The sequence below is a fragment of the Daldinia vernicosa genome, assembly GCF_022497035.1.
Source record: "Daldinia vernicosa strain CBS 139.73 unplaced genomic scaffold F5Y00scaffold_37, whole genome shotgun sequence".
NCBI lineage: Eukaryota > Fungi > Ascomycota > Sordariomycetes > Xylariales > Hypoxylaceae > Daldinia > Daldinia vernicosa.
This window is the reverse complement of record NW_025953953.1, coordinates 1-129,865: the sequence shown is the minus strand read 5'-3', so window position 1 is coordinate 129,865 and position 129,865 is coordinate 1. Positions and strand designations below refer to the sequence as shown.

Below are 129,865 nucleotides of genomic sequence, written 5' to 3'. Positions count from 1 at the left end.
CTAGAGACAGACAGCACACACATGACGGACGGGCACTGTTAAGCGCCCCGGATGTCTCACGAGGCAAGTAGCACAGCACAGCGTCAGCAGCCACCACTCGTTAATAACTCGTCGGTTTACGCACCCGGAAAACGTAAGGGAGAATCTACATATGTTTCGGGTGCTGGAAGTAGGTAAGGGGGGTAGAGAAAAGGGGAACGGGAACGGGATGCTTTTTTTTTTCCATCTTTATTCTCCCGCGGCCGGCTGGTTGGTTGATCCCAACCCCTCGGGTGTTGCGGTTTTGGCAGGATATAGGTAGTGAGGTACCGTACCATCTTAGCATGCGTGTGAGAGGGGATATATTTAAAGGGCTTGGATGAGCCTCAGGGTCCTAGGGGTAGCTTGACTGATTTACACGTGATTTCTATTCATCTTGAAGCATGAGCTCGGGGTGTTGGTATGATGGATATATTTACAAAAACACTACCTATACAAGCTGCAGTAGTCTAATGAGATTTAGAGATAGCAAGATACAAATTCTGCGCACAATCAAGACTGGTCCTTTATTCAAGGGCTTATATATCAATTTGAGAATCTGCCTCGGCCGGGTATTGATCGGAAGCGGACAAATCCTCATCCCATTACCCCTTTCGGGGTCCCGTTCAACTGACGCGAAGGAGCATACATGCAAGCTCTACCTCTGGCTGCCACCGAATAAAAATGCAAGATGTGATCAGACCCATAATAATGCTACTCGTGGCCGAATGTCCAGCTATCCGCTTTGCTTTCTACCTCCTCCCCTTTTTGCTTCAGCCTCCTACTATGTCTGCTAGCAGACTCAGCTCTCCCCTTATCCTCTCCTCGCGTGCGTGAAGCACATGAGGCACCATCAGTAATAATAAAGAATATTGACAAAAGAAATAGAATAAATAATGTGTATCGCTTTATGACGGCGGTAGCGGCGTCACTTAACTCTACCCGAGCAAAGGCGTGGCGTCTGAAGACCCTCCTCTTTTCATGTACCAATATTTTGACACCTATGTGCTAGCCCGGGATCTCGTCCAACCCATTTGCCTTCTCGCCGTATCTCGAAATGGCAAGCTCCTCTTGTAGAATAAGTTTGCATTTATGTAGCTGATCAACTTTGGATTCATCCACCGAATTGAGGAAAGGAGGCAGAAGAGAGGGGCGACGCGAGCTCACGCAGCCTAACTCGGTATATAAGATTAAACAGTACATATACACCAAAAAAATTCGAAGTTATTGTCACCAAACGCCCGCCGCTATGATGGCTACCCTAGGTAGTGTTCGGTTCGTTTGCCGTTCTCATAGAATAGAAATTAACTGAAGCTTAAAGAGTGACATCGAGAACCAGGCTGACATCTTGAACGTTAGATCCGGCCAGGTCCTCGAGAACGGGTATCAAGTCTAATAATTCGTTGTCATGAGCATCCGAGAACCAACTGCTGATGGGCACGGCGTGTTGAGGATGGAAGATGTATGAGGTAGGAGAGTTGTCAATGATAATAGTATCCTTAAGGTCCCTGCCGACCTGAGAAAGATCCTTGACGTAGTTGCCCTGGTGGTTATAGCAGCTTTCTCGGAACAGTCGGTGGTGGACAACCTTGTGGATGTCGAGCTGATCTAGCAATGGATCGCCGTACTATTTAACTAGGTCAGAAGATGAGACGGTAATAGTAGTATATATAACGTACCTTAGAGACAGAGGCTGTGAACACTACAACTTCGTATAGCTCGCCCACGCGCTTCATGAACTGATCTACACCCGGCCGTTTGATGACATACACGTTATGATAATTGCCCTCAATTTCGACTGGTATCGTGAAATCGGCTTGGTGCAATATCTGCGACAATTAGCTTGTTGGCCATTTTTGCACAAGCATTTCCATGACTTACCTTGAAGGAGCTGTGCACCAAAGTCTCGTCTAGGTCTAGTACCAGACACTTTCTGCCCTTGAGATGGGGTTCAATAGGTGGTAGAAGATATTTTTGTTGGCCTTGTTCTAGATCCACGGATTTCTCCTCTGGCGCAATGGGGGCGGGATTGGCAACGGGGACCGGTCCGGGCGGCGGCGGCGGAACTGACTTCGCATACTGAGACTCGTCGTCCGTACTAGGTTGGTTAGCTGGCTCAGCTACAGCTAGTTCTGTATCTGCCATCTCAACATCGCCGTCGACGTCCCTGCTGGATGGCCCTTCGACAGCATCCGCCTCCGCTTCATGATCTTCTGTAACCGGGGGGTTAACCGTGATGCTGGGACCTGGTGCCCCGACCAAGGTAGTCTGTTTCGACTCGCTCTCGCGTTCGCCGATCGTGGACTGGTCCTGAGTCGCTGACCCCGAGACCCGGTTTGCGGATTTGGATGCGTCTTGAGCAGCGGTACTTGCTTGAGGCGACGACTCCTTCTCCTTCTCGTAAACTTGAGTCTTACTCCCACCCGTCTGCTCTGAAGGTGTTGTAGTTCGTCGGCTAGATGTCAACGGTCTTTGAGGGAGCTTATCCAGTTTGTGAGAAGGGAGTGGATCTTCACCACCTTCGAGGGTGCTGGCGTGATTAGGAACAACGCAGCATCCAAGGAGGGCCAGTAACCCGCCCTTTTTTCGCCGCTGCGGAGCCCCAGCCGGGGAGTTTGGCGGCAACGTACTTGGTGTAGTCGTGGGATTCGTGGCAGCCCCAGAGTGATTGCTGGACGCACTACCGTTCCGACGCCTGCCAAGCATACTGTGTTTTGATTCCTTAGAATTGCCACCAATGCTATCTCGCGGATCGTCAGCAGTCGTCCCGCTGAGCCCCGTTGTTGCTGACGATGACTGTATCTTTTGCGATGATGATCTCGACGGTACGTTTAGGAGGCCACGTCCTTTTCTTGAACCTAATCCGTCCTCGGCCGTAACTGATTCTTTTTCCCTCGAATTTTCGTGCTCCGCCAGTGCTTTCTCGTCGGCACCTCTAGACATCTTTCCCAATTAAAATTCGATGCTTGCTAGCTATAGGAGACAGCAAGCTATCGCACTGTAAAGGTAAGATTAGCTACCGACACATGCCAAAAACTGGAAGCGTATTCTACTTTAAACAAGGTAGATTGGCTGGCGCATGAAATCGCGTCGATCAATTGAAAACGAAGGGCGCTTCCAGAAATAAGAGGATTCGGATAGAAATAGTCCTAAGCAAGACGTGGAAAAGCTTATCAATTATTGCTCACCTCGATACTCAACAGCCGTTCACCTTAAATAGCTGCCCAAACCCCTGATGCAGCAATTGGTGTGGCCTTGAACGGCCGAGTAGTAATTAAGGCCGTGTCGGCGACCGCGACCAGAGGAGAGGTTGGCTGATGCGGCTGAATCGGGAATGCGGATGAAGATTCTAAGAGCCACGAGACGGAGACGGGCGAGGAAAAGAAGAGGCGATGCGATGGAGATGTCGAGAAGAACGGCGCGTCGTGACAAGAAACCCTGCTGAGATTGAGATAATTCGGGGGGGTGAGGATGAAGTGGGTCAGTCGCTTGGAACTTGCGAAGGAGGAAATAGATTGAACCTGGATGTAGACAGATGACGAGCCTCGAGGTACCTTTTGGGGGAGGTGGGCGGGTATCTGAACAAATAACTCCAAATCCTAGCTGTAAGAAGAAAAAATAAAATAAAGTATCTAATGGCACAAAAAGCCCAAAGATGTCCCGTCGAGAAAGCCAAGTAGTGAAAGGGAGAATGAAATGGATTGAACAAGTACAACGCTGGAAATGATACCTAAGGTAAGGTAATAGAGCTATGGGTTGGATGGAAGCTTAAGGCTTAAGTTAAGGTACATACGTACAATACGTACAAACAGAGAGCTGGCTGTAAAAAGAAATGAAGACTATCTCTTCTACCTATTGCTCTGCGGGATTGTTGCGCGGAGGCTGAAGAAGTCTGGAATCGCAAGCGAAATGATTTCAGCAAAGAAACTGGACCACATTTGGGGGGGCAGGGGAGAGCACGGAGCAATTTGAACAGGGGTGGAAAGCCGCTAGCGTGCCTGCCTTGCCTGCTTAAAATCACTTAAAATCACTTGAAATCACCAAGAAAAGGGTGTGACAGGGATGGTTTAGAGGCATCTGCCCAATTGATTGCTAAATGTACTATGTACTGTATATATGTAGCCCACTGGCGGCTGGGCTAGTCTGGTTGGTTGGTGTCCAGTAGGATTGCTTATTACTTAGGTACAACAATGTACCTGGACAGGTGATGAATGTATCTAGGTACTACATAGGTACTCCGTTTGATTATCACCCACTGTCACCGAAACATAATTAGGGTAGGGACTTGAGAAGGGAACATGTGCATATTAAAATCTGTTAGGAAAGATATGAGAGTTCCCCATAGCTCCGAAACAGAATCCATCCCGCTTTGGTACTGCTTTACAGATACTGCATCAATGATCAATATGTTTTCATCCACCTTCCCAGCTTCCCTAGCTCCCCCCCTATCTCTACCTACCTAATGTAGGTACCTGTACATGTTATAGGTACGAAGTATTGCACTAAAGAATCCACCAGAGAATAAAGAGAATTAGGTGGTCGCTCATTCAGTGGTGTGTAATTTCACGCATCTTTACTATTGTTTATGGACTAATAATCATCCGCAATTACATTTCAAGGCTATTGGATGTAAAACTTTTGGTGGCTTAATTAAGTGTCTAGTATTGTGCGTCAGTACGTCCGTATGTTGTCGTCTTTGCGCCTTCGTAAGGACAATACACTAGGTAGTGTAATGTTAAATGGCTGACGAGTTATTCTATTTGCCTAGCATCCAACTTGCAGGTTCGGTGCCACATCAATGCTTTGACCTGCTAAGTTAGGAGCTATCTGTATGCAGTGTATTTCATGGATAGGGAGTTCATCTCTACCTTTACGAGATATTAGACAGATGAGCCCTCTTAACATCGGAAAAGGTAGCTAACCAGACATGCATACTACGTATCTTGAAGCACCATCGAGACGAATAGACTATGTAAAACTTAGAGATCCTAGAGATCCATCTGTTTGCATGACATTTTTATCGCCCGTCACATCCATGCGGCGTATAACGAAAGGGTTTCCATTACTGCTACAGTCGTACCTACTATACGTAAGGCGGCAAGGAGGACAGGAAGCTAGGGTAGCTACATGAACATTTGGACTAAAATTAAGAGTGTCGTGGAGAACGAGGCATGCAACTCTCCAAGGCCCGTTTTTGATTGGTTCCGTTGGCGCCCGTTGAGAAGTGACGGTTGAGAAATGGAGCCAAACTATTTGTTCACTTACCTTTTCAAGACACAAGCTACAGCCAACCGACATTCGATCATTTACACAAATAACGTTGAGCGTTGAGCACGAACGTCGCAGTAACACAAGTACGGATCTATATAAATGACAGTTATAACTAATAATACAAAGGATATATGTATCGTACCAGGCAAACAAACAGTTACAGCACAGCGTAAGACTGTCCGGTTATTTTTATCTTAAAGCGATCCAGCCAGTTGGGTATTACTGTCGTATAATATCCACCTGTCACCTTTCCCGGAGTTAAATCATAAATATTTTAATATCTTATTGGATCAGTTATGCATATCTACCCAAGCGATACTTTTGGTACAGCCGCTTTTAATACTAATCAAGCTCCGGTCTAAAAATCTTGAAACGAGTAAAAAAAAAAAAAAAAAAAAAAAACCAAATGCCCCAATTTCTTTCCCCGGACTTCTAACCTTCAAACAAGCCACAGACTCGTGCAGGTCCACAAGCTGCAGGTAAAATCGTGGGGGAAGGTGGCTCATACCCGGGGGGGTTTTAGCCACGTGATAGCTTAACCTTTCAGCCAATAACCATAAAGATATCATTGACGGTTTCCCGAACTTGGAGGATCAACCTCGGATCATCACATGCCTCAGCTTTGGTCGCTTTCAATCGTCACCAATGACGGAGTTATACAAGCTTATCCCAGTTCTTCTCCTCTATCTCAACTACCTCCCAGACATGTCAATAGCATTTACTTCCATACCAGAAATTCAAGCAATTTTATTATTCCTCTATTCCTCTCGCTCTGTCTAGAAGTCCCTTAGATCCCATCGCTGTAAATGGCACTCGGAATAGACTAATTACAGGCCGGTCCTTATTGATGTCATGTCACAATGGCGGTGCAATCCACGCTTCGCCATTCGGCGTCCGAAGACATACTCGTAGCCTTTCTCAACAAGTATAGCAAACTAATCCGAGATCGTCTACGGAAGACTTCCCGACGTTCCAAGCTCTTTGCAGCCCTCCTACTCGCCGCATCGATAATACTCAGTGCTGAAGGTGGTCGGAGATGGTGGAACCGGAGAAGGCAGGAGAAAGAGCAAGGACGGAAGCTTGTGCGCACGAATTCGTGGTTATTCAATAAAGATGGTTCGCGAACGATATACGTCCCGTATAAGGATGGGACGTCCAAAATAGTCATTAATCGGACAAAACCTTTGACCTTCGAAGCGCATCGTCGGCTCTTCCTGAACCCGCCCAAAGTTTCGGGACTTGGCGATGGAACCGTTCCTTCAGCTCAAACCAAACCAGGACTGAATCTTGCTTTCCTACATCAGTTTCTCAGCCTGATGAGTATCATGATACCGCGATGGACTAGCAAAGAGGCCGGGTTATTGGTCAGCCATGGCGCGTTTCTGATGCTTCGCACCTATCTTTCGTTGGTAGTTGCGCGCCTAGATGGTGAGATTGTTCGCGACTTAGTCGCAGGTAATGGAAAGTTATTCCTCTGGGGTATAGCAAAGGTATGCTACGATTCTACATCAAACTCGGTTTTGAATGTGTCACTGACTTGACAAAGTGGTGCGGGCTTGGTGGTTTTGCCTCCTATACCAATTCTATGATCAAATTCCTCGAGTCTAAAGTATCTATCGCATTCCGAACTCGATTGACAAGATATATTCACGACTTATATCTTAATGACAATCTCAACTACTATAAGCTATCCAACTTAGATGGCGGCGTCGGACAAGGAGCCGACCAATTCATTACACAAGATCTAACCCTCTTCTGCGCTTCAGCTGCCAATTTATATTCCTCACTTGGCAAACCATTCGTCGATCTCTGTGTTTTCAATTATCAATTATATCGCTCACTAGGTCCACTCGCTTTGACCCTTCTTATGAGCAACTACTTCCTTACAGCAAGTATTCTGCGAAAGGTGTCGCCTCCTTTTGGGAAGCTCAAAGCAGTTGAAGGACGCAAAGAGGGAGACTTTAGAAGTCTCCATGCTCGTTTAATCGCAAATGCCGAAGAAATCGCTTTCTATGGTGGTGCTGAAATGGAAAAGTCTTTCTTAAATAAGGAATTCAAATCCCTCAAAAATTGGATGGAAGGAATCTACCTGCTTAAGATTCGTTATAACATCCTCGAAGATTTCATCTTGAAATACAGCTGGAGCGCTTATGGTTATCTCTTGTCTTCTTTACCGGTCTTCCTCCCAGCTTGGGGCGGCTTAGGAGGCGCAATGGAGATGGTTGACAGCGCCGAAAAGGGTGGCCGAGAGCGAAATCGTATGAAGGAATTTATCACGAACAAGAGAATTATGCTCTCGCTCGCAGATGCGGGTGGGCGCATGATGTACTCAATTAAGGACCTTTCCGAACTGGCCGGTTACACTAGTCGTGTTTACACCCTAATTTCGACGCTACACCGTGTGCATGCCGACGCATACGCCCCGCGGCCAAGCGGTAACGAGCTATACTCGCTTTCCGACGTCCAGGGCACCATCCAGAAAGGTTTTGACGGTGTACGATTTGAGCATGTGCCTATCGTTGCGCCTGGGCTATGGCCTCAAGGTGGCGAGGAATTATTAGAGTCACTATCTATGATCATCCGCCGAGGAGAGCACTTGTTAATATCCGGTCCGAATGGTGTTGGAAAGAGTGCTATTGCTAGGGTTCTTGCTGGACTCTGGCCAGTTTACCGTGGTTTAGTGAGTCAGCCCAAGTCCATCGGTCAGGATGGAATTATGTTCTTGCCTCAGAGACCGTACTTGAGCGTGGGCACCTTGCGTGATCAGGTCATCTATCCCGATGGTGAGCTGGACATGCGCCTCAAGCGTAAATCCGAGGATGAACTAAAACGAGTGTTGGATGCTGCCAAGCTTGGCTACTTACCTGATCGAGAGGGCGGCTGGGATACTCGGAAGGAATGGAAAGATGTTCTGAGTGGCGGCGAGAAGCAAAGAATCGGCATTGCCCGGTTACTATACCACGAACCCCAATATGCTGTAATCGACGAGGGCACCAGTGCTGTGTCAAGCGACGTCGAGGGTCTATTATACGAAACATGCAAGGAAAGGGGCATTAGTAAGTCACGTGACAAATACCTCTTCTACTCATAACTAACAAAACGCAGCCTTGATTACCATCTCGACGCGTGCCTCTTTAAAGAAATACCATACCTTTAACCTCATGCTTGGGATGGGCGAGAGCGGCGATAAATGGGAATTCGAGCGGATTGGAACAGAGAGGGAGAAGATGCAGGTAGAACGGGAACTACAAGAGCTTCGCGAAAGGCTGTCTCAAGTTGAGCAGTGGAAGCAACGGCGTGAGGAGATTGACAAAGAGCTCGCACAAGTATGGGTCGAGGGCGATGCTTCTTTAGATCCGCCCCCGTATGTGGAAACTACTGCTGGGCCCGAGCCGGAGAAGGGTGAGGCCCAATGATACGATCTACTGGAGTCACGGTATTTCTGTTCCTGTACGATGTCATGTATGAGTTATTGTAACCAGAAACTTTACCTGGCGTACTGAGCGATCTCATCTTTGCTATATGTTGGATTGAAGTTATAGGTAACTTAGATCATATAAATGAAGACGTCAAGACGTTGGCTGGCGTTGACCTTGGGAGAATGTATAGCGGTTCGTTCAGCCATGTAAAAGGGTTCCTCTATATTATCGCGTCGTATCCTAAAGCATAAAAGGTCTATTACTACCAATGAAGCCCTTGGGTCACAGCTTGACGAGGTGGGACTCAAGTGTCGAAAGCCCCTTAGGACTGGCCCGTGAAGTCTGCCAGGGCCTTTCTGTCTAATTCAAATTTCCTATAAGCTCACTATACATGTAGGTAGTACAAATAAAAACCCAATGTGCGGACTATTAAATACGCCAGCTACTCATATATCCTGGTTCGTGCCCGGCTTTGCTTCTTCCTGTCCGTTAACCCATTTCAAGGCGTACACCTCTTGGATCAAGCGAAGGTCAAACTTAAAGGGGATTAAGGACTAGGTATAAGCCATCTGTAAAACATCAACGCAAAATAGTTTCTATGTATCGATCTATTTATCTATTTCGTCGCCCACGTAGTTGTATATGTACCTTAAGTAGGTACCTACCCAAGGTAGTCGGCGCCGTCTTTAGATCTCGCTACATCCACTACATCATAGGTTTCTATACTTCTGGTTTGACATGAAAGGTTAGGTACCTTGGTAAATATTTTTAGGGGTCGAGTCGAGTTTAGAATAGGTACCTGTTAAATGTAGGTACCTTCCCAGAACCCGAAGTAAACAGTTTGCCTGTCTACTCTGCCAGTCGCTGCACCAACCTGCCGGCCGCCTTAGTTGCCTAGGCCACCCACCATACTGAAGGATATAAGGCTAAAAATCAAAGCAACTTTCAGCCGACCCCGTAAAAAGGAAGTAACCCTGGGTGACTGGAGGCTAGAGAAAACTGCACCGTGGTGTCATATGCTGGACCGGTATGCCCGTGACTTGACAGTACGATGCTTACAAAGTAGTTTTTCGTAGGTCCTGGATTCAACATCCAGTACCGAGCTTTTTTTGCATTTCTTTTTTCTTTTATTTCTGACTCCTACGTACATCCTTTTCATTTTTTATTTTCTCCCCTTCGAGTTTTTCTTTTTTTTCTTTTTTTACTTGACCTCCTTTATTTTTTGGGTGGGAGATTTATGCGAAAACGTAAACACGAAATAGCCTGCATTGCCAGTCAACGTAAATTGATTCTTAGGAAAATGATTTATTCCCTTGTATATCATACTTAAACCCGGTTTTTACAATTCACAGAAACGTAGGAGATAGTATTTAAATCGTCAGCCCCGTCTACCCCTTTCTTAGCCTTATAGTCAGTCCCCGTTGATCACACGGGAAAGGCCACAGTAAAGTTCGAATAGCTTATCGAGTTACTTTCATGTCTCATATGCAGGTACGTAATGCAATTCAATTATTCGAATTTTATTCAAAACAAAGAACACTCGAGCCTAAGCTCTAGACAATGTTGGACGTGGGAATACGTAGTCCGGGGCTATAGAGGCGTGAGCGAATCGGCTGGAAACCCAGCCAAATGTGGATTTTCGCCAGAGCAGGAAGGCATCGTGATGTTGTATGTAGTGTTTCTACGAAACATCCTCTACTATCTGATCTTACAACTCCATTTGTATCATGATCGACGCATATAGTGGGGCTTCTATGATTACTTCGCCGCAAAACCACATCGTAATGCTGAACACAGCCTCAAAACACCTGGTTCACGCCACTTCGATTAACGTATAGTTGAACCTTTTCTCATTTATTTTAAACATCTCGTAAGTTCTTATAAATAAGTTTACCGGTGTTCACATTGTCGTCAACAAAGCCTTAACTGAAGGATCACAACATGACAGGGCGTCTTCCAACTTCATCGGAGAAAGCGTGGCGGGATGACCCCAGCGACGAGCCGCCGGCATACAAATCAAGCAAGTTTCAGTCGAACAAAGCTAGAGACGATCTCCCATCGTACCAGGAAGTTGTTGGGGATGATCGGGACGAAAGGAGTTATAAGAATGATAAGAAACCTACAAGTGCCAAATCGAAGAATAACCAAGACCTTCCGCCTTGTAGCCACTGGTCGGAAAGCGGGTGTAATATGACTGCCAACTCTAGACAATGCTGCTCTTGTGTCGACGACCGGCCTAAAACGGAGTCCGGACTCTATCCGATGTACGTGGATCACGAAGGCTGGGTTGAAAAGGCTACTAGGTGGAAGTATTACTGCCCGAGCTGTCAAGGTACGTCTAACTAATTTCCTTGCTACTGAAGTTCGCATACGATCTGCTAGGAACTCATATTATTCTTCGTATTTATTCCATCAACTAACTCCGAGTAGAATATTTCGACCCGGATGCTAAAGCAAGAAGTTTGAGAGACCAGTGTGCTTGGGCGGAGAAACGCGCACAGTCTTTGGCTGATGAGCGGGACCGACGATATTTCGGTCTCGGGCGCTGGATACATGTCTGCAGCGAGTCGATAAAAAGCTGCTTGCCAGAGTAGTCGATCGTAATACCCTGGTGGTCGAGAATGCCCGATTGGAGAAGCACTTCCCAAGATAGTTTAAAGAATAGCAAATCAGTATCGTCAATATACCCTATATGTATGTACCTATTTAAAATTACGCAATTTCGATGCAAACCTTCCCCTGGTGCTTCCCTGAGGCTAGATATTCGTATGCCTCCTTCGTCTGTTCTAGTGTAAAGATCTTAGAGTCGACAATAGGGCGCAACTTGTCTATGTTGGCCTCGATAGCGCGGCACATATCTTCCATCTGAAGCCGAGTGCCGAGCCATAGGCCACGAGCCGTGAATAGTTTCATCCAGCAATCTAGCAAGACGGGCATCTCCGTAGCCCCGTCACCGCCGCCAACACCTCCCAAGACGCAGACCACGCCGTCGTGTTTTACAGCTGCGACGCTCTGCTTCAGCGAAGTCGGCCCCACGACATCGATAACATAGTCGACGCCCAATCCTCCGGTAATCTCCCTGGCTACGGAGGCCCAGTCAGGGGTCTCGCGATAGTTTATAATACGGTCAGCACCCAACTTCTCAAGAAGCCTCGCCTTCTCGGACGAGCTCGTCGTCGCGATAACCCTGGCACCTACGAGCTTAGCGAACTGGACGGCGAAGATGCTCACCCCACCGGTGCCTTGCGTCAACACCCACTGGCCGGCAGCAACTGGTTTCCCAGCTAGGCCGAAGAGCGCATTCCAGGCCGTTAGTCCCGCGCAGCTAAGCGTCGCCGCCTCCGGGAAAGTTAGGCCCTCGGGCATCGAGACAAGGCCTTGCTCGTCGAAAACCCCGGCAGTGCGTAGGGTACCGTCGACCGAGGCGCCGAGCCCAACTTTTGATAGTTCTTCGGTGAACGATCCCGCGATCAGCCGAGGGTTGAGCGCGGTGATGACCTTGTCGCCTGGCCGGAACCGACTGACATGCTTCCCGACAGCTACGACGATTCCTGCTCCGTCGGAGCCAGGAATGACGTTTGGTTTGGTGCCCCAAGGGAATTTCCCCTGGGAGACCATAATGTCCCGAAACTAGCTTTGAGGTTAGTCTTGTGAGTGGAAGGTAGGTAGGTAAATATGTGAACCGACATTTAAAGAGGCCCCATGAACTAGGTATTGCCAATAATTAGTAAAAGCACAGATAAAAGCATCGACCCAGTCTGCTAGACACTCACTTCTAACTAAGACTTCGGTATCTCCGAGTTCAGGCACTGGCTGCTCTGAATATTTCAGGGATTCAAGGCCATCGTAGCCTACGACGTTCCACTGCTTCGCGGTCTTTAGGACGGGCTGGGCCATTGTGAGATGTGAAATATATCGGTAATGAATACGTACTTACTGCACACTAGATTAATGTTTGGAATCTACATGATAGGCAAACTGGTGTTCGATAAATATATATATATACTGAGAAGCTAAAAGGGGTCTATATGGCATTATATAAGCGTACGCGACTGAGAGACGTTTAGGTAATATTTAAATTTATAAGCATATCCGTGGAGTTCCGTGGATCACACCATCAATTGTAGGTAAAATCACATCATGGTCAAACTCATACCGATTTATAAATAAGGCGATTTCATACTCCCTAAGTCAGTGAGGAGTACAAAGTCGTCATACTGAGTACCTAATGAAGGCATGTTATGGAAAAGGGGGCTGCATATTGAATCCCGACAACTGCATAATATACATACTGCTTCGCATAGCCAAATATATTCTTGTATCTGTATCTGATAACTAATCGAGTTATATCAATCTACGGAGAATTGAAGAGAGAAATGACAAACGAAATCTTGACAACTTCAAACGTCATTATCTTTGACTCAGCTTGGCTGTTAGAAATACATTTTACTATAACTCTTGATAAGATAGCATTTCTCTCTCGTTACAGCTAGCCTGTCCGAGATCAATACCGAGAAGACCCTGTCGCATGTTACATCAAAGCAACCTTTGCTCCATTATGTTTATACGTCTATACGTCTAGACAGTTATGATCATCCACCTCCAACTACTTGACTGGAGAGATGTTGCGATACAGAGCCGTTTCTACGTACGTACCAACGAGCACTTACACGGAGGTCGAGGGTAGCAACAGAATCATATATGGGTTGGCCATGAACCTCCTCTAATCTGATTGGGTGATACACCCCAGCTCTATGCAGCGCGACGAGTGGGCAGATCGTATTATCAAACCGAGATTGTCTTATCTTACTTATCTCTTCAATTCACATTTCAGCCAGGGATCAAGATTCAGTTGCATCTGGGCTGACGGACATATGTACAAGAATGAAGCGTGCCACTGCATCTGCACAGAATTGCATATGCCCGCAATGGACGATTCGATGTCACTTATCTGATTCTGAGCAACCCCCCAACCTATATACTCTCTACTTTGTTACTTGTCTCTTTCTATAAAGCAAAGACTTGCCGCTCATTCCTTCAGCCAGTTTTGTTATTATAAAAGTCGAAGAGGATCTATACGTTAGATTAGGTACATTTTGAGAATCCAGGGTATCGGAGTCATAGGAGCAAGCAAGCATGACGGAGAATACACATACTTTTGACGAGGAAAAGAAGCCCGAACTGGGGGGCTTGGATAACGATACAGTTGCCGCCGTCGACCACGGCATACAAGTCAATGCCGCGGGGTATAGAGATCAGCTGAAGCGTCAATATGGTCTTCTCGGGATCGTCGGGTTTGCCCTTACCGTTGATAACGCCTGGGCGGCTTTGGGATCTTCGATATCTGTTTCAATTCGTAAGTAAAGCCTTACTTACAGCTGGACGCTAGATTTATTTTTTCATCTTTTCATCTTTTTCATTTTTTCATTTTTTATACTTGATGTCGAACTAACGCGAGCTTGACTGTCGACAGTGAGTGGGGGACCTCCAGGTCTGATTTTTGGCCTCCTTGTTGCTTTATTTTGGTATTCCTTTATAGGTATGAGTCTGGCCGAGGTATGTTGTCCTCCAATTTCCTCTCGCAGAAACCCAACAGGTCTGAGAAAGTCACGAGAAATTAACTTGGATGCTGACTTCTCTTGAAGCTTGCTTCGTCAGTTCCCACCGCCGGCGGTGTGTATCATTGGGCAACCATCGCAGCTGGACCAAACTGGGGTCGAACTGTCGGGTTCTTTACAGGCTGGATCAACTTTTATGGCTGGATGTTTGACTTGGCAGCCCTGATTCAAATAACCTCCAATATTCTCGTTCAGATGTACGCGGTTTACCACCAGGACACTTATGTTCCGGATTCCTGGCACGTCTACGTCACGTTCATTGGTGTCCTATGGACTTCAACCTTGTTCGTCATTTTTGCGAATAGGCTCATCCCGTATACCCAGAATTTCGGAATGTTCCTTGTCATGGTCGGAGGTGTCGTGACGATTATTGTGATTTCGGCTATGAATCCAGGTTCTCACGCCTCTAACCATTTCGTGTGGGGTTCGTTCGAAGAAAACAACTGTGAGTACCATTAAAAACATAACCCTACTCCTCAAGCCTCAAAAACCCTTCGAGCTCATAGATATTGACCGTAAATTCGGCTTCTTCTCGACATCTTCTCTACGATTTTATTACGTTACTAACTCCGATATGATAGTGACGGGTTGGCAAGGTGGTGTTGCATTCCTGCTAGGAGTGCTGAACGGCGCGTTCACGATTGGCACGCCTGATGCCATTACTCATATAGCAGAAGAACTTCCACATCCAAGAAGAGATCTCCCGAAAGCCATGGGGCTTCAGATAGGTTTAGGTTTCCTGTACGCGTTTGTTTTCGCTATCGCGCTCAGCTACGCCATTACAGACCTCTCGGCGTTGCAAGGTGGCATCAATACTTATCCTCTTGCTGTCATATATCAGCAAGCAACAGGAAGCTCAGGGGCGACCTTCGGCCTCTTATTCATCCTGTTTCTCACCAGCATGTGCTGCTGTGTTGGAACGGTATTGACGAACTCACGCACGTACTGGGCACTGGCTCGAGACAATGCCGTGCCATTCTCTGGGATATTCGGCAGGGTTAATGAAGGGCTTAGCTGTCCCATATACGCAACCCTGTTCGTTTCTGTCGTCGCCACTGGTCTTGGTGCAATCCCCTTGGGAAGCTCGAGCGCATTCTTGGCTCTAACCGGCTCTTTCATCGTTTTAACGACAGTGTCATACGCAATTCCGTTTACTGCTAACATGATTACCGGACGAAAATACTTTCCCGCAGGGCCTTTCCACATGGGTAAATTTGGAAATGCAGTGAACTTAGTAGCTGTTTTGCTTATAGCGATGTTTGTCATATTATTTTGCTTCCGTAAGCTACCCTTATCCCTCGTGTAAGTTGAGTTGCTAACTTCTTTTCGTAGCGTATGAGATACCTACAACCGTTGAGGCTATGAATTACAATAGCGTGATTCTTGTTGGAACTCTAACACTTTCGTCGATATGGTGGATTGTACATGGAACTCGGCATTATCCGGGGCCTAAGGTGATGAAGCTATATATTCATGATGACTTGGTTCACGCGAATAATGCAGGAGTAGTCGAGAAGTCTGATACGTAAATACATAACAGGGGTAATTTAATAACTAAGAATTCGCAATAGGGAACTTGGAGTATTAAAATAAGACGAAAGATTGGCGGTCGAAACCGACTCAGTTATTCTTGACTCGGACTATTCACTCACTGATACCATGAGCTTTGGGTTTTACACTAAAGAATTCCGAATATGGGAATGCGCTTAGGCGATGTATCAGCTCTCGGAAGCAGCTACAAGTAGAACTAGCTTGCGGGCTCAGGTTGCGGTTTATGTTCGAATTAGAAGTCTCGGAGAGCGTTGCGCCGACCTCATCGCGTCCCAATTGGGGAAGCCCCAGCGAGCCTCTTAAGTCTCGCTCCGCGATTCAACCCATTCTTATTCTAGTCTTTTTAAGACTGGATCTTTTTCAGGTCGATTGCGACAAGGATCTTAGGATATGGCCCCAGAGATTAACTCAGCCATCATTATCAAAAGCAGGTAGTTACTCATTTCCAGATCTTCATATTCTAATTACTAGTAGATAGATACATCGGTCGTATAGGACCCTGATGTGTATCTGGCTTTTTATAATTCCGTACCTGACTTTGCCGTGTGGGGAATCCATGGGGTGATGTTCGTACGTGGTGCCTCGATCGCTCGTTGCATTGCATCCGCAGAGATGGACCTATGTAGTTCTAGGCCGTCAAGATGATTGGAGGTGCCATCCATACAATTAAAATAGCCTTTCTCCATACGTATGGATGGAGCACGTCGATCCGCCTTGATCGATAGCTTGCCAATACAGGCTTCGCCCGTGATGCCTGGATATCGAATGGGCAGACTACGCATATGTATTTCGTGGTTGCTCTAAGTATACATATATGTAGCTCAAGCCGCTTCTTTGTTAGAAATTATTCACGATACTTGCTACTTCGTATTCAACTCACAGGTCAACTCACTCAAGATGAAATATCTCATACCCGGACTTCTTTCCCTCGCCAGCGCTGTCTCAGCTGAGGGGCAACTCTGGGGACAATGCGGTGGCCAAGGCTTCACGGGACAGACGGCTTGTCCTTCGGGCTCTACTTGTCAAGTCTCGAATCAATGGTATTCACAATGCGTACCTGGTAAGGACGGCGAGAAGTAGGCATAATACATAGAGTACTAACACACATTTAGGAACCGACTCGGCGAACAGCGCATCGAAAGTAACCGCCAGTCCCACCAACGCTGCTTCTCCCGCAGCATCAGGCTTCGCAAAGACGGACGGTCTGCTCTTCAATATCGACGGCGAAACTAAGTACTACGCGGGCACAAACAGCTACTGGGTCAGCTTCCTGACCAATAACGCCGACGTCGATACGACGTTCGACCAGCTCAAGTCGGCAGGCCACAAAATCCTGCGCGTCTGGGGCTTCAACGATGTCACGTCTCAGCCAGGGTCCGGCACGGTCTACTTCCAATACCTATCGGCAAGAGGCTCGACTATCAACACGGGAGCCAACGGCCTGCAGCGCCTCGACTACGTAGTCTCGGCCGCCGAGAAGCGCGGCATCAAGTTGATTATTAACTTCGTTAACAACTGGGGCGACTATGGTGGGATGGCAGCTGTAAGTCGTTCTTATTGAACATTTAAATCTCACGTTGTTCCTTTTCCCTTGAAAACGACCTCGTAGATCTGATCTAGGTAGCAGCAGCGAGGTCGAATACCTATTAGATCTTTATTCAAATATATATATATAAGACGACAACTGACCTCGCGCTCTAGTACGTAACAGCCTTCGGCGGCTCCCAACAAACCTGGTACACCAACACCGCAGCACAGGACCAATACCGCGCGTACATCAAAGCGGTGGTATCGCGATACGCCAACTCCTCCACGGTATTCGCCTGGGAACTAGCCAACGAGCCGCGCTGCAACGGCTGCGAGACCAGCGTGCTAACCAGCTGGGCGAAGTCGACCTCGGCCTACGTCAAGAGCCTCGACCCCAACCACATGGTGACTCTCGGCGACGAGGGCTTCGGCCTCAGCGGCGACGGCAGCTATCCCTACCAGTTCGGCGAGGGCCTCGACTTCGCTGCGAACCTGAAGATCGACACGCTGGACTTCGCCACGTTCCATTTATACCCGAGCACCTGGGGCACGCAGAACGAGTGGGGGAACGCGTGGATCGAGGCCCACGGCGCGGCTTGTGCGGCGGCGGGGAAGCCTTGCTTGTTTGAGGAATGTGAGTATACACTACCTACCTAACTAGTCCGTCCCTATATAATTATCAATCAGACACTAACTTTCGAGGTAGATGGATCCACGACCGACCACTGCGGCGTCGAGGGCAAGTGGCAGAATACCGCGCTCTCGACGAAGGGCCTGGCGGCAGACCTGTTCTGGCAGCTGGGGACCACGCTGAGCACAGGGCAGACGCACAATGACGGATACACTATTTACACTGGTTCGTCGGAGTGGACTTGCCTGGTTACGAACCATGTCGCCGCTATTAAATAGCTGCGTGGGATATTGTCATTAGTATTGGTTAATTAGTTGGAGACTGTAATATAAATACTGGTCGATGCAAAGAGCTTGCCTTGCAGACGTGAATATTCTACATACTTACCTAAAGAACCGTTATGTTTCTGTGTAGTTATTAATAATGTCTTAGATATCGTATGTATACTGTCCAACAGGGAGCAACATCAAGGGACATAACCACAAGACTTTCCCGGTAAGACCCGTCGTAGTTTGATATTGAAGAAGAGATTACGATGGTAAACCCCTATAGTGTTTAATTATTAAACGCCGCCATGAGCTTCCAGCCAATGTATACCGCTCTAGCAAACAAAGGATATCATTATGGAACGCCGATTGTTGCCCAACCCAATGCTATTCATACCGTCGTCAATGCTTCTTTGAATCATGTGCTGTATGGCCATTTTGAATTGCCATTGTCAGAGGGAAATTGCAAGTATTTAGGATAGCCATGAGAATTAATTAGGTATACGAATTATCACGAAGTTGCAGTTGAAAACGAGACGTTCTTTAAACTAAACCGCTAATTAACGAAACCCACCTAATGCAGCTAAAAACGGGAGCTAATTAGTAAGACCTGCAAGGCCGCTCCTTATCTAATCCGTAAACCTCGTGCGACGTCCCGGAGTTTCCGGGTTAATTACATATGTGGTAGATATCCGCCGCGCCTTCACCTCCGACATCAACCTACCTACCTACAACCCACCACACCACCATGCCCTCCAACGAACACACCTCACTCCTCAACCCCAGCACCACAACCACAACCACAACCCGCCGCCACCCCCGCAATAACACCATGTACTGGACCCTAGCCTGCATCTACGGCGCATCCGCCGTCGGCCTCGGCGCCTTCGGCGCCCACGGCCTGAAGAAGCTCATCTCGGACCCCACCAAAGTCGCCAACTGGGCCACCGCCGCCCACTACCAGCTCGTGCACTCCGTCGCCCTGCTCCTCGCCGCCCAGGCCCAGAACCCCGTCTCCGGCCTCCTGTTTACCACCGGCATGACCTTCTTCAGCGGGAGCTTGTACCTGCTCGTGCTGAACCCGGCGCGCTTCCGGTTCCTCGGCCCCGTGACGCCGCTTGGTGGGCTGTGTTGTGCGTTTTTCTTTTTCTTTTTTCTCCCTTTCCCCCCTTATTTACTACAATACCATACCTAAAGCTTAAAGGTTGGTTGGTCTATCTGGAAGTATATGCTGACTTCCGTCTGCGCGCGAGCAGTGATTGGCGGCTGGGTTGCGCTTGCGCTAAAGTAAAGAGAGGGGCTAAGACGCCTCGTATACCCCGCCCGTTTCGGCTCATGATGCTGTAGTCTTTTGCGAGAGGGTGGTCGCAGGAGGAAGAGTAGTTACGGGTAGCCGGGCTGCCTGTATGAGTGTGATCTCGTTGTAGACGTAACGGCCACCCCCAAATAACTAGCATCGCCACTCCGTATGAGCAAGAATCTACCTTTTGTTGCACATCTCTCCTATACCCAAGAGTTGATTGTGAAGTTACACATCTGTTACCCGCTAAAATTCAACTCATAGACTTCACGCCGTTTGGAAAACTTACGCAACGCGATTTTTACCTTGAGGTATTCCTCTTAAACTATCCGTATACTTACAGACGGTCCCAATAATCCTTGCCATTAGCAAAACGTTATTCACACCGCAATGTGGAAATTCATATTTATCACTACAATGAGCTATCCTTAGTACCTAGGTTAAGCAGCTAAGCAAGAATCATAGCAAACCAATCTTTGGTAAACGGGCACCTCGAAGGTCGTGGTATCTTTTGGTTGTAGTCATAAGAAACAAAGCCAGGCCCGGCTCTCGTCGCCTTGCTTCCCTTAAACGACGTTGGTTTGCTTGTTGTGATATAGGCCAACGCGCCAGTCTCCTATATATTCTCCCGCTCCTTATACCTGCCACATTCCTAGACGCATCTTCAATAGGTCCTGCTGCGACTCCATTTCGCATTGCCTCTCCTTTAGGGTTGATACGCACTACGCATCACCACTAGATATTGCGGCTATTGCTTGGAACCCAGCTAGAACTTCTTTGTCGACATTAATAGCCCAATTATCCCGGAAAGCTTGCTCTCCGCCACTTCTCTGTACCAGATCGTTGAGTTTATCTTTCACAAATGGGAGAGACTGGACTGTCTTCACTGGGTCGGCCGCAAACAAAGCCCTCTCTCTCACATCCTTTGCCGTGTCCCATTCGGTGGGCTCCGGCTTGTTAGTGATGACGAGCATATCATTGCCGATAGTAGGTGGCTCAGCACTTATAATCTGGACCATGACGCTGGTCCACATTGAAAAATAATCCTGGAGTTTGAGCAGGACAAGATCCTGCATCGGTTGGTGAAGCTCAAGAAGCCGTGTTAGAGCTAAAAGGTTAAGTTTGTGCCGATTGTTATCAGCTATGCTATCAAACGAACCAAACCACTCGGCACTGAGCCAATTCCAAACTTGATCTAAGGGGCCAAGTGAGGCGAGCATCTCCACGAACATAGCTGGATCGATCACGGCAATTCGAGATAGAATCACGAAGTACTCTACTAGGGTTTGAGAGCCCACACGGCTTTGTTTCTTTTTGGGCCCAGATGTTTGGTGGGCTTCAAAGGAGTCATGTATGCCTTCCAAGATCGTAGGTAGGAAGCCTACCCCCATCATATCCTGAATAATTACTTGTAGTCCGGACGTGCCACCTAACTCATGAGATAATCGTATTAACGATTCGGCGTATCGTATGGTGATGTTCACTAGCTCGCGATTCTTCGAACCAAGCGAACTAGAGAGAGCAGCGAGAGCAGGTCGTCTATATCGATCTTCAAGAATGACCTCTGGTGCGAGTAGAACGTAGCAGCCGAGAATGCCTGTGTATGTAAAAGCATAGTCATTCTGCTTTGAGAGTTCATTGATGGCAGTTTCAGCCAGATTGGTGAGCCCCGATGACAAGGGAGGCTGGCTTTGGTATAAGAGATTGGACCACAGGTCTAGTGCTTCTTCGATGAGGTACAAATATAGCTCTGTGCCTTCTCTTGTAGCCTCGGATATAAGTGGTAAAATCATAGGTTGATATCTCTGAGATTCTGTTTTCATGGACATCACCACTGCTTGTATAATGGCCAAAACTGATTGCTTCATCATGAAACCCAGGTCACCCGCAGACTCCCAAATCCCGGGTATTGCATTCATTACCATGTCGCCGAAACTAGACACATGCGTTTCCATGCGCTGTATAAGACTCCGTGTTGACTCAAGTATCGCCAACTTAGTCTCGTCAACCTCTGCTTCTTCTAATAGCTTGATGAGCCGCATAAGCACATCAGGAGCGTATGGAGAGAACAGATGTCCTTCAAATCCTAATTCATCAAAGATAGTCTTAAATTGTCTCGCAGTGGTAATACGAACAACAATGTCGTTGCATGCATCTTCGGGGTTGAGGAAATGTCGGAATATTTCGTAAACAAGTGGACGGGCTTCTCCTGATATTTTGACGGGCACCCATTGACTTAAAAGTATGGCAATTCTTCGCCTGATGACTCGGGCTAATGGACCCTCCTGCTGAGCATCGGCTGCTATTGTCGTTTTCAGCATATTTTCGAAGTCAAACTCTTGGCTGACCAAGGGGGCAGCTAGTCCCATAGCAGTATAAACTGCTTCTTTAGTAACGATATCCGCTTGCGGGTTTTGAACGGTACTGAAATATGATATGAGGGGCTGTAGGAGGAGATGTTTATAATGTGTGAGGAGATCCAAGAATAACTTCTCCGCGCAAGGCCTCACTTCCCATTCGTAGGCGTTACCTTCGGCTTCTTCTTGCTGCTCCCATTCCTGCGGGTCTTCATCCCATGCATCTAGATCCGCCTTGCGAAATATGAAAAAGTGAGTGATTAAGACGTTTGCTATTTGGGTGACGATTTCATCTTTGAGCAATTCGGCACCTAGAAATTTGACTGCGTGTTGTTGTTCATCTATGATATCCTTTGAACGATAACGGATCGTCTGCTGGGGAAAGTGGACTATCCTTACACACTGTCTTACTAGAAGCAGCCCCTTCAATGCTAGCCTCTCCAGAAGGGGCCCTTCAGCTTTAGCCTTAGGCTGTCCTGATCCCGATGTCTCTTGTCGTATTCCATCCGACTTGTTGAACACTTCTGCAAATTTAGCGGTGAGGTCCCAATATGCACGGACAAGATCTAGAGAATTTGGAAGAGAGGCAAAGCTTGCAGGATGGGTTGTAGCCATCTCATTATGGAGCTTTGTGAATTGCATAAGGTGTTTCCCTAAGAGATCGGCATAGCGCGCTATCTTTCGCGAATCACTGTTGATGAAGCTGAGAAATTGTGCAAACTGCACTTGAGAGAAGCTCCAGACTTGTTGGACAGTTTTGTCCTTGTGTGGATACTCATAACCAACTATCAAGAGGCGACGGAGACTCTTGATAGCGTCAAGGCTATTTTCCATCGCGAGTAAAGCCTCATCTCCGTCTTCATTTTCACGCCCGTTGGTTAAGAAAGCTATCCACAGATTACTCTTATCATGATATATTTCGCCAAGAATATATACGAGTTCTGGTGTGATGGACTGGAGCATGGTCTGCGACTTACGCAGACGCGCTGTCCCGAGTTCCTTCACTATTCGCAGAAGTATCATCAAGGCCCCCGAGAGCTCAACCTGATCGCCATCCTTAGTCGCTCTAAGGAGCTGGGTAAGGTCGTTTAAGGGGGTAGGCCAGGCTGTTGGAAAGTCGGTGCGGACCACCTTCGCAATGACGAGCGCATTGTGTAGAGCAAGCTGTTTATCACCTTCACTAGTAGTCCCTCGGAAAAGCCTCTCTCGTATTACTTGTTTCGCAGCTGCTGGGATGGCGTTTTGGACGTTCTGGAGCCGCCAGAATCGATCGACGCCGTTTTTAAGTTGAATGATTGCGAGAAACCTGACATTTAGGGGCGCACTCTTGTCGAGGAAAATAGACTATTGAAATGAGGGTCGTTAGCGTTAAATAGCTGTGTTCAAAGTGGAAATCATATACCTGTAAAGTTGGGTAGTATTCTGGGTCAGACTCCCAAGCAGTAAGCTGCTGGCCAGCAGCCTGACGGCGGCTGTTGTCGTGTGACGATGATGCAGTTTGGAGAGTACAGAGGAGCTCGTGGAAATTTAGGGGCGTGGCCGCACCTGGAACCTCTATAGCGAAGTTCATTTTGATGGTGTTACGATCTGTGCATGTCGTGTGGTGTATATAGAGAGTAAAAGTAGCATTTGTCTTCAAGATGATTATGTGTTAGTGAATCGTAAGGGATGAAAGTGAAGTGGGATGAATTGTTAGTTGTTGCCAGTTGGTGGGGTAATTTTTTTAGACAGGGACAAGGAGAGAAGGTTCGACGTAGGTACCCACTCCGTCAAAGAGCTATTGTGGGTATGAGGCAGGTACGATACGTATTAGGATTCACCGCCGGTGATCGCGTAGTGCAGAAGGCGCAGCCGCGCAGTGCATACATAGGAAGTACCTAACATATGAGGTATGTACCTATGTCAGGTACGTGACATGCGCTTAAGCATCAACACATACGAACCTTAGACACATGCAGGTAACCTTAAAAAGTTCATATATACATGTATAGGTTAGGTATAGGTTAGGTATACTTTAATGCATTATGTATGAATTAATAAACGAAGCTATTAGTCATTGCTAACTAGATTTCTTAAACGTCGTACCTATGTCTATCAAGTAGTAGAGTCATAACTTGTAACAACTTATAGGTAGACTATCCCCCAAACTGGCATAAAACAGCAAACCTTTTATAATCGGTAGAGTACGTTAAGTTCAACGCGATTTATTAACATAAGAAAAAAAAACCATTGCAATATGCCTCTAAAACAAATATGATTGGCCAATCAAATAATATAGAGCCAATCTATTTTCCTTAGGAAATCTCAATGTATTGATACCGAAAATAATGGGTTTGCTGTTTTATGCCAGTTTGGGGGATACTAAAATAGGGGTGAATGGCTTACTGGAGGTATAACACGACCAACGCCGGCCAGTGTGTCATTATAATTTGTCGTTACTTTTGGGATATGGGAAATCTTCGTAAAAGCCTACACTTCTTGCTCTGATCCCATAGTCTTTCCTGATTCCCACAGGATGCATATATATAGGTATTTAAGCCTTGACCCAACATATCCGTTTGGGTCGGGTTGAGCCTCTCTCCCCCGGTCGTAACTCCTGAACCATCATTTTTTCCATCGCCAAATTTCCAAGTTCCGGTGCCGTGCCATGCCATCTAGTTAAAGGTAGGCAGGAGAAAAGAAGAAGAAAACCACGTATCGTCATCTCACCCTGATCTTTGAGAGGTAGGTATTATCATTTAGGCTTGATATATATCCGTAAGGCTGGGCCAGTTTTCGTTTAAAGCCCAACCCTCAACCGGGTAAGGCTGGTGATATGGCTCAAACCCATAGTTAGCAACTAGAGGTGCCTCGCTCAAGAGGGCGCTCGATACCGCAGCCCATGCTTCTGATTCTGTAATCCCCGGTCGCCAGCTCTGACTTATTCTCGGGGTTAGGTATTCCTTCGCGACGGTCTTAACGTCATCCGCGATTTTCCTGGAGAGGGGCCACGTCTCCCCATGTGTTGTGAGTATTTGTACGAGCATGTTAATTCGTTCTCGAAAGACGGGGGAGTCTAATCCGAGGAATACACATGCATCGAGGTAAGCTAAAGCCACCCGCAGTGTCCCTATCGCGAATACTGAACGCAGACACTTCGTAGGGAAAGAATGCCGAAATAGATCGCAATAATGATTAGCGGCTTGGATATCAATCGGGTGAGGATTCCAGCCGAAGCCTTTCACTATTTGCCCCTTACGATCGGGACCCTTGGCAGGACCTAGTGGAAAATAATCTCGTATGTTGAGACCAGTTCTAGGGGAGGCTTGTCTGAGCCAAAGTCGGTTACTGAATTTCTTATACGTCAACAGATGGTCTACGGCAATCCACAATACTAACTAATACTTACACATGTGCCATGGCAACGCCATGGTAGAGTATTACGTCAACTACACCATCTGGATCGACCAAATTCATCTTCCACTTCGGAACACGCCGTAACCAATCGCATATCCGAGAGTCTGCACGCTGGAATATCTCTGGCTTTTTGTCTTCTGGCGCTTCGTTATGTGGCAGGACTAAATCTGTCTGAATCTTACAGATATCAATGAGATAAGCCATTGAAGAAAAGTCGGATTGACCCAAGCTGACTCGTGACTCGTATTGCGATTGGGAGATAGGCTGAGGTATAATCTGGGGAATACGTTAGGCATGAATAACGATATATGTTCTTTGACCTATGGGCTATGCTGGGTACGACGTTGAAGCCCCAGCTCTCGGCAGTCGGCAGGCTTGGTGACAAGGAAAAGGAAGCACTTACCCCTGATTCATATTCCCATTCTTCACATGGCAAATCCACATCGGACTCCACATCTGCAATAGAAAGCGTAGAGCCGACATCGCATAGAGCCCGTTCGGAATCCTGGAAGGTCAAGCACCACCACGTTCTTCGATAGCTTTCGGCAAGCACCGAATCAGATGCTGCGTCGGCAAATGTCTTATGGTTCATGCCAATATCAACGGCTATTGTGACCGCCCTATTAGCCCAACCGGCGTGGTGTTCGAATTTCATCATCCCGTAAGCAGCAATACTCAGGATGAGCAGCCCCTGCACCGACTGCACCGTAAAAGGTAGTGACCCACATGCTGCGGAACAAGCGGCTTCTAATAAGTCATCGGAGGAGACTTGATTTGTGTAAAGCGATCCGCAGAAATTTAGGACCAAGAGCAAGAAGTGATAGGCGTCTGGATCGGATTCGACGTGATTAAAGAAAAACCTTTTAGGGGGGAGACAAGGGTAGCTTGGGTGAAAGTGGCTGTAGAATAAGTCGAGCAATAACTCCTTTTCGTTTTGAGGCGAGGTGGACGCCTGCGATTCCGAACTGACGGACCAACCGCTCGGCAACTCACGAGGGGATCGAACCGACGGCAGGCCTGAAGAAAAATTCGACGTTGAGAAGAAGTTTCCTGCCGAAGTCGCCGGTGGCTTATCAGATATAAGACTTCTCTTTTTGGGGTCCCGGATGCCTCGTCTCGACTTTGCATAAAAGCACGGCTTGTCTTCTTGTTGGCAACGGTTACAAGCCGGTAGCGTGGCATCGCATTTGACGTGCTTGCTTCGGCATTGAACGCAGGCGAGCGATACGCGTATATTTGCCTTAGACCGATTGGCGGCCTTGGGCTCCGAGCCGTCGGGCGACGAAACCGTGGACCCTTGCCGACTGAGGCTTCCGGCCCTCTCCTCATCCCGACTCATCACCATGAGAGCGTCGGGTGGGGGGTTACTTAAGCAAGAAATTAGTGAAATTGTGTAAAGATCGCCGTTAAACTTGCCGGTATAAGCCTATAAGATAAATGAATTATCGTTCGTGCCCGACGGAGAGGATTATGTTTTAAGAAATGCGCCCAGAATGCACCATAAGCACGGTCGATGAACGGTAGGGTCGATGAGCGGACTTCTCATATATGAGCCGAAAGCAAAGCCTCACATTTAGTTCTGACAAAACGATCATCAATGGCCGGGTTCGACGGGCGTTAAATGGGTCCAAATAGCACGTAGCAGCGGATGATGTACGTACAAGGGTACGGGCGCGTGGTGAGGACCCCGAAGACAACCTGGCCCACGGCACCCCTTGGCCTTTGGGTTGCTGTCATCTGCAAGTCTGCAAGTTACTGTCAGCCCTGTACCCTAATCCTAATGTACGGAGCGCGGGATGGAAGGGGGAAATAATATTGATATGCCCGATAGAGTGGTAGTGTTGCACAACGGGGTCATTTACCTACTAGTTTTCCCTGTTGGTCTTCTTCTTCCCCCCTGTCTTTTCTAGGTACCTACTTATGCGATCGTGGCTTTGCTGCGTCCACTCCACGTCCACTCACGTCCTAGAGGTGAGATGTCTAGCGCCAATTGGGGGCGGTCTGCACTTTCAAGTCGCAAGTTCGTTCCAAGTGAACAGGTGTAACAATGCAGCATAGCCATCATCGTCTTCTTTGGGTCTTCTTTAGTATGCAAGGCATATGTACCTAAGTTTAATTGACTTTGAATAAGAATATCACCAACGTAAAATCCTATCCACCGAAAATTACTCGAACCACAGACTACCATTGGAAATCAACAAACCCAAACTCTTGCCCTTCTTGGGATGGTGTATTGCTTATTTTGACCAATAGGATATAACCAGGGTTTTCGTGATAGACCCGGGTAATAGTCGCGCTGTTGGTTTTATTACTTTTAACCTGGGTGTGTACTGAGGATGTGGCTACTACATACCTAGATAGTATCTTGAACTGCCCTGGCCCCTGGCTGCGTGGCTTGCTCGAGGGTCCGGGCTCTTGAAATACTGGGTCTTCAAACCCCGCGATACCAACCTACCTCATCCATGCATCGTAGGAATCAAAGTAACGTCGACTTACATAGCAGACTAGATTAGATCAAGAGGCTCCGCCGTTGAACGAGCCTCCACCGAACGGTAGAGCTCGTCATATTTACTAATGTAAGGCTACGTTATCTCGCAGACTTCAGCCTCTACAGTTCTACAGTTCTACAGTTTAGAAGTGGAGTTGTCGAATTATGTCCGCATTCGAATTAGCGAGACATGATGCCTAACTCCGGCTTCATACTTAGATAGGTAGTTGGTTGCTCTATAAGCATTCTGAAGGAATCCCGCAGCTAAGTCTGTGCCGTGAACGTACCTACAGCTTCAGCTTGTTCGGCAAGCGGTATTCCTACCTATAGATCTATAGCATATCGATTATTATATCCTTTTGAATGTTATAGATTGTGAGGCCTTCGAACTATTAGTAAGTCTTAGTTATACCGTCTTACCTAAATAGATACGATACCTACTGTTTGAATTTGATCATCGGTTATCTTGAATAACGACTTGCTTACATAGCTGGAGCAAATAAAATATACGGAAGGTGTTCCGGTCAACTACCCAAGTAAATATTGATAGGATATACGAAGATATCCGCGGACTTCCTGACTTCACGCACCTACATAGTAAATAAATGGAATAGGGGGAACAAAGACAATTAAATTGTGCATATTTAATAATTACATAATGCATTATGCACTGCCTGACTGCCCATTATGCATCATATGTCATTATGTAAGCCGACATATGCATGGAAACTCGAGTCGGTTGTACCGAGGGTCAAATGCAAGCCAAGCTTTGCTCAAACCCAAAAACCCAATTGGCCGCTTGGCGCTGTTCCTAACCTCGGCGTACCCCGAAAGTTTACGCTAAAGCAACCCACAACGTCACTAATCCGTACCGCTACCGCTAGTAAACAGCTTCCCCAGAATCGTTCAATCTTCCCGCCATTTTCTAAGCCTCATTAAACGTTACAGATAGCAACGAAGCCACGGAGATCACGACAACAACAACACATACATGCGTTCGAAGTCATGCCATGAATGACGACATCACCATCACCATCACCATCGATTGAGATTGTTGAATTGTGAGTATCGTACTACCCGTACTACCATGTGGCTGCTCAGATGAGCTCTACCAATTTCGCCCAAGCCCAGCAGCGGTTGGCTGCGCGTCGACAGGCTCGCGAACGAGAAGCCCAAGCTCGACTCGACGCTACCCGCCAGGCATCGCGAGCCTGGACTGAAGTGACGCGTTTGCCATATCCCCTGAATCGAATTGGAACTTCATCGCTATCAGTATGGGAAGTTATCTCGTCACGCGAAGGCACGAGACCTGCCTTTCGAGTCGGCCAAGTCGACGCTGAATTATTGGACGAAGACCTCGTAACCCAACTACGCGATCAGGTTGGCGAGGCGCTCAAATACTTTGGAGGTACCCTAAAGGACGATTGGTCAGCTGAGATTCTTCTTGTGCTTCGTACAATCCTTTTCAAACTTACCATCTGGGACCATGATGCAACCTACGGTGCCGCTCTTCAAAATCTCAAATATACCGACGCGAGACGCGATGGTTTGGTCTTAACCCCTCCCAGTAAATGGCAGAAGAGCCTCTATGGTCTTATTACTGTAGGGGGGAAATATGGTTGGACAAAATGGGAGAATTGGTTGCTGGACCGAGACAATGGATATGATCAGCCCTCGCCGATGGTACGGAGGCTTGGCAACCTCACGTCACGGATCACTACTCTCCACTCGGTGGCTGCCTTCGCCTCGTTCCTCGCCTTCCTCTTGCATGGGAGGTACAGAACAATACTAGACAGGGTACTGAGAATGCGTCTAGCTCCACCCACCAGTCAAGTTAGCCGCGAAGTTTCTTTCGAGTACCTCAACCGGCAGCTAGTATGGCACGCGTTTACCGAGTTCTTACTCTTCGTCCTACCCTTAGTAGGGATCAATAGATGGCGTAGGTGGCTTGGCCGCACATGGAGGAAGACCAAAGAGATTATCAATGTCAGCAAGGAGAGTGATGTCAACGAGAAGCGAGGCGATTTTGCGTTTCTACCCGAACGGACATGTGCTATTTGCTACCAGGATCAAAACTCGGCTGTCTCAGAGACCGAGGTTTTGGCTGCAGCCGCCTCAAGTGGAGTTGTAGGCTCGGCACAGACGGATATCACGAATCCATATGAGACGATCCCATGCGGCTGCATATATTGCTTTGTATGCATTGCAACAAGGTTGGAGCGTGAGGAGGGTGAAGGATGGACTTGCCTACGGTGCGGGGATCTGGTAAAAGAATGCAAACCATGGAATGGGGATGTTCTAGAAGAACAACCGAAATCATCAGCACCAGCCACGAAACGCGTGGGGTTCATCGATGACGAGAAGCCTGCCCCCGGCCCCCCAGATGATAACGATGACACCGGTCATGAATTTCAACAACCAACACGAGAGGAACAGCTCGAGTCAGCGGCATCGGATTCTCCTGAAGATAATGACTCGGAAGTATACGAGGAAGAAGAGGCTGGGGTGGAGGAAGGGTTCGACGACTAATCGTCGGTTTCGATGGCACATGGAGCCTCTGTACAACAACCCTACCAAACTAGAAGAGCCTCCGGTTCAAGCAGCAAATCGTTAACCGCCCCCAAGCGCTCAACGATGAGCACCGGTTGAGACGTGAAACCTGTATCCTTTCGTCTGGACCTTCATCTTCGGCATATGAATGAGTTGTCTGCCATCATCACGTTTCTAAGAGTCGCAGGCGAGATAGCCTATTGAGTAGCCATACGCCCAGGGGTCCGGTTCAGTAGGGCTGCAGAACAAGTGGAGAAAAGCGGGAGGCGTATGCCTTCCCAAAGCACCGGTTGAAGGTTTCACGTCCCGTATCGACGGGCTCAGCATACGCCGCATAATAGCACAATCTCATCAACATCTGTCTGTGGAGACTCACTCAGCCCTATGTTCCCACCTATCGGACCAAGGTGTACCAACGCCTTGGCGATTAATATTATTTTTGTTCTCGGGAGATACTCTACCCCCCAATCCACCTTGAGGTTTGGCAGGTCGAGGCGCGAGGTTGCTTACGTGGGTGGCATCCTACTGTTATGCCTCCATTCGTCTGAGGCAAGCCTATTTAGACGACATCAGGGTTGTAATGAACTCTTACTAATATAGCAACCTATAATTTTTCTACCCAATCATTGTTCATATCAATATCCGCTCTCGTCACCGACTTATGTGAAGAATATTTAATTTATTTAATTAGTGATAGGTATGATATCATAGCTTAAGTGTGGATTTTACAAGTCCGGTAAGCACAGAATATGGCATCTTAGATTCCCAAGGATCGGCCGTAATCCCGCTCATCTGGGCGGAAGCTTATCCTTCGTGATCACTCCGCAAATGGCAGGGTGTAAGCACCATGATTTTTCTTGGGTTCGTCACCCCGCGGGTAAGCAAGATTGGGAGATCGGTTTAATAATAGTCCATATATAGTGGGAAAACTATCCAAGTCAGCAGCGACAAGACAAGTCTTTGCGTGCCATTCCTTCGGGTCGCGCTCGGGATCGCGTTGTCAAAACCACCGGCGTTAGCTACTAAAGTAATCAAATTTGAGATGTGACCCGGAGACATGTGTTGTTTATCTCAAGCTTATGTGGCTCTTCTGCTGACCTACATTATAACTTGACCAATGAATATTCAAATAGTTAATTACTGTCACACGTATGGTCTAGACCATATATCTATGTACATATAACCATTTAACCTAGTAGCGAGGCTCTAGTCATTAGCGTTTATATTAGTTTCGATCACGTCGTGCTAGGTTACACAGAGACATATGTATTGTTAGTGTTTTCCACTATAACAAGGCTTGTGTAACATAGTAACCACTTACATACTATAGCTTATCTAGGACTTGCAATGACTTAGTTATGACTGCTTTGCCGTAGACAGATGCAGCCATTAGCCAAGCTAACCAATCACAACTACTTTTTTCTAAGCAATAAACCCACGTCGATATAAGGCTTCGTTGATCGATGACCAACGGAATGCCTCCTCAAGAAACAGTTTGTACAACCAACGTCGTGAAGAACGGTGATGCCGATCTGGTCTTGGGCCTATGTTATACCTACTCAGCTGTCGATGACTCGGAGGTTATACTATAGAAGGCATAGTTACGACGATTTCCTTACCTTAATTGATAGGTTTCACGAGGTCCATCAGCCTGAGATGAAAAGCCCCCGCTATAAACGAATTAACTACTATAGCTTATAGTTATAACTTATACCAATGGCATTTTCAAGTTAAGCCACAGATACATAATAATAGCCCCCAAACAGCGTACTTAATATATATTTTCTATAGACTTCTTACGTCTTCTTCACCGAAGCCTCCAAATGACTTGCTTCGTGAACATAATATTATGTACCTAATGTATGGTGGCATTGTCGACGGTGGTGTCTCACCACACGCTCTGTGCCTAGTCCATACCTATACTATCGTCATATGTAGTCGAGACCATAGCCACCGATTAGCTAAGTCAAGGTAAGGTAAGGTAGCAACGGCGTAATCTCCGTCCGTACATACATACATACATACATGAAAGCTACCCTACTCTATCATATCAAAAGTTGGAGTACCCAGATCGTCATACCTATCACATCAACCCAAGGTAAGTAAGACCGGAGCATAACATCCCCCATCCTACTACGTAGGTAGAAAAGCGAGTCTGGCACCTTGCAGGCCGGATTCGCGAAAATGGAAAACAAAAAAGGAAAGTTGAAAGTTGAAAAAGGAATTAAGAATATGTATGTACCTCCTATCAATCTCCAAAGATGGGCCCCACATGAGCTTTGTGTTCGCAGGGACAGGGATCCATTATTTTAATTTTTTATTTTTTTAATCGCATGCAATGCAATGTAAGTGTCAATAAATGTAAATGTAAATGTACGTACCTACGTAGCGTCATCGTCACGCGCTCCTTCCTTGCAGCAAAGCAACAATCCACATGCACTATTGAAGTTGCACTCCTCTCTCTTCTTCCTCCTCTTCCTACCTATTATCTCCTTTTCCCCCTCCGGAGCCTGTTTTTACATATCTTAGGTACGATACGATACGTAACCTAGGAATGTAGCATAGCATAGTATAGCATAGTATGGTATGATATGGTATGGTATGTAAGGTCCGTTACATAACGTCCTGCGCCGTCCATCCATCATCCATTTACATAGTATTAAGCCCCCCCCCCTCCAGGTATTGTACATCCTTGTCTATCTCTCCCTTCCGCCGCTCGCTTCTACATAGGTTAGGTAGGTAACCAACCACGCAGCGGACGCATAATCCGGCCTGCAGCGTACCGAGATCACGAGTCCCGAGAGACGACCACCTCACCTCCATACGTACAGTAGCGTAGTAGCAAGCTCTCCCGCATCGAGACTTCGCACTCGCCTTGGCTCACATAATCAAGATCTGACCTTCATCAAAGCGAACAAAAGAGCGGCCCGCCTCAGCACCAACCCTCCCCTCCGCCTTATCAACCATCTTTGTGCCAGCTCACCACAGCCCACCCGCTCTTTCACCTCTCGCCCAGACATAATCCTCAACCCGCCATGTGCGCCGCCTCCCTTCGAGCTCCAACTCCAATTCCAATCCCAAAGCCGCCGCCGCCGCGCCAGCCTAATCCACACCGCAAGTAAGAGCGAGGAAGCGAGCGAAGAAAACTAAAAACGCCACCAAGATAAAGGGGGGGGCCGGGTGGTGGTAAGAGATAGCGAGAGAGGAAGCAGGAGGGAGGGGTACCTAGGACGTAAAGTAAGACGGAGAGAAAGAAAGAAAAAAAAAAACCCGAAAGGGGACACACGGCCCGGAACACCAATCAACTCTCTTCAGCCCAAGCAGGGCTAGTCCGCGACAGAAACAGAGCCAGACCGAACTAACCCGAACGCACCAACCCAATGCCCGCATTCTTCCCCTTCATCCCGGGCACCGAGACCGGCCGCGCCGCACGCCAACATGCAAGCGACTCCTCTCCACTCCTCGGCCGCTTCCGCGCCGTGCCCCGGCAGCCGCAGCAGCAACATATCGGGCTCCTGTCTACCGGTGGCCGCGGCAGCGTGCACGTCGGGTACGGCGCGTTAGTAATCGGGCCCCAGGACGACGGTGACGATGACGACGACGACGACGACGACGATGATGATGATGGTAGTAATAATGATAATGATAATCGACGATGTGGGTACACGGCGAAGAGGAAGATACGTCGGTTTGCGCGGGTCTCCCGCCGGAGCGTCAGGGACTTGTGGATAGCGCCGCGGCAGACGGCCGTCAAGCGCGTGGTTGAGAGTTGGTGGAGTCGTTGGGGAGTTCTGGTATTCTTGCCTGCTGCTTTGGTGAGTTTTTCGATTCGTATTCGCTCTATTTTATTACTTTTCTACTTTACGATAGGGTCTTTTGAAAGAGACGTGGGCACTAGCAAGGGAGTTTGGGGATAAGCACTACGATTATATGGGCTAACGAGCATCTGCTATGCCATCTTTCTAGGCGGTAGCATGGTGCGCGATTCCATTCCCCCAGTATTCCTTCGCGCCCGACTCGCACGGCCACACGAGGCCTCATGGCCATCCCGATACCGAACTGGATCCTTCTTCCAAGCACCGAGTGCCCGGTCACGGTAAGGCGCGCGTACAGGTCAACTTTTGGTTCTTCCTTTTCGTCTACTACGGCTTCTATAACCTGACGGCCCTGATCTGGATAACCAAAGTATTCAACCTCTACTCCCTCAATTGGTGGCCGTCCGCTCTCGGCTTCCCTGTGACCATCTCGTTAATAGCCATCCTTTCGATCGCGGCTCCCATCCCCGTATACCTGATTAGAGAGGCGCGCTTCTTGACGGTTCACAACACGGCTTGGGTTAGCTGGACTTTCGTCATCATGGCGATGCCCGTAGCTATCGCTTTCTGCATCCTCATGACGCACGAACGCCACTTGGGGCTGAGGCACTCGCTAAGCGAAACTCAGCGCATATTTACGAGTTCGTGGTGGGCTGGGAAGTCGGACACGCTATCGGTTACCCGAGATTACAACCGGCGCCGGGGGATCAGGGGTAGCACATTCGATCCCGACGCCGCGCTGCAGATTGCAGACCGGCCGCGACAAGCTATGCCGGCATTCATGCAAAGACGTAACTGGTTACCCGCCAGCTTCGTACGGTTTGTGTGGTTTTGTCTGGCGCTTTTCGTCGGTCTATTAGCCTATCTGATAGGAGAGGCGTATGCCGAGATCTATCTACGCACGCTACCACACAACAGTTTCGAAACCATCGTCTACGTTTACAGCTGGGTCGTGACGGTCCATTTGCTAGATGCACTTACAGGCTGGATTCTTGGTGGCAGCGAGGGGGAGCGCGTGGGAAGCTACCCCCTGAGCTGGATCTTCAAGCTGTAAGACTTGGTTGAGATGCGCCAGCTTAATCTCCAAGACTTCGCTAACAGATCTAAACAGGTACTTCATGTTAACCTACCAAACTTACGTTCGCGCCTTATACGCGCGCCTCCGTTCGCCGTCGCAATTCATCTGGCTTCAAGCGCTCTCGTCCGGTTTTCTCATCCTCCTTACTCCTCTCACCATGACGCAAACGTATCATCGCGTACTATCGATGCTAGGTCTGACCACCCAGTCGTACGGCTCCTATCAGAAGATATGCACCAGAAACGTCTTCATCCGCTTTCTGGCGGAAAACGTGAGCATGCTCACATTCTTGGGGAGCATCTTGGTACTGCACTTCGGAGCCAACAAGGATGTGTACCCGTACTTTGCATTCGATGACCCCGATGAACTGTACGATTTCGAGCTGACTTTCTACGCGTCCATGATTACTTGGGCTTGCGAGTTGACAGCAGGAATCGTGCTCAGAGGCTTGATTCGGTGCATCTTTGGGGTTAACGCTAACGTCGAGGGGAAAATGGACCTAGCAGTGTGGCCGGAGCTGCTACCCACGAGTGTGGCTGTCATGCTACACGTATTGCAGAGCATGTTATTTTCAATCATTCGGTTGCAATTCCGGTGACGGGATGGTGGAGGAGTCTTTGTCTAGTTGATGTGGAGAGAGTGGATTGGTGGCCCCTGACACTTTTTGCAGCTCGGTTAAGCGTGGCCAACAAATACTGCGCTTCAACGACCAAAGCAAGCGGATCGAACCTTATCGCAGAGAAAGGCACTAGGGGGAACTGATGGTGGTCGGTCGACAGGGTTCTTGGTCGCCAGGTCGCGCGGACAATGTTCCGGGATGTAGGTGGTCTTGTTTGCCTTCAGTACTTCTTCATTCTGTTAACATGCAAAGGTGCCCAAGGCGGAGTAGATGATACCCTTTTTAGAATAAATATTGTAGAATAGATATCCCCTGGGTGCTAACTAATCAAACCCCTTTATGGCCTTACTGTGGCTTGCGCGGAGATGGTGTGCAGTTGTGACGTGGAGCGAAATGAGGATGCATAAGTTTCTAGGTTAATTGTCTTGCACTCCTAGAATTGTAGATGAAAGAGCTAAGGGTGAGATGCGCACATCCGCAAGACAGGAAGAATAGCTTGCTAAAGGCTTGTCCACGCCTGGTATCCATTTGCAGAGACTTTATCTCTGCATCCGGGTGGAGTCATTGATTGGTGGAGAGGTATACAATGCACGAAATACTGCATACCCGGTGTGCCAGTTCTGAAGAGGCCGAAAGCATCGCGAGGTATTGCGGAGTAGTACGCAGCCGGACGAGCGCGGAGATGTTTGGCAATGTTTTAGCTACATAGTACCCATATACTCTAGTATATTGGAGAAGTCGGCAAATACGAAGAGGTGGTGTAGGTGTGTGTGATATTTGCTTCATGGCCACATCCGAAAAAGCTTCCGGTCGCCTAAACCTATCCGGTTTTCTGCCCCAATGTCGGGTCGGCCATTGTATGTACGCACGGCTCCAGCAGGTGGAAATGAGACCATATTAACGTAAGTCTGAATCGGCCGATTGCATAATGTCGTACGCCCATCCGATATAGCGGGGTGGCGTTTGTCAATTATCAAGACCTGCCAGCAGCAAGATCGATTTTCCGGGACGGGAGATGCAACCGCTGCAGGTCAATCAGAATCAGAGCATAAAGCTACGTACCGAAAGGGTGTATCCATCTCAACTTTATGCTTGCTTGTGTAAAAGCCTAGAACACCCCAGGGCTGACGAGTGGACGTGATATGTCGTTTGAGGTGATCGACAGATTTGCAGATCCACCAAGAGCGACGTCGCCATTCGACGAGGCTGTACCTAATCGTCAATACTCAGTTCTCAACCAGTCAACTTACCTATCCTGGTACCCCTAGTAGTTTCAACATGTTCGAAGCTTGTTTCTATTCCCCAGCTTCTGATCTGGCCAAGGTCGGTTGATGGATCTACTGCCGTTGTAGACACACCTACCTACCCGGGAGATTGGCGGTGAGCACATGCAACCACTAACATCGCGGTTCAGCTCCCCGGCATATAGCACAGAACAAAGGAAAATCGCGGTCAAGATAACCCAACATGCGGGGGGCCAAACATAGTGCTGAAACGCTGGGGACGATAGAGAGTTCCATGCATGCCATGTAGAGGGCGTTGAAGTGAAACCAATGCAAGTCCCATACCCTCGCATATTAATTAGTATACAAGGGTTAAATAAACCCCACGCGGATACTGAAGGTCCAACTACCTACTAGAATCTCGGAGAGTCTGAGAGTGGGCTATGGTGTCACAGAACGGTACACCGGCCGTGTTGTCTTCAACATGCCGGGTTCCCACAAGGGGTTAGACCATGCTATCGAGATGAGTCAAAAGCAAATGCTCCGATTATAAATGAGCTGAATACCATAGTAGCTTTGCGGCTTAAGAAGCTTTGTAAACCAAGGGAATGCGGCTTACCGGCTTTTCCCAGCATGGATAGGACGGTCAGATTAAAAACAAAGGCTGGTGTGTGTGGTAGCTGACAAAATCAGGGGACTTACCGTTATCAGAATGCCCTCTCAGGAACACGAGCCGGTGCTTATTAGTCCTTAAACTAGATAGCGGCCTAATCCAGGAGTGAATACGGCCGGCTTACGCAAAAGCAACGAGATAAACCTGGCAACTCAATTTAGTGTAGGTATCGAGGTAGGAACTTCAACGTTGATTCGGCGAAACCGGCGGGTTAATATGTGCGAGGCTGTGTGTATCGACCCAAATCCTTATGCGTTTTAAGAATAGGACCCAGCCAGGAGACACAATTGCCCACTTGCTGGGCGTCCAATCATCCGGATATCCTCCTCGGCCATGGGACTAGATTCATCGCTAGAGTTGACAGAACAGTCGTAGGCATCTAGGTGTGCATTTGTAGCTCGAGTTCAAACATGTGAGTGAACGGTGGTGTGGTTACAACATTAAATACCTGTTGGTCACAGCATCTAGATCCCCTGTCTCGGTTGCTGAGTATGCAAGAGATGTGGTTGCAGGAGGCCGGAGTCGTTGTGACACCTCGATCGAAGGAGAGGAGCCAGTCCAATTCGACTAAAAGAGGATGGAGGGCGATTGAGGCGTAACGCGGCCTTTGAGCCCCATGTTTCCACGAGCGGGATACGAGCCTTGCTGGTTGATGTGGAAGTGAGAAGTGTACATACCTCGTATGGTATCGGTTTAATTGGTTCCAATGATACTCAAAGAAAACGACGGGTTACCGAGACAGAATCTGACTGGATCCCGGGCCGCTGTGCGTATGTATGGCAGGTATGGTACCTAGGTGGAATGTATGATTGTAGGGATGTGATATACATAGTATGTGGATGCAGTTGACGAGACGATTTCCGACAGCGTCAATAGCACCTTGTTAGTCAATGATCACCTCGATCACCTCATCAATTCTCCACACAACGCAGCGGGAGGTGGCGATTATGGGATTTTTAATGTAATGATTCTTCTTTTAGACTACTGTCCCGAGCAGGTAGCCAAGAGCCGAGCCCAAGACCGTAATATCAAGACGGGTCCGGGCTAAGATTGTGCGAGCTACTATGTATACCTAGGTAGGTAGCTTGGGACCTCAACGGACGTAAGTCGGTAACCAGAGGATCTAAGGGATAGGTTATGGAAAATGTCGGGTATACGGGGAAGCAAGAGATGAGTCAGGGATTCCGGGAGACTTCGCTGATAGAGGAGAAGGGGGAAAAGGTGAAATGGGTATGTAGAAAGTCTTTTGAGGAAGTAAAGTGTGGGGTCGGACAAAAACGATCAAATCGCGATTTCCCAAAACTTCCAGGTTCTTAATGAGTACTTGAGTACCTAATTGAGGCGGGGCAGGGCAATTGCTTAACTCTTTTTAATCCCTGATCTTATTTCTTCAATGTTGAATACCTACACTAATAATATACAACAACACACGAATAAAACACCTAACAATACTACCTACCTACACGAATACAGGAACGATATACATACTGTACCTGTACAATGCTACCTACCTACATGCGCCTACATACATAAATGTATCTACCTTCATTATGAGGTACGCATTATTATCTAGTGAGAAATGAGAAGTGAGAGTTACGATAGATGCGATATCGCCAGGTGGTTGACTTGCGACTTATAAGTTGCGACATACGACTTGCGACTTGCGACTTGCAAGATATATAAGTTTAGGCAAGTAATATGCGTGTAATCAATCGGTATTACGCGTAAAGATCTTTTTATCATATATATCCCCCTCCCCTTTTTTTTTGACATCTGATATCTATATAGCCTCTCTCAAGCTCTCGAGCAAGATACTGTGCCATTCGGACCCTCCATCTTGAGACCACAATTAGTCCCACGACTGCCAATATCCCCCTGTGGTAAGCCTATTCAAAGACCGAACAAATATAGTTTATTTAGGAAGGTGGCAAAATTTTTTATATACCGTTCGACCGATAGTTGAGGTCTCCTAACCAGTATCCCGTAACACTTTCCCCTGATCATCCCATTCCTTCGGATGAATTTGTAGGGTAACAATGCTTCTAGAAGGAATCTCCCCTTTTCGATACCCATCTCCCATAACAACTACGTACCTTAGGTAGGTAGCTGCGCAGGTAAACCACCCAAGGTACGCAGCAGAAAGATACTAAGGTATCCAGTCTGCCAGTGTGTTCGTCCCGCTGCGGATTCTTTGGTTTCCTACCAGAGACATTACGTTGCCTTACACCGCATATACATGCATAGCTGCTCACGCCTCTGCGGGCACGTTATTGTATATAGCCATGTATAGGTATAGCATGTACGGCTTACATATAATATCAAGCCCTTAGCAACTCCCTGATGGCTGGCACTTTTCTATGGCTCTATGGTCAAAGATTATGTAAACGCTGGTGCTAATGAAGTACGGCGTTGGCCGGAACAAGCCATCAGCAAAGCTGCAAAGAAGCAATCCCTGATAACGCATCCAAGTCTGCATGCGTTCTAGTCCTCCGTTCGGTATGGTGGCATTAGGAGGCAGTGGGGTTTCGAATGGTGAGCACCGAGAAAAACTACAGAAAACCCCTGCACCGCCCACCTGCTACACCCACGGGCCACGAGAGGGGCAGAGAGGTTCATCATTCGTCCTGGATATTACCTGAAGTACGGTATCAGAATAGGTATGTACCTAATCATTTGTACAATACCTACCTTTATGGTCTGAATTAAATCTACTACATAGAGTAGACCGTTTTCTTTTTTTTTTCTTTTTTCTTTTTCACCTCACCGATATCTGGTTTATGAGGTATGTATTGTAGATTGTAGATGGTAACTTGGAACTAGCTGCATGTATCCTGTTCTTTATCCTGCCCTTCCAGCTATAGCTTACCCATTTTGGTAAGTGGGCTATGCTTTAAACCTGCCTTAGGGACCAGCTAGGTTGTCGGTGGGGTCTTTGCATGTTTCTGTACTCACTCAGGTACCGAGGGAAGTAACGCTATCCCTATCAGATGTAAGTAGAACCTAGTATTCCGGTACGAAAGAACTAGGCACGCAATTAGAAGGTTTACCCCTCCAAAGAAAAAAAAAATTGTTTCGAAGAGGGAAAAAAAAAAAAAGATTTACCTCAGCTCCATCCCACTCTGTTAAACCACTCCCTCCACTCCTCTTACATAGAAACTCGTTGTCTTAGGTTTCCGTCTTAACCAACGACAGTCACACGTCTTTAGTTACCCTTTTCTCATCCGAATTCTTACTCGTCCACCCCTGTACTTGTACACACGTATTGTACATACATCTCACAAAACTCACAGACCTTCTAACCAAGGACAGAAGTTGTTATTACTATTGTTGTTGTTGTTGTTATTATTATCTACCACCCGGGTTGCGGCAAGCAGGCTACCTTACACCTCTATTTCCATCCCCCATCACCCATCCCGCCCCCTGCGCATTCCTCCGCGGCCACTTCTGAGGCGGCCTTGTCTCTTTGCCTGTTTGTCTGACTTGGCTTTGCCTTGTCTGCCTATCCCATTCGTCTTTCGACTCCCCTCCTGGCCCTTCCACTGTGCCACACCCCCAAAAAATTTTCACGCATTATCTTCTCTCCCCCCCAAGGTACACATATCGCCTACCCTGCCCTTCACTCCTCGCCGTCTTCTCTTCTTCTCCTTCTTTCCTCCTCCTCCTCCTCAGCATGAGCGGTCTAGCCACTTCCAACATCCCCGTTGATCCCGTGGCAGCCAACCCAGATCAGCCAAGCATCACTTCAACTGCTGCACTCGATGCCTCGCGACGAGAGCCCGCCCCCTCCGCCGCCGGTACCACCGAACTCGCCGGTAAATCGGTAAACACCTTGTCCGCGCACGAGCAGGAGAAGCTGGAGACTGCTAAGCAATTGGTGATCGACGCCTTGAGATTCGTACCTGACTTCCCCATCCCCGGTATAAAGTTTATCGATATCCTCCCGATTTTCCAGAGCCCCGTGGCATTTGAGTCTCTTCTCGAAGTACTTGCCCTCCTAATACGAGAACGATACGGCGACCAGATACCAGATGTCATAGTGGGTCTAGAAGCACGCGGTTTCCTCTTTGGGCCCTCACTTGCATTGAGGCTCAACCGCCCATTCGTCCCGGTCCGGAAGAAGGGCAAGATGCCAGGCGCATGCAGAACAGTTGAGTACAAAAAAGAATATGGATCAGACGAATTTCAGGTGCAACTCGATGCTATCAAGCCCGGACAAAATTGCTTGATCGTGGACGATATCATTGCTACAGGTAAGTTGAGTGCTTCGCGTCTACCTATTACTCGTGCTTTCTGCTAGGTCGCTTGGGCCTCTCAATGCCATATTATAAGTTGGCCATCACTAGCACTAGCCTTGATTCCGTCTACCCTAGCCTATCCGTCCCTGTTTCAAATATACTCCCGCTCTTCTACCTATTACCTATCAATGGGCACACGGACAGTTTTGGGCTTCCTCTCAGTCGTCCGCCGCATCACTTAATGTCTAGTATGAGTACAAGCTAGGGAAATAATGGCGGTGGTCGACAGTACTGCTATGCCCCAAGTTTTGCTCATAACTAGCCATGGCAAAGGCAGATAGACGTCCGGCATGAGGCTAGAAGTCGGCTCCAGTTATACCGGTAATAAATATCTCCACTAGGTGGTATAAAAAAAACAAAAAAACAAAAAACACGGGCCAGGGATAAACCTGCCGTTTCAAGGACAAAAAAGCATCATCCAGTTTTGCGTTCTAGCGTGACTTTCTTGTTTACTCTGCCGTTCCGGCTTGTCCTCTCAACTGACTGGGTAACTCAGGAGGAACTGCTGCTGCTGCAGGCCAACTCGTGGAGCTCTCGGATGCTAAAGTCATGGGTTATCTCTTCATGATTGAAATTACGAACCTCAAGGGCAAGGCGCTACTGGGTGACAAGCCCATGATCACTCTCGTCGAGCACGATGAAGAGGAATAGATTCCGCGTATCACCTACCCTGGCATTCCCTGTTCCTACGTCACAAAAAAAGGTTTCATTCCCAAAATACACGAAAGAGGACGACAATAATTCACAAATTCCACCATTCTAAATCTAATGCTAGATGCCTCTCGGACTTTATTGGATAGTTGGATTGGATAGAACGCGCTGTTGGGTTGCTACAGTACTTCAGCGTAACCGTTAATCACAAGTGGGGAGGCCTCTGCGAAAGCTGGTTTGAGGTTGCATGGCCATGGCGTTAATGGAATACGAATAACACAGGGTGGCACTGAATTTCTGTTTTAACATGATTTGCTCATAGAGAGTCATAATTCCGTAATCCATCCTAATCTCAATAGTCTGCCTGCTTACTTCTACATAACTGCCGGGAGTATTGTTCTGCGTAGGTATCACACTATCTCGATTGTCAGCACGTCAGCTGAAATTACCTATCACAAAAGGTGTTCACCAATATCATCACGGTATCAAAGTTGGTCACTATTCAGTTCTCGTGTTCCAAGGTTGCTGTGTTACAAATGATAGGTGAGTTCTTTGGTGAAGCTCGTCGTTATACAAGTTCCGAAAATGGTAATGTCACCCCTATACATGCGAGCTTGACGTAGAACTTGTACCTAGATACAAGTTAGATACAAGTAACCTTTCCAAGAGTCCAATAGTTGACCTTCACGTGCTTCAGAGCTTTCCAGATACACGAGCACGAATCAAAGAGCCGTGTCCAATTACTACTGTCACCTCACCTTCTAGTCTTTTACATCCCAGATCTTGTCCTACCTCGACTGCATCCTTGCAACCACATACTCCAAAGTGAATGGCTTCATTTTACCTATACGATAATATAACTTGCACTAACGCATCACTTGTACGTCCGCGGGGTGCTCAGGCACCTTTTGGGTAGTTGTTCATTTATATGGCATCGCGGGATATCCATTGAGATACTTGCCGTTATCAGCGATGACGACAAGGTCACGGATTAGTTTAGTTTTCTAGCCACCGCGGGGTGTCAGTCAACCATTCAAAGCTGCGATAATAGGGGTTACTATATCCTGTTTCGACTGTTACTGCATACGGATATTAGGGGGGACAAAATAGAACATGGCGAATATATTTTAACTGTTGATGTTACTATTTATAGATATAACTACGGTAATCTAGCTTAAGGGTCTCATATGACATCAATCGTGGTAGCCAGAGGGTTAGATACACTAGGTACTTATATCTGCTGCCTTTTCTTATTGGTCTTTAGGGGGGAGGTTGCAAAAGAGACGACTACGAGGAACATCGTCCAGAAGCATACTACACAGTAGGCTCCCACAGTACATAGGTAGCCACTTGAAATCCGCATGTTACAGGAAATATTTCTCAAGGGGAAATCCAATTCGGCGTAATAAAACATCGTACGCGCGTCTTATAACCCTAAGTGAAGTTGGCGTCGAGCACATTCTACATACTTAAGATTGAATATACGTAGCAAAGTGTAAAGCGGACCACGAATAACAATCACCAATTTGATATCTAAGAATAATCAAGACAAAGGCTTAGTTAGGTACAGCATATCCTCGCTTCCTTAATAGCTAGCTATCTCACCTACTCTCGTGGGGTGTGGAGCGCCACGAGATCTACAAGTCCTCAACCCCCACGCTTTTTTTTCATCGTGTCTACTATAAATCTACCTATCTAGTAAGAAAACTAGTTCCCAGCCGGTACGCCTGTTGGAAGGATTGATACCCAGTGAGCCGTAACTACATAATCGTATGAGGACCGAGGCCATGTCAGTCGGCCCAATACTACGTAGATATGTCGTTCCTTTCCCCCTCCCCCTTTTTTTTGCTCTGGAAAAATGCCTCTTATTTCACTACTCCATGAGGGACTTGATAGAATTTACTACCTAGACCTCGAACTAGATACATAGTCAACTCGCGGATCTTGTCAAAGTAAAGGAATCGTCGCATATAAGTGTAAGAAGCAAGAAGCGACAACCAAGAGCAATGGTTGGAAGTCATCGCAAGACAAGATCATATTCGCTTATGCAGGTCCTACTTTACCCCGGATTGACGCGCCGCGCTGCAGGGGCCGACGATCTAGAACGGAGGGCGAGGCGATCCTTGCTTCCTTCATCAATTCCGCCTCTTCTCGCCACAAGCAGTGGGATTTGTTGTAAGTCTACCTAATGTGTAAGGTCCTACAAAGTAGACAAAAAAAAAAAAAACTGTTGTGCCTCTCACATACATGGAATAGATGCCATCGAGATAATATGCCATTACATATGTATCCCGGATCGTGGGCCGATTGTGCTGGTGATTTTACTATGGGCTCTCGGGTTTTGAGGCTCGGATTCGGGTGGCGAACCGAGATTACCTAGCAGGAGTTAAAAGCCGTGTGGATTTCGACGATGATGATGCCTAGTCGTGTCAATAAGGTATTGGACGCTATGTAGTAGCAAGCCCTTAACCTTTTCTCTTGCTCTTAGGTATCAACTCTTCGCTAGCCCATCGCGTTCGTTCCTACAAGCCGCGTTTTACGCCTCCCATCACGCAGCCATCAAGCACCAAGCCATCCACGGAAGCAGAATGTCCTCAATCACCACCGCGATCCCCACGGGCCTAATCACCTCCTGGTGCATCGGCGCCGCAGCGCACTTCGACGACGGCTCGCGGTACGAATGCCAGCGCGACTCGCCCGGGTGGTCAGCGACCAACTTCCAGACCTTCTGCTGCGACGGCGACATCCTCAACACGGCCAAGGACATCTGGCGCGACATCGGGGACCGCGGCAAGAACAACTCGATCGACATGGCCGACATGATCTGCTGCGGCCTAGGCGGCGCGCAGCAAGGCGGTATACACCCGCTCCCGACCGCGTACACGGCGTGTTCGGCCGGCGCGCCGACGCCCCTGGCCAGCATCGCGGGCACGAACACGGATAACGCGGTGCCGTTCCGCGTCACGTACACGAGCGCTAGTTTTGGCGGCGACGGCGGCACCGTTGTTGGCGATTACATCCCCACCGAGCGGCCGACTTGCTTCTGGGCGTACACGGTTGGCGTCGGGACGACGGAGGTCACGTTGCCGGCGCCGGATATCACGACTCTGCCCCCGGATACGACGGACGAGTTTGGGTTCACTGTTGCGACGCCGACGACGGGGCCTAGGACTACTACTATGGAGAAGAGTGCTTCGGAGCCTACTGGTACGACTGGCAGCTCAGGCGACGACGCGTCGAGCTCGGGGCCGAGAACTACGGTTTTGACGGGGACGGGGACGGGGACGCAGAGTAGTAGCGAGGTTCCGAGCGAGTCAACGTCGACGCCTTCGGGCGCGTCGGCTGTTACGGGTGTAGGGAAGGGATATATGTGTCTTGGTTTGGGTCTTGTGACCGTGAGTTTGCTTTGGAGCTGATACATATTACACAGTGTATCTGGGCTGAGAATCTCAAGAGTGGATATGTACATAGAGACGGGGCAAGTTATGACTATGTTATGATGTTGATAATAATGTAATGATAATGTGTACACTAGAGGTTGCCCCCCCGGGCAACACAAAAGCCTAAGGTTTACACCGCACCATGTTTCTATACTATTTTTATTATTTTTATAATTATTATTATTATTATATTAGTAACCTACCCCTATTAAACTGGAGGGCACTCCTATAATAGCCCGAATTAACTGCTATTATACGGCTGGACAATATTCTCACTACCCTCGTGTTGGATTAGAGGATAATCCGTCCCGCACGAGTATATAGATGCGTCTCTCCTCGAGCCGCATCTATCTCGATCTTACGATCATGCATCAATTACAAGAAGGTCTCCTTCATTGCTGCATCATGTCTATTTCCTTACCCCCCTAATCCGTACGTACGTATAATATAGACTAGACCTTGTCTACCGACACCTCGAGACTTAAGTAATAAAGAAGCTTTAAACGGATGCATAGACTTATTCCTTTTATATTTACTACTTTCTATAAGGCAGGAAGATTATTTGTAAGGCAGCAAGGCATGTATCCCAAATAGGAAATTTTTACTCGCATTCAACACAACATCCTAAGGTAAACCTTAGGCATATGGGAGAGTTAAATCTCGATTTAGCGCTACACCATGTATAAAAGATATTGTCAGGACTGTATTAGGTACGTAGCTCTCCTGAGTTTACATATATATGTAGAGCATCCAGTTCTTAGAGAAACGTGGTTTCGTCATCGAAGATCATAATAGTAGGTAAAGAAAAGACTATTGAATGAAATAATTAAATATTACTACCTATTTGTGATCCTCGGTATTTTCACCCCCCACCCTATTTTTATACATGCATTGGAAGTCTGCGCCCTAAATCGGATAGGATAGGATACCTTATCCAATATCATATGCTATTTTCTTTCTTTTCCCTTCCCCTAGATTTACTTCGTTGATGTTCTTGTTCAGCTCCTCATTCCCCTTATTCTTCTCAATCCCGCTTACTTCGCGGCTTCGTAGTGACATTGTAGCCCCGGATATCAAACATGCTGTCATCAAACTCGATAGATATCGAGATAGTGACAGGGATAGGCGCGGGACGGCCGCCGCTGTCAAGTCTCGCACCACTTCCGCCGGCGGTACTAGAACTTCCGTTGTCTGTGCTCTGCTCGGCGGTTCGATTCCCGGTCTGTTCGGGTACCGCATTAGCCCGCAAGGTGCTCGCGTCGGTACCAACGCCAGACGCGCTGGATGTGGGAGTCATGACTGGAGTGCCGAGTCCGGGATGCAAGGTCTCGGAACTATCGTCGGTAGACGAGGTAGATATTCTAGGGTGGGCAGAGAGGCCTTCATTAGATGGATAGGCTCTATTTAGTAGGTCGAATACTTCGCCAGCGGGCTCATATCTTGTCGAGGGAAGCATGGTCTTATCGTCGGATACAGTAGGACGATTAGGGGGCAAGGGCTGGCTGAACCGATTGCGCCGATGCCAACGTCCGTTGAGATGGTCCGACGGATAGAATACACCGGGTGCGTCGGGCGTGGGAGGTCTTGCCGACAAGGATTCTGGCCGGTATGTTATATCCTCAGCAGGCATAGCCGGCGGCGTACTTGGCATACTAGATTCGGGGGCACTGTCAAACCGAGGTACCCGGGTTGGTGGACGATTCGGGTCGAATATAGAGGACTCAAACCGAGCGATCTCGTCCGGGTCGGGAATGGCGCTGGGCCTCTCGAATTCAGTATCGAGGATATCACTGGGGAAAGCCCTGTGGGGTAACCTTCCCTGATAATCCCTAAGCGGCCGCCCAGTAACGAAACTTTCTAGGATATCTGACCCTTCCGGCACGGTAGTCCCGAAGGTATTGTACCAACCGGAGCCGGTGTGATCGTAAGTCCCGCTAGGTCTTCGGAAGTCTATGAGGTTTTGCAGATCTCGTATATACTGCGGCGTAGTCTCGGTAGTGGGACGTCGCCTGTTAGATGGTCCTCCGGGAGTGGACATATTTTCTTGGTCGAATTCCCCGAGGCTTTCGAGCCTCCCAAAGTCATTGTCATATGCCATGGCGGCCATCGAGCGGCGGGGACCAGCTTGTCTGGCGGGAACGGGAATATTGGAGCCTCTGGGTCGGCCCCGTTGGTTGATCCAGCCCGATGCTGGCTGCTGACGATCGCCTTGTTGACGGTTGGATTGCATTGTTCCAAGTGAGTACCTGTTTGTTATTTGGTTAGGTAGGTAAGGTGGAACTTTTATTGTTGTGTTGACCCTTGAGAACCATGTAGCAAAGATGAAGAGAGAGGAAAAGTAAAAGAATATGAAAAGTTTTATATACAAGTTTTCGGACCCTTGAGCAAACATGCGGGACACTTGTGAGTAGGTACGTGTACTGTGACTATTTACACGTGTAGATACCTAGGTAGGTAGGCTTGATTGTTACATGATTTTGTTAAGAAGTGGGCATGCATGTCATTTCAACCGTCAAGGAAAGATGACTGGAGTGATAATGCAGCCAGTTGGCTTCAAAGGTAATCGATTCAAGGTTTTCGTGACGTAGGCTTACAGTATACATAGATAGCAACGATTGCTACAAGACACCCTTTGGGAGCACATATCCACATCTTGTTAAGGATCTGACTGTTCTCCTGACGCATGTCCTCAGCCGTTATTAAACATACCATCATAGAATACGACTATGCATATGATTTAAACACCGTGCATCTAAGCACAGAGTTCACGAACAGTGTGGTTCCCAATAAAGCTTTAACAACAATGACAACTAATAAATCCCAAGTCAGAATATGCTATCGAATATTATTTACACTGACGTTGAAATCCTGGGTAGGGTTCTGTTTGCTTGAAGGTTTGCAACCCATAGACAGAGTACTGGAAACAATAGAAGCCGACTTTCATCAATGCCCAAATAATGAAGCATCACCATATTGAGCTACATCTACCTGTTATAGTTACCTTGGATGCCTACAGAGAAAAAGGAAGAACTTTCATGCTTAGATGCTCGCCCTTGTGATGTTCTTCACTTACACTAACTACAAATAATGAATGTAAACCATCCAATAACATATAGTAGCTACATCAAGAGATTTAGTTTATGTATACAGGGAGTTCATCATTATCCAGTGAAACTACATTTCTTTGTGATGGGTAGTGGTTGACATGAACGAACTTACAGTTAAGAATATTCACGTACGGGAGGCAAAGGTTACACCCTCTGATATAATTAAGCACACTACGACGACTTGAGTATCACAACCAAATGTGCCACGAAGACAATGAAAAGACAACTTTGTATAAGAGCAATTGGTTCATATTGATGCTAATGATTCCCTATCAGGAGCTTGGAGAACTAAGACTGCTAACGACTAACGATCTATCAACAATACAAGACTGCAATCACAAATACAGGCAAAAGACTAGCAACACTGAACACATGAGTATCTATTAGCTATTAAGAGAATGCTTCAGCCGGCAAGTGCATACCCTACGTGGCATAACACAACACGCGACATCTAATCCGTATGAGGACCTCGCGTACTTCAATATCAAGTAGCTCCGTCGCAACATATTCCGCCCACTCCGTCACTGTAAAAGATGAAACATTTGTGTGCTGTTTCGCAGGTATTTTCTGATCCGCATCAACCAAATGACAGGGGGTATACTGGGTATCAGTTGAGTATTAGGAAAAGATGTGTCAAAACAAAAGCAGTTCTCCTCGCAAATTGAGACAAGACATGCAAAAAGCGTCAGTATAAAGATCATGGATGCCATCCTTGCGTCAATGCAGCGCACTCCCTGTTCCGACTAACAGAGAGTAAGCCCGCCAATCGCCGACAACAGATGGGGGTATCAGTTAGAAACCAGTCTCGTAGGGTATCTTGAAATGCAGATCCGTTCCCGACCAAACCCAGTGTCGTGGATACACTTTACGAAAACATTAAATATTGACCCGCAGGCCAAAGCGGCGCGCACTCTATGCGGCAGCGGTGACGGGAGCCGGGGCAGCGGCAGCAGGCTTGTCCGCAGATGTCTCCTCGGCGACGGGGGCGACAGCGGGTTCAGCCTCAGCCTCCTTGGCGGGCTCGGTCTCCTCAGCTACATCAGTGGGCTTGGCGTCCTCAGCCTTGGACTCCTCAATAGGCTTCTCAGCCTTGCCCTTACCCTTGACGGTCTGGCGGAGCTTGGAGAAAAAGGGAGGAGACTTGACCTTCTCGCCTTCTTCGTCAGAGGTAGCAGCCTTCTCCTTCTTGCCGAAGCCGAAGGGGAGAGAGGACTTGCGCTTCTCAGCCTTCTCCTTGGTCTCGCCATTGGTGGCAGGAGTGGCATCAGTTGTCTCAGTAGGGACAGTAGCAGGAGAAGCAACCTCTGTCGAGAGGGGCTCGGAAGTCTCGACGGCAGGGATCACGGGAGCCGTCTCGGCAACAGAAGCGTCGGCGGGAACATCCTTAGCAGGAGTCGCGGGGGCAGACTCAGACTCGACCTTCTTCTTTCCGAAAGAGAGACCACCGAAAATGCTATAAAAGGTTAGAATATATAGAATTGGTACGACAATAGGGAATCAAAACATACCTAGCACGCTTGGTAGGAGTAGGCTTGACGGGCTCCTCCTTCTTGGTCTCTTCGGCGGCAGCCGGGGTCTCGGCAGCCGGAGTCTCAGTAGAGGCGGCAGCTTCTTCAGGAACAGGCTCAGCAACCTCAGGGGTCTCAGCAGGCTTGTCCTCGGCGGGCTTATCTTCAGCGGTGGTCTCCTTCTTGGCTTCCTCCTTCTTGCCGAGAAGGTTACCGAAGATGGATGCGCGCTTTCGGCTAGCAGATCGGCGCTTGGAGTCCTTGCCGTCCTCCTTCTTATCCTCCTCCTTGGGTTCTTCCTTCTTGTCCTCTTCCTTAGGCTCTTCCTTAGCTTCCTCCTTTGCGGGCTCGGCCTCAGCAGGCTTCTCCTCCTTAGCAGGCTTCAAGCTCTCAAGAGTCTGCTTGTACGCCTCAGTCTCGGTGATGGTAGCGGCAAGCTCCTTAGCTTCGGCAATCTTGAGCTTCAACTGCTCAACCCAGTTGTCACGGTCAGCGGCAGTGGGTGCCTTGAATGCGTGCTTGTGACCCTTGGCAGTGAAGAAGAACTTGGTAGCACCCTCAACAGTGGGCTCAGAGGCTTCAGCCTATATACCAGTTAGTATGTCGTACTATTAACCATGTCGCATTAATTAGTTGTGCATACCAGTTGGATTGCGCCGGTCGGAGTGCCCTTATCGCTCTCCTTGCCGTAGAAGAAAAGACCCTTTCCGGTCTCGGCAGCCCAGGCAGTGACGTGGTGGGCGACTTCAGTAGCCTTCTCATTCTTTAGGTATGTGGCAAGCTTGTCCTTAGGAATGGCATCGGTGCCGAACCAGAAGTGCTGCTTGGAGTAGATAAGGTTCCTGAATTAAGTTAGTTAAGATATCTTTATCATATGTAAACAATCATAACAAATCATAACATACTTGGGGAAGTTGGCGGGAGCGCCCTTGTGCTCCAGGGTGCCAGCCTCGATGGGCTTTGCTTCCTCCTTCTTAGCCTCCTCAGCAGGAGCGGCGGCCTCAGTTGTCTCGGTAGCCTCAGCGGGTGCCTCAGTAGCGGCAGCCTCAGCGACAGGCGCGGTCTCGGCGGGCTTGTCCTCGGCAGGCTTCGTCTCAACAACGGGCTCAGTGACGACGGGGGTAGTCTCGGCGACTTCAACGGGTTTCTGTTCCTCTGCCATTTTGATGATTGTCTGAAAGGAAAAACTAATTTGGGTATCAAGAATATGGGTATCACTAGAAAAGGGAAATTAAATAATGGAGAAGCTACTCGTTGGATGGAGTAGAGGTAGTATTAAATGACACTTCGTTGTCTCGCGGGGGAGTGTTCTTTGGAGGTGCTTGAAATGGAAGTGGAAGAACAAGGAAACTTGTAGTTGAAGTCGAGTACGACAGGAAGGGTGGGAAAGGGAAAAGTCGAATGGAAGCACAGCTGCTTCTGCCGGGCTTTATTTATTGTCTCGTGATTAATGGGAAAGAGAGTGACATGGAAGGGAGCACAGTCTCTTAGTGACAAAGTACAGTGACTGTTACTGTAGCAGAGACCAGGTAGGCCAAGCGCAAAATCAGGAGTACGATGGAGTACGATTTCGACTCCTGGAAGTACCCGGTACAGTATTTCTCGAAAAGTCGTGCACGGTAACCGGTCACCGTCCAACAGGGATTGTTAGGGTGGGTCTAGGCGGGTCGCGGGTTGTGTTGAGCGAAAACAGATGACCCACATCAAGTGCATTAGCAGTGATTGGCAGTTGCCGCCGTTATCCCCTGTGTCCCCTGCCCTGTTCTACTAAGGTTCTAAGGGAGAAAGGGACGAAAAAAAAAAAGGAGTGTGGGCTAAAGTCGAGTAGGTAATAACGATAGACCGTTTGTCAATCAATATTATTATTATTATTTTAAGTACCTATTTTGCAGATAAACTTTGCGCCATTTCATTGGCATATGTTTTTGCATATGTACTAACCCATTGAACCAACCTTATTAAAGAATTAAGTACATCCACATCAATCTCGTCCTATTATTTTTATTATGTTGTTATTATTATCATTATTATTCACCATACCGTGTTTGTGCTACCATTTACCTCAGACTAACATCAGACTACCACTTAACCTAACCGATACTTGATGCCTGATGCCTGGGATATAAGGGATTTTCTAGTACATAGGTATATGCTACTACATACGATACATACCTATCTAGCTGGGTTCTTCCTTTTCACTTCTGCATGAACTCCCAGTCCTTACCTAACTCGTTGCTGGGCCATCTGCAAATCTTGCAGCTATGGTCTGTGCCTGCAACATAATTTTTTTTTTCCTTCTTCTCTTCGAAATGAAGGCCCTGTCTAGCTCGTTCGACGAAATTACAATGTCGTTTAATATGCACCGGCGCACTAGTGGCCATGGGCTATTGACAGGGGGCTGAAGGGGGGACAAGAATTGTTCCCAGCATTTCCCAGTCGTTTTTTAATGGACAGGTCGTTTTGAGCACCAAGTATTATCAGCACCCTCTTAGAAAATTCAGAACGCAAAACTTTCCCATTGAAAGGAAAGCTTCGAGCTACAGGCCCATTATGTTGGATTACCTACTAGACCCCTTTGACATGGTAAGACCCAGATGATCCAATTCGCTATTGATGACCATAGCTTCGTTCGAGACCCTGGAATATTGGGACCTATTGGGAATTGATATCCTTCCATTTAGAGACTTTAGGAACGAAAGTACCTAACATAGTATGCAGTTGCCAAGTGGTAATTATATTATTGTCCTTCTTTTTCTTATGATCCGCGTGCGTATGTGCGTATGTGTATCTGGCTGGTACCATCTCTCTCGCTTGAAGCCAAGCGCACATGAGCAGCAGCACCCCCTTTTTGCCTGCTTATTGAATACACCGGAGGAGCAAATCAATTACGACCTACCCTAACAGACCAACAGACCTACATGTTCTACACAGTCTGACAAGACACCGCTTGCCGAACCTGGCAGCCAGCAAGTTCGGTTCGGTTCTGGAATCGGACGACATTGCTGATGATAGGACGGTGGTGATCGCGCCGATACCACTCCAACACAAATATCCGTTACATCCATCCAATGAAGCCGATATGCAAGATGCATTCATTGCGGCATGCTCGCTGCATATTGTCCTGCAACTCACGGTCATAGGGCCAAGGGTGTGGATAGCATTTTTGTCTTGGGTTGTCTTTGAGGAGGGTTGGTAGGTAGATTATGCTTATTGGGTAATAATTCGGGTGAATTGTGGGATATTCGAAAAGTAGATCTCCAGTGCAATATTACATAGATGATAGGAGTAAGCTGGGCTGGTTGGCTGGCAGGCCTGCGGGCAAGATGGATACTCATTCGAGAAGTACCGACATTAGGTCATTAGCTTCTCATGGCTTTTCCTTACAAACCCCCTACAGCCTACAGGCAGGTACCGCTAAAGCACGTTTATCTAGACGCAGCACGCAGCATCCACTGCAGAAGAGCGTACATATGTACATACCATTAGGTACATATTACAGGTAATAGCCTGGCTCATCTGCCCCATGTGATAATTTTAGCTGGGTAGGCTAGCTGGCTAGGTAGTTGCTAAAATGATGTGGATGCCCCCCGTCTGTGAGCCTTGTCGATCAGAGGGCCACCCTTCAACCGAAATAAGGAAAAAAGGGACTCGATATGGCCAGGATGCAATTCTAGAGATTTACTACATAATATCGCAAGCTCCATCGCATTTAAAAAGTGAGTAGTCATTCTAGAATAGCCTTTCTTTCCCGTCCCTTTCTGTTCCTTGAATTACTACAGTGTCTGTTTCAGGCTATCATCTATCTCTAACACCCGGGTCGATTCTTGGTGGTTCAATTTTACTAGATCTCGACCCTGAAATCCATGGAATCCCTGAAATGGGGACCCCAGAAGTGGATCCCGATATCCCAACTTTGAGCGTACCGGAGTTTTTCTCTGGATAACTTCATTTCGACGAGCCGTTCAAGTTGAGCAGCATGGATTATTCGCCTATCAAGTACAATACAATACAATACAACACAACGCGTGTTCGAATTAATATTAAAACACTGTTGTTCACGAAATACGCGACATGGTTTGGTCGAGGTTGGTTGGGTGGGATACCTTTAAGTACCTAAGGTATGTATAAAACCGAGCCACTAACACATTAGTAGGATCGCGATTAGTTACGTGGATATATAAATATGTAGTGTGATGTTACGCGCAGGACGTTACTGAGATTCGCGGCCCTCTCCTTATTTTACGCTTACCTAGTCGAACGATTGGATACGAACTAACCGATTTCTCTCATTTTTAAGGTCCACTTGACAGCTCTGGAAGTTGGAACTGGAACTGCAAATCATTTAACTAAGCACTTAGGTCGCGGGCGCCATTCTCTCTAGATTCGTCTTATATTAACCCTCCTAGGCTATTTTGATACGTAATAAACAGCACTAGAGTCAATGATATCGGAACGAAGACATGCACCAAGGGACGAGCGCTTCGACCAGTTCAATCAATCATCGTTTTAAGAATTATTTTCGATAATTCATCCGCTTATTATCTAATTATGCACCAGTCAGCTAGTCTAATCCACACAGTGATGCTGGTGATGATATCCGGAATCACAGATCGACGTTCCTATATATAATTGATAGGATTTGCAAAGAGGATCGATGAGACATCTAGAAGCTTTCCATTCAAACCCCTACATCAATATCTCAGCCTCAATCACAAACCAAGGCGGCTAGCGAGGTGTATACTAATAATAAGCGGCCGGATCAAATCACCGGCGCGAAATAACGTTGGCGCAATTGGTCGTGTGTCACGATCTACGGAACGCATCGGTCGAAGAGTTGACAAGACCCGGCAAACGGTGTTTTCGTTTGTAACACCAAGTTTCAAGTCCAACAACATATACTCCTATACTCCTAGATCGGATATGAAGAATACTATAAGTAAAGTATGTAGTCTGTTATTTTTATCTTGTACCTCCTTAGGTAAGTGGTATCGAATAGATTTGATGTTTACAATAGTTGGTCGCAATACATATATTCTTTCACCTACCTACGTATACTCGCCAGGATGTTTAGAATCCTGACGAGTATGCGTAATAAGATGTAGTCGCGCAACGTTATTTTGTTTCAATGGCAGAATGGCCATCTTGGATGACCTTATTCTGTACGCTTCGAACGCCAGGGCTAGGGTTACATTTGATCTCCCCGCGACGAACTTTCCTGACTCGTACATGACTTAAATAAAACCCACCATCCATCCATCTTTGCCATTGCGTTTACCGCGGTCCCCCGCCTATCAATACCCGCTTGTGGTACGGATTATAGCCCTCCAAAAACCTGAACCTCCGAATTGAGCGAGTTCTTAAGAATACATAAGCGCCTGACCTCGCCAATATGCTCTCTACCTACATACATACATAGAATAGAATGTCTTTCCTTCATCCCGCGTGGCCATTAGCCAATAACCAACGTCGTACTTGAGTTGTTTTAACTTGTATCGTTAATCATGGTCCTATACATACCTCTATACTTGAGCTTTATCATATAGCACCACCACCACCTAATAACTTGTTTCAGTTTCGTCGACGGTCGTTCCTTTTATTAGCACGGGTTTATGCAAAATATTAGGGACGCCGCAGATCGATCCCCCCCGGGTCCGCTATTCCTCCCGGCCAGGAAGGATTTCGCCGTTCGCAGGGGTTTTTTTTAAACCGTCTAACGGTAGTTAAAGACGTCGAGCTAGCCCTTTGGGATATACTACAGATAAGATGTTGGATCTAATCATGCCGAAAGTTGTGCGGCACATTGGCCTTTCTTGTCCTGAAATACCCTCCGATACATACCTAGATACAATATGTCCTCGGGGCCCTGTATGTAAAAGCTTGGATTCGCTTTTCTTACCGGGTAAGCTGGAACCCCTTGCTTTTCTTTAATACAGGAGGAGACTCCGAAACAAGAAGCTACCTATTACCTACCTATGTAGAACATCCTGCGTGAGCTCATCATGAGTCTAGCCGAAGACGATATTCAAAAGGTGGGGGGTGGTATAGTGAGTGAGTAACAATTAAGCGACTTGCGACTTGCGACATGATGGAAAAAAATAACGGTAGTTTAAACCCGAATTAGACGCTCAGATGCCATTCACCAGCCGACCGTGACTCTGGTTAGGGCTATCGTCGTTATGGCTACGTCGTTATAGGCAAGTCAACGGTAAACGAGGACACGAGCAAATTTTAAGGGTAATCCTTCAATGGTAAGGGCGTAAACCAACCGGCAACTTTCCCCTCGACGACGTTTATTCGCATTCCATACATACGCAGGTGACTACATATCATTATTACGTATCCACCGGCATTGGGCTGTCAGAGGTATGTATCATAATAATTTTTTGCATTTATAAACGCTTTCGCGCGTTATGTATTGCTCCATCCCCTCACATATCCAAGTCCTGAAGCCGAGAAGCTAGAAGATGCTCGATTTCGAGTTGTGCGTCTCGGGTTGGCCCGACAGGGATGGTAGCACGTCCTCTTAGCGAATTATTTCGATATGAGCCATCGGTAGTGGCCGCTCTCTCTCTTTCACTCACTCTCACTCTTCTTCCTGCCCACTATGACATATCGACGTCGTCACGAGTGTCGCTTATTGATAACTTTAAAGTGCTGGCTGGTCTCCTCTCTGTCTCATAACATAATTCTTTAACCGTCTGGGGGGATTATGTATGTATGTATCAATAAAAAAGTCGTCAAGCAGCATGCGGCTTGGGTGAGACAATCTCGGTGTAGTATCAACAGTGTTACATTCTATCCAGGCCAGATTTGGACGTGATGGTTGCCATCCCGAGCTCTGACTCGAAGCTCGTGATCCTTGCTACGTTAGGTAGTGTATTCCCCTTCCAAATAATCCCTGTAGCGCAAAGCCCGTTAGCCGCGAATGTCGAAATCTCCGATTCCGTTGCAAAAGCCAGCAGGCCAGACGAACAAAAAAACAACGAACGTTTATGGGCATCATCAGATCACCTTTTTTAGTCCTTGGATCCGCCCACCCCCCATTCGTGTGCCTTTCGGAATCCCCAAGAGGCATCTGGAATCTCATCTCGCAAGGGTCTTGCTTCTTCAACCCCCTTTTGCAAAACACTCTTTCGCAAACTTGCAACAGGCGGTGACCGCTAACTGCCAGGACAAGAACAGACATCCCAGATCGTTATCAGAATTTGCTTACCAGTCAGAACGGCCAGTTACTCATTCCCCGATATAGAACTAGCCCACCTGGCACCATCACCCTCCATCCCACCAATTCAACTCTGCAGTGGCTTTCCCCCCACCCCCCCTTACCCCCCTTCTCTCCCCTTTCTGATGCCCTGCAGCAGCCCGCGCGGACGTTCATGCATCCCCAACTTTCTGGCCTGCAGCTTCTGGTGTGTGTGTGTGTGTCGCAGACGCATGTGTAGGTAGTTGGACAAAGCTCCTGGCAGCAGACCACAGTTAGTGTAGCATACGTAAGACGATGGCTTGCTAAGCTTGCGAAGATCCTATTTTTCTATGTATATCAGTCAGGCGTATTCCCATTCCCCCCCTCTCCTCCCCCCCAATCTGCCTATCTATCCGCCGGTGCGCATGGTTTCGCGCGTGACGAGCACACGACATCGCCGGCTTCTTTTAGTAGTGCTAGATTGTTCAATGGTCTCGAAGGGAATCCGAATTGGAGGAACCCTCCTGCCAAGCAGGATATGATACGCTGTAGGTAGCTGCGTTCCCTTATTATGTATTCCCCTCATCGATCATATGTACGGTATAGGGGAGCGCACGGCGTGGCATGGCAAGGCATGTGCCGCCGATGGGAGATTCCGTTATCGAAAAAGGCTACTTGATGGTTATGTACCGTCGACTAGTTGTATCCTGTACAATACATACCTATGTATGCCATCGCTTCTGATCAACGGGTTTACCCCAGTCTCGAATGCACTATGTATGTACATACTGACATACCAGCCAACCTGGTTCCCCCTCAAAAAGACCTGGTTCCAAATGGCGGTAAGACATGGACTATAATATGGGTGGCATACCCGGTAGAATCGATCCGATTCTCGCTTGCCTCCGACACTTCTTACATATTTGACGTGATTTGAGACCCGGATGTCCTCTGGTGTCACACCCTGCCCTAGTCCGGGCCACATGACCCTAATAACGGTAGCGGGTGCGAGCTGGTGGCTTCGATCGGCCGGTCCGTGGGCCACGCTTTCCGGACGGAGTATTGCTATAGTTATATTAACTGTAGATAGACGTTGATGCTGGGTAGTTTTTGTTCTTTCTTCTGCTATACTCTCCGGCATCTTGGTTTTATTGTCGTCTCGGCTTGGTCAGGATCTTTCGGAATGCGTAACAGCTGGGATTGGTTTCGGTGTTTGAAGTTGATTATTCCTTTGTTCGTCTCGTTCATGTCAGTGAGTAGTGCCGACCAGTCAAAGCCCATCAGCACAACAGACTTTCTCGGATCGTCAACTTCGGGTTGACTTGTATCAATATTGTTTGTTGGACTATAGTGCTGTTGCTCTGCCAATAGAAAGCAATGTCGTGTTCTTCTGTTTGATTGGGAGGCATTCCATGCGGTGTCGGATTATAGTCTTTGGATAGGGATCCCTATAATAATCTATAGACCTTGAGTTAGCACATTCTCGTCTAGGATAGAGATCAGAGGTACTGAACCTTAGCTAGAGATGCTCCCAGAAGGAAGGGTGATCTCTAGCGGTATTATGTGCATGGCCATGTCCGATCTCTGGATTATTGTGCAATAGATAGGTTTGTAGTCTTCATTGTTGTTGGGAGAGTTTCCCTTGTGTAGAGTCCCAGTGTCGCGCGGGCATCGCGCCTGTCTCCATATTGTCGCGACATTCGTAAACGCGCGCCGCTACTGTTTGTTTGCTTTCCATTCAATCTTATCTTTGTAGATTTCGCCGCTGGCATGCTTTCGCCAAAGATTGCTATAGAGCGACGACAATACCGCCGGGACTCGCCGAGAAGGTAGTATAAGCCTCATCTATGTCTCTCTAGATGGATGTTTTGGCTATGTCTTCTGGAAATTATTCCCCAGCTGCTTGTTTTCTTGCGACAGAAGATAAAGTCATGACTTTGAATTGGAGTTTGGCCTTGAATGTAGAAAATTCTCTTTGTCATTGAAATTATTGTTTCTAGTTTGCAGAATTAGTTAGCATGTGCTATCTCAGGTTGTCCTGCTGATAGGAGAAGGAAGAAATAGGGGACAAAATAATAGGCAGAGACAGAGAGAGAGAGAGAGATAGAGAGAGACCTTTACAGTATGGTAAGAATTAAGGATAGCCGGTATCACTACATCCTCAATTGGTCCAGGGAGAGAGCAATAGGGATTATCGTACTTAAGTCACACGAAGGGACAAATGTACGGCTTGGTAAAGCAAGTCCCATGCTGGTTAAGGTAGGTGCAATTGCGAGGAATTCGAGGGGCGGATGCGTGGGGAAAGGAGAAAAGTCTCGTGGGCATACTATAAATTGTTATATTTCCTAAATATTTTACTCAATCCGAGCACGTCTCTCTCTCTCTATTATGATTAAACTTCAATATGACACACGGGGAAAGGTATTGTAGGCATTGAGGAGAGTCAATCTTAAGAGAAGCTACCCAGGTGCTCAGAAGTGACTTCGATGAGCCGCATTATATCATCCACTACACTGTATATTAACCACACCCCCCTCCCCCAAGGCCACCAAGGTAGGTAAATAACGATAATAACGGCATGAACGCACTTCCGTAGACTCTGTATTTTTCACAAGATGAGCTAGATAAATGTGTCAGGCACGTAGCCTGCGGTGGACCACGTATATGGTACTGTGCTCTGTACACTGACTGGGTCCTCTCCTAGTTAAACGTGGATACTTCCCTCTTTCCTCGTAACTACGTCCCCATGGTATTCTTTTTTATTTCTATTTTTATTTTTTTATTCAAGTAAACTAGCCTCAAGGTACAACTTCCCTAGAGACGATACTATTTCTTTTAGTTGGGCGTGAGAGCACATGCCTTCCCCTGTCTCTATCCTCATGCTTCACTTCTCCAGACTTACGGAGAATTAATTTTATATCATCCAGTAGATCCTACATTGCCCTACCGTACATCGTATCCGTGGTATTTCTCCCTAGGACCAGCCTCCCAACCCGAACACCATCGTATCCGACCCGTCAATTCACGCAGCAACTGCCCTGCCTCGACCTTTCGTGGTCTGGTTTATAGGTGCGTACTCATTCTTAACTGAATTGGCTTAACCTACAAACCTTACGTTTAGTAATCTGATTATTTTAGGTCCCTAACCTTCTGGGTCCCTTCCTCGTACGCATCGTTACCACTCATATCCCCTCCATTGGAATCAATTATCCCACGCATTCTTTCGAGCCAAGACGAATGTAAGTCCTTCGTATTTTATCTTCTATTGCTACCAGCGATTGCGTCTCCCCCTACTACGCCATTTCTCCCCAATCCGCCCGCTTCCCAAGCAACTTCCTTCAAGATACTATATCGTTGGTACCTTCTAACAGAAGTTACCATTATCGTCAATCATAAACTAGGTATAAGTACTCGACTGTGCCTAGTGGCGATATAACATTCATAAAAGGTTGTGACAAACATCAGCTATTGGCAAAGCTCTTCTTCGTACAACATTACACCGTACACACGAATACCATTCCACCGTTAGTCCCATAGCAAGCACTAACATCTGTTTATACAGAATCGTCTCTGTCATTAGCCTCGATCACCTGATCGTCCACTAAGTAAGCGGTTTCCCATTGATCTCGGACAGACGTTATTTTATGTTCACCCTAAACTCTATTCGCTATTTATTTGACATTCCATTTCGTACGATTCCTAAATACTACCGGATCTCCAATACTAACCTTCCCCAAATATTCATATTCATCCTTGACCCAATCCCTCAGCACCGAGCATCTCCAGTAGCCTTATTCAACATCTTTTACTGCCATCGCCTCATTTCCGCTTGAAACTAACAGCCGTACGCAGTAATCTACTTACCTTTCTGTAACAACGCTCACCCAGAAAGCCCCTTTGCTCTCAATCAGGTATGCAATTGGCTTCTTTTCGCCTCGTCATAATATTTTCCTGTTATTTATCATCTCTGCTGTCCACTTGGGTTCCCAACGAACTTTTAGTGTCATCGGCCTTTCCTACACTGATTACTATTGCCAAGCACTACAACCGCCTCTTTCATCGCTCCGAGGCCAATGCTATACTGTGAAGGACTGGTTTCCCCTTTCCCCACCTCATTCCGTCCCTTCCTCTTACCTTCTCCTGCCACTGGCGTTTACCAACATTTAATATTTCCGCCTTTAAAAATTGAATCATATTATCCGCATCGATACTCTATGATCTAATCATCTATATACGGTCATACGCTAACTCCTTTATCGGCAAGGGTTGAGTCTGATACTTGAAGCTAGTTCAATATTAACTAGAGATCAGTGTTAGTACTAGTAAGTTTCGGTATTTCATTATTTACTCCTAGTACAATCAAATTTATATACTTCATGACTTACCCCTCAAAAGCTTTATCATCGCGATGGACTACGTCCAGGACATTCGCCGCGATGGCACCCTTCCCTACCCGAATCTCATTCAGAGTTACGCAACGGCGAACCAACACCATTTCTTCCTCGAGCCTGAGAAACCCACCCGGGAAGGTGGCGCCGGTAAACAGTACCAAACCGCCATAGAAGCCTCTATCGAGAATTCGATCAAGTTCCGCTTCACAAATTTCGGTTCCACTACCCATGTATACCGGAAAGATAGGGCCGGGAAAGGATCCCACTTCATTACGTTCTATCGTCGCGACCGCGGTGATTTTGATCATGGACTTGCCCGTTCTAACGAGGATATCTACGAATGTGCAAAGATGAACATCTTACGCCATCCGCTGCGTGATGACTTCAACAATCCGGACTACGCTTCCGAGCAACGGCCTCCTATCAGTAACCTAGTCAAGGCTCTGATTCGCCTAAACATTTACCCGGCAATCCCGAATGCGGTTATGTGTGTAAGTAAGCTTATCGATGATACCCTTGGCTTCCACTGACCTATGAATTCATAGGCACCGCTGTTGCCTCGGTGTGGCCCTATCTCTTCAACACCTGAGGAAGGTCGTAAGCCAGGGCAGTTTTCTAAGCCTAAGCATACGCAACCTACGGCCCTTACCAGTGTGTTTGAGATACCGGAACTTTGCATGGCGATCATGCTAGAGATTGGCCATCGTTGGGGAGACTTGTCTAACCTTAGTCGCACATGTCAAACTATCATGTTTGCACTCAATGCCATCTCAGTAAGATACTTCGACGTGAAGTAAAGAAGCATTAGCAGAAACTAACACATGCGTACCTAGACACGCGTAGACGTCCTTAGTGGCAACTTCCTGAACCTAGAATTCAGCGACGCCGAGATCGATAAAGCCAACGCAAAATTAAACGGTGAAGAGTTGGAGCTGGGCAAATTTATAAAGCCCCCCTCGCCACAATTCCTGGTCCTCTCAAATGTCCGACCACCCTACAAGGCCCCGGAGGACGGGGAGGATAAACCGAATAGCTTTGGATTTCCTGCTCGTCCAAAGGGAAAGATCTCCAGGCCGACCGCAGAGAGGCGAGTGATTGATACTTATCGATTCTGTAAGTCTGTCTGTCGATTTGATGTGGCTTGTATAGCTAACAGGCAATTTAGTACGAACAATTGATGTCCGTGGCCATCATATCAAAATCCTCCATCTCCATTCCGTTCCAAATTTTGACATTGCCCTTCTCAAGATGTGCCTTGAGCGGTTACCAAACTTGGAGATACTCGGAGTTTACAATTGCGTACTTCTGCATTTCGGCGAGACCGTCGAGTTCCTGAAAGCCATAATTGCGCACAACAAGAAACCCGGGAACAAGTTCGTCCGTTCTGATTTCTCGCCTGTCTACTACCCCGGACTTCCCGTGGGGTCGGAAGGGCGAACGGGAGAATACGGGGTTATACCGTCGGACCAAGGATTGATAGATACCCGCAGAGCGATCGTGGCAGTACTGCGTAACGTTGTCTCTCTCGCCCTGAAGAATGGCATAGACTGGTTCACGCCGGGCGCTGCTATGCGGCAGTATCTAGAACGAATCCCCTTTGCCCTCGGCACACTTCGATATATCCTCGAGGCCTGTTACAACATCTACTACCACGAACACGGTCTATACTACCCATTTATTAAAGATGTCTTGAAACGAGGTATAACATTCGATAATAACGAGCCCCGACACGAATCAATGCGTTGCACCGTATATAATGATCTTATACTGGCGACTGAGGGAAAACCTATGCAACGAGACCGCTTGGTGGCCTTGACCATGAGTGCAGGCTTTCACAAGCTTATAATATGTGCGTTCTGCGCAACGCCCTTGCCAGCGTACTTTTTTACGGAGGAGTCGATAAACCGCCGATCGGACCAAGTTGAATGCTGCGGTTGTCAGCTCGGCACTCAGCTAGAGCACCACGTCGATAACTTCTTCCAGGAGAGGAAGGGAGTAATGCATTTCCTGTTCGACGACGAACAGATCACGGACATCCACAGTTTCCTCAATGCCAAGAGGACCGCCACGCCCGCAGAACTTCGCAATTCGAAGTTCGACTTCTGGCTCATATCCGTCAAAAGCAGAGAGGAAGTATTAGCAGCACGGCCCGACGACGCCGATGCTATTATCCTGGACGGGCGACCCGGCCCCAGCCACGACGAAGAGGCGAAGCAGATCTGGGTGTGGAAAGAGCGCGTCGCGAAGGCGATGCGATACGCGAAGCGCAACATAGACGAGGGGCTTAAGAAATCTATGGAGACCATTGCCGACTGCGAGAAGGACATCGGGATCTTGAATGACCTATACTACAACGGACACCTCCAAAATGCTTACGAGATCAGGCAGAACCGCAACACGGTGGACAGCATCGAGCGCTACATCGAGCAGGAACGCGCCCGGTGCGGCTTGGCGCAGATGAGGGGAAAATTTGGGACTACACTGGCTGCGAACTGGGACGACGAGATCAAGAAGTACCGGGAGATTGTCCAGATCAACACTGGGCTGATCAAGAACCACGGCCCTCGCCACGTGTGGGAGACTCGGGGCGGCATCTTTTAAGTCCGCTCTCATTACATCTCCCCTAACTACTTGCTTCTTCACGGCTATAAAGGAAGTTCTCAAGCTTTTCCTTTTAAATGGCCGCTATTGATGACTACGGGATCATTCAACATTGACACCCTAAGTACGAAGCCCGATCCTCGGAGGCTATATACATGCCTTTTCTTACGCCTTTCAGCTTTCAACAAGCAGCGTATTACACGCGTCTGTGCTGTTCACCATTCTCTTTCACAAGGGACCAGCATGTCCTTCTTCGACACGCAGGCAGCGACAAGAACCACAAGCCAACATAGCCGCCTAGCCTTATACACTGCATTACGACTTTCCCCTGAGGTTCGCGCTCCCCTCAGCCGCCTTACACATTCATCTGGACATCATTATTCGGCGTTTCCAGCTATGGGAAATTAGACGACTAGGACTAGAGTCTACCTATTAGAGAGATCCGGAATTTTACAGCGCAAGCGCATACATAGTAGATAGGTCGGATTTTCGGAGAGACTAAAGCAGAGTGAGTGCAGGATATGGGAGGAGATGGTACCCTAAACCCACAGCATAGTGGCAGAGTCGAGAGGGAGTTCGGGCGTATGCGATGCTTTATTTATTTCCTTTTGCTATTATTTTCGCGTAGATTTACTTCCATCGACAACTCCTGATAGTAAATTGATGATGTTGCGAGATTACAGACACTGTGATTGATAAGAAACAATGTGCTTTTTATAAAACGGACTGGAAAAGTAATATAGCTACCATACTAACCCGAGCCTGAATGGCTAATTATATATAATTCTAGGGCTCGGGGAGATTGACTATGTACCTAGGTTACCCCTAAATGGCGACTTTAAGGAGACACGGGCTGCGGAAGTGGGGGTTACTGTAATGGGAAATAAAAACCAGATCGGTTCCGTGCCGGCTAGACCCACACCGACCCGGAGGGGTTTTTAGAGGCGGAGGCACATCGTAAAGTCAGGGAGGCAGCCACGCAATACTCATATAAATTATTAGGGAGCCACGCTATAGTATTTACATGGAGATTACCAGACATATTGTGCTTATTTATCATTTAGCATGAGTTAAAAGGTTAGGTTTTCTGATTCTTCCGACACCATCTTGAGAGGGCCACTGGAGAGCGGATTTCTAGACTATTGCTTGTATCATTGTCTAACTTCTCAGTTTTCTTTTACTGATCGCGGAGCTCAATTCACGTGGGAATCGGGTATCATTTCTATTTCTACATATTGTCTAGTTGTGTAGTCATTAATGATCCTTGGCAGCTTGACGTATCGAGACGACATTCCTTAAGGTTCCGAAACTAAGGATATCACCGATTCTCGGCGCACCGGAGAACATCATGACCAGCCTATCAACACCGCAACCCCAGCCCCCTGTGGGTGGCAGTCCGTGCTGCAAGGCGTGGACGTAGCTCTCGTCTACTTCGGCGGGCCCCTCGCCTATTATTGTTGGCTTGTCCTTCTGTGACTCAAGCTGCAGCTCAAACTTACGCTTCTGCTCGAATGGGTCGTTTTCTTCCTCGTACATATTAGCAATCTCGCGCCCTTGTATGAACAACTCGGCGCGAGCGGACACGAGCTGGCCAGTCTTAGGACATGTAAAGGATTTAGAGAGAGGCGCCATGCAAGCAGGATGATGAATAATGAAAAGAGGCTCGTCATGAGACGACGGCTCTAGATATTCGCCAGCAAGATCATCTAGAAGCTTGGCTAGTGTCAACTGAGACCCTTGAGCAAAGCTCGTTCGACCGTTTAGGAGTTCTATGAGTTTGGGAAGCGCATCATCTTCTGAGAGATCTGGGAATTGGATCCCGAGGACCTCTTCTAATGCTGGAATGAACTCAACCTGTTTCCACTTTTCCTGGGGTAATTGTATTTTCGACTTTTCAAGGGACTTAAGTTGACTCTCCGCAAGGCGTTCAACATGTTTGACGAGACGGGTGATCAGATCCTCAGTCATCAAAATCAAATCGTCTAGGTTGGAATAAGCAGAGTAGAACTCGCACATTGTGAATTCTGGATTATGGGTAGTGTCGATACCCTCGTTGCGGAAGCATTGGCCGATCTCGAAGACCTTATCGTTTCCACCAACGACGAGGCGCTTGAGCCATAATTCAGGGGCGATTCGCATTGCAAGCTCTTTTTGAGCAAACTCCGTGGCTGAGGTCAGAAATGGGCGGGCTGCTGCCCCACCAGCGTAGTCTGCTAAGACGGGGGTTTGAACTTCTAAAAAGTCTTTCTCGTGGAAGAAATCGCGCATGCACTTAATGAGGTTGGAGCGAAGGCGAAATGTATCCGAGGTACGTTGGTTAACGAGCAGATCCAAATGCTTATTCAAGACCATGGTCTCCTGGTTGACCAGCTTCTCGGGAAGTGGTGCTAGACCAGGACTAAGTAGTGTGGGGAGCTCAGTTGCCTTTAATGTTAGTTCACCGGCATCTGTTCGTATTGCCGTCCCTTTGACTGAGACAATATCACCACGAAGGAATGGATGGAGAGCATTCTTGAACTGCTGGAGTTCAGGCTTTGGATCTGAAAGTTGACTCAGACTTATCATGATTTGGACTTGTTGATATCCACCCATAATGGAGAGAAAGACTAGCTTCGACCCAGACCTTCTTACTGACATGATCCGACCCTCTAGAACAACCTCCTCAGAGGCTGGTGTAGTAGATACATCTCGGTACCTTTCCAGAAAGCTAGGTATGCTTATTCGGTTAGGACGGGAGCCAAGTCTTGGGTAACGAAGCGCATTATATTCTTTTAACTTCTGAACCCGGAGATCAACATTAACCTGACGGGTGATTGGGGCCACCGGATCACTTGTGGGCGCATTGGAGCTGGCCGTTGCGGACCTCTTGGGTACTGAGCTATGTATACATCTGCTCCGGGATACATTGTGTAGCTTTGAGCTATGTGAGGCCTTACTCCTTGCCGGATCACGATAACCGACAGAAAAGAACCGTGCATAGACAGGTGCCCGGAGTGACGGTATTTGGAACAGATATGGGCGTAAGAACTTCAAGTACTGCCCGTTATCCATTGCGAGACTGGAGGCTGTTAGCTATAAACATAACCACGTATGAAGAAATTATAAAGAAGATGATGGAACAAAATCAGATAGGCTGGCTAATTGAGATCAAGCACCATAGAATGGTTTCAGTCGCAACGGTTCTTAAAGCAATATCATCACGATGATGAATTGTTAATGATTGGTTAGTTATAAGAAATTTATTGTTGTACTTACACTTATAAAAGGCCTGCTTCGCTATTGAAAAGCTACTTCCAACAACCCCGACAACTAATACCGCTTTGCTTTTATTCAGGTTTTCAATGCGTGTGTTGGAGTGAAGAAGAAGAAAAAAAAATTACATGGTAAGGTTGGACCTTTCTTGGAACTTATTCTGCCGGAGTTTATCCGGTGATTGCGGTTAATCCGGACGCCGCCTTCTAAATTTGACGATTGGTTATTACCTAAGCTTGATTTGATATCTTTTATCGAAAAGCTTCAAGTTTATCAAGTTACTTTATTCAAGTTCTGCGTCACGCAAATAAAAGCTCGCAAACCAAGAAGTCCCACATAAAACAGTCCTATATCAACCGCCCAATATGTCTTTCCTCGGCTTCGGAAGACCACAGCCTACTTCGGAGGAGAAAATCTCAGCTGTCCAAGCTGAGATGAAGCTCTTAACCCAGATGCACGACCGGTAAGATTCTTGTCCCGGGTGTCCAAGCGTCACACCTTGACAACTAAACCTCCTTTTCAAGAATGGGTTAAGACTAACACTATCTCCTAGTCTCACAAAAGCGTGTGCGAAGAAATGTGTCCCCAACGACTACCGAGAAGCCGACCTCAACAAGGGCGAAAGCGTCTGCCTCGACCGATGTGCTGCAAAGTTTTTCGACGTACATATGAAGGTATCGGAATTGCTACAGCAGGAAATGCAACAAAAAGGAGCTGGTGGCGCTGGGTTTGGTTTTGGTGGTTAATGCGAAGGAGGAGCTTTTTATTATGCTATACCTACATATATGCAACAAAGCTACAGCGGGCCATTGTAACGATTGTACGATATGGATACCGGGACGTTAGGACACGTCTAATGATATGATATATCTAAAAGCTCTTTACGGATTGGGGGACGTATTTGGCTGGCCTGTCGAATATGACGAGGTTGTACTATGGGTTAGTTTGGCCATATCGGAATGGCTTAGGAAATGAATATTCTCCTCATCGACTTCATATCGTACTATTTCCCCGAAAGAAGCAGGACTTGCTGGTTAGGTCCTAGGAGCACGTAGAGCAGACGTTGGAAGACAATGGGCTTGCTATGCTAAAGCGCCAAGGATGCCGCTGTGGTCCACCACCACCACAACGCATGTACGCTGATAATTTCCTAGAAATGACATATTTGACATATTGTAGTTGGGAATGGCTTGGTAAAGTTTAGCTGCTCGGCTCCTGGTTTGTCGACAGGCTTTGCAATAGGATAGCCTTCCCAATAATCATGCTATGCTTATTTTTACCTAGGCAGTTTTGTCCTATGTAGGCTTAACATGTGTGCCAAGACTTGACATAGGACAATTTTCAGATGGCAGGTTTCACGGTATTAGATCGGTCCTATGTACTCGATGTATAGTCCGGGCCCTGGTATCTGTCACGTTATGAAGGCCGAGGACGAACGGCTTCACATGTCACCGGGATAAACCGGGGCTACGGAATATAGACATTAACGTTAGAATGTCTTGAACTCTACCATGACGACGTTCGAGTCTGGGGTATGCGGGGTAAGAGATGCAGAATAAAGACAGGTACCTACCTATAAACGTTTAAAGCTATTTATTAGGTTAGTATCTTCGTTCTTTGAGATGTTACGGGGATACGGCATAGAATTGCACAACCTAGGTAGGGTATCTTAAAATACGACACGACAACGATCATGTAACCTAGACTAAATTGCCGAATGTATTTGTTTTAATTCTTGATAAGCCACATATTATGATGGCTTTGACTCGAGATATTCCATCCAAGTCAATATTAAGAATCCAAGTCAATATTATATAAGAAATAAGATATGATGGTACGTATCTAATCTGTACGGAGTTTCTTATCCGTAGCCATCCTACTGGTAACACCGACTGGCCCCGACTGCCCCGATCAAGGTTGGCCCGAGCTTACGGTGGGTCTTCAGAACCTTGCAGCCTACACTAAGCTGGGGAAAGTCCGGTCTTCGGGTATCGAACAATCTCAACAATTGGTGGAACTGTATGACAAGCTTTTGATGAGTTTCTAATGTAAGCAAATTTCTTTGGTTGATATTTCCCTTCTGGCATAAACGGAATCCTTTCCCCTCTGCTGCAACGCGCAGTCGCATCTGCCCATCGCCTATCTCTTTTACGTTTATATATAATAGGTATCCTTGATCCCACAATATACCTAACCTATACTACTATCTACAATAGTTAGTTACATAAATTTTTATACTCTTTTTAACACAATGGATTCCTCTTGATTCACGCCGTCTTCCCTTCCACCTAGGTTCTTTCGTGGTCGCCGAGTGCCTGTCCTGTGCTCATTGGCTCCTCCAGTAGAATATTGCGCCGAACCGTCCTGCGTTGTCGCCCAAGGCCATCGTAATCTAGAAGCTCAATCTTAGATCTCCTACGTTACACCACATTGTCCGCGACACCCGAATCTTGCCGCGATCCTCTTTCGCGGATATCCTCGCCGATCGCATCTCAACTTTTCCCATCTCTTTCCTGCGTACTATGCGCCTCCGCCGAGCCGCCCGCGTCATCCTCGTCGGAGCACCAGGCGTGGGGAAGGGCACCCAGTCCAAGCGGCTTCTTACCCGCTTTCCCCAGCTATCGGCTATCTCCTCTGGAGACTTACTTCGCCACAATGTTAAAAATCGGACGCCTCTCGGTATTAAGGTCGAGAAGACGATGAAGACTGGTGGATTGGTCTCTGATGACCTGATATTACGCTTAATTAAAAACGAGCTGGGCCAGCGTGGTTGGCTCTACGGCGGACGACCGAATTTTATGACCCTTTCGTCTTCGTCCGAGGCCGCCTCTTTAGATGGCGTGGATGCTTTTGGGTCTGCACTCGAGGTCGATCCTCTTGCGGGGGCGAGCTTATCTCCGCAGGCATCCGAAGACCCCGCTGCTTCGTTTTTACTTGATGGCTTCCCTCGTACCGCCACACAGGCTCAACGATTAGATGATATCGTACCTATTAACTGGGTAGTTTCCTTACAGACGCCATTCCATGTCATTATGGAGCGCATATCATCTCGCTGGGTTCACGAGCCGTCCGGCCGTATTTACAACACCACATTTAATGCGCCAAAAATACCGGGTTTCGACGATATTACGGGTGAAGCACTAGTACAACGAGCCGACGATACCGAGGAGGTGTATAGGGCGCGGTTCCAGAAGTTCCAAGAAACGAGTGAACCATTACTCGAACACTACGCTAAAAAGGGTGTCCTATGGGAGGTCAGTGGCATGAGCAGTGACGAGATCAGCCCGAAACTTTACCAAGAGTTTGAACGTCGCTTTTTATGAAAATACTGGAATTTTCGATCTGGGGTCAGGACGGCACATAGGACTGGTGAAATGACTTAAATTGGCTGTATATCATCATGTTGGATTTTTGAATGAGCGATGCCTTCAAGCTCAATTGGAGTTCAGGGGACTGGACAACGTGGGCGAACGAACAGCGGACGAACAGCGGACGCTCTACCTTTGTGTACGCACTACAGCGGAAATCCACCTAGGTTAGGTAGGGTTATGGGGACGGTTTGAATATGTTTTGCTCTTAAGTCTTAGCTTGAAGTTGTGTAAAATTAGACGTTACGAGAGGGCAATTCCATCATTCCATCAGGTCTTCACGATATTATTATCAGCTCGTATCCAGCAGCTCTCTCTAGCCAGCGATAACACACATATATTACAACAGTCCACGGCTTGTCTATCTTATATCCGTACTCCCATCTATCATTTAACCTAACAAACTTAGTTGTCAACCGGGTGGCACTTATAAGGACCCTCGCCAGTAACATCTTGCACAATCTCCACAATAGGGCTCCGACAACAATACACCTTAAAGTCCGTAATAAGACCCTTCTCATTAAACACCGCCGTAGCCGTCTCCGGGAACGGATCCAACTCCCTGCCGTGCACCACGAGCCGATTATTCATCTCCACCGAGATCTTGGACCCGTCCGCGCTTTCGAACCGATCGACTACGCGCCGCTCCTCGATGCGCTGGTCCTTGAGAACTTCTTTGACGCCGTCGACGACGCCCTTGCGGCCGATGCTGGGCGTCCTGAGCTCGCGCATGCTTAGTAGCCAGGCGCGGCAGTCGTCGTCGAAGAAGGCGGCGAATTTGTCGAAGTCGGCTGGGGGTGAGGAGGGGGTGAGGTTGGCCCATGCGGTGTAGAGGGCGTCGAGTCGGTCGTGGAGGGTTGAGGTGGTAGGCATGGCGAGATTGGGCTTGGGGTTAATTATATTATTATCACCTTGGATGCGAATTTGGATATATAGTTTCGGTTCTCGAAAATGATATAAATGAAGTTGGTTGATCTAGTGATCTCTATTGTAGAGTAAAGCATGCAGTCGTTATATCCGGTTCTAATTGTGTAGCTCACATTTAATATGGGAAAAGCCCTTACCTACATGCACATGGTAACTACCTCGTATATATATCGGGTAAGTATACGCCTTTGCCTTCCCGGTCCAAGATGCCGATATAAAAATCGTCCCGGGTGGGTCTGCCGAACGGGCTGTCTACCTTGGGTACGGATTAGATACCTGGTAATTTACTCATCGGCATTGATCCGGTAATTCCGGCCCATTCCTCTCCCCCGCTCATTCTATAATCTATCTTAACAACACGCATACTTCGTACAGCCGCTTATTAATTACTCGCCCGGACATGTTTATCGGCCGAACCAGTCTTTTCCTATGGGCGCTTTCTTCGTCCGCACTCGTGAAGGGCATTTCAAATCGTCTCGGTAAGCCGGTCGTGATAGACACCGACATCTTCTCCGATGTCGACGACGTGGGCTCCCTGGCTGTTGCCAATGTGCTGCATAACTACGGACTGGCGGACCTACGGGGAGTCGCTGTGAATACGCACTCCAAGTACGGCGCATTGGCCGTTAGTGTTATTAATACGTACTTTGGGAATGGACATGTCCCTATCGCTGCGATTCGTCCGTTGACGGACGAGACCTTCTTCGATAAGTGGGACTTCGTGTAAATCATACGGTAATTCGGTTCGCGAAATATAGCTACTGATGGTTTATAATATATATAGTCTCGGCGAATATGCTAGCAAGATAGCTCATAACTGGCCTCGCTCCCTAAACGACTCATCTATAACACCAACGCCGGTTGACATGTATCGCAAGATCCTATCCTCGGCGGAAGATCACAGCATAACTCTAATCTCAATTGGCTTCTTAACTAACCTCGCTACACTAATGAAAAGCCGGCCTGATGGCATTGCGACTCTTACAGGGGCCTCTCTCATATCTACAAAAGTGAAAGAATTAGTGGTCATGGGTGGCCAGTATCCTTTCGGGTGGGAATTCAACTTTGCCGGCGTCGATCCCGCATCCACATACGACGTCGTGAATAGCTGGCCACGTCATATACCCATTACATACTCCGGGTTCGAGCTCAGCGACAACATCTTGTCCGGCGAGAAACTCGCCGACTACGCGCCGCCGGACTCGCCCGTACTCGCGGCGTATCAGTGGTACGTGGGCCGGTGCAGCACTATTCGCGAGTCGTGGGACCCTGTTACGACTCTATACGGGATATTAGGGCTCGACGGGTCCCCCGAATTAGGAATTGGAAAGCTATTTGAGTATGCTAATGAAAAGGGGCATAACCAAGTATTAGCAGACGGTTCGAATATGTGGGTTAACAACTCTGGCGTTTCGAACCAGCATTGGTTGAAACTGGCGGATGGAGTGACGAATGGAACTGTTGCGGAGCTCTTGACTCGTTTTTTTGCTCATAGCCCTTCGGAGAAGAGCTGCTTTACATATAGGCGCGTACCATTTCAGACTTTAGTGAACGAACGAAAAGCGGAACTAGGCTGTGAACACGAGTCGGGTATGAATTTCCAAAGCTAGGAAATAGAGATTCGGTGTAGGAACGAGCTTCTCATCATAAAATATAGATACCAAGGTTCGCTTTTAAAGACCGAGGTGAAATTGTTTAAAAAGAAGCAGCAGTAGTTGGAGAAGACATCATGAAACCCGAATATTTTTGCCTTCACATAAGCACGCCTTTCTAGCCCTCCTTTTGATAATAGGCGTGGACCGACTAAAGATGATAAATAAGACCTCTTTTATCCCCTTCTGTTTAACTTCCAACCAAGCTCATCACTTTCCGAGCAATATCCTCAGGGGTCTCCTCCCTAATCTCAAGAAGATCCGCATCCGAATCTTCCCTCGACGCCAGGATGCAGCGCGCATCTCCAGGCGCATAAAGCTGGTACACGAGAAGTTCTAGCACCCAGCCCTTATCTCCTACTTGATGCCTTTTCCTTCCGCTCTCGAGGAGATCTTTCGCGCTGCCACGCTGGACTTCCCATTCTTGGCCCGTGACCTTTTGGAAGGCGTCCAGTAGTTGGTTTTGGTTGACTTGGATCGAGCGCGCCTTGAGGAACCGGTTCGCGGTCTCCTCTGGATGCTTCAAGACGCCAACGACAGCCTGCCCGATCCCTTCCAGCGTTGTCCCGGTGAATTCTTCGGTGCCATCATCGTAGATGACCGCAGTACGCTTTTGGACGTCGAATCCCATTAAGGGAAAGCGTTTGAGAGCCTATGAATTATAATTAGTATTCCGTTGTCAAAAATATGTAACCCGAGGAACCTTACCCAGTCGATTGGATTGCCAATGGCTATTCCACTAAAGGTAAATTCAGGGTTGGCTTGAGATAGCTCCTTTACACGCTCCCAAGCGACCTTCCTCTGAGCGCCAATCGGTTTAAATTCAGGTAAGCTATTGAAGCCAGGGCCCCAGCCAAAGTCGTCCAGTACGAAGCGTTGGACGCCCGCAGCTTCAGCAGCGTCGACCAACGTGGTCTGGAATGAGATACCAGCGGGGCCGATGACAGAGATTGCCGCATCCCGGCCTGAAAGTGCCGTCTTTAACTTGTCAACTGTGTATTCCGTCCTGACGACGGGAATTCCCTGCGGGAAAACCGACGTAGATTCGATACGAGTGATGATGGTTACATCGAAGCCAACTTTCACAAGCGCGGCTGTGATGGGAGTGCCGAAGTTTCCCGCTGCCTAGTAACGTTAGCGAGTTGAGATGTACCGTAAGGCAATATATTTACAGAGGACGTAAGATTTATCATTCCAATATATAATTACTTACACCAAATATAGCGACCTTCTTGATAGGAGACATTATACAAGGGAATTGCCTAGAAGAAGTCTTTTGTTTCGCTAAGGGAGCGATCTCTTACTTGCTGTTAGACTAGCACTCCTGCCATACGAGCAAGCTCTCGTAACTAGGTATAGGTAAATATGGAATATATAGTTTTAAGTCATAGACGTGAATTACTCAGAGTCAGAACACAGCATATATATGGCACACCCCTAACGGGATTCGGAATTCGGGATTCAAGTTAGGCCGCTAATCTCTGTACGTATTAATAATGCTGGCTCATAGGGCTTATGCCTAGAATATTGGTGCTAACGGGGGTTAATATGAATTTGGCATTGGTGGCTGTGGTTGGATGAACTGTACTTCGTCAAGTTGAAGAAGCAGTTAAAAAGTTACTGAGATAGGATGAGACTACCTAGGCATAAGATTAACAAGTTAATACTTAACCAGAGTCCTAGTAACTATATGTATAATTAAAGAAGGCCGGGTCCAATTCTTACAAACAAGGGTATTAAAAATAGTCTTGATATATACGTGTAGAACTCATCGAGTTAAAAGGTGTTTACTAACTTGAACTTGAACAAGTGCTTGAGTTATGAAATAACTAGGTAATTAGTCGAGACATCTTGAAGACATAATAATTCCGCTAGTGCCAATTCGGTTAGTGCAATATACCCCACACCCAGCTGAAACTCGGACACTTTAGCAGCAACAATTTCCACCGCCCAGAATCCACAAAATCTCGAATCTTAGATCCCGTCTCACTCAGCCCTTTTTACATACAGCCTCAATCTTCAAAACTGAGTATCTCGTACAGGTAATGTGATGGTGATCTGAGTGTTCCACTCGTTTTACCGAAACGTAGCCTTGTCTTAGTTGAGTCGCCCAAATCGAGATATTTCTTACTAGATCTCGGTATTACGACGCGATCTGCGACTAACATTGCTACGCTTACTGTTGTTTTTCGTATTTATCTTGATGTCTGAATCCAGACTTCTATTAAAATAGTCAATATCGATAGTACCGATCGCTATGGTTTGAATTCCGCTCACGATATTTAGTCATTCTCTATCCTTATTTCCCGTTCCCGTTACCCTTACAATAGGGTATTTGCTGTCAAAATGGCTCCATCCTTCATTCGCGTCAAATACCTCCTCGCCGTCCTGTGTGCTGGTAGCGCCGCCTACGCATTATCCAGCCCCGGCGTGGACAAGTCTTCGTTGATACAAGAATGCCCAGTCTTTTTCGATACGGTTAAGCGATGTGATCCTATCGCGCCTAAAAGTTTCTTGCCTCCTCATTTGGCGAGACTCGACAAGGACAAAGGGTCTCATTCCCCGGACTTGAATGTTCTAGCCGATCTTCTTGACGCTATGCATGTCATGCAGACGCAATATTTCGCGACGTGGCTCGGCATCTGGCCCGAGTCCATCGACTGGACCGCGGCCGTTATGGGTACCCACGTCTCGGGGGCCGTGCGTAGCCTTTCCGAGGCCTTGGTACACATCAACTCGGACGAAGAAAACGCTATAGACCTGAAATTGGAGTTGAATCTAGTTGACAAATACTTCACCCAGGTTGCGGGGTATTACTTCGGACAGGATGCCTTTGCAATCCGCAACGAGGCATACGATGATATCCTTTGGGTGGTGCTCGGCTGGCTCGAGACCATCCAGTTGGTGAGCATGCATAGCGATCTGCATTTCAAGTCGAATGAGCAAGAGGAAGTCACCAAGTCCGGGACAAGTAAACCTCGACGAATCAGTGACTTCTTTTCGAACCAGCCTTACCATGGACATCTTTGGGTTCCCGCGTTTGCTCATCGTGCGCGAGTTTTTTGGGATCTAGCAACCCACGGGTGGGACACAAAGCTGTGCGGCGGCGGGATGGTCTGGAACCCTCGTCTTTTGCCATATAAAAATGCCATTACCAACGAGCTATTTATAGCAGCTTCCATATCCATGTATTTATACTTCCCTGGAGATGACAACACATCACCATTCTTTAGTGCCGGGAGCCCTGAGGCATTCTCTCACGTGTCTAGCGGGCCGAGAGACGCCAAATACCTGAAAGCTGCCGTGGAAGGCTATAAGTGGCTTGTCGATTCTAACATGACCGACCGTAGAGGCCTTTACACCGACGGGTTTCACGTTAGCGGGTATAGCGATACTGGGAATAACAATACGAAGTGCGATCAGCGGAATGACATGGTTCTCTCATATAATCAAGGCGTCCTCCTCACGGGACTGCGCGGACTATGGGAAGCAACCGGCGCCTCATCATTCCTTTCGGACGGGCACAAGTTGATCCAGAACGTGATCAAGGCAACCGGTTATAGTCTTGCTTGGGACGCGCCTCTCGAAACTCTCATGAGGCTGTATCCCGGGCAGCTCCCAAGATGGCACGGTCTCGGCCGAGCAGGCGTGATGGAAGACCCGTGCGACGCAAGCGGGACTTGCAGTCAGGACGGGCAAACTTTCAAGGGCATCTTCTTCCACCATCTCACGGCCTTCTGCGCGCCACTGGTCGCACCCGATACTAACGTCGACGAGCACGCCTTTACCGCGGTCAAAGGTGCCCATAGTAGAGCTTGTTCTACTTACAGCGGCTGGCTGAAGCATAACGCCCAGGCGGCACTTCGCACCCGCGACGAACACGGCAAATTCGGACAATGGTGGACAGCCGGGTTACTCGCGCACCGCTGGGCCGGCCCGTGGCCTACCATGAGGGACGACGGGGTGCCGCATACAAACGGCGTCGACTACCGCAACTACGGCGTGCCAAACGACACCACGTGGCGGGCCTCGCCGCCTAGTAAAGACAAGCCTGGTGTTCACTTGCCAGTCGAGAGACCGTTTTTTGCGGATTCAGAACAGGCGCAGCAGAAACCTATGCACGGCTCCGCAGCAGAAAAAGAGAAACGCCAGGCGCAAGATACCGGCGGCTCGAAAGACCCCAACGCGCGCGGCCGCGGCAGAACCGTCGAGACCCAGGGTGGCGGGCTGGCGCTGCTACGAGCGTATTGGAAGATCGCGCACGCGCCTTAGTAAGGTTAGGTACCTAACCAGCTAACCAACCCGTCAGCGACTCTTTTCGGTCGAGTTACATAGTCAGGTAGAGCGGGTGCTGTCGTAAGCTTATTATTGGCATTTAGTGGTACATATATAGGACGATCTAAGGGCAAATAAGCGAAGTCAGCAAGTCATATCGAACCGCATCGCATGTACATACATACATACATACATACGTTAGGTAAACGAATGGGTATTGTTGGGAGTGGATAGTTGAGAGGTAGGTCTAAGCATATACATTGGACTAGCGGTCAGATACACACTATTGTAGACAGCGACGGAGTTTTGTCTAGTCGAATAGATTCTGTTTAAGCTTGGTGCTATGCTAGTTGTCCTGACTAGTGCTTCCGCGACTTCGACCTCGTTGCAAAACAGCACAGCCGTCCTTAAGCTTGTCTATCCTAACATCGGGGATTCAATTAGAATCAAGTAAAAAAAAAAGCAGTACGAACAAATCATCCAACTACGTAATTACTCCTTAGAATAACTTCATCAGGGTAGCCGATACCCTACTTCTACTCGCCATGGGATAGGTAGGTATACAATGGTTTTTACATGTATATCTAACTGACCTAACCTAACCTGACCTAACTCATCCCTCGCCTTCTCAATAAGCGGTTTAGAATTGCACAAATGCCGAGGAAATCAAAGGGTTGTGAACCAGCATCTTCGGACAAATACCATTTCCTAACGTGAAAAAAAAAGCCTAACTCCCTTTGCGCGTACGCCTCGTCCCTGACCCCCTTATGTTAACAGTACAATTAGGTAACACATCCCCCTTATTGAGCCTCTCTTCAAATGCGCATATCGAACTTGTCTGCTCGACTTAGTCGTATGCCATCTTATCTTCCTCGTAGTCATTCAATGTATAAGTGCCTCCGAAGACCCTTCGGTTTAGTGCTCCCGCCATTCACTTCCGTTGCTAACGCCATTTGTATTCCTACTCGGCTCTGAGTGCGATGATGCCGGCTCTGGCAATCCCTCGTCATCGTCATCGTCGTCAAGGGCTCGGGCAAGCTCGTCGGGATCCTTCATCCTGGCATCCGGGTCCACAGCTGCGTCGTTGAAGTCGTCATCGCTATGGTTCTGTTGCTCTTGCTCGTGCTCGCGGATGCCTTCATCAGCGCTGATCGAGATACCCCTAGAACCCCACTTGGACCTGCGCTGCTGGCCGTTGCCATTGCGGCCAAGGGCAGGGGCGCTCTCCTCGTCGTCCGTCTCGGCGGCCTGGAAGCGCTTATTGCCAAAGATGCGGTTAAGGAGCCAGCCGCGACGAATGTCGTCCGAGTCGACGATACCGCCAGCCCGGAGCTTGACGCGCTGGCGCGTGTAGTATACCCAGAAGAAGTCAACGTATAAGGCCGTCTGGATAATACCGAAGATGACGGACACGGCGTTTGGCTTGCGATCGTTGACGTCAAATTCTCGCCAAATCCAGTTGAGGATGTATAAGCCACGGTACAAGCCTAGTGTTAATAGGTAGAAGGAGTCGATGACGGTCGGGACGTTGGTCTGGCGCAGAAGGAGTAGTTGGGGGAGGACGCAGACAGACTCGAGGATGAGAGAGAAGTCGTACATCCACTATATTGCGCGCGCGTTAGTTGACTGAGCGCAGGGCAGTAGCTTAGAAGAAGAGTAGTATTCGGACTAACCGTAAAGAAACCCCAGTGCTTCTCAAAGATCAGCATGACGAAGGGCGATATGAACAGCGATCCCATTAGAACCACGGCGCCTAACTTCCAGGATATCTCGCGCTCCCTAGTCCGGGGGAATAGCCATCGCATGATGACGAGGATATAGAAAGAGGACAGGATGTAAAAGAGCTTAAAGAAGTAGTTCCAGTTAGACGTCTCGCGGAAGAAGTCAGTGTACCTCGTACAGAAGACGATGGCGTAGAAGGCTTGAGTGATCATAGAGACACCTACATAGGACGTGTTAGATGACATAAGCTCCGGGATAGAGGGGGGAGGCTTTGCTTGGAGGGGTTTTTACCTTCAGCGCTCCGGTTTCGATGGATGGCGAAGATTAGGATGCATTTCGAGAGCAGATGGGAGCAGTCTCCCAGTATTCGAAATATCTAAGAGATGTTTCCTTAGTATAATTATTATAGAAGATAGGGAAGATGTAGGTACTAACATTCCATGCAGTCATTTTGACAGGGAGCTCGGCCAGGAGCTATCGCAGCTCAGCTCTTGGTGATTGATAGGTGGGTGGATGATTGCAGGTAAATCCGGCGGCCCTGATTTGCAGGTCAGAGCCGCAGAAGCAGCTGTTGGTTTAGGGGTAGGATAGTAAAACTTGTAGGAACTCTCACAGAGACTTCCGACAAATGCACAAAGAGAAAGGTGGTCTTATTATGTAGTTAATAGAAGGTTGTAAGCTTAGTATAGGAGATGTGTCGCAAAAGGGTGATGTAAATGCACGAGCCGGTGCGCGGCGACAGGGCCATGACGGCCATTACGTGTATCCCAGAAGTGGACCCCATCGTTGTTACCCAGGAATAACCGTAATAAGGTTAGTACGATTGCTCACAGTACGCCATATGTAGTAGATACGGTGTACATTGATGTTGTGTTTGCTGATGGGAGCTGCGGCTGATATGTTCGAGCCGCCTTCCGCGTGCTTTACCGTCAAACCTACCAACTACATCGCGTCACCCTCAACCATACCGACCTTATAAACAATAAACAATATTCGATGAAACTTTGGAACCAGAATTCAGTATACGACGCGTAATAGTCAATTACTTAGTAAACAGGTATGCATGGGAAATTGGTTAATAGCAGACAGGCGGCATCGAGTTTATTTGCAATAGCCTACGGCTTGATTAAATGCCTAACCCTAAAGGAAAAGCAGACAACTGACCTAAGAAACAGATGACTAACGAACGTTGCAACAGTCTGGGTTTTCATAATTTTTCTCTCTCCTGAAACATGAAACATGATACATGAAATCATAGCAGTAGCCTTCCCGGCTTGCAAATCGGCCATGGCCGTAACGGTAAGAGAATAGCATAGCAAAGCAATCACCGGTGTTTCTTTCTCGCATCCGGCGGTAACAAATCTTCGGGTTTTCTGGTCTCTTTCTGAACAAAACCACCTATGAGATTCTATCCGATCTCACAACACGGAACACGAAATTACTCCTCGTGGCAAGCCTGGGAGGAAAAGAACTCCGAAGTTCTTTTACGTGTTCCTTGAAACGTCCCCATATGGACGTAAACACAATCCGCGTCGGATACTCCATCTTCACTCTTTCGGTGTCGACTATTTATAGTCGCAATGTTGTTGACGAATGTGTCCTGTAATGAATGCGGCGAGGATAGCTAGCAGCGCGCACTTTAAAAGCCGGAGCCGCTAGCGAAGGGTGGTGGTGGATCCTGAGGTAGACCTCTGGTCGGATGGTCCATCCGAAGTAGGGTGCCCGCTGAATTGTTTGTCAACAGGAGGCGCACCAGGTAGGTCCACCGGGGGCGTGTTAGAGCTCCTAAGAGGGCAATGAATCTGGAGCAGATCCGTATGAGATCCGTCGGGGTTCGCGGGGGGAGGGAGAGGAACCGGCATATGTCGAAGTTCTATAGTGCCGATAGTTCTGCAGTCGAACTTGATGAGGATGCGCCAGAGGAATGGCCAAGGTTCCAGTCGAGTGCGATCGTGAACTCCGGATAGGACATATTCGATCGTCATCGCCGTGTCATATCCAGGGATCACCGGAAGTAAGCCTGGAAAGAAATGCATTATGCCAATAGGTTGGCCGTCGAACTTGATCAACCGAGACGAAGAGATAAAACCGTTGGGAAGTAGCTTGGTGCGATCATCACGGAATAGGTGAGGGTACAATCTGACTAGTTTTCGATACTTATCGTGGTCAGCCTGGGTGGGATTCTGCGGATTCAGACTCTCGTAGAGGTCGTCTAGGTTGAGAGCCTGTCCAACCCTCTGCGAATTCGGGCTGCTGTTCATGTTGGCGGCTTGTCTAGCGATCTGCGGATTATTGTGTCCAGGTAGATGCGCAGGGCTAGGTTGTTGATTGTGACTTGCAAATGTTCTTTTTTTGTGTTTGTATTTGGGTTCCACATTAGAAGGGTCCGCGTTAGAGGAACTTGCACCAAAGTCCCGCAAGACATTCTGCCTAGCAACATAGCTCTCGTCCTCGCTATCATCATCGATCACTATCACGACCTTCTCTTTCTCCTTCCCTTTCCCTTTATCAACTCTCGGTTCATGATCCTCAACGTCCAGACTAGCATCTGGAAGGTCACCGTCGATCATCATGACTTCCATCTCTTTCTCAACTATCGGCTCATGATCTTCGACCTCCGTACCATCGTCCGCAAGGCCTATATCAGCATACGGAGGGTCTGCATCGGCGTCCATCAGATCCATGCTGGCGAGACGCTCCGTCATCTCCCGTTCGCCCCCAATCTGAGAACCCCCAGAGTTGGATTCCCCCGAGGTATCTGTGGGCTGGTAGTTATCACCGTCCTCGAGATATACCTCCTCTTTATAATCCATAATGGGTTCAAGTTCGTCTCTTAGTCCGACACCAATAGGCAACTTCAACACGTGATCAGGTTCTACGTTCTTCAGGAACCAAAAGCCAGGCTGAAATAGCTCAAAGGTTCCATACTTTGTCTTGAGGAACTTCTTTTGAGGCTCTTTTGCCTGGGGCTGCGCAACAGGATCGTTGTCTGCCAACGGATCATCTGGGTTGGATTCTGGTTCTTCAATCGGGGCTCCTGTCTGAGGTTTTCCGTTAGACCGGCTTCGTTTGGAAGGGCGAGTGTGAGCAGGATCGTGGGAAAAAGAGCGGAGAACTCGGTGGGATTCGCGAGGTCGAGGAAACCTAAGTTGTTTTCCATTGAGACCGTCATTCATTTCATCCAACTGTCGCGCAGCCTCCAGCGAAATAGTAGTGAGTACGTATGAGACGCCAGTCTCTTTAGCAGCCTCTTCCTGCAAGAATTTCTCCTGTTCTCTATACACATTCCAGAGAAGAGGAGAACGACGGGGGACAATGTCCTTTTGCCCACTAACTCCGGCAAGGCGGTGCCATTGTGACAAGTCCGTAAATAAAGACTCGTGGAGAGTAATCGGCAGTTGACAACTGACGGGGGGATCAAAGTTCATAAAGTGACGCCACTCTACTTTGGTCTTCGTCTTCCAGCCTACCGCCATATAATCTCGGAACTCTTGCGAGCTCGGAGGCCGGGTCCTAGGGAAACCCTGATTGGGCGACTCGTGTTGCCAGAAACTCGCCTTCCCTGCGCATCGTAGCGTCAACCAATTCCAGACTGCCTAAGCCTCAATTGGGCTGCTGCGCTCTATAAACTCGGTTACCTTGGCACGGAGTAGATCTTCACGATTAACGCAGTTTCTGCACGGCTTGGAAACGAATCCTGTAACAAGGCGAAAAGAAAGTGACTCTCTTCCCTGCCTCAGCCACGCCCATTTCCATAGCGCCGAATTAAACTCCATCTCGATATCTTTGATGCCGAACTTGAGTTCCTCTTCGTCAGGTGTTTCAGTGGCCCTTTGGAAAAAGAATGAGGGTTCCTGGCAAAGATGGCAGTAAGGGATCCGGAGAGTGAGCTTTCGGTGAAGCTCTTCGCTCATACGAGCTGCCCAGTGATCGTGTACCATTGTTTCCTTTGAAACAATCGTAACAGAGCCGTCTTCATCGATCTTTTCTTTCTGGACTTTGAAGCTACCGACCATCTCTGGCACCCCTGGTTTGAGTACCAAAGTACAATCATCGCATAATTGTTCAGTTAGAGAGGTGGGATCCGTTGGCGGCCAGATAAGGCTCGGGCAGTGCACACGAACAGACGGCGAGGTAAAATCCCGCTTGTCGTAATCACCACGGTTCATTTCCCTCTGCACTAGATCCTTACAAGGGCGAATACCCCAATTGGCAACCACGTGGCATTCGGGGCAACAAAGACGAGATATACGACACATGATGATGAAGAGCCAAGATAGTACGTGTATAACTATGTACGTAAGGGGTATACTAACAACTCGGTCAGCATCTTTGCTTTCTTGGGTTGATATACCAGCTTTTGCCAAGCCGTCATATAACCTTGGGGTAGGCTTCTGGGTTCAGAAGCAATACTTACGTTAAACAGATTCAACCTTTCCAAATTGGCGCCAATAATACAAAGACGTATTAGAAGCTCCTTGAGGAAGTTGTTCTTGGTTTCCTAAACGGTTAAACAAGTTGTGTGGCACTATTACATATGGGTTAGTTTGTATAATTCAGTAATATAGCCAATCCTTTACTCAAGTTAGCATTGGCTGGTATCTTACAAATAATTTAGAAGCCCCAAGACAACACTGTTGATGGCAGAAGTGAGATAGCTGGTAGGGGCGTGTATAAGTTGAATTAAAGGCGACAAGGTCGGAAAGAGAGAATGATTTGATGAGCGTCACTTGCGAAACGGAAGACACGTGGAAATACCAGGCACCAAAATTGTACCTAAGATAACAGCCCGAAAAGGCTCATGCTATGAATTGCTGGTAGAATTTCTACGGAGATGCTCCCAAGTGCTGCTCGTCGACCTATATGGGAATAACGGCCGAAGATGCAATAAGGAGTGGTTGAGGCACACCCAGATCGCGTCTAGTAGGTGTGTTTAGGTAGATGGAGGTGTGGCGGAAGGAAGGAAGAGGAGGAGGGTTGACAGAAGAACCTTTCAACGAATAAATATTGGAACGGCAGACACTGATTAATATACAGACATTGGAAAGTGCGAGTGCAGACTTTCTCACTTTAGTTGCCCCATGATACCTGGTTCCTAGCCGGCGGTGAGGGTTTTACTGCCTTAGGCAGATGTAGAGATACTCTCACACGTGCCAACTTCGGCTGCCGACACGGCATCAGGTAGATACATGTATGAGGCGTTTGTACTTTAGAGGTCCAAGCTTGGGGGTTATGAGTTGAGTGCATTTACCTACCTACCTACCTAAGGTAAGATTAGGTACATATCATCAAACCATTAGACCTGCCTTCACACCAATCTTCACAGTGTTTACTTGGTATATGCGCCAGTACCTAAGGTAGGTAATCAGTAACTTAACCCACCTAGGTGTGTAGAAAGCATCGCCAGCTGGCGATGTAGCTCAAGACTTCTCGGTACGTACTAGTCGCTACAATCCATAACACGGGCCATGACTGACCGATTTATGTGTAGGTACCTACCTAAATTATTGACGCTCCTAGATGCTTCTTATAGCACTTGTCGATATTGGCCTCAAACCAAAGGCTAGGTTAAGGGGTTATAAGTAACCACATCGGTCTATTTTATAGCTGGAGACGTGGTTATCTCATGGATTCCATGTGGACTTTAAGAGCGAAGATATTTTCACGAGGTGGAACTAAACAGCATGGAAACAACTTCGTTGTTCTGCAAGGAACTCTAACCTAGGTAACCATCGAGCCTACGGCTCGTATATACTAACGTATCAGCGGGGATAGATGGGGGCTAAAGGCACCTCGGCGGTTCTACTGGAGCTGGATTCAGTAGGATGACAATGATGGCATCAAGGAGTATGATGAATATAACAATGTGTTTCGAAATAGGAGGGTCTTGTTGCCGTTTTACGAAGGCATTGGGTATAGTAAAGGCTTGGGTAACAGGATATACCTACAGCCTACTGGTGCTAAATATCCTCTGCAGTCACCGTATAGAGATCGGATTGAGTGACGATATCGAAATTCGGCGCTTTAGTAGCAAGGGCCCAGGTGAGATTGCCATTCTTACCGGCGTTGGTGTCAAGTCTCGACAATAGAATTGTTAGCCAAGATCGCTTATACCTTAACTACCTAGTCAGGATAGCCTCTGGTAGATTAAATAACGGGCTCCGGGATTCGAACTCTTTTTGCAAGTGACCTTTTATACTAAGTAGGTATCAAACATAAGATTTGCATTATGAGATCCTTTTGGCTGTCCTATGCCTCTGCCAATTATATATAGGTAATGAGCCGTCTAGAGTTTTATTCTGCGATTAATATCATTGATATCATGGGTATTTCTACTAACGGTAGGAACCTGATACTTGGAGCAACTTATGGAATAATAACCTTCTCTATATTTATCAATACCAGGTACCTAAGGTAGGTAAGTGAGAATTAGACTGATATGTTTTGGCAGCGGGCAGGTATTGAAGAAGTGAAGAATGCCCGTCCATTGAAGAGGTGGGCAGAACAGCGTCAAAAAAAGTGCCAATTTTATAAGTACTAACATACCAGGAGTCTCACTCTCTTATCAACATAACCCAGCAAAATACTCGAAAATATCTTTATAACTTATATTAAAATAAAATTTAGAGCCTAGTTCATATTAATATGATTTTTTATAATTGTTTTGCTTAATATATTCCAAGAGAACCTTTTATGAAAATATTCCCTTTGTTAAGCACTTATTTTGACGCCGTTCTGGTAGGGTGGCAGGGTGGGTCACTGGAAAGTCATATGTACCTAGGTACTTCGTAGATGCGGGGCCATTTAAGTACCTAGGTACCTACTTTAAGCAAACCGACGTCAACCGTGGCGCGCATCACGACGCGTCTTACAACTCGCTTCAATCTCGCTTCAATCTCGACTAGTTATCCGTTAAACGTACTGCATTGTCTGCGATGTGCTTTAAAACTTGATCTCATGTAAAAACCGTAATATACCCAACTCTTCGCGCCCAAAAGCGAAATGGCTACTAGTGAGTAAAAACCACAATCATCGCGAAATAGAAACTAATACAGGGGTATGCTAGGCCGTGAAGAGCGCATGCAACAGCGCATGCGTGGAGCTGGGTATGTGTCTCCCTCCTTGTTTTGAATTTCGTCGTATATCTAACTTTATATAATTTAGACGCCACGAAGTTGCCGATGATTCTTTCGGGTTTATCCTCCCGGGTGCCGAAGCCTCTTCGGACCCTCCTTCGGACCCCCCTCCGCCGTCGTCCATAGCGCGTTCGGAGCCTAATACTTCTGCGAAGCGACGCCGACTAAACCCTGATGCCGATTTGACGAGTTCGCAACCACCATCCAGTGCGCTAAGAGCCTCGAGAAGAACATCGGCGCGGTTGAGTGGGTCGAGAGTCGATCCTTATGCTGCCGTCCAACAAGAAAGTCCAGAGGATGCATCAGGACCCCTAGCAGCTTTAAGTCTGGAGAACCAGGAATCTCCGAATCAAGATGAAACTCTGGAGTCTATGCAGGCTGTTATACAGCGTCCCGAATCGCGCGGATCTGTAGCTTCTGTAGCTTCTCGACTATCTCTAGGGCACGTTGCGGAAGAAGTTACTGAAAGTCCTGCTGAAGCTCCGGGAAGTGGACATAGACGCTCAGTTAGAGTTCTTCCCGAGAGTATCACCCGAAGTGCGAAGCTGTTGAAAGCTGTGATAGACGAAGAAGCCGGGGCCACGGGCGAGCTCGCTTATTCTTCACCACTAGCACGAAAAAGCAGGGCTAGTGCTGCCACCTTGGGCGCTGCTTCAGCGCGATCAACACGAACGGTGACGAGAGCATTAGGGGGTCTAGACATTGGTGATATTGAGGAGCCATCGCCAGCGCAAAGAAGTGATGCTACGGCGATTACCGGGTCTACACGATCAACGCGAAGCCAAGTTAGACTAGCCACCCCTAGTATAGTAGATGAATTATCTTCATCGCCCCAAGCCGCAGGTACTGCTAGTCCCAGGAAACCTCAGCCGAGGGTGAAGCCTAAGCCCATAGCTGCGCCGCCCGAAATCCAAGTTCAAGCAGCTGAAGAGGAAACTCGAGAGGAAGAAGCTGTGGCCGATGAAGAGGAGGCTGAAGCAGTTAATGTACAGACAGCCGCCCGGAAGATCGGCCGAAAGCGCCCACGGGAGAGTCCACCTCGAGAAGCATCCCCAGAACTACATTCCAGAGTCGAGGATGATCGACCAACAAAGAAAAGCAGACAGAAAAAAGCGCGAGGTAGCCCGGCGGTGCAATCGCAGCCTAAACCCCCTAAGAAAAAGAATAAGCTACCCCCGAAAAGACGGAGCGACGGCGAAGCAATTCCTATCATTGTGCAGAGATACACGAAGCGAATGCATTTGAATGAAGATGACACTAACGGTGACATTCTCAACGCCGACATACCATTTTCTAATCGCGGCGGCGTCAACGTGATTGATGTCTTGTCGCAAGTATGTGACGAAGTCGTCGAGTCCAGCCTAGAGACGCTTCACGAGGCCGCTGTTAATGCGAAGGATTCAGCTACGAAAAAGGAGTTTAGGACGAAACTCCGAGCTCTAGAGGCGTTTAAAGAAGAACTACGAACACGCCTTTTGGAACACGTAAGCTGTCATGTTGGCATCACATCAGAATGCGCGTCCCAGCTAACAGTTCCAGACTATTGCCCTCGACACCATGCATGCGCTTAAGAAGCGTGTGCGATCGGTCCAGAAGGACAAGCTTACACTTCGAAGTGAGATAATGCGTATCCGTGCCGAGAGAGAGCAGGTAGCTCTAAAGATGGATGCGGTGAGAATGCGCCATGAGATGGCGAGCAAGGGAACACTGGTGCGTCTAAGATAACTACCTACCTACCTACCTAAGTTGGTAAATTTACAGAATTGTTTTTTTTCGCTAACTACCTACCTATATCTCAGCATCAACTAGAACTCTCCTCTGCAATGGATGATATCGAATTGGCTATCGAGAACGGGAAGTCGGCCCCAGGCCTCGATGACCCAAAGGAAAAGAAAGCAGCCGAGCTTTCGAATCTGGAACTGTTGATTTCCAGAGTGGCTAGTCAAGCCAGTAGCGGCGGCGATGGTGGTGGAAGCCTCAAACAAATCAAGGACTTCAATGCCTTCCTCGAGCGCACTGCCGCTGCTCTCGAGGGAAGATGATGGATGATGTATATGACTTAACCTGACTATGTAACTGGCCGACTTTTCCCGTTTTGCACAGTATTCCGCAATTACACTACACCAAACCAAAGTAATGCCAAGCATCAGCGTTTTCGAGGTATAATTCGTCCTTGAAGATAACTGGGACACGAGATGAGTAATGATTAGAGAGATTTTGTATAATAGAAGAACTCAATAGGGAGTGGCCGTGTTTTGAGGTAGTGTAGGTAAGCATTGCAGACCGCTAAGCCTCCGTTTCGACATCGGGGATATGCATACACATACAGATAGATGATCGACATAACTAAAGAATCCTTTGGTGTTACCCGCCTCGCCATGTCGTCATTGCTCACAAGGTGGATACATGCCAACCCAAGAGTTTTAGAAAAGCCAGCATGGTCTTTAGTGTATAACTGATGAATAGGTAGACAATCGGAATATACAGATAGTTAGGTAACACCGCTATCAAACCAGCAACACATGCAATTCGTGGGGTATATTTTCTTCAGTGCTTCAGCCCTGAACCTTGGCGTAACAAGCCTAGAGGCTGAACCCTTGTGATCAAATTTACATAGAGTCTTCCATGGTACAGAATAGGCTACCCAAACCTGGAGTTGGCTCCCTTAATAAAAACGGAAAAGGTTAAAAAGCCGAGACCTATCAAAGACCCTTACAGCCCTAGGATCAACAAAAATAGCCAACTGCTCCTACTACCTATGTAAGCAAGCTGGCAAGGGGGAAGATAAATAAATAAAAAACTCCACAAAATCATCGCGATGCACGCCTCGGAAAAAAAATCTACCCAATCAGCCAATCTAGGGACCTTTTTTTTCCAGTCTTCGTGTTTCTGTATTACTTGACGTAAAACAAGCCTCAGCGTCACAGAAGGTCGCGCAAATCTTGGAGAATATTATGGAACACATAATAGGTACCTAGGTATGATTAAAATAACTTTGGGCCGTAACGTTAGATATGGAATCTTCTACCGCTCGTGGAGTCGTCCGACTTCCAAGGTCCCAATAACTGCGCCTGAAAGGTGCTGTGCCTTAAAATGCGCACCGGCCGGCTTGGCAATGGCTCAGCCCACAAGCTGTAGAACCAACATTCAACATTCATGGCATGGGGTAAGAGCAACATAAGGAGGTTTGTAAATTAGATATCATCCTGCGGCTGTCTTGTCGGTTTTTGTTTTTGTTTTTTTTTATTCTTCTATCTCTATTTCGTCCTTCGTTCGGCTTTCGGCTTTCGTCTCTTGCTAGTATTAACTTACTAGTTATCCCCTACCGCTACTCCACGATAGACGAGACCGTATTGTACCTAACCGTAGACGCCATGGCCAAGCACGACTATCCGTACAAGAAGAGTATCAACGTCACCGCTTGGATCTTGCAGATATTGGTGTGCTTAGTGCTTATATCTGCGTCGGCGTGGTTGTTATGGATTTCAGAGAACAGAAACCTCGACGATATCTTGGGTGATTATCAAGGACTTTTCACGTATGCATTCCCGGGATTTTCAACTAGAAAGAATTGAGGGGGGAGATAAACTGACTGGAACGAACCATTGTAGTGCCTCCGCTGGCGTTCAGATCGCCATTGCCGGTCTTACTATCGTCATGAACATAGTCGAGATCATCCTAATCTCCAAGAAGCGAATGCCGCCGGCGTTGTTCCTCACGAGCGCTTGCATCAAGACCACAATCTGGGGTATCGTATTCATACTGAAGGTGATCGCGCTCTCGGTTCTCTCCATCATCCTGGTTATAATCCTACTGTACGTATACGGCCTATCTTCCCATATATATTAGCGAGGAACTCGGACGGAGAAGTAGCAGGCGCTGCCGCCACGGCTTATAGCCGAGAAAGATGATATGATGCTACTGGAATACGAAGCTAACAAACACCAACGGCAATAGTGCGACGTCCTTGACGCAGCTTATCCATGCGGCGATCATTGTCCACCGCAAGCGACGCGGCACCCTAAGGGGCGGCAAATACGCACCCGCGATCAACCCGCAGGGCTTCGAGGAGGGAGTATACGCCCAGCCGGCGCCGGGGTATTACTACCCGCCCCCCACCAACACCGAGTACAAATCGCCCGCTGCATCGCCGCCGCCGCCATCTCAGCATGGATACGCGGCAGTGGATGCCTACCCGCCGCAAATGCCCACGGGCACCTATGAGCTCGACAGCCGAGGCCGGGATTTGTAGGGAAAAGTACTGGGCATAAAAAGGCTTGTTTATATTCTCTGATATATTGCATATTAAGGATGCATTGTTTGTTGTCTGCTTCGTGTGTGTTTGGTTGGTTGGCTGGGCTCGGTTAAGCTCAGCCTATTTGGCCGTTAAAAGGCACCTAATGATACCTGTGCTGCATTTAGAAGTCTCGCATTGGACATGGTAGCGGTTATGATTATCCATATAAATAAATTCATTAGAACGGGGTGCTCACATAAGCCCTTACATCAAAGCTTCGACGTACGTATAATGATTGCACTGATTGTGAAGGAGATGGGCGTTTAGCACGAGGTTCATGCACGTGGGGGCCATACCATATATATTTATATGTCGGTACCTGTATCGAAGTCCCTAACTTCAGAGGTGTGTAGTGTAATGTCGTATCGTGGATAGCAACCCCGTAGGCTTGAGTGATATGATATGGAGGTTGGGGAATAGGAAATGTTACCAATCTGAGACATTCGTCTTTTAAAACCTGAAAAGGGATATAATTGACGACTTTAGCTTAGGTAGGTATCTTATATCTAAAGGGCTACTATGTAGGTACTCCGATGCTGATTTACTGAGTACCTACTAGAGGTAAAGATATGGTACACGCGTACGATGGGCTAGTCGGCTTCGAGGCCAATCAAAATTCCCTCTATGAAATTAACGTTTAGTAACATTCGAAACACTGCCCCGGTTTCCGTGTCTAACTACCCAAGGTACATAGTAGGTACTGCCAGATTCGTGGGGAATGACGAGGAATTTAACTAAACAAGTTTTTATTAACGTTGTTTAGCAGTCTACCTCTAGCTAACTAATAGAACTATCTAAAATACGGTGAATGAACTTCAAAGTTCTATATGACATTAACTAACTAGTAGTCTAGAACCTGAAACTTAAGACATCACATATTAATCAGTTAGTCCTATCTATCATATGAGTGTACCTGACCTAGAATGCTACCAAACAACTTAAATAGGTATAAGCACTACACGCATGACAAGTCATTATTTTCAGCTGAATATGGATCGATCAGGGACAACAACATATCATGTCCCGGAAACAAACCAGCTAGGTCCTACCTGACTTGCTCGTATTGAGTAGCTTGGATTCGGCATCGTGGGCAGATGATTGGTTCAGTACGAGCTGCGAATCCAGTCCTGTTGGGGTTCCATGCAGATGGTTGGTTAGACGGGGCCTTTTCGATAAGATGTCCGCGCCTATCGAATTGGACTATGTACGCGGGTGATTACGACAGAACTGACGACCATCATCACTGCCATGTACCTAATGTAGCATGTATGAATTGGTAAGGTAGGTACACTGTCACTGCCAACCGGCTTACCTGCACGTATAGTACCTCTTTCCGATTGACTTGTGGTTTGTGCATGTCCGGTAATCTTGCCGCAAGTTTCTATGGGGGGATCGTCCCGACTGGGGTCAGACGGGTCCATCTACCTAAACCTTGGAACACCATCAAGCTTTCGTGGCGTGAAGATTTAAGCTAGGCGCGCGATTGGCGTTGCGCGCCTTCCATCCCAAGTCAAGGTTTCCTTCCCTATGTATAGGTTCCTAAAAATCAGGATAGGACGATAGGTTGGTCACGGTCTGGGGTTTTACATAGCCCCTCTCCTTCCCCTTGTTTGCGACGTGTGGACGTGAGGTATCTTGTACATCCACATCGTAGTTGCCGGCCATAAAATCATTGGGCTGCCTCCCGTTGCCGTTATATCCGTCTGCTACCTAGAAAAAGGACACTTGTTCCTCCTCTTACTCTCTCACATACTAAACAAATTCCTCACCGCTTTCGAAATCCTGTTTAGTTTCTTACTATCGTCGTCTTCGTCGCCCATTTGCAATCAATCACCTAGTCATTCCCTACAATCGATTCTCTTCTTCGAAAGACCCATCAAAATGCCTTCCCCTCAAGAGCCCCAGCAGCAAGCTCCCATGGAGATGGCTCCCGTCGACGGCGTCGTTACGCAACAGCCTGTAGGTTTCCTTTTCTCCTGTTTCATTCGGGTTATAGAAGGCAGTCCAATTGACATTAAAACAGGCCGCTGAACCCCAACCCGAGTTCGGCAGCATGCGAGGTGGTGAAGAGGTAAGCATATTCTTCTCTAAACAACCCCGAGAGTCTTAAACATTGACTTTGGGTAGGCTGGTTGCGAGATCTGCTGCGGCCTTTGCGCCTGCGACGAGGGCTGCTGCTAAACAGCCTAACCACTCGACTGCCGGCACGCTCTCTACTACACTTGCTTGAGCAGTCGGACTGAAAGACCCCGCGATGCTGCAGTGGAACGAGCAACACAACCAATCGATATGTTGCACGGAAAACTCCTACCCGTACCCCGCCAACTATACCCGTGAAGAAAAAGCTCATGCACAGATGAGTCAGCGCAAGCATCTAGGCCTCTAACAATATCGCGGCATTCGGGATCGAGAGGAAGGACGGGTATTTCCTAGTATTGATGGTAGCAAGCGGGCGAGCTCTGAATTTTGGTAGTGCGGAGTCTTATCAATAGAAAATTTCCCGAAGATTTGATGCCCTTTTTTCATTGAGTCGCATTCCGTTTTTAATCCTAACAGGTTCCTTCTTCCGGATTTCTTCCATTTCGGTAGACTGTGATGCTGACGATGACGATAAAGTCGATGATCTTTGGTGAGCTTAGTGGTCAATTAAGCAGCGTTGAAGTTGAACCACTTCTCAATGGCGCCAGCTCCAAAGGTATGAAGTAAGAAATAAGGGTAGCGAAACTTGAATAATACACCATTTCGGTCTTCAGCTAGTTGATACAAGTACCTGCGCCATATCTTCTTTTTCTTTGGCGATACTTCACGATGCTGTTAGTGGTTACGCCGACGTTAAATACCCCATGTTCCCATACTACAATTCGATTCCAGCCGTTAAATTTTAGTGAAGAAGGATGCTAGGGATAAGAAAATGATGGTCAAAGTAAGCTAAAAGCATTGATCTGCTCTATTCGGGCGTTCGTCAGTCGAATTAAGCATTTGCCTCATGCCTTGGCGATCTCTTGGCTCTTGGCTCTTGGCGGCGCATCGACAACTGGCATCAAATGGGACCTTGATTTCGCCATCCTTCCCTCATCATTCATGCATGTCCGAACCCTAACCCAAGTGACATACCGCATATGTACCTACATTAGGTACATTTTAACGGTCGTCTATAAAAAGCATGTCTCAAGAGTCAATATGCGAGATGGCGAACTATGCCTCTTCGGCATGCAACTTTGGTTAGTTGGAAGAAATCTAACATCACAATTATATATACTACAGTCTACACCTGGCACCTGTAAAAATCATAATGTCACAATAAGGATATATCGGAAGTGTATTTCGTCCTGTTGTAACTAAAGAAATTAAACTGAGTATAAGACCCCGAAGTGACCCGGTACCAGTTTATACAAAGTCCCTTTCACCTCCCCTTAGCCTTATAGGACCTAGCCTTTAAACACACCCCGCCCGTTCTTCCCAACATCCTCCCTCCTCTTTCCACACCCGAGCCCGATCGTGCATATATACATGTGTGTGTGCGTATTAAAAAAAACAACCCGAGATATCGCGCGCCGCCAAGTCTCCGCGACTAGGTCCAGCCCGACTAGGTCCCTAGGGCGCACGGAAGGCCGGTAGATAGACGGACGGACGGACGGACGGACTGATTGATTTAACCGCCGCTGCTGTCGCAACGCTTGTCCTTGTTCGGATCGCAGTTATCGTCGGAGCGGCGGCCGAAGCCTCCGGAGACGTGGCCCGGGTCGGCCGGAGGAGGAATCGCCTCGCCGACGGTCAGGCCGGGAGGGCCCTGGTGGAGGAAGAATTGGCCGCCGGCGTGTAGATTGTCGCACTCGGTCTTGGCAACGACTTTGGTGGTGGCTCCGTCTACGCAGTACGTCTCGGCTTGGACGGAGGCGGCTGTTGCGAAGAAGGCTGCTGCGGCGACTTGCAGGGTCGGCAGGGCGATGTGCTGGCGCTTCATGGTGGTAGACGCCTTGGTTGACTAAGGGTTGAGTAGTTGGTTGGTTGGTTGTCTGTTTTGTATATGATGGATAGATCGATCGAAGCTCGAAGACAGAAAGTCCTAGGATTAGGTCTTCCAAGGTGTGGATTTCTGCTCTCTCCTTGAGGCTTAGGATGGCTGGGGGAGGCCCGGTTTATATATTCTTTGGTAGCGGTGTGATGTGATGATACATAGTCTGGGATAAACTCCATGACTGTTTGGCCGTAGTTAGTTACCCCAGTGGAGGTGATCTTTCCTATGATTGCTCACGCCGAGTCATTGTTTGTCTGTGTCATGGGGCTGTGCCGATGAGTGTTGGTTCAAGTCCGTGGGTTTCGCTGACGCGTGAAGAATGAAGATTCCAAATGTGTTAAGTTACTAGTATTATTTAATGCGCCGTCATGTCCTGAGATAGTGGATACCCCAAAGGAAAGCATGACCTGTTATTGTTTGCTCCGGTGGACGTGTGTTCCTAATCCAGCTCTCTACATATAATCGTAAGCGCACTCTATGGCAAATAACTATATAAACCCACCATCTTTAGCGATTTGGCGATACAGAAACCGTAGCACAGTAAAGGTAATCGGTATTATAGACAACCAAGATGCGGCGTATACAAGTGGAAAAGCGACCTAACGCGACTCGGCTCGTCCAGAGCCAAGGCCTCGTATACTCCAAGACGCCCGCGCCTGGAGATACCTCAGACCCATATTGGCCAGACAACAGATACTATTCTTTCAACAGCAAAGAGATCGAGCTCCTTGAGAAAGCCGGGCAAGACGTCTTCGCCATGTGTTGCGAAGCTGCCGATATCCTCGTAGAAAGCCCAGAAGTGATGACGAGCAAAATGGCGATTCCCGCATTCGCGCTCAGACAGATCAAGGAATCGTGGAATCGGGATCCCGCTTGGGGAAGTATTTACGGCCGTTTCGATATCTGCTTCGGCGGGCTCGACCATCCGGACCCGAGACTGCGGGTGCCCAAATTTTACGAGTTCAACGCGGACACGCCGACGTCGGTTGTAGAAGCCGCGTCGATACAATGGTTCTGGCTCGAGCAGACAGGCCACGGAAACGACCAGCTCAATTCTATCACCGAGAGGCTCATCGACGCCTGGAAGAGGAATCTACTTCTGATAGAGAAGGCGTTAGGTCATCGTCCCGTCGTCCACTTTGCCATCGGACACGGCGAGCATACGGGAGAAGATGCCATGAATACCACGCTATTAATGGACACTTGCCAGCAGGCAGGATGGACCACTAAGTCCTTGTATGTAGAGCAGATCGCCAAGTCCCCCTCCGGCCGATTCTTCGACCAAGACGGCCAGCACATCGACGTCGTCTTCAAGCTCTACCCGTGGGAGTACATGGTGGAGCAAGACTTCGGAGAAGCATGCTTCCAGGATATGGAGCGGGTTGGACAGCGCAGCGCGGCCGGCGAATACGTCGGAGGTACGGTCTGGATCGAGCCGCCGTACAAGATGCTCTGGAGCAACAAGGCCCTGTTCGCCATATTATGGGACCTCTTCAAAGACGACCCTCGATCCAGATGGCTTCTCCCGACGTACTTGGAGAACGAGGCGCCTGCCTCCCTGACCCGATTCGCGCGGAAGCCGATTTTCGCGCGCGAGGGCGCCGACGTCGTGCTGCAGTCGGACGGAGACGTGATTCAGGACGCGAGGACGGGGCGCTACGGCAAGGAAGGCTACATCATGCAAGAGCTCGCGCTGCTGCCCGAGTTCAAGGACGAGCAGGACGAGCAGGACGCCGCGTCGTACTACCCGGTGCTAGGCCTATGGCTCATAGACGGCGACGTAGCGGGGATGGGGATCCGCGAGGACAAGACGCCCATCACGACGAACGGATCGTGGTTCATCCCGCACTCCATCTCGGACGGGCCGGTGTGCTACGACAGGACGCGGATACCTGATGCGGACGAGATTGAGGCAGCGCTGACGCTGGAGAGCTATGCGGATCTGAAGCAGTCTAATGGGGGGGTGATGGAGTATATAGAGAGTGTAGTGGGCTAAGTAGTCTAGTCTTTAGCTATTACCTACATACTACATATCTGATTCTGCCTCGTATGCATGAGTTCGTAGCCATTTCCCCGAACAATCAAACCACCCAGTAGTAAGCCTGGAATCTATAATATAGAAGTTATTCTAGTTAGTAAAATATATGCGATGCATGACACCAGTAGGTAGGTATTTTTCAGTCTGTACATTAGGTAACTAAAGGTAATGCGAAGACCCGCAACCCTTTAACCGGTAACGATAGCTTCGTGCCAAGACGTTACTATACTATAGCAGACGAGTTTCGAGCGAATTGACCTGACAAATATAAGCTAAATTAAGGAAATCGAAATTCATCAGTTGGTCCAATCACAACCATCACATGGTTTCCTGGTGTAATGGCTAGCACTGCGGATTCTGATTCCGCCAATCTGGGTTCGATTCCCAGGGAGACCTTTCATTTTGCATTTTTTGCATTTTTCGCACTTTGTCTATTATTATTTTTTGCATTTGTCTATTCGTTGAATTGTGTATATTGTTATTATTATTTTGTCAACTTTGTCGAATCCGGCATAACTATAGATTCTTTACTTTTTTACGCATTGGATTTATCCTATCTATTTGGTTGGTATTAAGACTTCTATGTTGCTTTTTTTTTCGGTTCGCACTGACTCTGCCCCCCCGTCTCCCCCCCCCCCCCCCCTATATAGCCTACATGGTGGTTTTTAGTATTTTCTCCGCGAGTTGCTTCATCCCGGTTGACTGTATATATGAGGTAGGTATAAACGCGAGTAGTATATACAAGTATAATACAATCGCACCTCCTTAGGCTAGAGGCGAGAACTACATAAAACGTGTTATCCCTTCGGTATGTCGTGAACTTCATATCGTAGCATATGTATAGTTGGACTTAGAATACGGCATGTCATTTTCCGCTATCGCTACGAAAAGTCCCAGTGACCTTATCCCACAGCGTCTCCTCACCCCTCGCCTTTCGTGCCTGTCTATCTTGCTCCTGCTGCTTCCACAAGTCCTGCACCCGCGATGCGACTTCAGCTTTGGCACGGAATTCCGCCCTGATGGCCTCTTCTTCTGCGACTCGGTCTTCCTCGGGAACTTTCTTTAACCGCGCCCTAAGAGTTTCCTGTTGTTCTTGTGTCAACTCTTCTACTGGTTGTTGTGCTTTTGGTTGCTGGTCTAGTCTCGGTATTAATGGGGGGAACCGAGGAATTGGACGACCCTCCTCCCTTGCTGCAGTGATCTCTGCCTCTTGCGACAGCATGCGGTGGTATAGTGTGTCGGCATGCATTTGGATCTCTTCTTCGGCTTCGGGAGAGCGGTCGAGAGTTGATAGGTAACCCAAGGCCTTTAGTAGTCTCTGGTTATAGAAAATAGATAGTTACAATCAGCACAACTACCTCTTTTAAAGATCAAGATTTAAGGATCGAGATACTTCGTAGGGAAAGGAGTAAAGATGGTTCACCTACAGTCTGCGTCATGTAGCACTTCTCAAACTTCCTGACCTGATCGCGGCACAAAGTCATGCGCTCCGCCATCGACGGATTCGACATGCACTGCCTCCAATCGACTTGCTCGAGTGCGCAGTTCTCTAAGGCCGCCTTGCCAATCTGGCTCTTGCGCTCCTTATACCCCTCCAGCACGTCCATTAGCTTCTCATGATCGCTCTTGGTCTCGGCCTCGATCTCAGCCAACGGCCTATACGTTTTCCATAGATGCGCATATCTGCCATCTGGGAATTGGCTTTCCTTTGGAACAACTGGTGCATTTTTCTGCTGTTCTTCTACCTCCGTTATCGTCGGAGCTGCTTGCTCCTCCTGTGCGCGGGGTTGCGTCGTCTGCGCGGCGCTGTATTTCACGGGTGATTCTCGCTCTAGGAATTCGCGGAGCTTCGGGTCGAGCTTTCGTAGCGGGTCGTCGTTGGAGCTCGACGCCCATATACTATCCCACCAGCCCATGGCAGATCACGAGGTCTATATAAAGATAATTGTTAGTTCACTCCATAGACTCTAGAGTTCTTTTGCGAAGAAGCTTTATTAACCTAGAGACTCGAGAGGTGCGTTAATTGCCAAAATTCGTTATCGTTCGTTATTAGATCAAGATATGCAACTAAAAGTATTATTCTAAATATGATAACAGGTACTAGCCTACTAGGTACCTATGTATCATCCACCAATCCTCTACGGTGTGGATTACACAACGTTGCACTAGAGATACTAAGGCTAGATACCTACAGGCTACACTGGCTCCCTATCTCCGTAGTATATAGAGCTGAAACAGGCTTTGAGAGTCGAGCTTGTAGAATACCTCCTAATTTAAACAGTTGGGGTAGTGTCTCGCATATTTCATAGTGAGCAAGGATTTCAGAGGTCAATAGACGAAAAGGTAAAGTACTATCGAAACCGTGGGAAAACTAAAAGGAGTTGAGAGCTGGATTATCCTTACATTATCACCATGGAAAAGTTGACCAGATTAGGTGGGTGGTGATAGCTTTCTGGGATAGGTATTATGAAAAGGCTTTAAATGATATGCTATTGCGTCGTACGATAGCTCTATCATACGGCGTGGTGGAATTGGCCTATAAAGCTTTGCCCGCATTGCCTTTCTCTCCGTAAACTATACCATACCTACGTTCTACATATGCAACTCCCTACACGCCTACCAAAGCAAATATTGCAACCAAATAAGGTAATAGGCCACTGGCTACGAAGGACGGGAAAGAAATCGTTATTCCGTTGGTAACTAATCAAATTCATGATGAATTATTGTTAAGCAAACTCGCAATAGACGTTCGACGACAATGCGGTCTCAGTCCACCCAGAAACTCAGCATGTCAAGACTGAGGGGACTCGAAGGGGTTTTATGTCGAGCTAGCCGCCCATACACCGTGGGTAAGTTGCAGTACACCATAATCATGCCGTCGGGAAACAAAACGATGCGTCTGGTATATCCTTTTTATTTCTCAGAACTGCCAATGTTGCATCTCTGTGCACTAGCAGAAAGCCTATGAATCACCCGTTCCGTATCTGAGATCGTGAAGAACCATGAAGTAACAACGCCATCGATGCCCAGGAAAGATCCCCAACCTAGAACTTGCTGAACTTCTTCACCGCCTTGCCGGTTCGGGGAAGCACACGAAGAACGTTGAATCGGACCTATACATCATATTAGTTGGTGATTTTGTTTCAACCCTTCGAAACATCATTCGCAGTATATATCCCACACAGCTCGTAGGGCGATAAGAATAACGTACAGTCTTGCTAAGAGGTCGGCATTGGCCGACTGTGACTTGGTCACCCTCCTCAACACGGAAAGCGGGAGAAACGTGCGCGGCCAAGTTCTTGTGTCGCTTCTCGTATCGGGCGTACTTGGGGATGAACTTAAGGTACTCGCGTCGGATGATGACGGTTCGGTGCATCTTGGTGGAGACAACGGTGCCGGTCAGGATACGGCCACGGATGGAGACGAGACCAGTGAAAGGGCACTTGTGGTCTGTGTTGAAAGTAGAATTAGCTTCATATTCCCGGTACCATTCTTTTTAGAATTCGCTATATCAAGTCGCGAACTTCGCATGTTTCTGAGTGTTTCCCGAGGCGACTATTCGTACAATGCAATCGGCGCGGCATAAACGATCCCAAATCCTTCTTCCAAAAACCTTTATATATATATATATATATTATCACGTACCGATATAGTTGCCCTCAATCGCGGTCTTGGGGGTTTTGAAGCCTAGACCGACATCCTTCCACCATCTTCGGCCACCCTGAAGAGGATATTTGTTAGCACATTGATCTTGTTAGTAGAACAGATATGCGAATAGTGTTGTCTCACCTTGCCGGGTTTGTTGGACTTGGACTTGACCTTGGAGTTCTGGGAGATATGGGGCTGCTTCTGGTAAGCACGCTCCGACTGAACAGTCAATTCCGTCGCCATTTTTGCGATATGTTGTCGAGGTCGCAAAGGTGGTTGGGATCGGGATCGGGAATCGTGGTGTTGTTGTGGTGGTGGTTGCGATTTTGCGGAAACTTACCAAAGATTGAAAATAGGAAAAATCTCAAAAAGTTATTGTGTGGGCTCGCTTGTGGGATGTGTGGGGATCCACCATGATAGAGAGGTTCAGCCCCATTGTGGCTTAGGCACTACCCTTACTGGGCAAGCTGGGGCAAGCTGGGAAGTACTAGGTACCTGGGTACATCTGTAGGCGCAGTGGAAATGGCGCTCAGACCACCTATAACGCATAACACATAACGATAAAGTCAGATAAACTGAGTGGACCCTGTATTGTAATGAAACCCCACCAACGTAATGTTCAATGTTTACAAACAACCCTGGTCTCAATTGACGCGAGCCTATGGGAATCAATTTAGCTCAATGTTAGGTTATCTAAATCAAACTAAACATATCAAACGCGCCTACATACAGAGTTGATGAGGCACCTCTACATTCCTCACAACTTTTAGCTCATAGAGTTTCTGTGCTTAGGACATTGTGATTCTTATATTTGACTCGCCAATAACGCAGTACGATAACTCCTTAACGGCAGTAACATCCTTAGACTATGCGATATCGATCCCTTGCCGAAACTTAACATAAACTTATAACTTATATCAGTCTTTGTTACCAACATGTCTGGTCGCAACGACGCAACCATCCCCTCCACTCGACGAACGAGAAAGTCAATCGGACTGTCGCCTGGGAGGAAGAAGATGGAGAAAGAAAACATCACTGTCGACGTAGCCAGTTCTTTAGCAGGTAATGGAGGTAGAAAGAAGTCACGAAGCAAGAGTATAGGACCTGGTGGATTGGATGCTCTAAAGCCAGGATCGGGTAACAGACGAGTGGTATGCCACCCAACTTCTAACTATAACACTCCTAAAGCACATAGACAACTTATACCCTCAAAACAGTCTTTAGCAGCTCCTGCCAGACCACCCCCGAGATCAATTCTTAAGCCTACGATGCCATTGCTACCGGAGATCCCCTCCTTCAAATCTAAAAAGCCTGCCCGGAATTCGCCTGCCTCATCTACCGCCCAAGGAGCAGACAAGTTACCAGCCCCATTTCAGACCGACGACTCTGGGTCATTAGGAACGAAGATCGCCGTACGCACCGAAGAGGAACAACAGGCCGCTGCACGTGAAAGGGAAGAACGAGAAAGAGCCGAGATGGAAAAGGAGATCAATGATCGCCGAGAGGCTCGAAGAAAATCCCTTGCTAATCGAAGAGTCTCGTTTGCGGCTGAAGCTACCCTTCACACTTTTCATGAGGTCGAATATATGCAAGATTCTACAACCTCGACTGACTCTACAAGACGAGCATCGTCGCTCGCCGCTCAAGGACAAGCATCTGATTCACGATCTAGTCAGGCAGGTCAAGCCGAAGATTTAGTTCCCAATTCCCCAGAGCAACAAGATACTCATGACCAGAGAAGACGCAGAAGCTCGGGCGTCAGCAACCTAGGTTTCAACCAGGACGACACGATGGCCTCAAGTATCTATAGTTCAGACTCCGAGGGGACGGACGATGTGATAGAAACCCATGAAGAGATCGGTTCAGATTCCGGCAGCGACTCCGATGCCGACGGTGTATCAATGGACCTGGACGTCGACGAAGTTACCGGCACCTCTGTCGCATCTGCTATGTCAGCTCGGTCGGCTATTACTAATGACTCTAATGACACATTAGACACAGCTCTCCGACTCGCATCTCGTCGCGCCGAAACTCAGAGCCTCGACGAAGAGGAAGAGATTATTCCATCGTTTGGGTGGGCTAAAAAGCCCGCTCCGAAACGAGCGAGCCCTGCCCAAAATCAAGAAAATGCTGAGCAAGAAGATACCGGTGGCATGGACATGGACATGGACATGGATATGGACATGACAAATGCTGTAGGTGGTATTATTAAAGCCAACGATGATCCCTTAGAAGATGCCCAAGACGAAGAGATGTCAATGGATGTCACTCGAGTGCTTGGTGGCATTCTCCCTTCGCTCCACAACACGCGAGATACACAGCCAACTAGTCCAGACAAAACCAAAGAGGAATCTTTGATCGAGGATGCCCCTATGGATCTTACTGTTGCGGTTGGCGGTATCCAAAAAGCCCCGCAACCTGATAACAATCTCTTTGACCCCGATGATGATTATGAAGACGAGGACATGTCAATGGAGTTCACTACTGTTGTAGGTGGTGTTCTTTCTGGGAAAAGACTCGATGCCTCCGCAAAGAAAGCGTCCCAAGGCCGACGTCGTACCATTGCAGCCGCTGATGACGAAGCAACGATGGACATGACAGCAATGGACATGACAGTCGGAATGGGCCGTATTCTCCCCTCTAATGAGCATGACGAGAACGATGAAGATGCCACAATGGGCATGGACATGACCGTGGCCATGGGCGGAATCATCAAGGGCCCACCTTCAGCAAAGGACCGGGTTGAAGCCAGGCGCCAGATGGAACGGGAGGTTGATGAAGATGACAATGTACCAGCATTGAACTCGTCTGCAAAGCGACGCCTATCCGCAGTTATCTCTGGTACGAACGTATCAGAGTCGGGCAGTCCTGCATTATCCGCGTCCAGAGGCAAAGGGTTTCGTCGCACTGGTGAATGGCGGAGGTCCGTCACACCGGGCAGTTCTCCCGTTCGAGACGTAGCGACACCTAAGTCTGCAATTCCAACTAACGCGGGCACTCCCAACAGCCAGGGACCCAGAACCCCATTAAGAAATTTCCCCGTGAAGATGCCAAAATCACCTGCTACCGGTAGCCAAAATGGTTCTGGCATATCCTCTACGCCCAAATCCGCTTCTAAAAAGAGTCAGTTGTCTGTTTTTCAACAAGATCCTACAACTGGGGTGTCGACACCGCGGGTTATCCTGACCCCTCAGAAGAGGCGACTGTCGGGTGTAGGTGCCGATAGGCCTGGTCTCGGATCACCTAAGGTGGCCGCTATCTTTGACCGGCGTGAATCCATTGGCGATGCTGCAGATAGCTTTGTTCCCCGTGAACCCTCAAGATCTGTTGCCTTCGCGGACCCCCGTGTTATGGAATATGAAGTAGACCGTGAACGCCAACTGGAAGCAGACAAGGAGAACGGCCGCAAAGTACTTGAAAGGGAAGTCGATGGAGACGAGGAGAATACAGCAAGTCTAAAAGATATGATCTCCAGTATGACTCCTAAGAAAAATCCTATGAAGGGACGGAAAAGTCTGCATGTAGGCAGTGCTAAAGGTCTTCTTGGTAAACGTCCTGCCGAGCTTGACGATGAAGAGGAAGCTGAGGAAAGGGATGGAATCAAGCGACTCAAGAATCATCAGAGCAGCCCCGTCAAGAACGTACGCCTACATGCGCCTCCTTCGAAAGCCGAAACGACGGGGCGAGTGACTCGCTCTTCCAGCAAAGGCTTAGAGGACGTCAGCGACAATAGGGCCACTTCAACACCAGTATTTTCGCCTAAGAAAACACTTACAGGCGTACCATCTCCTCATGCAAGAGGACGCTTCAAAGAAGTCGACACCAATCATCCTACCAGTACTCTCAATCTTGACGAGTCTCATGTCATGACTGATGCCGAGGCTCAGGTGGATGATGACGGAGAACAAATGCATCTACAAGACTTTCTGAATATGACAAATATTCGCTTCATGGAGTTAACGACGACAAAACGACGACACACGCAAGTTCCCACCAACGTAGCAGATAACGCTGCATCCGAAGAAGATATGTCCCTGGAGCGATGCGTTGTGGCAGGTGCTTGTACGGTTCCTATGCTGGAATTGTACCAACATGTAAGGATGCGTTCAACTTCGAGAACCTCAAGATGCTAATTGTTAATAGTCCTGTCGAGAACTTAAAAAATATATTTCAGAAGGCAGGAGAATAGTTCGTGAGATCGAAACAGAGACTCTAGAAGACAACCCACCGCTTTTCAAGGAATACATCACTGCAACACCCGAATACAAACTCTTCTTAGATAATCAGTTCAAGAACGTCAAGTCGCATGCGCGACTATTAAGCAAAGCCATGTGGTATGAATGGCGCATGAAACTTCAAGATGGGCTCAAGGAGGGTCTACTAAAGATCGAAGAAGGTATGGCGGCCGACGAGCAGCTATTGCACCAAGAGCAGGAATTACTCGATTCGATTCTGCCTAAGCTAGTGGAGCAACTCGCATCATTAGAGCTAGAACATGATAATTTACAATCTGCTGCGCAGGAGCTAGCAGACTGCGACCCCGAAGACTTACAAGCTGCCCGGTCCGAGCTGACGGATCTCGACTCGGACATTGAAACGAAACTGAAGAAAATCGAGCAACTAAGGCAGCAACTGAGCGAGACTGAATCTGGAATCGGCGAGCTATCACAAAGGAAGAAGGAATGCGTTGCCGATATAGAAGAAGCTGAGAAAGTTCGTGAGCAATGTAGGGGTTGGACCTCTAATGAAGTCAGCGCCCTCAAAGGTCAGTATCTCTTTTAGTCTAAAATTTAACATGATGGAGGGCTAACATAACGCAGCCCGCGTCGAAGCGATTGAGAAGCAGCATGGCTGGGCCATTACAGGCGTAGTTGGGACCTCGCTGTCGATGACATACCGAAGAGAGATCGAACTCGTCTTTGATGTCCGCGCTTTCAAAGGTCTAAAGCCCGATAACTCGAGGATTGATCTGCGGTATATTGCAGCCAATCGGGAACAGAACCCACTGCCAAGTACGCCGGAAAAGGAATTTTTTATCCAGTGCACGCTGGATCACATCCGAGGATTGGCCCAAGCGCAGACCAAGATCAAGAATCTTCTAGATATGGTTAGTACAGCCTGGAAGAAGGCCAATCACGTTGCGAGAAACGTGCATCTCCTGAATACTACCTACCGAACCAAGGTCACGAAAACTTCAGATTCGTCTATCTCGATCCGCTCATGGGTGCTGCTTGTCCCGTTGGAGACCAAGGTGGAGGTCGTACTCAGCTTACATGGTCAGAGTACTCCAGACGGCGTAGATGTCACCATTACGCCCCAGGCACGAGTGGTCTACGGAGAGCAATTTAAGGAAGATAAGATTGTCGAGTTCCTCACAACAAAGATAGGCGCACGCGTGGTCACGAAAGAAGAGAGCGGGACTTTTGAGCCTTGGGTCGAGGTCCTCGTTGAGCTCCAGGAGAGACTGCTTGCGAGGGGACGGAAATGAGGGCAAATGGGTAGCATATTTCCTATCTTTCTAGCTTCTACCTTGTCTTGATATAATGACTTATGACCATAATTGGCGCGTATCGGGGATGGTCTCAACGAGGATACGATGAGTAGAGGGCGTTTGTTGGTGTATTGTTAGGGTATATACCATTGTTTGGTTTATTTATGTCTTGTTCTAACCCAAGATCCTGTCCTTGGGATACCAATACAAAAGTTTTAACTAAGTTTGACTTGCTCATTAGCATCATCGCGGAGATTCTAGCATGGTTAGACATGGTCTTGGAGTTTTTGTGTTTTTGATTTAGGGATATGGCTTAGATGACGCGGTGAGAGTGCTTCAGGATGGAATTGTTTTAATTAATTACTTCATGCTAATTACGATATCAAGACGCGGGGCCAAAACTTCGCATCTCGTCAGGTTTTAGTAGGTACATAATTATAACAGTCTAGTATAAAGCACATCTTTGATATACTATATGAAGTAAATATTATTGTCGTGCTATATGTCAGGATATAATGGTCTATCTATTATATCAGAGGCGCGCAACGCCCTCGTAAGAGGATAAAGGGCCAGGCGTTACTGGTTCGATGCTATCTATTACTTGGCCTACCTACCGTAGACACTCACTCTGTGTATGAAAATCATCAACGGGTATCAATATCTGACAATATAATAGGGTTATCCGGTAGGGTAGCTGTTGAATACCGAATTTATATGAAGGCTATGCTATGCCTTTGCCACTATTTTTAGAAGGTCATAGGTTAACACGGTCACTAATATGCTACTGTACTAGTAGATGGATATTTATCTCTCATTCCGTGCTACACGATACGTGGACAACTACCTATACCTACCTAAGGTCAAGGAATGTATGGTTTATTGGATATAAATAACAGAAAGGTAGCTACTGTTTACGGCCGGCCCAACCAACGAAGTATCAGACGTTACTACGCAACTTGGGGGGAGGGGTTTGTTTACACGTAGGTTGATTCAATATTAGCTACCTAAGTACTTAGGTAGTTTAGTTGCATAGATGGCCAACTCCTGAAAGCAATAACATAATATGTCGATTTCTACTAGACATAAGCCCATGGTATACAGTCACGCACATTTAGCGCAAGGGGTTAGAGGTTCCCCATAAAGACTTACAAAGTGGTTACCAGGCGGCTAATTGCTACCTAATGTATATGGTATCTCAACCCAGCTCCACTATCTTACTGTAGTCTTTCATTTTTCCCTGACTCATCTGACAACAGTTCAAGATTAAAACTTCACTGACACCTGGGTAATGCAAAGTAGATGGAGAATTAAAAAGCTAGTGTATCCACTGAGCAAGTACTGTAGTTCAAGGCTATTTGGAAAACTTGATCAGTTCCATTAGAGAAAAGAACTGGGTAAACATGTTGTGTCATAATAAAAATAAGAGAACCAGAGGTCAAACATTAGCTACCTAGCCGACTGCCAATCTTGTGAGGTTCGAGGTAAATATATCAAATAAGATTATGTCCTAGAATGTAGCATTAATAGCCTTAGAGAGCGTTGCAAAACTACCCCTATTTTAAACCATGAGCAATACATAATATAAACATCTTTACTAATTATTCCTACTATTTGTATGCTATGTGATGGCTCCAGGCGTGAGGGTAGTAATTAATGTCGTCGAGAGTAGAAGTGCCCTCCAACCACATTGTTTACCCCTTTTCTAAGATCACCGAGTAGAGTCATTGTCGTTGCTAGGAAAATAATAAGCTCTTATTCCATTACTATCTATCTAGGTATTTACTTAGGTACCTACCTAATTACTCATAGTTATTCTACATGTACGCATAGCCGCGCAAGCAAGTCTGGAAGTGTGCGTGAGTGTTTATGATATGTTTTCCCAATGTATTCTAGCAAACCACAAGTGGTAGTAACAGATACCTAAGGTACAATAGTAAGATGGCTACGAGAGAGTAGATACATATAAGGTGCGTGCGTACCATAGCACGTACCTGTTGTATTTACCTAACTTACAGAATCGCTTCCTTACTTCTATGTGTAGGTACCTAGGTACGTACGGGTTGAAGCTTTGTATATATCTTGAATTACTGCAAAATATGTCAGTGCATCACTGACTTAGGTGGGTTGTAAGTCATAACTTCCTAACAAACATTGAGTTCCATAGCAACTGTAGTCGTACCTTCCTTCCATATCTCGAGTTGGTTACAAAGTACCAAGGCACAAACATTGTTTGTGTAGGTTAGCAGCTGCTACTGTGTTTGTTACCCGTCACCTAGGACCTCCGTTGCCCAGCATCACCAACCTTCCTGCCGCCTTGCGTAGCAACACACCGCCCAAGAAATTATTATAAAAGAAAGCCCTCCCTCCCCGAGTCTCTGAATTTCCTCTTCTTCCTTTCTTCTTCCTCAAACATTTTGTTTACGCTCGCATACTCTCGCATACTGCACTCTGCCTACGCACTCTGCAATACGCACTCTTACGCACAACGTCTACGAAATGTTTTCTCACGCTCTGATCTTCTTGGTCACCCTTTCCCTCGCATTCACCTCTATCCTCACACACCTCTTCTCTTCTATCCGAGCTATCACTACTTCTTCTATCCGCCTTATCACGATGCCTTCCCTAGCTACCCTCGTCGCGCCCCTCTACTCTTCTTCCGCCGTCATCATCACCCCTCTTCTTACCGGTATTTTCATTGCTTTCGGGCGCGTCCTAGGATGGCCTTCTATTTCCGAATTCATTCCTTTTGTGCTGGGACTTGCCACGTACCTTTTCAAGGTTCACCCAGTACTCGGGTTTGTTTGCGTTACCTTCTTTTCTCTCCTTGCGGTCATGGTTCTAGGTCTATCCGACGAGGCCGACGTCTCTACGTGGTTGGTGATCCCCTGGCTCATCATGCAGGCTGGCCTGTGGATGTATACATCCTATGGTTGGTATGCTTGGTGGGCCGCGTCCGTCGCTATCGCCATCAAGAACTACGGCATGTCGCCTCCTGTCTGGTGTATCCCACAGATCCTTGTTTGTCTGTGGCTCAAGCTGTAAGTAACTTTTTTCTTTTCTTTTGTTTCTACCTTTCCCTATTGCTACTATTGCTGTCATGCTATTATACTATTCAACATTCATCATACTCTTCTATCATATTGGTTATTGTATCCTTTATAGTCTTGTATTCCTGTTATCCTTATACTCATGTGACTTGTATTTTCTCATTACCCCTATGCCCCTATGTCCCTATGTCCCTATGTCCCTATGTCCCTATTCCCCTATACTCTTCTTACCCCTATGCTCTTGTTACCTTACCCACCTTGTCAACTCTATTATTTACTACATGTCTTATTTGAATAACACGTACTAACTTATTCCTAGACTGTGGTCTGATCTCAACGAGGAACACATTCGTCTATTTGGCTATCGCCATTGTCCCGATTGTGTGACATACCTTTACAATGAGCTTCAGAAGCTTGAGTGGAGTCTTGACACCCGCGAACTTATGAGTTGGGGAGACTGGTCTGTGGCTCTTGTTCGTCGAGTCACAGGGCAGTTCACTACTCGCCCCCTCACTCCCGCCCGCCCTGTCTCTCCTGCCAGTTCTCTCTCTCCCGCTCTCCCTCAGCCAATCCCGCTGTCGAATCCCGATGGTCCCATGGTTACTTGTGAGCAGGTCACCACTCTTAAGGCTGCCGAACCTGAAGCCTTCTCCAACACGCAGAGAGTGTACCGCCCACACCGACTTGTGAGTAACCAGCAGAAGGGTAAACAGCAACATGAAAGGCCCTTGATCGAATTCCCGCCAAGTACTTTTCGTACCTTTAGGCCTCTTTCTACTGCTCGACCCCTTTCCACCGCTCGACCTCTCTCTGCCCTTACGCCTCGTCCTGCCACCAACCCTTTTGTCAAGCGTACCTCATGGTCGGATCACTTCACTCTTCCCCTCAAGTATCAAAGGCAGCGGGAACGGCAGCGGGAACGGGAACTTGAGATGATCCGTCTCGAGCGCGAAAGTCTCGAACAGGCTAACAGGATGAGTCATCCTACACCCTCGGGCAACATAGGTTTCTTTGCGCCCACTTTCCTCAACGGTGCCCCTATCTTCGGTGCGCTGGCCGTATCTGCTCCTGTGCCGGTTCCTGAGATTCAGCTACCCCCCCAGCCAACTTACCAGCAGGTGTTCCACCAGCCGGAATGGGTGCCCGAGTCTCAGCCGCCCCAGCTTGCGTCAGTGGTTGTGTATCCAGCCAACAATGTCAACATCAACACCCCTTGTGAACCAGCTGTTCCTGCGCTGGGCCAAGCCGTTTACACTGCCAACCACATCGCTACGCCTTTCCATGTCCCGCCCCAAGAGCCAGCGCCAATTGTACCAGTACCCATGGACGTGGACAGCCCGGAGCAGGAGGAAGACCCGGCACCAGAACCTATGGAGGTCGAGGAGGAAGAAAAGCCTGGCTTGATGTCGGCACAGGAGATGGAGGACGAGCTTGTTGAACATTTCAACAACCTGGCCAGCACCAGCGACAACACCAATGTTGGCCAGAGCGACAAGCCGGACGACGAGCCAGGCTACGAGAGCCTGGACGATCGTATGGGTGCCTCGCCATTCAACGACTGCAAGATCAGGAAGGATCAAACCCCTGCCAAGTCTCAGTCGCAGCCCATACAGCCTCCATCGACATCGACATCGCAAAGCAAAAGCCTTGGTGGTGGGCTGCAGGCAAGCATGTACAATGTCAACAACCTTGCTTCCGCAGCGCAGACGCCATCGTCCCAGGCTCTGCCATCAGCACTGCAGCCGAAGCCGACAGTCAATCAGTCACCATTGACCAAGGCGTTCGCTCAGCTCTCATTCCCGCAGATGCCACTACCTCAGGCTCAGGCTCAGCCGACAATCGCCCATTCGACATCCGCCCCGCCAATGTCTCTGTTCTCAGTCCCGCAGATGCAACTACCCCAGGTCCCGCCCTCCACGCCTCAGCCGAAGCAGACAGTCCAGCAGATGCCGCTGCCCCAGGCTCTGCCCCAGACGCTTCAGCCTCAGCCGACAACCCCTCAGGTGACCTGGCCCCAAACTGCGCCCTCGACATCGCAGCCTCAGCAGACGACGACGCCCAAGGCCCTGCCCCCCCTGAAGCCCGAGCAGACAACCCAGCAGAAGCCATCGACCCAGGCTCCGCCCCAGACGCCCAAGCTTCAGCCGACAACGTCGCAACTGCCCCTGCCCGAGACTATGCCATCGACGCCTACGCCTAAGCCTAAGCAGACAACCGCGCAGGAGCCATCGTCCCAGGCACTGCCCCCGATGCTAAAGGCCCAACAGGCAATGGCATCATCAAGGCGGATTGCCACGCCAAAATCGCGAATGGCGCTGATTAACCAACGCCAGGCCGAGAAGCCATCTTCTTCGACGACGGCGGCCCAAGAGCCTGCTAAGAAGTCCCGCCCCCAGGCCCGAAAAGCCCCTCGTCTTCCGGGAAAATCCAAGCCAGAGAATGCCACGTCGGTCCTTTACACCGAGCCCGTTGACCCTAAGGGCAAAGGTCCTGCAGTTGACCCTAAGGGCAAAGGTCCTGCAGCTAAGCCCGCGGCATCGCAACCGGAAATCGTCGATGAGGAAGAGGACTTTGAAGACAAGGTCTGTGAGTTTATGGATAGTGGCATGGGCCATGAACAGGCCCATATCATGGCAGAGCACTATTTCAACCAGCGAAGACTAAACCGTCGTTGAACTTGACTATTGTCCGGTCTCGACACTGATTTCCCTGGTACTCACGCCACATTTATCCTTACTCAGCTAAGATCACCTGGTACTGGTCGGCTCTTCAAGCACAGAGATTCTCCTCTCTCTCTCTCTCCTATTTGAACTAACTAGCAACTTCCTAGCGCTGGGCCGGCCGATGCTATATTGACAGCTTAAACCACTCCTAGGAACCCATTGGGCGACGGAGGGGGTCGGTCGGCCGCCATTCGTGATGATCTGGACCCTTGATACCCGCGCAAGCAGGAGATTGGTATAAAATGCACGTCTGGCCGCCCACCCTTGTCTAGAAGCACGTCTCTTCTTGCGCCTCTTGAACTTGAAGCAGAAGTGTGCGGGACATGAAGCTCGATGAACCTGAGGAACCTCGGAGAAGGGGGAGAGCTTTTGGTGTCAGGTGCGATCTCGTGGTAGTTGGCGAAGGTGCCATGGGATCGTGTCCTGTTCGGCGCATGGCGGGTTCTGAGTCTTCCGAGTGATCCTAGATCAGGAGGTTGCGAGGACTTCGCTACAGCTTACTTCGAGTTGTCTGGTTTTGTTCTACCTCTATTACCTAATTGGCACCTGTCTGTTTGTCTCTCTCTCGGTTATCTATTGGTTTACTGTATTCGCCGACAACGTCTCGTCGCGGTTCTCTTTTCTCGCCGCGCCATCGAGCAGGCTTCCCGACAGCCCGAGATGACAGACCAAGAGTATCGTCAACATACTATTAGCAGAGCAAAAAGGTATAGTCTCCCAAAGGATTTTTAACTGATTATCGTGGTGCTAACTATTTGCAGAACCCCGAGCTCATTCGACTGCTGACATCTGCACCGAGAAGCAAGATGAAGATTTTAAGGACACACGACAACTCGAGGAATAAGAATAAGAACTAAGGATTAAGATCGACACCGAGACGAGCCCGAGGACCAGCACCGAGGAAGCTGAAGAAGATCAAGGACAAGAATACTAACAGCAGCAGGACGACAACAACAACAACAACAACAACCGACACAAGGATACTAACAGGATACTAACTAACAGCAGCGCCGGGTTCTAGGACCTATTATTTCACGGCGAAGCCGTTATTGTTCATGCTCAAATGAAGGGAGACTTGTTCTCCCGCACCATGCGAGCATAAACAGCGACGCCCAGATCAATGCTTTAGCAGGCCCACTACCTATTGTCGCGAGCGCGGAGGGGGCTTCGGCCTCTACTATTCCGCGTCTCGCACAGGCGGGTGGCTACATTTTAATACTCTGATGCCCTTTGGCTAAGTAGTGGTAAGTTAGGTAGCTAGACTTAGGGGTCTATGGAACTGTGGGGTTATGGTCACGGGTTTGCCATGTTTCCAAGCTGGATTCTGGCTTTGGGATATTTACTTGGATTGGTTACCTAGGTACTACTGACATTTAGATCTTGGGGGTGGGATGATTAGGGCTCTTTATGATGAGCAGAAGAGAGAGAAGATAAGTTTACCCTTAATACCTATTCTTACCACCTTCTATTTACCTTCTTGATTGACTAATTGGGTTTGCCTAGGCTCAAGTGGACTTCTGCAGTCCGCTACGCGCGCTCGTGGTGATATTCATGACTGACTTCAAGGGTGGTTTGGTTCGAGATAATGATATATATCTGTACTTTTTACATGTACCTAGTATGCAAGCATAGAACCAAGCTCGGTGGCAGCGGGTTTAATAGAGATTCATGAATTGGTTACATATCGCTACACATCCCGTAATACATTCTGCTACAATCACCTCCATCTTCACGTAAAGCAATGTCCACAACAATTCAAAGGGCACAAACAGTGTAATACTTGTAGACAGGTAGGTTCTATTCAAGACACTTACTCTATCTAGACTCTACTCTAGTTTATGGCTCAGCGATCTACCGAGGCTTTATCTTCGTCCAGCCGCTGGTACCCTTCTCTCTCTCGCGCTCCCTCCCTGCAACGGCCCTGTTAGGCACTCTCGAGTTATGATCGCCGCTACTACCGCTCTTAACAGTATTGACGCTCATGTAACTCTCGATGCCGAAGCGGTGGCCTGGGACACCGGGTTGCCCTTTGTTTGGTGTCCCACCAACCAGCACACCATCGTCAAGCGCGTCGTCTGGTGTCCAGGCGTCGTCTTCTAGCAACTCCCACTCTGGGACCGGGTTCTCGCGCACTAGCTTGGCCTTCAGCTTGTCGACCATCTTAATCACGGTGGGCATCCGGAAGCTGCGCGTAAGATCATTGCCCGCCGCGCTGCCGAGAAAGGTGTGGGCCGTGCCGTGCGAATATAGCCCCATGCGAGGTGCTGTTCTACCTAGCTCAGCCGGGTTGTTGCCGTTGGTCTGGGCAGGCGCCTCTGCTATCTGCTGGGGGTTGCGTTGCAAGGAGGAGTTGATCAGGAGATTATATAAGTTGCGTCCCAGACAGGCGAAGTCTTCGAGACTATTGCTGTTATCACTCATGGGCACGCCTTGTGTCCGGCAGAGCCAGACGATGTCGTAGGCTAGCAGACAAACTGCTTCGAGGAAGGAATTGTACGCCGACGGGTCCTCCTTGCTAAGGACCGACAGGGGCTTCTCGAGAAAAAGGGGCCGAGGGTGCGGGACATGGGCAAATTGACGGTCACGTGGGTCGGGGGGTAGGAGAGAAGTACCGGGAAATGCGACGTCGCCGTGGTGGTAAGAAGACGTCAAGGAAAAGATGGTTGGTTTGGGGTAGTCATTGTGCGGTAGTGTAAATTCTGCCGGAAGACGAATGGACAGGTAGTGAGAGGTAAGCCATAATAAGTGGGTGATATGCGCGAGAGAAGCGGAAATAAGTTCAGGTTGCGCGCCTAGGTTTAATATTAGACTAGGTTGAACGACTACGAGTTACGTTTAGATGAGATACGAGATACTTACTGTTCAAATTGTGTAGGTCGACGATGTCGATGCCGCCAATCTTATACTCGAACCGGACGGGATTCCCGCGACGGACACGTTGTAGTCTATATAATTTGGCTACTTCCATGCACAGCGCGGCGCGGTACTGAGTCATGGCGTCGTACTCTCGGTCCCAAGTATACTTGGCCATCTTGGCGGCCTTTTTAGTCTCCTCAAGCTCCCGGTTTCGCCGCACCGAAACACCCTGGGCCGCGGCGGCAAGATCCGACTTCTTACGGGCGATGCTAGCCTTGCGCTCCTGTATCTCTTTCTTCGCAGCGTCGACCTCTTCGCGGAGCTTCTCTGCCGTCGCTATGATCTGCTCCGTCCTCTCTTTGGCCTTACGTTCCTCCGAGATGCAGTTCTCTACGTAGACTCGAGTGAAGCGATCGTTTGCGGGGGTTTCGGAGCTCGCGTCGCTGTCTGACAATCGCTTGGTGACTCGAGACTCGAGCTCCTCGGCTTCGATGAGAATCCGAGCGTTGGCTATTCGTCTGTCGTATAGTTCGTTCCTCGCATCTACCGCGCAGAAGAAGGGTAACCTCGACGGGTGGTGCATCCGTTGACAAATGTCGCAATTCATGGTGGTGGCGGGACTTGCGGTGGGAACTGACGAAGATTCAATGGTGCGGGATGTCTGTCTGGGGGGGGACGGGGGGATTAAGAGACGCGCTTCTACGGATAGCAAGCGGTCGATTGAAGAACTCCTATTACATTTGCGAGGTAAGCAATCTGCATATCGACTTGCCAGAAGGCTATATAGATATCGACGGAAAAAAAGCGATATGGAATAAACATTGATGAGAGGATGTGAATGGAAAGTTGGAAGATGGGTTCAATGCTCCTTGTGACGTTGAGAGGTGCAGGGGTATGGATTAGGTATGCATGTAAAAGAGGTATTATGTACCTGTTACATGCAGGGGCAGTTGTACTTACCTTATCGGACTCTTATCAGTAGCCTATCAACCTTATTGCGCTTGCCTGCCAAGTCTGTCGAGTCTCGTTCAATTTAAACTTGATTTTTGGGCAGCGACGCGTCTCTCTCGTTGTCTTTCAGGTATGTAACATGTAAGAAGCTGTTCCAAGCTGTTCCTTAATTTATTGTTCTGTGCCTTGGTCTGTTTATATACGAGTCTAAAGTCGGAGTTAAAACAATCAGGTGATTAATTTATTCAGCCTCAGGCTCTCAGCTGCCCTTCCATTCATTCTAATTCTAATTCTACTCGTGAGTCACGAGTCGTCTCTTCTCTACAATATCAGATTATTCTGGACACTGGACGCTTGCTGTTCCGTTTGTCAACGAGAAGTCGACAAAAAACAGCTGTCAGAGACTCAGAGTCATTAAAGTTACGGCTGGCATCATGTCTACCACACCTAGATCGTCATCGCCAGTGAAGCAATCACTTGCTCAGGATGAAATGCCAGGTGATCAATCAATGATGGTAGAGTTACCAACTCATCTGGGTGACCAAACCGAGTTTGTTGATCCTGAGGAGGATGTGACGGTAAAGCTACAATCACAACCGCAGCCGAGATCGCCTTCACGGGCTCAGGGCCCCAAGGTCGATCAGGGCCAAGACATGTCGCTTATGGCTAGACAGTTGGACCGTCAACGTCAGACACGAACTCCCGAGCCACAGAAGCGGCGGAGTAATAGGTCTGAAATGCAGAGTCCCGGTCATCTTGTTGCATTTGATTGGGAAGACTTCGAGGATCGCTATGAGAAAGCTCTACAAGAGGCCGACGAGCAAGAGAAACAGCTCTTGGAAGAGTTTGATACTCTTGTCAAGGTAAGCCGAGAGATCTTATACTATATAGCCATTAGCGACTCGATTAGCGACTCACCAAATTATGGCTAACGCTAAAATCTACTAGTACTTCAACGTCTGGGCGTCAGCTTCGTCCGCCCATGATAATGAGAGAGCGGTCAAGAGGTTTGTCATCCCCTGTCGTGTATTTCTGCACAAAAATGGTAGTTATTAAAAGTTGGCAGACTACAAACTCGCGAGAGACATGTGCGCCTCTCCGAGCAGGCACTCTTACAAAAGAAGCAACATCGTGAGTATTAGTGCCCCTGATTTTTATATCTCCGAGGCTGATTTAAGTAGTATCTGAAGTAGTGAAGGCCTTCCAGAGTGCTCTAGCGCTTCTGAGATCAACCTGAGCTCACATATTCCGTATTATATGTTTATATGGCGGTGCATGATATCAGTGTGCATTCGATGAATATAGGTGAGGTTTACGACTTGACGACTTTTACGATGCTTATGACTTAATTACGATATGGAGTTGTACTTAGCTGCGTACATACAATTTGCTACCGTATCTAGCCTCATGATCTATACTTTACGTTGATGTCTTCTCTCGACACTTGGTCTCATTTTCAGGTAATGAATACATAACGTACGTACCTAAGTACCTACATAGGTACATACATACTCGTAGGTGGGTCGAACGCGACGCGGTTTGGCCATAACCCAAGCCGGTTATCGATAACGTTCAGTTGGTCAGTTGGTTCAGTTGCTACCAAAGCTCCATCAATACTTCCCTTTGCCTCGAAATTCATTTACACCTATTTAACCTTTCTTTCACAACCTACATCGCCTATCCAGCCGCTAGTAGCGATTGGTTTATGTGACAATGTCTACTTCTCTACGAGGCACAGGCAACTTATTCCAAGTGCCAGAAGTTTCGCAGGTACGCTTTTCCGTTGCTGATTCTTTTCTTCAGTTAGCTAATGCTGACTTCTTAGGCAGGAAGAGATAAGCTCTTTTCACGACGCGCACTTCTCTCTTGCAGCTACCAAACTCTTCAGTGCCCAATTCTTCCAGCCGGAAAATGCGCAAGATGAGCAAGATGAAAATCAGTACTATGAGGAATATGAAGAATATTACGAAGAAGAGGATGACGGCTTAGGCTATTATCCAGATGGTGTTAAACGCACGCTTACGGATGAGCAAATCGCTATATTTCGACATTCTGAAATTGAAGCCCTTCGCCGTGCTAAGACTAGAGCCGCTAAGCTCGGGGAGACGTCTACCGCACCGTCGCAAGCGGCCGAGGAAGACGATTCCGCATCTACCAGTAGACCTAATCCTGATTCGATAGCACTATCGTTACCCCCAATACCAGATGAGAGCCATGAGAAATACAAAGGGAAGGAAGAAGACGGGCAGGATGGTAGCGAGGATGGAGAAATCGAAGAAGAGATGCCTAAGCCTACCGAAGCTGAAGTCAAGCGAGAGAAAAGGCAACGCGCGAGACGAAAGAAGCATGAGCAGCGCAAGTTCCATCCCGAGAAGAAGCCCGATTTACGGAAGAGAACATGGGACGTAGTCGAGACTGGTATGGACAGTCTGTACTACGATGATGAAACAGCCCAAGACACGGCTGCCACTCCCGCGGCACAGAGACGAAGAATCTCATACGACGACTGAAGACTGGCGGAAAGAAAAGAATTTTCCATATTTCTCTGTGGTATTCTAGTACCGAAATAACTACTTGATACGCGATTGATCCGTGGTTGAGTGATACCTGGCCAGGTTAGTGCTACATCCCCAATTCCCCTTTGTTTAAGTCGTTTCCGTGATGAGAACCTTTGTATCGTCATCCTTAGTCTGAAAGTCCGGGACCACCTGAAGTTGGCTTCTGGCTGACGGATGGTTGGATTACCTAAACGGATGCATGTCGAATAATTAATCTTCTCTCTGAATGCGTTATACCATCCCTTTTATGCATTATCCCTTTTCTACTACAACAAGCATTGTTGCTGACTACTTGTACTGCAAGTTTTAGGTGAACAGTGGGAAGACTTCGCAATTACAAACAAATGGGTTTGTATTAAAGACTTTGTAACCACATATGCACCTATAGTCAGTCTACTTACGGGGTGTCTCGGATATGTTCTGGTGGTATTACCACTAGAATGTAATTTATCTGGTTCTGGAGGTGGCCATTTGCTACTCTTCGACTGAACATATTATTTAGTTACGCATTGGGTCCAACATTCCCTTACATGACGGAATAAGGAAGGGTGCATTTATTGATAATTAGGTGCGCAAGTGCCTACATAGGTATACAAAGTTTAGCATGCCAGCACAAAGAGCTTATACATATGCTCTCGTCGGCATGAGCTGTTTTAGGTGCTGTGTTGCAGAATACATGAGTAGGTACCTATGCACCTACCTTAGGTTAGGCAGACAACGAGCTATAATAAAATCATACAAGCACCCATTGTTCGGTCCTTCTATTTGTAAAATGAGAAAAATGATTAGGTTAGGGAAGTTGCGCCTAGATTAGACTTCACCTTTCTAGTGTACATCGTACATGGACCTCTCTGGACCTCTCTTAGTACATGTAGTACAGGTAGTAGGCACCGTGTGGATTCAACTTTAGGTAGCACATAAATACTGTTCTCATCCAATCGGCTACCAGTTCGGCTGGGGTAGAGACTCCACTCGGGCGCCTCCAGCCTTTCCAGAACCTTGTTATCGACATCCCACTTTCAAATCTCCCATCCCACCACCCAGCACCAAGACGAATTCGGGAACATCCTCTATAACCGCGCCATCGCGTGCCACGTTCCGCTCCGGCCGGCATTTCGAGGTCAAGCGACGACCTCTCAATCCCGACTCTTTTCTACCCGCTGCTATTATTCTCCTTGACGCTGTTCGTATCCCGAAAGGATACCTACGTTGCCCATCATGGCGCGGGTCTACGCCGACGTCAATCAGAATATGCCCAGAAGCTATTGGGACTATGATAGTGTTAACATCAGTGAGTTCAGTTCGGCATCGAGCAACTGAGAGCCATGTTTGCATCACGTTCCCATCTCGTCCAATGCAATATCCTCGTTACATCTGTTCCAAATCTTCCCAAGGCTCGCGGCTTCGTATCAATCAATATCTGCTAGCAAACAGTAAAAACTAACATTTTTGGTACTACTAGGCTGGGGAATCCTAGAAAACTACGAGGTCGTTCGCAAAATTGGTACGTCGCGTCGCGTCCCGTATCCTTCCCAATACCAATAGCCGACTAATTTCTCACCGTGATCAGGCCGTGGAAAATATTCCGAGGTCTTTGAGGGTATCAACGTGATTAACTATCAGAAATGCGTCATCAAAGTCCTGAAGCCCGTTAAGAAGAAGAAGATCAAGAGAGAGATTAAAATTCTCCAGAACCTTTCGGGCGGTCCCAATATCGTTGCTCTCCTGGACGTCGTCAGAGACAATCAAGTATGCAGCCACAATTTTTCCGATGCTATGGTCAGGCGCTGTTATATCATATTAGGAGCTAACTCTATTTACCGCCGTATAGAGCAAGACTCCGTCTCTCATCTTCGAATATGTGAATAACACGGACTTTCGAAGCCTCTACCCGAAGTTCAACGACATCGATGTGCGTTACTACATCTACGAGCTACTCAAGGCTCTCGACTACTGCCACAGCAAGGGTATTATGCATCGAGATGTAAAACCTCATAACGTTATGATCGATCATGAGAACAGAAAGGTATGTAACCTACAACCTTGCCACGGCCGTTGTTGCTCACGAATTCGCTAGTTACGTCTCATCGACTGGGGTCTAGCCGAGTTTTACCATCCAGGAACCGAATACAACGTGCGCGTAAGTTCATCAAGTAGCTCCTGCACCTCCTCGCCTTTCGAGAAGCGATAGGTTGTCTACTCGTACGCCTATGTGCTTATGCCATCGATTTTTTAAACCGGCGGGGTGGATATGAAATTCGTACATGCTAACATTATCCTTAGGTTGCCTCTCGCTATTTTAAGGGGCCCGAACTACTAGTCGATTTCCAAGAGTACGACTACAGTCTGGACATGTGGAGTCTGGGTGCTATGTTTGCCTCCATGATCTTTAGAAAAGAACCTTTTTTCCATGGGAACAGCAACTCAGACCAACTCGTTAAGATTGCGAAGGTACTCGGTACTGATGATCTCTTTGACTATTTGGATAAGTATGAGATAGAGCTAGACCCTCAGTACGATGACATCCTCGGTCATTTTACAAAGAAGCCCTGGCACAGTTTCGTCAATACTGAGAACCAACGATTCGTGAGCAACGAGGCCATCGATTTCCTGGACAAGCTTCTGCGATACGACCATAATGTTTGTACCCCCACTCGATCAATTTCTGATACGTTCTAATGGGCATTTAGGAACGTCTTACCGCAAAGGAAGCTATGGCGCATCCATATTTTGCTCCCATCCGGGACGAAGCTACCCTCAAGGAGTATCTTGGTGGCGCAACGGTTAGCTCCGAGTCTTAAGGATCCAGCCTACCCAACCGACCCCGTACTTCTTTTCAGCTCTTCCTCTACGAATTCTTAAGATACCCGGGCATATCCCCGCTCGTCGTTCGATTAGTCTCCAGCCTCCACTATGAGTATGTGCGCTCGTATCTCGTGCTTATGGCATTGCATATTTCTGCATGTCAGGCTACACGCCACTGAAACTGGATGGAAGTTTAGTTCTAGGTAGTTCTACTAATAGGCCCGTGCGATGCGTCTGACCGATGGTTACTCTTCGCGGCGGCAAGACCACGACGTGGCATACCGATAAGAAAGCATGCAATGAATGCCATGTTTTATTTTGCTACGACCCCGTAAACTCTGTTCGTTCCTACTTAGTACACTACGAGGTTATTTCGATGTCTGTGGTTCTGGGGATGCAGTGGATTGAACGTGAATTGAGTGACTTAACCAGCCGGACTTTTGGCGTTCCCGGGATTTTTTTTGTTAAGGGAGGTGTTGAGACGGGTTGCTTGTTTTCCGACTTAGGAGACCTCGGCATAAAGGATGTTGAAATTTTCCTTCTTTTCATTTTTATTCGTGCTATCGGGTATGGCAAGATTACTGATACTGCTACTACTATAAGGTTAGGCTAGTATAGTATGCTAGTATAGGAAGATTAGCAAAGTAGCTTACACGAACAGGCAAACAGACGAGTTTGATGATGGGTCTTGGCTGAATTCGTGGGGATGTGTGATACTATACCTAATATATCTTGAATATCTGAGGACATCAGTCAGTCACCTGTAATTTGAGACTTATAAACTAGTAAGTAATACAAATAGGCCTAACTAGTCGTAGAATATTAGGTAGTGCATATATACGTACGTACGTAAACCGTATCACATTCAGTCCCTAGGTAGGTAGGTATAAGTCATAGTTGTATAAAAAGCCAAGTAACTAGGGAAATGGTATGTAGGTTATGTTATGTACTCTAGACACTTAATAAAGACTGCTTTATACCATGCCGAGGTACTAAATATATACATACTATACGGTATGTTATTAATTACTATATACTCTAATTCTAATCGAGGCTGCTAGTTATATCAGCCAGCTATATGCACTTCATCCTCATCTATCTATAGGTAACCCGTCTTTGGGCTCAAGCCACGTATATCCACCTCCCCATACATACCGTCCCATCCCTTAAACTAATGGATATGCCACATGCATGCATGCATGCCATCCCATCTAAGTTATCTACTTACAGCACGTAAAGCAGAAATCCCGATCGCACACGAACCCATCCTCGCCACACCTGCGCGCCGAGCCGCCCGGCGTGCGCACGGGACTGCTGCTGCTCTCTAGCATTACGCTCGGGCCACCACCGCCACCACGGCCGCCTATCCGTACCCGCCGCGATGACGGCGTAGAAGCGAGAACGCTGATGCTGATGCTATCATCGGCGTTCACCACCGTGCGCGCTAGCGGCGAGCTCTGCGCCGCCACGGGGCTGCTGGCCATGAACCTGCGCTTGGTGCCGCGGAACGCGCGGGAGTCGGTGGCGGGGGGCGCGGCGCGCTTACTGTTGGTGCGGTGGTGGGGGGTATGATGTGTGCTGGAGCTCGTGAGGAAGCCGTGACGATGGTGGTGGTTGGATTTACGGGGTGTGGAGGAGGAGTCGCGGGGGTGGTGGTGGGGGGTTGTGGTGGTGATGATGATGTTGCGGTCGGGTCGGGTGATGAATGGGCTTGTTGTGACGCTTGATGAGAGGACGCTTAGTTCGTCGTCGTCTTGGTCTGGGTCGTCGGGGATGAGGGATGTTAGGGCCCGGTTTCTACTACGGGTGGATGGGGTGCGATGGCTGCTGCTGCTTGTCTTTGCGAGGGCCGGTGATGCTTTGCTGCGTTTCTTTGGCGTGCTAGGGGTTGTGGTTTTGGAGGCGGGTTGTTGTGTAGATGAAGAGGATGGGTTCTTCGGTAGGTTCATCAAAACATCCGTTGGATCGACCTCCTTGCTTTGTTCACTTTGGGACGGTAATGGTCGCAAAACCAATTCGGACGTTTCGGTAGGTGGGCTGACTTGTCGTGGAGGTGATATAGCTGGTTCTGGTTCTGGTGTGGGCAAAGGTATGACTTCTTCCTCTCTGTGGGAATACGGCTGGTCTGGGTCTTGTTCCGTAGAATCTGGCTGGATTATAGCATGATCGAGGGGTAGCTCTAGCTCTGAAGTGGGAGAGCTAAGAGGTTGGATAGCTTCTTGTATTGGATCGGGCAATCGAGTAGCACTCTCCTCTGGTTCTGTCGCTGCAGGTAGACTCGGGGTTGCTTCACGGGGACTATCTTGTGCAAGATTGACTTCCTGGGCTTTTATAGGGGTATCTTGGATTTCATCGCTCATAAGATCATAGGATATAGTTTCAACTGCGCAGTTCGTATTCCCTATAGCACTGCTCTCCGCGTTTGCTTCTCGATCATCGGAGTTGGCATTCAGATCCAAATTCTGTGGGTTATCGAGTACTTGTTCCTTATTAGAATAGCTACCAGGCGATGTAGGCTCGCTAAGCGGGGGTGTTTTGCTATCTGTCGGTATTTCCATCACTATCGTGTCCATCTCATTATTCGAAGACAAGGGTTCTGCCTCCCCCGAGTTATCAAGATTGGAAGGGAGATCGGCTACCTCAATCTCAACATTCTCATTATTGCTTGTATCTTCGTGGCCCACCAGCAGTTCGTCTTCATGACTTTCTTCATCCGGAGCAGTTATATCAGCTAGCCTATCAATGACTTCTTTGAGGTCTTCGTTTATTGTAGGCTGCATGACCTCCCCACGCTGAGGGGTGTCAGACTCTGCATGTTCCTTAGGTTCGTCTACTCTTGGAGAAGGATCGGAAGTTTCTAAGGCCACATCTTGGAGGGAATTTGATAGATCGACTGTCTCCGACCCTTGCCGACTCTTGGTCTTGGACATTTGGCCATAGGAGTCTATCTGCTTACGACTCCGCGAAGATTTCCCATGAACATCGGAAGGACGCATTGCCCTAATTAAGACCTCAATTTGGGCTAGCTTTTCAGTTTTCTGCTCCACTACCGTGGGCTCTTTTTCTGACGACGGTGGTGGTGATATCACTTTGGTATTAGAACATGGTTGTTCTACGGGCACGGCTACCTTTTTTGGTCGCCTGCGCTGTGATTTCTGAAGGGTATGAGAAGCTTGTTCAGTCACAGTCTCGGAATCTACTTTCGTATCCTTCCGGCCCGTTTGCTTTGGCTTCTTAGTTACCGAAGCCAATGGGGAGGACTTATTCTTTTCCGTAGTTGCAATTTTAGCAATTTCTTGTGTATTACCCCCCAAAAGGATATCATCCTCGTCGGAATCATTAGTAGCCAGCGTCGGATGAGGTAAAATTTTACGCCCCGTTGTCTTTGCATGGGAAACCTTCTTCGGTAGCTGATGGTGAAAAGGAGGACCGAGGAAACCACCGTTGTAACCCCCTGGCGCTATTGACGGTCCATATCCAAGTTGGTTGTGATACCCCACGGGTTGGCCAATAAAGCCAAACCTATCCTGATAGAGAGGCTGTGGAAGTTCTGGAGACTGCCAGAGCGGATCAACAGAGGTACTTGCGAACATTGGAGGTCCGAACATGAAGGGATCAGGGGGACCGAATGGATGTAATTGCATCCCGGGATATAGCTGATGGTTGAACTCTCCCGGCATGATAGGTTGATTCAGCCCAGGATGTAGTCCTGGAGAAGGACTATGCATTGATGGTTTAGTCGGTAACGAAGATTTAGAGCCAGAGTCTTCTACCGGTCGGTTATCCTTCTCTTTCATAATTCCTTCTTCTTCATTACTTAAGACGGAACCCTCCCTAGCCCGATCTTTCTCATCTTCTAAGGATAGAAGATGCCCATTGTTGACAATTACCTCCCCAGTCTCAAGGTCAATCTCATCACCGACGCCAGTGAAATCCCTCCCATACTTTTCAAAGATGCGTTCAAAGGCCGACTTCAGTCTCGTCGCAGCCTTGGCCCTTCCCTTATCAAGCTCGTAAAGAGGATCTTGTCTGGCATCAAACTGGGTGGGGCTCATAGAGAGCTCATCTAGATTTGCTTCATCATCGTCATCATCATCATAAGGGGCTTGCCCAAGTTTCGGTCTCTTTGAAGGCGGTTCCATGATCCCGGTTACTCTGCCATGACTTAATTAATAGTCAGCACGTATCGAGATGACTTCGACGGCTATAATTTAATCCGTTTTATGCGTTCTCTAAAAAGAACCTAAGACAAAAAGTAGAATGAAAAGGTTCATAATTCGATATGTGCAACTGCTTTGATGATGAACGCGTCTATGAATGTGGATAAGCGCGTCCACGTCTTGTATCTTGTATCTTGGATCTTATCGGACAATGGAATGGGTTCCAATCCGCACTTAGGTGTTACCGGCTAGGTACATAGACCAGTACTTTTCTAAAGTACCTGACTCAGTTTTCTCCACCTTTCTCGATTACTCAGTACATACTCTACACTACACGTATTGTACCTAGATGTTTCTCAGCTGCAACCACCCTGATTGTTAGCGCTACAGGTGCCTGAGTGATCAGCTGATGACGTACTTGCGTACCAAGCACATGCATAAGTCGACGTCTCAATTCACGGCCGCCATCCAAACCTTCTTTTTGCAATACCTCAAAATCAATAGCAGCAGCATGGAATTAGTGGAATGGCAGATATCCCAAGTTCGCCATGTATTGCCAAAAGTGCCGCACTCCCCTTAAGCTAGATGGATCGTTAGCAGACCTCAACCCAGCTGCATTTGATCTACTTGTTGGTCTGATAGCCACCCCCAACCCAAAGAATGGTCGCAATGGTCGCATGCAACTAACATTTCGCAGCTACGTCCTCCCAGCAGCACCCGAAGCGATCGCCCTCTTCGCGCTTAACCTACCCGAATGATACCGAGAGAAAAGCATTATATGATAGAGTATCTAAGGATATCGGACCGGCAACCTTCAAAAGAAATGGCAGCACCTTGCGTGGCGATGGCCAACCTCGCGATAGCTCCGCCATGTCCTTCGTCCTCCTTACAGAGTCTCAAGTAGCACCCCCAAGGCTCACGCCTCCAGCAGAACCCCAAAGTCCGAGACAGCAACGCCGAATATCCATGTCCAGTGGCCAACGTAATGACGGAAGGAAACCTACGCAACCCCACGAAGCCGAGCGCGTTAATAAACTTTTTGAGATTTTATCCGCGCGTTCGGATATAGACCATCCCGTCTGTGTTGAATGTACGGAGATGTTAGTAGACGGGCTCCAGAAGAAGCTGGAATCCACAGCACGGGAACGAGATGCCTATGCAGCTTTCCTCAAGCAAGTCCAAGCCGAGGTGCCCAGCGAAGAGGATATCGCCGAATCAGAAAAGGCCGTAGAAATAGCACGCAAGCAAGAGCAAGAGTCGTTCAAGCAGCTATTGGCGCTGGAGAAAGAAAAGGCGGCACTTGACCTTGAAATCGCAGCTCTCGAGGAGGAATCACAGGCACTAGATGCCGAGGAGGAGCAGTTCTGGAGAGAGCGCAATGCATTTGCAGTGAAACTCTCCGAGTTCCAGAACGAGAGGGACAGCATAAATACCAAGTTCGATCACGACTCGCAACTTCTCACGAGACTCCAGCGGGCAAACGTGTATAATGATACATTTTCAATACACCACGATGGTCACTTCGCAACGATCAACGGGCTCAGGCTTGGCAGGCTATCGGCAAAACCTGTAGACTGGCCCGAGATCAACGCCGCTTGGGGTCAAGCATTACTACTGGTTGTCACCGTTGCCGATAAGCTAGGGTACAAATTTGAGGGTTACGAGCCCTTACCCATGGGATCAGCATCCAAGATTATTCGCTACGATTATCCATCCCCATCTTCTAGTCGGTTAGGACATCGAAGTGGGCCCCCACCAGGACCTAAGAAGACCGTATTGGAGCTATTCTCCTCAGGCGATCTTCCGCTGCAAATGCTGTGGAACCGCAAGTTCGACCAAGGAATGGTAGCATTCTTAGAGCTAGTAAGACAGCTTGGGGTCTTCGTCCATCAGCAAACGAAAGAAAGCAGCAGTCGCGAGTACGCGGCAAACCCGCTAACGCTCCCTTACAAGATTGAAGGAGACAAGATCGGCGACGACCGGATAGGCCACTTCAGTATCAAGCTGGGCATGAATACTGACGAGAACTGGACGAAGGCATGCAAGTTTGCACTTACGTGTTGCAAGTTTCTGATCGCACACGCGAGCAACGTGAGTCATATATCAAACGGACGTTGAGGTCTAGCTACCTAGCGCCTGGTTCTTGTGACGGGTTAGGTTAGAGACGGCGTTTGGCGTTGCAGGAAACAAGCAAGACGTTTTACACTGCTATCATGGCCGGGACATTAATGTTGTTAGAGTCATTATTGTAGTTACTAGATATCCAATGTATACATATCTCCGGGCGCTGTGTTTGTATTCGGTCGTTATTATTTATTACTATACTTTTGTAGTTGGGTAACATACCTAGGTGATATCGCTGCTATATAACAATCGAGCCTTAAATATAAATAAGTTACAGTAATAGCCATCTCGATATTAGGTCATTATCTAAGTCTATTCGTATCAGCCTTGTCTATACTCTTAGACCTTTAGACACAACTGAGTATTATACGGAGCTAATTGTATACTATAATTACAGGTAGTTAGAATACAAACTCGCTAGTTATACCAATACAGTCCTCAGATAACCCAACCGTTTGACCCCCATCCCACGTATCATGTGTTTGAATTAGTATGCACTATGCAACATGCTTCACCGGTGTAAGGCTTCAAGATGAGTAAGAAGTTGTTAAATTGAAGTTCATGAGAGAACGGAGTTCTCTCACTAGACTAATATATGCAAGTCAAACTAAGTTAATCTGCCTTCTGTCTCAATCAACCGCCTTGCCTTTGTCCGACCTAAGAATGGGATCTCTCGATTATCCCATGGGCGGAACCAAGCAATTCATCTCATCTTAAAAGACCAGTCTTGGTCATTTAGACACTAAAACAGCTATATCCTCTTGTATAATATTTGGTCATTTTCCGTGTCAACGTTGAACATTGTCAGCTTCGGCTACAACCTAATACCAGCATCCTTCTACTCTCTAGGTTTGCTAGCCGTATCATCCTTATCCTTAAATGCCGAAGCATCCCTCGAGGCTGTCGGCGTTCTGCGGGGACGCCTCGGCATAAGCGGATGCGGTTGAAGCCACTCCCGTCGTTCTCCTCCCCTCCCACGAGACATCGACTCAGCCCGAATGGGCCGTCCTCCTGGTTTGGTATTCCGTCTGGACTCAGCGTCTCTTTCTTGGTGGTTGACGCAGTGCCAAGTGTGCTGCCCCATCATCATCAATGAGTTGTCCTCGATGGCCTTGTTCAAGCGGTTGTAGGTGTGGCTATACGTACCTAAGGTAGTTATCACGGCGGCAATCATGTTGGTGTTAGTGACGGGAAAGGGGATAGCAGATAGTTTGAGTAGACTGATAATGACGGCAGTAGTGAAGGTAGCGATGATAAAAGTGGTGAAAGTGTCGGTATTTAAATGGTTTTATTTATGTAATAAGGTTTATATTCAAGGCTTAAAACGAATTTAATTTACTAATAATTTTCTAAAATTTTAAAGTCTTTAATAATCTTTTTTTATCTTAAGTGACTTTAAACCAATTGTTTGATATTTTTTTTAAAAGGGGGGATGTACTTTTTTAACCACACCACCCTTTTAACCAATCACAACCCGTACAACCCCTTTTTTAAAATATCACAATTCGTTAAAAAGCTTGCCCGTGACCCACAAATACAAACACACGGGCCATGCGTTTTATGGCTTAAACGGGCGTAACCCCCGCGTTTTAACGAATTATAATTTAACGTACATTAAAATAAATCTTTTTATTTTAATTTAAAAAAATTAAAACATTATTTATAAATAATTTTAAAAAATATAACTTTATATTTAACCGCTTTTTTAATTATATATTAATTATTTTATATTTTATTTTATATTATTTTATATTATTTTATAATATATATTATTTAATAATTTTAAAAATAATTATTTTAATTATTTATTAATTTTTAATTATATTTATATTTTAATTAAT

The 129,865-nt window shown here is 47.8% G+C and overlaps 41 protein-coding genes and 1 non-coding gene across 42 annotated transcripts; 25 read left to right on the top strand and 17 right to left on the bottom strand.

Moving 5' to 3' along the window:
• Nucleotides 1–1,074: 1,074 nt before the first annotated feature.
• On the bottom strand, nt 1,075–3,404 carry F5Y00DRAFT_125504 (NIF-domain-containing protein). Its single transcript, XM_048004117.1, has 4 exons — nt 3,072–3,404; nt 1,900–3,016; nt 1,698–1,847; nt 1,075–1,645 (listed from the first exon to the last, which is right to left on the bottom strand). The coding sequence occupies exons 2-4, from the start codon at nt 2,959–2,961 to the stop codon at nt 1,334–1,336; spliced, it is 1,524 nt and encodes a 507-aa protein (XP_047863011.1). The 5' UTR covers nt 2,962–3,016; nt 3,072–3,404; the 3' UTR covers nt 1,075–1,333.
• Nucleotides 3,405–6,004: 2,600 nt separating this feature from the next.
• On the top strand, nt 6,005–8,771 carry F5Y00DRAFT_125496 (ABC transporter transmembrane region 2-domain-containing protein). The gene is made up of 3 exons (XM_048004116.1): nt 6,005–6,779; nt 6,836–8,345; nt 8,395–8,771. Exons 1-3 carry the CDS (start codon nt 6,150–6,152, stop codon nt 8,703–8,705), a joined length of 2,451 nt encoding a protein of 816 aa, XP_047863010.1. The 5' UTR covers nt 6,005–6,149; the 3' UTR covers nt 8,706–8,771.
• A 1,825-nt stretch (nt 8,772–10,596) lies between these two features.
• Nucleotides 10,597–11,355, top strand: F5Y00DRAFT_242294 (uncharacterized protein). Its single transcript, XM_048008485.1, has 2 exons — nt 10,597–11,040; nt 11,139–11,355. Exons 1-2 carry the CDS (start codon nt 10,650–10,652, stop codon nt 11,300–11,302), a joined length of 555 nt encoding a protein of 184 aa, XP_047863009.1. The 5' UTR covers nt 10,597–10,649; the 3' UTR covers nt 11,303–11,355.
• Nucleotides 11,356–12,652, bottom strand: F5Y00DRAFT_242293 (putative alcohol dehydrogenase). Its single transcript, XM_048008484.1, has 3 exons — nt 12,482–12,652; nt 12,396–12,415; nt 11,356–12,338 (listed from the first exon to the last, which is right to left on the bottom strand). Exons 1-3 carry the CDS (start codon nt 12,603–12,605, stop codon nt 11,421–11,423), a joined length of 1,062 nt encoding a protein of 353 aa, XP_047863008.1. The 5' UTR covers nt 12,606–12,652; the 3' UTR covers nt 11,356–11,420.
• A 1,102-nt stretch (nt 12,653–13,754) lies between these two features.
• On the top strand, nt 13,755–15,978 carry F5Y00DRAFT_125412 (putative choline transport protein). Its single transcript, XM_048004114.1, has 5 exons — nt 13,755–14,064; nt 14,182–14,264; nt 14,354–14,771; nt 14,908–15,606; nt 15,659–15,978. The coding sequence occupies exons 1-5, from the start codon at nt 13,845–13,847 to the stop codon at nt 15,853–15,855; spliced, it is 1,617 nt and encodes a 538-aa protein (XP_047863007.1). The 5' UTR covers nt 13,755–13,844; the 3' UTR covers nt 15,856–15,978.
• A 595-nt stretch (nt 15,979–16,573) lies between these two features.
• Nucleotides 16,574–18,456, top strand: F5Y00DRAFT_125414 (carbohydrate-binding module family 1). The gene is made up of 4 exons (XM_048004115.1): nt 16,574–16,937; nt 16,990–17,420; nt 17,579–18,038; nt 18,111–18,456. The coding sequence occupies exons 1-4, from the start codon at nt 16,775–16,777 to the stop codon at nt 18,311–18,313; spliced, it is 1,257 nt and encodes a 418-aa protein (XP_047863006.1). The 5' UTR covers nt 16,574–16,774; the 3' UTR covers nt 18,314–18,456.
• A 572-nt stretch (nt 18,457–19,028) lies between these two features.
• On the top strand, nt 19,029–19,986 carry F5Y00DRAFT_242286 (uncharacterized protein; the record flags this gene model as incomplete). Its single annotated transcript, XM_048008483.1, has 2 exons — nt 19,029–19,434; nt 19,558–19,986. Coding segments are annotated over exons 1-2 (415 nt in total), but the record flags the coding sequence as incomplete, so codon positions are not given.
• Nucleotides 19,987–23,795, bottom strand: F5Y00DRAFT_242284 (ARM repeat-containing protein). The gene is made up of 2 exons (XM_048008482.1): nt 23,361–23,795; nt 19,987–23,302 (listed from the first exon to the last, which is right to left on the bottom strand). Exons 1-2 carry the CDS (start codon nt 23,526–23,528, stop codon nt 20,324–20,326), a joined length of 3,147 nt encoding a protein of 1,048 aa, XP_047863004.1. The 5' UTR covers nt 23,529–23,795; the 3' UTR covers nt 19,987–20,323.
• Nucleotides 23,796–24,213: 418 nt separating this feature from the next.
• F5Y00DRAFT_242282 (uncharacterized protein) lies at nt 24,214–27,199 on the bottom strand. Its single transcript, XM_048008481.1, has 3 exons — nt 25,758–27,199; nt 25,347–25,630; nt 24,214–25,285 (listed from the first exon to the last, which is right to left on the bottom strand). Exons 1-3 carry the CDS (start codon nt 26,697–26,699, stop codon nt 24,697–24,699), a joined length of 1,815 nt encoding a protein of 604 aa, XP_047863003.1. The 5' UTR covers nt 26,700–27,199; the 3' UTR covers nt 24,214–24,696.
• Nucleotides 27,200–28,522: 1,323 nt separating this feature from the next.
• Nucleotides 28,523–31,031, top strand: F5Y00DRAFT_242278 (Pex12 amino terminal region-domain-containing protein). The gene has a single exon (XM_048008480.1). The coding sequence runs from the start codon at nt 28,944–28,946 to the stop codon at nt 30,369–30,371; it is 1,428 nt and encodes a 475-aa protein (XP_047863002.1). The 5' UTR covers nt 28,523–28,943; the 3' UTR covers nt 30,372–31,031.
• A 2,612-nt stretch (nt 31,032–33,643) lies between these two features.
• On the top strand, nt 33,644–36,205 carry F5Y00DRAFT_124950 (uncharacterized protein). Its single transcript, XM_048004113.1, has 4 exons — nt 33,644–34,207; nt 34,359–35,257; nt 35,319–36,104; nt 36,166–36,205. Exons 1-3 carry the CDS (start codon nt 33,773–33,775, stop codon nt 35,881–35,883), a joined length of 1,899 nt encoding a protein of 632 aa, XP_047863001.1. The 5' UTR covers nt 33,644–33,772; the 3' UTR covers nt 35,884–36,104; nt 36,166–36,205.
• A 5,265-nt stretch (nt 36,206–41,470) lies between these two features.
• F5Y00DRAFT_254195 (adenine phosphoribosyltransferase) lies at nt 41,471–42,746 on the top strand (the record flags this gene model as incomplete). Its single annotated transcript, XM_048010139.1, has 2 exons — nt 41,471–42,050; nt 42,592–42,746. The coding sequence occupies 2 exons, from the start codon at nt 41,471–41,473 to the stop codon at nt 42,744–42,746; spliced, it is 735 nt and encodes a 244-aa protein (XP_047863000.1).
• A 2,256-nt stretch (nt 42,747–45,002) lies between these two features.
• F5Y00DRAFT_242187 (uncharacterized protein) lies at nt 45,003–46,312 on the top strand. The gene is made up of 2 exons (XM_048008479.1): nt 45,003–45,183; nt 45,253–46,312. The coding sequence occupies exon 2, from the start codon at nt 45,335–45,337 to the stop codon at nt 46,160–46,162; it is 828 nt and encodes a 275-aa protein (XP_047862999.1). The 5' UTR covers nt 45,003–45,183; nt 45,253–45,334; the 3' UTR covers nt 46,163–46,312.
• Nucleotides 46,313–47,210: 898 nt separating this feature from the next.
• On the bottom strand, nt 47,211–48,416 carry F5Y00DRAFT_263881 (uncharacterized protein; the record flags this gene model as incomplete). The annotated part of the gene is made up of 1 exon (XM_048011569.1): nt 47,211–48,416. The coding sequence occupies one exon, from the start codon at nt 48,414–48,416 to the stop codon at nt 47,211–47,213; it is 1,206 nt and encodes a 401-aa protein (XP_047862998.1).
• Nucleotides 48,417–49,520: 1,104 nt separating this feature from the next.
• On the bottom strand, nt 49,521–52,335 carry F5Y00DRAFT_242186 (Pleckstrin homology domain-containing protein). Its single transcript, XM_048008478.1, has 4 exons — nt 51,707–52,335; nt 51,445–51,643; nt 50,802–51,385; nt 49,521–50,746 (listed from the first exon to the last, which is right to left on the bottom strand). The coding sequence occupies exons 1-4, from the start codon at nt 51,961–51,963 to the stop codon at nt 50,206–50,208; spliced, it is 1,581 nt and encodes a 526-aa protein (XP_047862997.1). The 5' UTR covers nt 51,964–52,335; the 3' UTR covers nt 49,521–50,205.
• Nucleotides 52,336–62,392: 10,057 nt separating this feature from the next.
• On the top strand, nt 62,393–64,976 carry F5Y00DRAFT_271371 (uncharacterized protein; the record flags this gene model as incomplete). Its single annotated transcript, XM_048012787.1, has 4 exons — nt 62,393–62,866; nt 62,921–63,148; nt 63,209–63,488; nt 63,541–64,976. The coding sequence occupies 4 exons, from the start codon at nt 62,393–62,395 to the stop codon at nt 64,974–64,976; spliced, it is 2,418 nt and encodes an 805-aa protein (XP_047862996.1).
• A 1,050-nt stretch (nt 64,977–66,026) lies between these two features.
• F5Y00DRAFT_242176 (lysyl-tRNA synthetase) lies at nt 66,027–68,323 on the bottom strand. The gene is made up of 2 exons (XM_048008477.1): nt 68,232–68,323; nt 66,027–68,034 (listed from the first exon to the last, which is right to left on the bottom strand). Exon 2 carries the CDS (start codon nt 68,025–68,027, stop codon nt 66,231–66,233), a length of 1,797 nt encoding a protein of 598 aa, XP_047862995.1. The 5' UTR covers nt 68,028–68,034; nt 68,232–68,323; the 3' UTR covers nt 66,027–66,230.
• A 153-nt stretch (nt 68,324–68,476) lies between these two features.
• F5Y00DRAFT_242175 (mitochondrial import inner membrane translocase subunit TIM10) lies at nt 68,477–69,370 on the top strand. Its single transcript, XM_048008476.1, has 2 exons — nt 68,477–68,691; nt 68,782–69,370. The coding sequence occupies exons 1-2, from the start codon at nt 68,594–68,596 to the stop codon at nt 68,972–68,974; spliced, it is 291 nt and encodes a 96-aa protein (XP_047862994.1). The 5' UTR covers nt 68,477–68,593; the 3' UTR covers nt 68,975–69,370.
• A 1,380-nt stretch (nt 69,371–70,750) lies between these two features.
• F5Y00DRAFT_263875 (adenylate kinase) lies at nt 70,751–71,551 on the top strand (the record flags this gene model as incomplete). Its single annotated transcript, XM_048011568.1, has 1 exon — nt 70,751–71,551. One exon carries the CDS (start codon nt 70,751–70,753, stop codon nt 71,549–71,551), a length of 801 nt encoding a protein of 266 aa, XP_047862993.1.
• A 225-nt stretch (nt 71,552–71,776) lies between these two features.
• Nucleotides 71,777–72,845, bottom strand: F5Y00DRAFT_124676 (uncharacterized protein). Its single transcript, XM_048004112.1, has one exon. The coding sequence runs from the start codon at nt 72,467–72,469 to the stop codon at nt 72,002–72,004; it is 468 nt and encodes a 155-aa protein (XP_047862992.1). The 5' UTR covers nt 72,470–72,845; the 3' UTR covers nt 71,777–72,001.
• A 26-nt stretch (nt 72,846–72,871) lies between these two features.
• Nucleotides 72,872–74,202, top strand: F5Y00DRAFT_242173 (nucleoside hydrolase). The gene is made up of 2 exons (XM_048008475.1): nt 72,872–73,246; nt 73,308–74,202. The coding sequence occupies exons 1-2, from the start codon at nt 72,924–72,926 to the stop codon at nt 74,131–74,133; spliced, it is 1,149 nt and encodes a 382-aa protein (XP_047862991.1). The 5' UTR covers nt 72,872–72,923; the 3' UTR covers nt 74,134–74,202.
• Nucleotides 74,203–75,976, bottom strand: F5Y00DRAFT_242171 (NAD(P)-binding protein). The gene is made up of 3 exons (XM_048008474.1): nt 75,389–75,976; nt 74,884–75,300; nt 74,203–74,827 (listed from the first exon to the last, which is right to left on the bottom strand). Exons 1-3 carry the CDS (start codon nt 75,419–75,421, stop codon nt 74,366–74,368), a joined length of 912 nt encoding a protein of 303 aa, XP_047862990.1. The 5' UTR covers nt 75,422–75,976; the 3' UTR covers nt 74,203–74,365.
• Nucleotides 75,977–76,150: 174 nt separating this feature from the next.
• On the top strand, nt 76,151–78,586 carry F5Y00DRAFT_242170 (glycoside hydrolase family 76 protein). The gene has a single exon (XM_048008473.1). It carries the CDS (start codon nt 76,522–76,524, stop codon nt 78,445–78,447), a length of 1,926 nt encoding a protein of 641 aa, XP_047862989.1. The 5' UTR covers nt 76,151–76,521; the 3' UTR covers nt 78,448–78,586.
• A 418-nt stretch (nt 78,587–79,004) lies between these two features.
• Nucleotides 79,005–80,918, bottom strand: F5Y00DRAFT_242169 (ER lumen protein retaining receptor-domain-containing protein). Its single transcript, XM_048008472.1, has 4 exons — nt 80,608–80,918; nt 80,464–80,548; nt 80,124–80,392; nt 79,005–80,052 (listed from the first exon to the last, which is right to left on the bottom strand). The coding sequence occupies exons 1-4, from the start codon at nt 80,620–80,622 to the stop codon at nt 79,366–79,368; spliced, it is 1,056 nt and encodes a 351-aa protein (XP_047862988.1). The 5' UTR covers nt 80,623–80,918; the 3' UTR covers nt 79,005–79,365.
• Nucleotides 80,919–81,673: 755 nt separating this feature from the next.
• On the bottom strand, nt 81,674–84,392 carry F5Y00DRAFT_124625 (uncharacterized protein). Its single transcript, XM_048004111.1, has one exon. It carries the CDS (start codon nt 83,646–83,648, stop codon nt 81,828–81,830), a length of 1,821 nt encoding a protein of 606 aa, XP_047862987.1. The 5' UTR covers nt 83,649–84,392; the 3' UTR covers nt 81,674–81,827.
• A 2,664-nt stretch (nt 84,393–87,056) lies between these two features.
• Nucleotides 87,057–89,432, top strand: F5Y00DRAFT_124606 (uncharacterized protein). The gene is made up of 5 exons (XM_048004110.1): nt 87,057–87,184; nt 87,239–87,278; nt 87,337–88,792; nt 88,848–89,018; nt 89,108–89,432. The coding sequence occupies exons 1-5, from the start codon at nt 87,175–87,177 to the stop codon at nt 89,348–89,350; spliced, it is 1,920 nt and encodes a 639-aa protein (XP_047862986.1). The 5' UTR covers nt 87,057–87,174; the 3' UTR covers nt 89,351–89,432.
• A 1,038-nt stretch (nt 89,433–90,470) lies between these two features.
• F5Y00DRAFT_242159 (uncharacterized protein) lies at nt 90,471–92,051 on the top strand. Its single transcript, XM_048008471.1, has 3 exons — nt 90,471–90,846; nt 90,920–91,123; nt 91,266–92,051. The coding sequence occupies exons 1-3, from the start codon at nt 90,683–90,685 to the stop codon at nt 91,558–91,560; spliced, it is 663 nt and encodes a 220-aa protein (XP_047862985.1). The 5' UTR covers nt 90,471–90,682; the 3' UTR covers nt 91,561–92,051.
• Nucleotides 92,052–93,486: 1,435 nt separating this feature from the next.
• F5Y00DRAFT_263866 (uncharacterized protein) lies at nt 93,487–93,786 on the top strand (the record flags this gene model as incomplete). Its single annotated transcript, XM_048011567.1, has 3 exons — nt 93,487–93,564; nt 93,629–93,676; nt 93,733–93,786. The coding sequence occupies 3 exons, from the start codon at nt 93,487–93,489 to the stop codon at nt 93,784–93,786; spliced, it is 180 nt and encodes a 59-aa protein (XP_047862984.1).
• A 1,316-nt stretch (nt 93,787–95,102) lies between these two features.
• Nucleotides 95,103–95,882, bottom strand: F5Y00DRAFT_124530 (uncharacterized protein). Its single transcript, XM_048004109.1, has one exon. The coding sequence runs from the start codon at nt 95,567–95,569 to the stop codon at nt 95,258–95,260; it is 312 nt and encodes a 103-aa protein (XP_047862983.1). The 5' UTR covers nt 95,570–95,882; the 3' UTR covers nt 95,103–95,257.
• On the top strand, nt 95,882–97,812 carry F5Y00DRAFT_124521 (Glutathionylspermidine synthase). Its single transcript, XM_048004108.1, has one exon. It carries the CDS (start codon nt 96,195–96,197, stop codon nt 97,617–97,619), a length of 1,425 nt encoding a protein of 474 aa, XP_047862982.1. The 5' UTR covers nt 95,882–96,194; the 3' UTR covers nt 97,620–97,812.
• Nucleotides 97,813–97,985: 173 nt separating this feature from the next.
• F5Y00DRAFT_t116 lies at nt 97,986–98,057 on the top strand. The gene has a single exon. It is a non-coding gene; the product is annotated as a tRNA-Gln (tRNA).
• A 254-nt stretch (nt 98,058–98,311) lies between these two features.
• F5Y00DRAFT_242154 (uncharacterized protein) lies at nt 98,312–99,661 on the bottom strand. Its single transcript, XM_048008470.1, has 2 exons — nt 99,089–99,661; nt 98,312–98,979 (listed from the first exon to the last, which is right to left on the bottom strand). Exons 1-2 carry the CDS (start codon nt 99,575–99,577, stop codon nt 98,527–98,529), a joined length of 942 nt encoding a protein of 313 aa, XP_047862981.1. The 5' UTR covers nt 99,578–99,661; the 3' UTR covers nt 98,312–98,526.
• A 1,044-nt stretch (nt 99,662–100,705) lies between these two features.
• Nucleotides 100,706–101,552, bottom strand: F5Y00DRAFT_263862 (ribosomal protein S17-domain-containing protein; the record flags this gene model as incomplete). The annotated part of the gene is made up of 4 exons (XM_048011566.1): nt 100,706–100,774; nt 100,873–101,111; nt 101,307–101,382; nt 101,451–101,552. The coding sequence occupies 4 exons, from the start codon at nt 101,550–101,552 to the stop codon at nt 100,706–100,708; spliced, it is 486 nt and encodes a 161-aa protein (XP_047862980.1).
• Nucleotides 101,553–102,021: 469 nt separating this feature from the next.
• On the top strand, nt 102,022–107,058 carry F5Y00DRAFT_124471 (Spc7-domain-containing protein). Its single transcript, XM_048004107.1, has 4 exons — nt 102,022–102,460; nt 102,527–105,403; nt 105,453–106,074; nt 106,130–107,058. The coding sequence occupies exons 1-4, from the start codon at nt 102,245–102,247 to the stop codon at nt 106,795–106,797; spliced, it is 4,383 nt and encodes a 1,460-aa protein (XP_047862979.1). The 5' UTR covers nt 102,022–102,244; the 3' UTR covers nt 106,798–107,058.
• Nucleotides 107,059–109,296: 2,238 nt separating this feature from the next.
• On the top strand, nt 109,297–112,522 carry F5Y00DRAFT_271368 (uncharacterized protein; the record flags this gene model as incomplete). The annotated part of the gene is made up of 2 exons (XM_048012786.1): nt 109,297–109,838; nt 110,167–112,522. The coding sequence occupies 2 exons, from the start codon at nt 109,297–109,299 to the stop codon at nt 112,520–112,522; spliced, it is 2,898 nt and encodes a 965-aa protein (XP_047862978.1).
• A 1,828-nt stretch (nt 112,523–114,350) lies between these two features.
• F5Y00DRAFT_242149 (UV radiation resistance protein and autophagy-related subunit 14-domain-containing protein) lies at nt 114,351–116,428 on the bottom strand. Its single transcript, XM_048008469.1, has 3 exons — nt 116,387–116,428; nt 115,430–116,157; nt 114,351–115,362 (listed from the first exon to the last, which is right to left on the bottom strand). Exons 2-3 carry the CDS (start codon nt 116,031–116,033, stop codon nt 114,422–114,424), a joined length of 1,545 nt encoding a protein of 514 aa, XP_047862977.1. The 5' UTR covers nt 116,034–116,157; nt 116,387–116,428; the 3' UTR covers nt 114,351–114,421.
• F5Y00DRAFT_242147 (uncharacterized protein) lies at nt 116,429–117,824 on the top strand. The gene is made up of 4 exons (XM_048008468.1): nt 116,429–117,240; nt 117,326–117,384; nt 117,444–117,508; nt 117,559–117,824. The coding sequence occupies exons 1-4, from the start codon at nt 116,812–116,814 to the stop codon at nt 117,612–117,614; spliced, it is 609 nt and encodes a 202-aa protein (XP_047862976.1). The 5' UTR covers nt 116,429–116,811; the 3' UTR covers nt 117,615–117,824.
• A 191-nt stretch (nt 117,825–118,015) lies between these two features.
• On the top strand, nt 118,016–119,344 carry F5Y00DRAFT_124426 (uncharacterized protein). Its single transcript, XM_048004105.1, has 3 exons — nt 118,016–118,147; nt 118,207–118,992; nt 119,254–119,344. Exons 1-2 carry the CDS (start codon nt 118,091–118,093, stop codon nt 118,885–118,887), a joined length of 738 nt encoding a protein of 245 aa, XP_047862975.1. The 5' UTR covers nt 118,016–118,090; the 3' UTR covers nt 118,888–118,992; nt 119,254–119,344.
• An 809-nt stretch (nt 119,345–120,153) lies between these two features.
• Nucleotides 120,154–121,736, top strand: F5Y00DRAFT_263856 (Pkinase-domain-containing protein; the record flags this gene model as incomplete). Its single annotated transcript, XM_048011565.1, has 7 exons — nt 120,154–120,226; nt 120,398–120,439; nt 120,506–120,684; nt 120,767–120,961; nt 121,013–121,075; nt 121,219–121,575; nt 121,626–121,736. The coding sequence occupies 7 exons, from the start codon at nt 120,154–120,156 to the stop codon at nt 121,734–121,736; spliced, it is 1,020 nt and encodes a 339-aa protein (XP_047862974.1).
• Nucleotides 121,737–122,811: 1,075 nt separating this feature from the next.
• On the bottom strand, nt 122,812–126,038 carry F5Y00DRAFT_271366 (uncharacterized protein). Its single transcript, XM_048012785.1, has one exon. The coding sequence runs from the start codon at nt 125,880–125,882 to the stop codon at nt 122,961–122,963; it is 2,922 nt and encodes a 973-aa protein (XP_047862973.1). The 5' UTR covers nt 125,883–126,038; the 3' UTR covers nt 122,812–122,960.
• Nucleotides 126,039–126,240: 202 nt separating this feature from the next.
• Nucleotides 126,241–128,278, top strand: F5Y00DRAFT_242139 (APG6-domain-containing protein). The gene is made up of 2 exons (XM_048008467.1): nt 126,241–126,533; nt 126,598–128,278. Exons 1-2 carry the CDS (start codon nt 126,449–126,451, stop codon nt 128,016–128,018), a joined length of 1,506 nt encoding a protein of 501 aa, XP_047862972.1. The 5' UTR covers nt 126,241–126,448; the 3' UTR covers nt 128,019–128,278.
• A 523-nt stretch (nt 128,279–128,801) lies between these two features.
• Nucleotides 128,802–129,341, bottom strand: F5Y00DRAFT_124330 (uncharacterized protein). Its single transcript, XM_048004104.1, has one exon. It carries the CDS (start codon nt 129,196–129,198, stop codon nt 128,863–128,865), a length of 336 nt encoding a protein of 111 aa, XP_047862971.1. The 5' UTR covers nt 129,199–129,341; the 3' UTR covers nt 128,802–128,862.
• Between the last annotated feature and the right edge of the window lie 524 nt (nt 129,342–129,865).

Bases quoted from the DNA above. Each gene is read 5' to 3' on its own strand.
- F5Y00DRAFT_125504 (XM_048004117.1), bottom strand. From the start codon at position 2,961: ATGTCTAGAGGTGCCGACGAGAAAGCACTGGCGGAGCACGAAAATTCG. The intron at 1,848-1,899 runs GTAAGTCATGGA...TAATTGTCGCAG, and splicing joins TGGTGCACAGCTCCTTCAAG to ATATTGCACCAAGCCGATTT. The intron at 1,646-1,697 runs GTACGTTATATA...CTAGTTAAATAG, and splicing joins TCACAGCCTCTGTCTCTAAG to TACGGCGATCCATTGCTAGA.
- F5Y00DRAFT_125496 (XM_048004116.1), top strand. From the start codon at position 6,150: ATGGCGGTGCAATCCACGCTTCGCCATTCGGCGTCCGAAGACATACTC. The intron at 6,780-6,835 runs GTATGCTACGAT...GACTTGACAAAG, and splicing joins TCCTCTGGGGTATAGCAAAG to TGGTGCGGGCTTGGTGGTTT. The intron at 8,346-8,394 runs GTAAGTCACGTG...AACAAAACGCAG, and splicing joins ATGCAAGGAAAGGGGCATTA to CCTTGATTACCATCTCGACG.
- F5Y00DRAFT_242294 (XM_048008485.1), top strand. From the start codon at position 10,650: ATGACAGGGCGTCTTCCAACTTCATCGGAGAAAGCGTGGCGGGATGAC. The intron at 11,041-11,138 runs GTACGTCTAACT...AACTCCGAGTAG, and splicing joins TTACTGCCCGAGCTGTCAAG to AATATTTCGACCCGGATGCT.
- F5Y00DRAFT_242293 (XM_048008484.1), bottom strand. From the start codon at position 12,605: ATGGCCCAGCCCGTCCTAAAGACCGCGAAGCAGTGGAACGTCGTAGGC. The intron at 12,416-12,481 runs GTGAGTGTCTAG...GGCAATACCTAG, and splicing joins TACCGAAGTCTTAGTTAGAA to TTCATGGGGCCTCTTTAAAT. The intron at 12,339-12,395 runs GTCGGTTCACAT...CCTCAAAGCTAG, and splicing joins TTCATGGGGCCTCTTTAAAT to TTTCGGGACATTATGGTCTC.
- F5Y00DRAFT_125412 (XM_048004114.1), top strand. From the start codon at position 13,845: ATGACGGAGAATACACATACTTTTGACGAGGAAAAGAAGCCCGAACTG. The intron at 14,065-14,181 runs GTAAGTAAAGCC...GACTGTCGACAG, and splicing joins TTCGATATCTGTTTCAATTC to TGAGTGGGGGACCTCCAGGT. The intron at 14,265-14,353 runs GTATGTTGTCCT...CTTCTCTTGAAG, and splicing joins TAGGTATGAGTCTGGCCGAG to CTTGCTTCGTCAGTTCCCAC.
- F5Y00DRAFT_125414 (XM_048004115.1), top strand. From the start codon at position 16,775: ATGAAATATCTCATACCCGGACTTCTTTCCCTCGCCAGCGCTGTCTCA. The intron at 17,421-17,578 runs GTAAGTCGTTCT...CTCGCGCTCTAG, and splicing joins ACTATGGTGGGATGGCAGCT to TACGTAACAGCCTTCGGCGG. The intron at 18,039-18,110 runs GTGAGTATACAC...CTTTCGAGGTAG, and splicing joins GCCTTGCTTGTTTGAGGAAT to ATGGATCCACGACCGACCAC.
- F5Y00DRAFT_242284 (XM_048008482.1), bottom strand. From the start codon at position 23,528: ATGAACTTCGCTATAGAGGTTCCAGGTGCGGCCACGCCCCTAAATTTC. The intron at 23,303-23,360 runs GTATATGATTTC...TCATTTCAATAG, and splicing joins AATACTACCCAACTTTACAG to TCTATTTTCCTCGACAAGAG.
- F5Y00DRAFT_242282 (XM_048008481.1), bottom strand. From the start codon at position 26,699: ATGGTGATGAGTCGGGATGAGGAGAGGGCCGGAAGCCTCAGTCGGCAA. The intron at 25,631-25,757 runs GTAAGTGCTTCC...CGTATTCCCCAG, and splicing joins AATGGGAATATGAATCAGGG to ATTATACCTCAGCCTATCTC. The intron at 25,286-25,346 runs GTAAGTATTAGT...TAAGAAATTCAG, and splicing joins GGCGTTGCCATGGCACATGT to TAACCGACTTTGGCTCAGAC.
- F5Y00DRAFT_242278 (XM_048008480.1), top strand. From the start codon at position 28,944: ATGAGCTCTACCAATTTCGCCCAAGCCCAGCAGCGGTTGGCTGCGCGT.
- F5Y00DRAFT_124950 (XM_048004113.1), top strand. From the start codon at position 33,773: ATGCCCGCATTCTTCCCCTTCATCCCGGGCACCGAGACCGGCCGCGCC. The intron at 34,208-34,358 runs GTGAGTTTTTCG...CCATCTTTCTAG, and splicing joins TATTCTTGCCTGCTGCTTTG to GCGGTAGCATGGTGCGCGAT. The intron at 35,258-35,318 runs GTAAGACTTGGT...AGATCTAAACAG, and splicing joins CTGAGCTGGATCTTCAAGCT to GTACTTCATGTTAACCTACC.
- F5Y00DRAFT_242187 (XM_048008479.1), top strand. From the start codon at position 45,335: ATGTCCTCAATCACCACCGCGATCCCCACGGGCCTAATCACCTCCTGG.
- F5Y00DRAFT_242186 (XM_048008478.1), bottom strand. From the start codon at position 51,963: ATGGCAGAGGAACAGAAACCCGTTGAAGTCGCCGAGACTACCCCCGTC. The intron at 51,644-51,706 runs GTATGTTATGAT...AACTTAATTCAG, and splicing joins GCTCCCGCCAACTTCCCCAA to GAACCTTATCTACTCCAAGC. The intron at 51,386-51,444 runs GTATGCACAACT...ACTGGTATATAG, and splicing joins CGACCGGCGCAATCCAACTG to GCTGAAGCCTCTGAGCCCAC.
- F5Y00DRAFT_242176 (XM_048008477.1), bottom strand. From the start codon at position 68,027: ATGGATAACGGGCAGTACTTGAAGTTCTTACGCCCATATCTGTTCCAA.
- F5Y00DRAFT_242175 (XM_048008476.1), top strand. From the start codon at position 68,594: ATGTCTTTCCTCGGCTTCGGAAGACCACAGCCTACTTCGGAGGAGAAA. The intron at 68,692-68,781 runs GTAAGATTCTTG...ACTATCTCCTAG, and splicing joins TTAACCCAGATGCACGACCG to TCTCACAAAAGCGTGTGCGA.
- F5Y00DRAFT_124676 (XM_048004112.1), bottom strand. From the start codon at position 72,469: ATGCCTACCACCTCAACCCTCCACGACCGACTCGACGCCCTCTACACC.
- F5Y00DRAFT_242173 (XM_048008475.1), top strand. From the start codon at position 72,924: ATGTTTATCGGCCGAACCAGTCTTTTCCTATGGGCGCTTTCTTCGTCC. The intron at 73,247-73,307 runs GTAAATCATACG...TAATATATATAG, and splicing joins TTCGATAAGTGGGACTTCGT to TCTCGGCGAATATGCTAGCA.
- F5Y00DRAFT_242171 (XM_048008474.1), bottom strand. From the start codon at position 75,421: ATGTCTCCTATCAAGAAGGTCGCTATATTTGGT. The intron at 75,301-75,388 runs GTAAGTAATTAT...TAACGTTACTAG, and splicing joins AGAAGGTCGCTATATTTGGT to GCAGCGGGAAACTTCGGCAC. The intron at 74,828-74,883 runs GTAAGGTTCCTC...TATAATTCATAG, and splicing joins TTGGCAATCCAATCGACTGG to GCTCTCAAACGCTTTCCCTT.
- F5Y00DRAFT_242170 (XM_048008473.1), top strand. From the start codon at position 76,522: ATGGCTCCATCCTTCATTCGCGTCAAATACCTCCTCGCCGTCCTGTGT.
- F5Y00DRAFT_242169 (XM_048008472.1), bottom strand. The intron at 80,393-80,463 runs GTAAAAACCCCT...CGTCCTATGTAG, and splicing joins TCGAAACCGGAGCGCTGAAG to GTGTCTCTATGATCACTCAA. The intron at 80,053-80,123 runs GTTAGTCCGAAT...CGCGCAATATAG, and splicing joins AGCACTGGGGTTTCTTTACG to TGGATGTACGACTTCTCTCT.
- F5Y00DRAFT_124625 (XM_048004111.1), bottom strand. From the start codon at position 83,648: ATGGCGGTAGGCTGGAAGACGAAGACCAAAGTAGAGTGGCGTCACTTT.
- F5Y00DRAFT_124606 (XM_048004110.1), top strand. The intron at 87,279-87,336 runs GTATGTGTCTCC...TATATAATTTAG, and splicing joins CAGCGCATGCGTGGAGCTGG to ACGCCACGAAGTTGCCGATG. The intron at 89,019-89,107 runs GTGCGTCTAAGA...CCTATATCTCAG, and splicing joins TGGCGAGCAAGGGAACACTG to CATCAACTAGAACTCTCCTC.
- F5Y00DRAFT_242159 (XM_048008471.1), top strand. From the start codon at position 90,683: ATGGCCAAGCACGACTATCCGTACAAGAAGAGTATCAACGTCACCGCT. The intron at 90,847-90,919 runs GTATGCATTCCC...GAACCATTGTAG, and splicing joins GATTATCAAGGACTTTTCAC to TGCCTCCGCTGGCGTTCAGA. The intron at 91,124-91,265 runs GTACGTATACGG...CAACGGCAATAG, and splicing joins ATCCTGGTTATAATCCTACT to TGCGACGTCCTTGACGCAGC.
- F5Y00DRAFT_124530 (XM_048004109.1), bottom strand. From the start codon at position 95,569: ATGAAGCGCCAGCACATCGCCCTGCCGACCCTGCAAGTCGCCGCAGCA.
- F5Y00DRAFT_124521 (XM_048004108.1), top strand. From the start codon at position 96,195: ATGCGGCGTATACAAGTGGAAAAGCGACCTAACGCGACTCGGCTCGTC.
- F5Y00DRAFT_242154 (XM_048008470.1), bottom strand. From the start codon at position 99,577: ATGGGCTGGTGGGATAGTATATGGGCGTCGAGCTCCAACGACGACCCG. The intron at 98,980-99,088 runs GTAGGTGAACCA...TTCTATAACCAG, and splicing joins AGTGCTACATGACGCAGACT to AGACTACTAAAGGCCTTGGG.
- F5Y00DRAFT_124471 (XM_048004107.1), top strand. From the start codon at position 102,245: ATGTCTGGTCGCAACGACGCAACCATCCCCTCCACTCGACGAACGAGA. The intron at 102,461-102,526 runs GTATGCCACCCA...CCCTCAAAACAG, and splicing joins GATCGGGTAACAGACGAGTG to TCTTTAGCAGCTCCTGCCAG. The intron at 106,075-106,129 runs GTCAGTATCTCT...AACATAACGCAG, and splicing joins TGAAGTCAGCGCCCTCAAAG to CCCGCGTCGAAGCGATTGAG.
- F5Y00DRAFT_242149 (XM_048008469.1), bottom strand. From the start codon at position 116,033: ATGAATTGCGACATTTGTCAACGGATGCACCACCCGTCGAGGTTACCC. The intron at 115,363-115,429 runs GTAAGTATCTCG...TATTAAACCTAG, and splicing joins CGACCTACACAATTTGAACA to GCGCGCAACCTGAACTTATT.
- F5Y00DRAFT_242147 (XM_048008468.1), top strand. From the start codon at position 116,812: ATGTCTACCACACCTAGATCGTCATCGCCAGTGAAGCAATCACTTGCT. The intron at 117,241-117,325 runs GTAAGCCGAGAG...AAAATCTACTAG, and splicing joins AGTTTGATACTCTTGTCAAG to TACTTCAACGTCTGGGCGTC. The intron at 117,385-117,443 runs GTTTGTCATCCC...AAAAGTTGGCAG, and splicing joins AATGAGAGAGCGGTCAAGAG to ACTACAAACTCGCGAGAGAC.
- F5Y00DRAFT_124426 (XM_048004105.1), top strand. From the start codon at position 118,091: ATGTCTACTTCTCTACGAGGCACAGGCAACTTATTCCAAGTGCCAGAA. The intron at 118,148-118,206 runs GTACGCTTTTCC...CTTCTTAGGCAG, and splicing joins AAGTGCCAGAAGTTTCGCAG to GAAGAGATAAGCTCTTTTCA.
- F5Y00DRAFT_271366 (XM_048012785.1), bottom strand. From the start codon at position 125,882: ATGGAACCGCCTTCAAAGAGACCGAAACTTGGGCAAGCCCCTTATGAT.
- F5Y00DRAFT_242139 (XM_048008467.1), top strand. From the start codon at position 126,449: ATGTATTGCCAAAAGTGCCGCACTCCCCTTAAGCTAGATGGATCGTTA. The intron at 126,534-126,597 runs GTCTGATAGCCA...AACATTTCGCAG, and splicing joins TGCATTTGATCTACTTGTTG to CTACGTCCTCCCAGCAGCAC.
- F5Y00DRAFT_124330 (XM_048004104.1), bottom strand. From the start codon at position 129,198: ATGATTGCCGCCGTGATAACTACCTTAGGTACGTATAGCCACACCTAC.